The sequence below is a fragment of the Coregonus lavaretus genome (genome assembly GCF_964263955.1).
Source record: "Coregonus lavaretus genome assembly, chromosome: 33".
NCBI classification, from domain to species: Eukaryota; Metazoa; Chordata; class Actinopteri; order Salmoniformes; family Salmonidae; genus Coregonus; species Coregonus lavaretus.
The window spans coordinates 25,662,976-25,807,154 of NC_140020.1; the positions used below are offsets into that span (position 1 = coordinate 25,662,976).

Here is a 144,179-nt window from a genome sequence, read left to right on the forward strand (position 1 = left end):
GCTTTCAGACAGTTATTTTTAGCCACCTGGGGGACATCAGCATCTCGTCATTATATTAAGATCTCTGGTTGCAGTCAACTTTATTTACACGGGGGAGGGAGAGAGAGCATGATGCTTGTGAATTTGAACGTCCCATGTAATGTAAGTGGTAACAATTAGTCGAAATCCACGACTTAGCCTAATTATTGTTATCTGACACGTTCATTCATTTTCTTTGCCGTGTTTCACATAGCCAGCCACGCGGAGTCGTGGCGCATAGTAGGCTAGGCTATTTACTGTTCTTTTTTTTTTTTTTTTCATTTAGCAGACGCTCTTATCCAGAGCGATTTACAGGAGCAATTAGGGTTGATTGACAACTGAACAGCAAGTGTTGACTAGTTTATAAAAGGTGTCGAACTGACTGAATATATCATGCAACGTGGTTAAATGTCCATGGTATCGCATCGGGACAAGTAAACCTAGGATGTCAGGTCTTGCCAGACAGTGACGCTAAAGTGATGCTTGTCAGTCAGTGTAGTCTACCGAATCGCATCGGTGAGATTCGGTCATTTGGCTCCCTAATTTGCATAGGCTACTGGTAGGCCTAGGCGTTTTGGTGATTATCTGCAAATAAATTATTTAAAGAATTAGATGAAGATGGTGAATCATCACTCCAGAAACAATAGGTAGTGGAGAGCCTCATTCTGGTCCAAATATGATCATTAGGGCCCTCACGGAATCCAGGCATTAAAACGGAATTCAACAATATTCAGAAATGTATTGACCTTAGTAGGGAATCAACTAAATGTATTGAAAATTAATTAATTTGCCCAAGTTTATCATAAGACTTTAACAGAATACATCAGTGATTAGTATTTCCTGCAACTTTCTGAAGAGGCAACGTGAATGCCCCTGTGTGTGTGCAGTGCGGGCGTCTACCACTTTGTATAGCCATTAGCGATGATGCTAATAAACAGTCTTCTGGTAGATTACAAGGCTTTACTAAAAACTAAATTAAATGTTAACTAAAAAGTAGCCTATGCTTATCTGGCAGAGTGATATCATGATTATTTTCATAAATCCATTGGGTATTTGTTTTGCAAAATCTACCATCACATGTGCACTACAGAAACACAGCTAAACAACACCCTCTTGCTAAGTGAGCACTTGAATTAAAGGGTAACTACACCCACATTTCTCAGATTTTTCCCAGACCTCAAAAGTGGGCTCCTGATGTGGTTTAAGCATTGCTGTGGACTTGGAACAACCAGTTTTGTTTTTCTATTAAAAAATTAGATTTTGAGAGTGAAAACTTGAAAAAACGGGGAAATATGGAAACCTGGAAAAACTAAATCTTAAGTTTTTCTGTTTTAATCAAATACATAATTTGAAAAACAAACATTGTGGCAATTCATATCTTGCAGTAGAACTGTAAGTAAGACTTTAATCTCAAGATAAGTCCTCTGTAGGTCAATTGGTAGAGCATGGCGCTTGTAACGCCAGGGTAGTGGGGTCGATCCCCGGGACCACCCATACGTAAAAATGTATGCACACATGACTGTAAGTCACTTTGGATAAAAGCGTCTGCTAAATGTCATATTTATATTATTATAGAAGACAGGTTAAATGTTAAAGGTTTGTTCTCTTAGTTGTTATCTTAGTCCTGATCATATACAGATCATAACACTCCTTTACTTTTTCCACATTTTGTTGTGTTACAGCCTGAATTAAAAATGTATTAAATTGAGTTATACCATGGCATTGTTGAATACTCATTTCTGATTATAACGCACTGTATATCAGCACGGTAGAATTCAATGGCTATAGTTCATTGTTTGAGCTGCTTTTGAAAGCAAAAGTCGAATTGAAAACGTTGGCATTTTTGAATTCGATTTTCATAATAGCAAGCTAGGACTGATGGTTTAGTTAGCTAAACTAGCAAGTCTGTTTGGTTACCAAGGCAACTACTGTAGCAATCTAGTAAACTTGCTAGCTACTTCAGTGAATGTTGAACACATATTGGCAAATGTGTTAAATTATAGCCATGGTATAAAAAGGATAATCAACTCTGGGCTCTATGCGTTCTCTGGGAAGTAATGCTAGCGGGTTGTGGAACACACCTTCCACGGCAATATTTTTTTCTTCCATAGAACGCATAGCCCCTCATTGATTATCCCTTACATAAAGCTGAGATGTCTTGCGTCAGTAAGTATTCAACCCCTTTGTTATGGCAAGCCTAAATAAGTTCAGGAGTAAATGTGTGCTTAACAAGTCACATAATAAGTTGCATGGACTCACTCTGCGTGCAATAATCGTTTTTAAAATATTTTTTATATGACTAACTCTTCTATGTACCCCACACATACAATTATCTGTAAGGTACCTCAGTCGAGCAGTGAATTTCAAACACAGATTCAGCCACAAAGACAAGGGAGTCTTTTCAATGCCTCACAAAGAAGGGCACCAATTGGTAGATGTGTGTAAAAAAAAAAAAAAACAGACACTGAATATCCCTTTGAGCATGGTGAAGTTATTAATTAGGCTTTGGATGGTGTATCAATACACCCAGTCACTACAAAGATACAGGCGTCCTTCCTAACTCAGTTGCCGGATAGGAAGGAAACTGCTCCGGGAATTCACCATGAGGCCAATGGTGATTTAAAAAAAGTTAGTTTAATTGTTGTTATAGGAGAAAACTGAGGATGGATCAACAACATTGTAGTTACGCCGCAATACTAACTTAAATGACAGAGTGAAAAGAATGAAGCCTATAAAAAAATATTCCAAAACATGCATCCTGTTTGCAACAAGGCCCTAAAGTATTACTGCAAAAGATGTGGCAAAGAAATTATTTTTTTGTCTTGAATACAAAGCGTTATGTTTGAGGCAAATCCAACAACACATCACTGAGTACCTCTCCCTATTTTCAAGCATGGTTGTTGCTGCATCATTTAACAGATACAGTGTATTCACAGTGTATTCAGACCCCTTTTACTTTTTCCACATTTTGTTACATTACAGCCTTATTCGAAAATTGATGAAATTGTTTTTTTCCCCTCATCAATCTACACACAGTACCCCATAATGACAAAGCAAAAACAGGTTTTTAGATTTTTTTGCTCATTTATATTTGGGAAAAAAACTGAAAATATGATATTTACGTAAGTATTCAGACCCTTTACTCAGTACTTTGTTGAAGCACCTTTGGTAGCGATTACATCCTCAAGTCTTCTTGGGTATGACGCTACAAGCTTGGCACACCTGTATTTGGGGAGTTTCTTCCATTCTTCTCTGCAGATCCTCTCATGCTATGTCAGGTTGAATGGGGAGCATTGCTGCACAGCTATTTTCAGGTTTCTCCAGAGATGTTAGATCGGGTTCAAGTCCAGGCTCTGGCTGTGCCACTCAAGGACATTCAGAGACTTGTCCCGAAGCCACTCCTGTTTTGTCTTGGCTGTGTGCTTAGGGTCGTTGTCATGTTGGAAGGTAAACCTTCGCCCTAGTCTGAGGTCCTCAGCGCTCTGGAGCAGGTTTTCATCAAGGATCTCTCTGTACTTGGCTTCGTTCATCTTTCCGTTGATCCTGTCTCCCAGTCCCTACCGCTGAAAAACATCCCCACAGCATGATGCTGCCACCACCATGCTTCACCGTAGGGATGGTGCCAGGTTTACTTCAGACGTGACGCTTGGCATTCAGGCCAAAGAGTTCAATCTTGGTTTCATCAGACCAAATAATCTTGTTTCTCATGGTCTCAGAGTCCTTTAGGTGTCTTTTGGCAAATTCCAAGCAGACTGTCATGTGCCTTTTACTGAGGAGTGGCTTCCATCTGACCACTCTACCATAAAGGCCTGATTGGTGGAGTGCTGCAGAGACGGTTGTCCTTCTGGAAGGTTCTCCCATCTCCACAGAGGAACTCTGGAGCTCTGTCAGAGTGACCATCGGGTTCTTGGTCACCTCCCGGACCAAGCCCCTTCTCCCCCGACTGCTCAGTTTGGCCTGGCGGCCAGCTCTAGGAAGAGTATTGGTGGTTCCAAACTTCTTCCATTTAAGAATGATGGAGGTCACTTTCTTGGGGATCTTCAATGCTGCAGAAATGTTTTGGTACCATTCCCCAGATCTGTGCCTCGACACAATCCTATCTCGGAGCTCCATGGACAATTCCTTTGACCTCATGGCTTGGTTTTTGCTCTGACATGCACTGTCAACTGTGGGACCTTTATATAGACAGGTGTGTGCCTTTCCAAATCATGTCCAATCAATTGAATTTACCACAGGTGGACTCCAAGTTGTATAAACATCTCAAGGATGATCAATGGAAACAGAATGCACCTGAGCTCAATTTCGATTCTCATAGCAAAGGGTCTGAATGCTTATGTAAATAAGGTATTTCAGTTTTTTATTTTTTTATATATTTACATTTTTTGTTTGAGAACCGTTTTCGCTTTGTCTTTATAGGGTATTGTGTGTAGATTGATGAGGAAAAAAATGTATTTAATAATTTTTATAATAAGGCTGTAACGTAACAAAATGTGGAAAAAGTCAAGGGGTCTGAATACTTTCCGAATGCATTGTATTGTCCGTGTGAAATCTCAATCTGAACTCCATTCTGTAATGTTGGCCCTATCAGGGAACACAGTGTTTTGGGTTTAGTGTGTAGGCCTAGTTGATAAGGCTTGTTTGGCTGAAGGCCTATCTTACCAACATGTTGCAGTGAAGATACTGTACTCTCTGGCCTTCAGAAAAATAGTCTAGTTCTGTCCTGTTTGTGTTCGTTGGCTTTCCCCGAGACTGTAGAGAACCAGCATTGATTAGTTTCAGTATTCCATGCCTTTTTTTTTGTCTTTGGTCTGCCAGAGAGTAGGCTATTTTCATTCTTATCTGATGCATTAGGACTCTTGTCTGAGAACTAATGCCCAAAATGTCCTTTTTGGTCTTTCCTCCTGTCCCTGGCTGCCCTTACCATTTAATCATTATGTCTTCCCTATCAGCGCTTTGATTTATCTGCTAATGGTTTGCTGATTGCAAACCCAAAACTTTGTTGTTACTGTTTCCTCCAACACAGAGCCTAGTTGGTATTGTGATTCCGCAGTCTCTTTTTAGAAATGAGCTGTTCAAGAGGAAGACCTGTCTCCTTCATGATTTAGCCTGTGAAAGCCAGCGATGAGGAGAAATCGCTAGTTCCTAATGAGGATGTTGTCTAGAGGGATGAGATGCTGTTACTATGAACCTTACCTTGTGTCAGCAGTTTTGATGCAGTACGCACAGTGCTGCTTATCAGATAAGTTACGGATCTTTGTATCAGGCCTGTGGAGAGAAATTAAAAACTAGGCTGTGTTATCATGATGAAGAGTCATGTTTGAACCATCAAAGAAGCATTATTTGGGGACATACATTTTCACATCGGCTAGTTTGTATTCATGTAAAAATGATGCAGTGAGTAGAGATTTTTTTTTTATTAACTTAAAACAGATGTTACACACACACACACAAGCACACAATTTTATTGTTAAGAATGTTATTTATCCTAGTGATATCATCAGTATTCTGGTATGATACTTATTTGGGCTATGATGTGAAGGCTGGACTTTTCTGGACTTAAAAAAAAAAATCTGATATACCTAGAATGCCAACTATGTGACCTTACATATTCTCATTTTGACATAGTTTCTCTTTATCAGTTTCAGGTCTTGTTATTCAACGTTGGAGGAGAATTTGGAGGCCTTTCGCTATTCGACAGACCCAACCGGGCACAACCGGCCCATGATGCCCTCCTCCCCAGCATTTCCCAGAAGGGGCTCCCCTCCCCCAACACTTTGCGCACATAGGTCAGAAATAAAAATACACCATACAAGAGGAACGATGGCAAGGACTTGACTATGGCACACCAGCAAGACAAAGATGAAGTCCCCCTACATCTGATACCAAAAGGAAAACCAAGATCAAGTAGATCCACTCAGATGACATTTTCTAAGGACAAAACAAGTCGATTTAACAATTCTGTTGGTTTAGCGGCCACACTATTTCACCGTGTTGACGAGGTTGCACCATGGCTGCTGATCCCTGTGGACTACTAGAGACTCCGGCACAGCGCTGAGCTAAGCCCAGTGATAACAGTGATAGCTAACCAATGATGCAGCGTAACGGTGGCGGGGTGGGGGCCGGCGGCCAGCCGTGGCTGCTGCGGCGCGTGCGCCTCACCTGGCTCAGCTTCATGCTCTTCTTCATCCTGGTTTTCTTCCCACTCATCGCCCACTACTACCTCACCACCATCGACGAGGCGGGTGGCCCCGACAAGCGCATCTTCGGCCCGCGGCCCGGCGGCGAACTGTGCGAAGCCAAGCACGTGCAGGACCTGTGCCGCATCCGTGAGTCAGTCAGCGAGGAGCTGCTGCAGCTGGAGGCCAAGCGGCAGGAGCTGAACGGGGAGATCTCCCGGCTCAACCTGCGCATCGAGGCGTGCAAGCGGAGCATCGACAGCGCCAAGCAGGACCTGCTGCAGCTCAAGAATGTCATCAGCCAGACAGAGCACTCATACAAGGAGCTGATGGCCCAGAACCAGCCCAAGCTCTCTTTGCCCGTGAGGTTATTACCCGACAAGGACGACCCGGGCCTGCCTCCGCCGAAGTCTGCCCGTGCCTGCCGCCTGCGCTCCTGCTTTGACTACGCCCGCTGCCCGTTGACCTCTGGCTTCCCTGTGTACGTCTATGACCCGGCATCCTACCCCTGGGGTGAGTCCCTGGACCCGTTAGTCAAGCAGGCCTTCGCCGCCTCGGTAAAGAGCAGCGTCTACGTGACGGACAACCCCAGCATCGCTTGTCTGTATGTGGTGCTGGTTGGGGAGCTGCAGGAGACTCCCTCCTCCCCCCTCCCGGCTCCCTCTGAGCTGGAGAAGCAGCTGAAAGCTCTGCCCTACTGGAGGTCTGACGGACACAACCACCTCCTGGTCCATCTTTCCAGGAAATCCATGACGCAGAACTTCCTGTACAATGTGAGCACGGGCCGAGCGGCGATGGCCCAGTCCACCTTCCTGGAGCAGCAGTACCGTGAGGGCTTCGACTTGGTGGTGTCCCCGCTGGTCCATGCCCTCTCTGAGCCCAACTTCCTTGAGGTGCCACCCCAGGTGCCTGTCAAGAGGAAGTACCTGTTCACCTTTCAGGGCGAGAGGGTGGAGTCTCTGAAAAGCAGCCTGCAGGAGGGGCCGCCTCAGTCCTTTGAGGAGGAGATGGAGGGAGACGCGCCAGCCGACTACGACGACCGCATCATCGGCACGCTCAAGGCGGTGCAGGACAGCCACCTGGACAAGGTGCTGGTGGAGTTCACCTGTAAGACCCCGCGGCCTAGCCTGCCTACCGAGTGGGCTCTGTGTGGAGAGAGGGAGGAGCGGCTGGAGGTCCTCAAGGCCTCCACCTTCGCCCTGGTCATCTCCCCCGGGGACTGTCAGCTGGTGGCCTCGGCAGGCAGCAGCATGCGGCTGTTTGAGGCCCTAGAGGTGGGGGCCATCCCTGTGGTGCTTGGCGACCACGCCAGGCTGCCCTACCATGAGCTGATCCGCTGGAGCGAGGCAGCCATCATGGTGCCCAAGCCCCGCATCACCGAGCTGCACTTCCTGCTGCGCAGCCTATCGGACAACGACCTGCTGGCCATGCGACGGCAGGGCCGCTTCCTGTGGGAGACATACTTCTCCACCTCAGAGAATGTACTGGGCACCATCCTGGCCAGTGTTCGGACCAGCATCCAGGTGCCCGCCGCACCTATCCGCGAGGAGCCCGCCCTGGAGATCCCACACAAGGCAGGCAAGATGGCCGGCACAGACGCCAACCTGGCCGACAATGGCGACCTGGACCTGGGCCCTGTGGAGACGGAGCCACCGTATGCCTCGCCGCGCTTCCTCCGCAACTTTACCTACACGTCAACCAACACCTACCAGACCTGGAACCGTGCCCCGGGGCCTTTCCACCTGTTCCCCCACACGCCGCTGGACCCCGTGCTGCCCTCGGAGGCCAAGTTCCTGGGCTCGGGCACGGGCTTCCGCCCCATTGGCGGCGGTGCGGGGGGCTCGGGGAAGGAGTTTCAGGCAGCGCTGGGTGGTAACGTGCCCCGGGAGCAGTTCACGGTGGTCATGCTGACCTATGAGAGGGAGGAGGTGCTGATGAACTCCCTGGAGAGGCTCAACGGGCTGCCCTACCTCAACAAGGTGGTGGTGGTGTGGAACTCCCCTAAGCCTCCTTCAGACGACCTGCTGTGGCCAGACATCGGCCTGCCCATCGTGGTGAGTACCTTCCACCGCCGCTGAATACTCAACATGCCCCCGGTGCTTAGTGCTTGCTCACTGCTCAGACTGAACAATATGCTTGAATGGGAGAGAATGATCTGAAAGGCTTGGCTCGTCAAGCCCATTCTGAAATGCAAATAGTGTAACTTGTGATGTGGTGCAGCAGTCTTGGAGGCTGTGTGTCTGAGAGTGTGCTCAAGTACATCAGTCTAGCTGCTGAAGCTGATTTGATCTGCTCTCCCTGCTTCACTTAAAAACGTTCCTTACAACTCTGCAGGGCAGCCAGCCAAATTACACCAGCTGATATAAAGGAAATAGAAAGTGTGAAGTCCACAGAAAAGGTCTGTCTTTTAGATGGGAACTTCAACAGAATATTCAAGTATCCCAATTACAGTCTATAGGAAAGATATTCCCTCTGTGCAGGGAGATATGGGAGGATAGTTTAATGATCTTGAATGAATAGCCTAATTGGTCAACACATTTTAAAAAACCGTGTTACTATTGAATGCTAATAGATAATTCCATACTTTCATGTTTTTTGTTAGATGGGTTAGCCTAATAAAGGTGTTGAGAAAGGGGGGCGGAGTGGTTTGGACCATTACCATATATACTTTAATGAAATTCCACATTAAAAGGATAGTTCACTCAAATGATGCAAAACATACTGTTTTTGAAAACTTGACTGCTGACATGCACACATTCTTGGGATTGTATTAACAGTGAACTAATTAAGAAAATAATAAAAAAAAAATTGTGAACGATCCCTTTAACACTTCTCCTGTCCTGCAGGTGGTGCGCACGGAGAAGAACAGCCTCAACAACCGCTTCCTGCCCTGGGACGCCGTGGAGACGGAGGCCATCTTGTCCATCGATGACGACGCCCACCTCCGCCACGACGAGATTATGTTTGGGTTCAGGTCAGTTAGAGGGGAGTCTGGGGACCAGTCATTGAATCCAAAGCTCTTTGGAGAAAGAAAATGTATTTTGTTTTATACCTCATTGATTTTCAAAGAGATCCATTTTTCATTGGAACCCAGCAGACCGATGATCTGTCTACAGATATTGACAAGCATTGTGTGAATTGACACTTATTCCAAAAGTAAAACAATGTAAATAACATTCAACGCACACTGACATTAAAAAGCATTTTTAGCACAGTAGCACAGCGTAGACCAAAACATACACTAATGTAACTGACCCTGACAGATTAACAAGAGAGAAATGGACCATGTTGACTTTTCAAGCGCCACATGAGCATACAGTACTAGACTTGCCTCATCTTGAATATCATATCAGGGCCATGTGTAAAGCTAAATTCTGGGATTCAAAATACAAGAGAAAAGAAACAGCTGAGCTAGGGAAATGTAACGCCTCTCAAATCCATAGACAGCGCTCTATTGTTCATATTTTAACCATATTTTGAAGCTATATGTACTTTGTTTACATTCTTTGATGTTTGTAAACAATGGAGAAATTAAACCTTAGCCTATATTTTGGGTTATGATAAAGACCGATCGTTGCCTATAAGGCATTTATTTATAAATTACATTCATCAAGAATCAATGGGTAAATATCAAGAATTGATGACCATTGAACAGCTTCCCAAATCCCCGACTGCAGCATTGTCAAATGGTTTTGCCACTGTTGCAGCATGCCCAGGCAGGCAGAATGCTTCACTGTAGGAATGGAGTCATTTGTCATCAATTATCCTGGAATATTTTTTCCTCACCTAGAACAACTGCTAAATTCCTACTGGGAGTTTATATAGCGTGAATGTGCTAGATCTCCAAGGAATAGGACTGATGTTTGATAAGAGTTTAAACTTCATGTGCAAGCGTTTATGGACATTTCCAGAAGTAGGAATTTGGAACATATCGTCTGATAGCTGCACATAGGAGCTGATACTCCTCACTCCTTGTAGTCTCTTGTGTGTGTGTCTGTGTGCACGTCAGAGGTGAGGAGGGCCAATGGAGTGGGTGGGAGAGAAAATAATGCACAACACATACCTCTTTACGTCTCTTCTCCTTGTAGATTGCCGTCCTTGCTGACAAGCTGTAGAGACTGTGTTGTCAGCTACATGATTTTCATTATAGGCCTGCATGTACAATACAATATGTACATATAAACTCAGGAAAAAAAGAAACGTCCTTTCACTGTCAACTGAGTTTATTTTCAGCAAACTTAACATGTGTAAATATTTGTATGAACATAACAAGATTCAACAACTGAGACATAAACTGAACAAGTTCCACAGACATGTGACTAACAGAAATGGAATAATGTGTCCCTGAACAAAGGAGAGGTCAAAATCAAAAGTAACAGTCAGTATCTGGTGTGGCCACCAGCTGCATTTAAGTACTGCAGTGCTTCTTCGCCGGCCATGGCAGGACACTGACATTCCTGTCTTGCAGGAAATCACGCACAGAATGAGCAGTATGGCTGGTGGCATTGTCATGCTGGAGGGTCATGTCAGGATGAGCCTGCGGGAAGGGTACCACATGAGGGAGGAGGATGTCTTCCCTGTAACGCACAGCGTTGAGATTGCCTGCAATGACAACAAGCTCAGTCCGATGATGCTGTGACACACCGCCCCAGACCATGACGGACCCTCCACCTCCAAATTGATCCCGCTCCAGAGTACAGGCCTCGGTGTAACGCTCATTCCTTCGACGATAAACGCGAATCTGACCATCACCCCTGGTGAGACAAAACCGCGACTCGTCAGTGAAGAGCACTTTTTGCCAGTCCTGTCTGGTCCAGCGATGGTGGGTTTGTGCCCATAGGCGAGGTTGTTGCCGGTGATGTCTGGTGAGGACCTGCCTTACAACAGGCCTACAAGCCCTCAGTCCAGCCTCTCTCAGCCTATTGCGGAAAGTCTGAGCACTGATGGAGGGATTGTGCGTTCCTGGTGTAACTCGGGCAGTTGTTGTTGCCATCCTGTACCTGTCCCACAGGTGTGATGTTCGGATGTACCGATCCTGTGCAGGTGTTGTTACACGTGGTCTGCCACTGCGAGGACGATCAGCTGTCCGTCCTGTCTCCCTGTAACGCTGTCTTAGGTGTCTCACAGTACGGACATTGCAATTTATTGCCCTGGCCACATCTGCAGTCCTCATGCCACTTTGCAGCATGCCTAAGGCACGTTCACGGAGATGAGCAGGGACCCTGGGCATCTTTCTTTTGGTGTTTTTCAGAGTCAGTAGAAAGGCCTCTTTAGTGTCCTAACCTTTCATAACTGTGACCTTAATTGCCTACTGTCTGTAAGCTGTTGGTGTCTTAATGACCGTTTCACAGGTGCATGTTCATTAATTGTTTATGGTTCATTGAACAAGCATGGGAAACAGTGTTTAAACCCTTTACAATGAAGATCTGCAAAGTTATTTGGATTTGTACAAATTATCTTTGAAAGACAGGGTCCTGAAAAGGGACGTTTCTTTTTTTGCTGAGTTGATATTGTGCTCACATTTTGATGCAATTCTCCTCAGCGCATTCTCCCCAGTATAATGCTGACTTTTCCTCTCCGTCATTGAATCTAACTGTATAACTGTCTTTATCAGGGCGTGATAAGTAATTATTGTTTCTCTTGGTCCGGTTGTGTGTATCAGGGTGTGGCGGGAAGCCAGGGACCGCATCGTGGGCTTCCCCGGGAGATTCCATGCCTGGGATGTCAACCACCAATCATGGCTCTACAACTCCAACTACTCCTGTGAACTCTCCATGGTGCTGACGGGCGCCGCCTTCTTTCACAAGGTACAGCCCCTTCTCCATCCCCGTCATGACACCTTTCAACCCTGTGAGCCCTGACCTGTATGCTACGCACAGCTCTGTTTGGTGGTCCTCTGTTACTCAGTTGGTAGAGCATGGCGCTTGCAACAACAGGATAGTGGGTTTGATTCCAGGACCACCCGTACGTAAAATGTATGCATGACTGCAAGTCGCTTTGAATAAAACCGTCTGCTAAATGGAAGATATTATTATATTATACAGTGCATTCGGAAAGTATTCAGACCTCTTGACTTTTTCCAAATTTTGTTGTTACAGCCTTATTCTAAAATGGGTTAAATTGTTTTTATCCCTTCATAAAAAGTTTTACATTTTACATTTTTAGTCATTTAGCAGACGCTCTTACCCAGAGCGACTTACAGTTAGTGAGTGCATACATTTCTTTTTTCATACTGGCCCCCCGTGGGAATCGAACTCACAACCCTGGCGTTGCAAGCGCAATGCTCTACCAACTGAGCTACATAAATCTACACACAATACCCCATAATGACAAAGCAAAAACAGGTTAAAAAAAATACATCATCTGTAATATCACATTTACATAAGTATTCAGACGTTTTACTCAGTACTTTGTTGAAGTACCTTTGGCAGCAATTACAGCCTTGAGTCTTATTGCGTATGACGCTACAAGCTTGGCACACCTGTATTTGGGGAGTTTCTCCCGTTCTTCTCTGCGGATCCTGTCAAGATCTGTTAGGTTGGATGGGGAGCGTCGCTGCACAGCTATTTTCAGGTCTCTCCAGAGATGTTCGATCGGGTTCAAGTCCAGGCTCTGGCTGGGCCACTCAAGGACATTCAGAGACTTGTCCCGAAGGCATTCCTGCGTTGTCTTGGCTGTGTGCTTACAGTCGTTGTCCTGTTGGAAGTTGAACCTTCGCCCCAGTCTGAGGTCCTGAGCGCTCTGGAGCAGGTTTTCATCAAGGATCTCTCTGTACTTTGCTCTGTTAATCTTTCCCTCGATCCTGAGTAGTCTCCCAGTCCCTGCCACTGAAAAACATCCCCACAGCATGATGCTGCCACCACCATGCTTCACCGTAGGGATGGTGCCAGGTTTCCTCCAGACGTGACACTTGGAATTCAGGCCAAAGAGTTCAATCTTTGTTTCATCAGACCAGAAAACCTTGTTTCTCATGGTCTGAGAGCTTTCGGTGCCTTTTGGTAAACTCCAAGCGGGCTGTCATGTGCCTTTTACTAATGAGTGGCTTCCATCTGGCCACTCTACCATAAAGGCCTGTTTGGTGGAGTGCTGCAGAGATGGTTGTCCTTCTGGAAGGTTCTCCCATCCCTCCAGAGTTCCTCTGTGGATCTGTCAGGGTGACCATCGGGTTCTTGGTCACCTTCCTGACCAAGGCCCTTCTCCCCCGATTGCTAAGTCTGGCCGAGCGGCCAGCTTTAGGAAGAGTCTTGGTGGTTCCAAACTTCTTCCATTTAAGAATGATGGAGGCCACTGTTTTCTTGGGAACCTTCAATGCTGCAGAAATATTTTTGTTCCCTTCCACAGATCTGTGGCTCGACACAATCCTGTCTCGGAGCTCTACGGACAATTCCTTCGACCTCATGGCTTGGTTTTTGCTCTGACATGCACTGTCATCTGCGGAACCTTATATAGACAGGTGTGCCTTTCCAAATCATGTCCAATCAATTGAATTTACCACAGGTGCACTCCAATCAAGTTGTAGAAACATCTCAAGGACGATCAATGGAAACAAGATGCACCTGAGCTCAATTTTCGAGTCTATAGTAAAGGGTCTGAATACTTATGTAAATAATGTATTTCTGTTTTTTAGGTTTAATACATTTGCAAAAACTTGTTTTCGCTTTGTTATTATGGGGTATTGTGTGTAGAATGATGAGGAGTTTTATTTATTTAATACATTTTAGAGTAAGGCTGTAACGTAACAAAATGTGGAAAAGGGGAAGGGGTCTTTTCGAATGCACTGTATATTAACTTACCTGTCTTGTATAAGATACATCACCCTCATCCCTCCTCTCCACAAGTTCCTTGTACTTATTTTGGTCTGACCTGTCTCACCCTTTCCTCATTGTACCTGGGCCATATTCATTAGGCACCAAACGGAAGAAAAGATTGCTTGTCCAATGCTTGACTCCCTCATTTTCATTTTCTGTTGCAAAATGTTTTATAACGTTGTGTGTTCTAATGAACAGGACGCCGGTTGATTCCCTTATATGTTTTGTCTCTGCTGCAGTACTATGCGTACCTGTACTCGTATGTGATGCCCCAGGCCATCCGCGACATGGTGGATGAGTACATCAACTGCGAGGATATCGCCATGAACTTCCTGGTGTCGCACATCACACGAAAGCCCCCTATCAAGGTCAGTGGGGCGCACACACAGACACACATATACTCAAAAAGACACACACACCCCGGGCACTGTTTATTTATATTTCTGCTCCCTTAGCCGACCATTCCTCAACCTGACATGCTCAATATTCTGTTGCAAATTATAAATCAGAACACAAGAAGATTGGATTGTTGCCATACGCTTTCGTTTCCCTCGACATCTGTTTGCGAGACATTTATGACTAGCGGACTAATTATGCCAATCAAGCCAGGGGACATTGTGAGACCTGGAATCTTGTAATATTCCCAGGTGTTTTGTTCAGGAAAATCGGACAGGCTTCGATGGCGTGTGTGAGTTGACGGCAAGTTGGCCCTGGTAGGAATAAGGCTCGTGAATAATGCCTGCAGTGGAAGTAAACTCCTGTAACTAATGAACGACTTTCCTTTTCCTGAAGAATCAACCCTAAGAGTCAACCTAATTTTATGCCCTGTAATATGTGTCGTGGTATACAATTATGTGCAAGTATTCTGTCCCAGTGTTTATTGGCACACACTACCATATTTTACGACCACATGTTCATGGTATCGACAAAGCAATCAAAATGGTTGTAGCATTTTAATTAGATACACACAGATACACCCTCTCCATTTCCTCCCTCTTAGGTGACGTCTCGTTGGACCTTCCGCTGCCCCGGCTGCCCGCAGGCCCTGTCGCACGACGACTCTCACTTCCACGAGCGCCACAAGTGCATCAACTTCTTTGTCAAGGTGTACGGCTACATGCCCTTACTCTACACACAGTTCCGCGTGGACTCTGTGCTCTTCAAGACACGTCTGCCCCACGACAAGACTAAGTGCTTCAAGTTCATCTAGCCCAGGGCTAGGCCCAGCTAAGAACGTTGGGCAGAACGGAGCGAGAGTGAGGAACTCAGGCAGGACGGAAGAAAGGAGGGAGAAGAGAGGGCTGGTTCTGAGATGGATGGAGGTTTGGGGGTGAGGGCCTACACCCAAGAATTTGATCTAGAATGTACAATAAGAACCCTCTCCAGTTAATTGGCTGAACCCTCTCAGACCCGCCCCTCACACCTTTACTGGAACCACTGATAGGCTGGAAGCAGAGAAGGACCGCTGCCAATCAAGAAGCCTTTTCATATTTTTTTTTTCTTTCCTCATGTTGTCCATGTGTGTTTTATCAGCAACCACTACAGAGAAAACATTTGCCCCACCTTTTATGGGCCTACAAAGGAGAGAAAGAGGATAGAGATGTGGTAACACTGCCTACCCAAGGACTTAACTTGACTCTCAGAGCCAAACTCAAACTGACAATGTAAACGGACTGGTTTTAAACTGACACAGGGAGAGAGAGACAGTGGACTGTTGTAGTGGGCCCTGAGCTCCTGAATCGCTAGCTAAACATTTCACCTTTTGGGAGAGAAACAAAGGGGCAGAGGTATATACGGTTTGTCCATTGCACTCATTTCTTGTTTTGTTGTTTTTTTATTCATTTTACATTTATATACTCTACTCTTGTATATGAAACCGCGAGAGAAGCACTGATGGTCGCAGAAGTATTTTATTCGCTGATCTTGTTTTTTTTAAACGTGGTGTTTTAATTTTGTAAATCTCAATCTCGACGTGGGATGATCTTGGCGTTGGCAGACCCATAGAAATAGAATTACTAGAATGGGCAAAGCCCCTCAGAACATGGCATTCTCACAGTAGATTATATTTCTATGGGCAGACCTAAGCTAACCCCAGACAGTGTCCTGTTTGTCACTCTGCCTCTCAATGACTACAGATGGAGACTAAAGAACAGGACCATTAGGCCACAAGTTCTATATGTTTACCAGATAAATCTAGCAAATATTCATAGGAAAATTAATTTATGGGAAAGGAATTATCTAACAGGTTTGTTAAGCCTACAGCAGACTACAAAGGCTTTACATTGGACCTAAACACCTAGTAGGCCTACTTGTTTTCATAATAGTTGTCACCAGCTGTCATTGAGCATTTACATGGCTTTTTGTGACTTTTTGGATGTTGGTGGTATTAGGCTACCTATCAATGGTTGATGTTAAATGACTGAGTAGTCTTTCCTATGTAGTCCTAATGATGTGTTCAGTAATGGAGTAGGGTGAATTTGCCCCTAGATTCTGATCTAGGTTCAGTTTTGCATTTCCCCCGCTAATAGTTAAAGGCCCAGTGCAGTCCAAAATGTGCATTTTCTGTGTTTTATATATATATTTCCACACTGTGAGGTTGGAATAATACTGTGAAAATGATAATGCCCTTTTAGTGTAAGAGCTGTTGGAAAATACTGAAATTTTTGCCTGTTTTGGTGGGAGGGAGTTTTGGCCTGCCTGGTTACATTACCAGGCGGTAAATAAGACCGTTCCAAACCTCTGTGCCAATAACAGTTAATTTTCAGTTTTCCCATCCCTACTCAGACCACTGCTCTTTGCTAAGAAGCTATTTTTGTTTATTTTTGACAATTTTAATTAAAGACAATCACAGTAAGGTACATAATTGTTACCCAGAAATGATTTGATAGTGAGATAAAAAATGGCTGCATTGGACCTTTTTACGGTTAGGATTGGGGGAGGGGAAGCTGATCCCAGATCTGTACCTAGGGGAAAACTTCACCCCGGAGCATTCGATAATGGTTTCAATTGGGCACTTGTGGGAAACACAAGTCTAAAAATATCAATATATCAGACCTTAGTGCAAGGAAGTGAAAAACAAGCTTATTTCGACACTGAAGATATTTAGGTGTTTCTGTCCCTCGTCGTCATGGTCCAATACTCATGCCAATCATGTCATAGATCACACTTCCATTCAGTATTAACCTCCAAAATGAGCTGCTTCTCTGTACAGCGTCTACACGTCAGGTCCCTCAAGTTTCATTTTGTAACGATTGATGCTCAGTGAATGTTTTCTTTGCCAAATAGGTACGATTTTTATCTGCTGATAAACGGCACAATATTTTGCAAAGTGCACAATGTGAACGCTTGTTAATGGGATGCAGTCTGGTACACCCCTGCCCCCCACCCCTTTTAGACTGTCTTCCCCCTCCTAAAAATAAGTTGACCACCCCCCCTCGCCTATTGAAATGGCAGTGCCTGTACAGACCTTATTAATTAACGTACGTTGGCCTTTTCTGGCATCATTCCATTGATTTTACTTAAGGATCTAAACTGTAACACTAGATCCTTTATTTGAGATGATTCAGGAGATATGATGACACTGTTGATCAGCAATAGTAATCTATTTGATTCTGGGAGGTTAAAACTATGGCACTCCGCATTATCGTCCCCATAGTTTCTGTATATTTATTGAATTGAATATATTAAATGGATATACTAAGGCTTGCTTCTGAAGGGGTTAACTTTGTGAATAGAAATGATGACTGCAATAAAATGAAATGTGATCTTGGTCAACGGAACCTCCTCGCCTGACTGACCTTGCATCACTGGCCCACTGTGCACAGATGTCAATTCAACATCTATTCCACATTGGTTCAACGTAATTTCATTGAAATTACGTGGAAACAACGTTGATTCAACCAGTGTATGTCCAGTGGGGGGCCTCATTAGAACACTAACGAGAACCAATATGTGGCATTGACCGCTCGACTTAGAACTCGCCCTAAAACACAAATTTAGGATCAGCTCTAACCTGTGCCAATCCTAACCTGAACCTTTAATAGGTGAAAAGCAAAACTGATCTTAGATCAGGTCTTGGAGACAACTACAGTCTGGGTGTGTGCTCAAACCTGGTTTTGACTGACCCATTTGCAATAATGTGCACTCACACATACCAGTGGCTTGAGTTTGAGCTCCAGATGCTGCCTGCATAATTACCTGGTTAACAGACACACTCCTAACATTTCCTGGGGCAGGGAGGGGTCGGCTCGGGTTACGTCTCATGCAGTGCTTTGGAAGTCCCACCTCCCCTCCCCGTTTTCCCCCTCGGGACAATGGCACAGCTGGTTTTCTAGTGTCAACAGATGAAGAAAGAGGGCCATGAAACAGCCGCCAATCATTCCTCTAGCTAGGTGTTTAAGTGTTCTGAAACTAGGCACTCCTGGGACTATTTCCCCACACACGCCCAGCCCTGGGTCTTGTTCATTAGGCACCCAACAGACAAACAGGAAGTCCCTACCTGGTGTTGGTCCAATACGTTTAGTTTTTTTGGGGAGAAGAAAAAATAATGCTTTAAAGCTGTTTGCTAGTGTGCCCTAATGAATATGACCCTGGGCTAGGCTCCCAGCCACCTGCAACTACTGCTGCCTGCCCTGTTCTGTACCAGACGGACCACTGATGACAGGGTAAAACAAACCGTTGAAGGCCGGACATGGAATTAAAATCTCTCGACGTTAGTTTAAAACGTGTCTATGACTCGTGTTGTTCTTTTGTCTCCTCCTTTACCGCAGAAATTAAACAGTAGGCATACATTTCCTGACGTTCTCTAACCTCACACGTTATTAGCCAATATGAGTATGTTCAGCTTAGACTATGGGATTTAATTCAGTCAGCATACTGTGGATCTCACGGCAATATGTCACCAATCTCTGACTCCATGCTGCGAGCTGTGGCTGCACTCTGCAGAAGCCCTGACCCAATGGGGTGTGGGGCGTCGGGCAACAAGCCTGAACTAAACACTGAACCACTAACATCACAGGGAGATGAGAGAATAGCCACCTCATCTCCAGCCGGGAGAGAGAGAGGGAGGAGGGGGTTCTTGTTACAGTAAAGCGGGTGTGGTGCTAGTACTAGAGTAGCCATCAAACGTGTTTCACAGTGAAATGTGAAATAGACCCAGTGTCCAGGCCTGCTTCAGAGTCAGCATGACACACATGATACTGCTGCGTGGAATCCTGCTTGTCATACTGTACTCCTTGTAGCATAACTACAGTACCCATAATGCTCTGTTTCACCAGTGATTCTCTACATAGAAATATAATGACTAGATTCTATTTCTATGGAAGAGCATACTGTAGTGTTGATGGATTAAATATATATTTTCTCACCCACCTACACACAATACCCCATAATGACAAAGTGAAAACATGTATTTAGAAATTTTTGTACATTTTATTAAATTCAATACAGAAATATCTAATTTACATAAGTATTCACACCCCTGAGTCTATACTTTGAAGAATAACCTTTGGCAGCGATTACAGCTGTGGGTCTTTTTGGGTAAGTCTAAGAGCTTTCCACACCTGGATTGTGCAACATTTACACATTATTATTTTCAAAATTCTTCAAGCTCTGTCAAATTGGTTGTTGATCATTGCTAGACAACCATTTTCAGGTCTTGCCATAGATTTTCAAGTAGATTTAAATAAAAACTTGGCCACTCAGGAACATACACTGTCTTCTTGGTAAGCAACTCCAGTATAGATTTGGCCTTGTGTGTTAGGTTATTGTCCTGCTGAAAGGTGAAGCAGACTGAACCAGGTTTTTCTCTAAGATTTTGCCTGCGCTTAGCTCCATTCCGTTTAGTTTTTATCCTGAACAAACTTCCCAGTCCTTATTGATTACAAGCATACTCATAACATGATGCAGCCACCACTGTGCTTGAAAATATGGAGACTTGTACTCAGTAATGTATTGAATTTGCCCCAAACAACGCTTTGTAGTCCCCTGTAGCTCAGTTGGTAGAGCATGGCGCTTGCAACGCCAGGGTTGTGGGTTCGTTTCCCACGGGGGGCCAGTATGAAAATGTATGCACTCACTAACTGTAAGTCGCTCTGGATAAGAGCGTCTGCTAAATGACTAAAATGTAAAAATGTATTCAGGACAAAAAAGTTAATTGCTTTGCCACATGTTTTGCAGTATTACTTTAGTGCCTTGTTGCAAACAGGATGCATGTTTTGGAATATTTCTGTACAGGCTTCCTTCTTTTCACTCTGTCAATTAGGTTAGTATTGTGGAGTAGCTACAATGTTGTTGATCCATCCTAAGTTTTCTCCTATCACAGCCATTGAACTCTATAACTGTTTTAAAGTCCACCATTGGCCTCATGGTGAAATCCCTGATCTGTTTCCTTCCTCTACGGCAACTGAGTTAGGAAGGACGCCTGTATCTTTGTAGTGACTAGGTGTATTAATACACCATCCAAAGTGTAATTAATAACTTCACCATGCTCAAAGGGATATTCAGTGTTTTTCTTTTTTTTTCATCTACCAAAAGGTGCCCTTTTTTGCAAGGCGTTGGAAAACCTCCCTGGTCTTTCTGGTTGAATCTGTTTGAAATTCACAGCTCGACTGGGGGACCTTACAGATAATTGTATGTGTGGGGTACAGAGATGAGATGGTCATTTAAAAATCATGTTAAACATTATTATTGCACACAGAGTGAGTCCATGCAACTTATTATGTGACTTGTTAAGCACATTTTTGCTCGCCATAACAAAGGGGTTGAATACTTATTGACTCAAGATATTTCAGTTTTATTTTTATTTTATTTTTTAAAACAATTTCCACTTTGACATTATGGGGTAGTGTGTGTAGGCCAGTGACAAAAAATGTCAATTTAATTCATTTGAAATTCAGGCTGTAACACAAATTGTGGAAAAAGTGTGAATGTGTGAATACTTTCTTAAGGCACTGTAGCGCTAATATGTAATACATGAAAGGTGCTGGGTCTTTTATAAGGATGATATAGGCTACAGAGTTGTTTGATTCAGTGTGCCACAACAAAACAAATATAGTTTTTCTATTCTCAAATTATGCTAAATGTGACTCACATTATGTAAGACCACTCTGAAAATGTAGTTTGTATTTGTGTTCTTGAACACATGCACACAAAGACATGGTATTATAACGGGAGATGAAACAGCTGTAAAAAGAAACCCCTAAAATAGGACGAAAAATAACAAATCAGTAAAATTGATATTGCATAATGTCACGCAACTGTAACAAAGTGTATAAATCAGCATAGCTCGTTAGCATAGTTGTTGCAGCACGTTACAGGCCCAGCTGGCTTTAAGTCATGGTAACAGTCTTCCATTGCATCATCCCCGTTACCGATGGCTGCGAGCGTCAGTTGAGAAATGACTAATATGCTGGTGTCATTTGAAGTCAGTACCATAGATATAGAATTACCATGTCGGCCATATTGAGTGAATCCATGAGTGTATCATTTAATTTGCAGTGGTCTGAGGGGCTTTGTCCCTTCTTGTAATTCTATTTCTATGGTCAGTACAACCCCGGAAGAATGTGAGGGGGCTGGCTTGTTTTGGTCGTTGTTCTTCCACACACTCTTTGGTCCTCCGTTCAGGATGAAAATGGTCCATTGTACGAGATATGTATGGTCATATTTTCATAATCTTCTGTAAACAATTACATGCAAATATACTATTATGGACCAGAATATGGGAAATGAATTACACAAAATTGTTCTCAATCTGAGACTGAATGGTCCATTTCAGGACCAGTTGTGTTCATTTCAGTAGCAGTTGCATCCATTTCAGGATCGGTTGTATCCATTTCAGGACCAGTTCATAATTGAGGTCTATCAGCTATTGTATTAAAAAGATCAGTCTGACAGTCACCATTGACAATGACAGGAGCAGGAAGTCATTGCTAAGAACCAGTGGAGTGTAGAACCATTCAGTCTTTCTCAGGTTAAGTGGGTGTTTTACGGATTAAATGGTATTAAAGCAGCACTTAATGAACGGAGACTCCATGTGGAATCCACGTGCCTCTCAAAGCACTGCACCCTCACACACATCCCATGACAGGTTCATATGCATAGCATGGACGGATTGTTCCTCAGCTCCTCGTCTGCATCTCTGAAGGAAGCTCAAGGAACCAATTCCCCTCTCAACACCGAGGTCAAGATCCTCCATCATATTCCTCCTCCTATTTAAACATTTAATTTCACCATTATTTATACAGGTTATTCTATGTCATCGAGATCAAATCTTGTGATTCTCATTAAGACCTGTTCAAGATTCCAAGAGTGTGTGCCAGTGGCACACCTGCTGTCCCTCTGCCTCCTTCATCTGGCTCCAGTGGGCCTGCTGCTCCTCTCCGGTGCTGTTGAACCCCAGGGACACCCAGCCCACCCTCTCTCTGGCCTTCATGCTGCTCCTCCGGCTGTACACCGACACCACCAGGGAGACCTCGGACAGCTGGAAGAGGGCCACCTGGAAGAAAACAGAGATGGGGTGGGTTGTTTGTCAGGGTTCATGTATGTAAAATGTATTCATTCTCTCTCTCTCTCTCTCTCTCTCTCTCTCTCTCTCTCTCTCTCTCTCTCTCTCTCTCTCTCTCTCTCTCTCTCTCTCTCTCTCTCACTCACTCACTCACTCACTCACTCACTCACTCACTCACTCACTCACTCACTCACTCACTCACTCACTCACTCACTCACTCACTCACACACACCTGGAAGACAAAGGTCTCCTTGTAAGTAGGGTTGGGCTGGCCGCGGCACACCGACGTCTTGCACTTGGACATCTCCTTGCCCTTGGAGTCGAGCATGGTCAGCTTCACATAGGTGTCTGTGGAAGGAGGGACAAAAAGAGAAGGGGGGAGGATGTTGAGGGGCTGCCATCTAGTGGAGACGAATGGCGAATTGCTGTAGATAGATCTTCAATAGAAGATCTTCAAGTCATCTATATTCTATTGTAATTCTATTATTTTGTGCCTGTAGTTGATTATGGTGATATCTTGTATATGTATGCCCCTGTGGCATCATTACATATGCTGGACACTGTGTACCATGGGGCGCTGAAGTTTGTTACTAACTCCAAAGCCCTCACTCATCACTGTACCCTCTATATGAAAGTGGGCTGGCCTTCCTTAGCTCTTCAGAGATCAAATCATTAGTACGTTTTTATATTAAAGGCCATATTGAGACAGCTATCATTTTACTTGCGTAATTACATTGTCCAGCAGACAAATTAAAACTACCGCCTGCGCTCACCTGACTGTGTTTTGTTGATTGTGCCTAAGACCCGTACAGAGCTAGGTGAAAAAGCTTTCCCGTTCTCTGCCCCTTCGGCCTGGAATGAGCTTCAAAAGGTCCTGAAATTGCAGGAGCTCATCCCTATAAATTAGTTTAAAGCTAGCTTAAACACTATTATGGAAAATAAAGGGTTGGGGGGAACTGTCAATGTTTTCAATGTGTAAAATAATTTTTTTGTGTTTTATGTGGTAAATGTGTCTGCAACTTTGTGTGCTGCTATTCTAGCCAGGTCTCTCGTAAAAGTGATTATTAAACGAGACTAACCTGGTAAAATAAAAAAAGATACAAAAATGGTGTTGAACCACAATAGAATACGAATTGCTTTTTGATACCAGTCACTTTTTGGTTCTTTTTCACGATACGATGTTTTGTTCTCTTTCCCAATATGCCAAAATTATCAGTAGACACAGAGAGGAACAGACAGTGAGTCACTATTGTGACGACGACTGAAAGAGGTGTATGGATTGATAAGAGGACTCACCTCTCATGATGTAAAGTTGTCCCCCTATTAACTGTTTTATACAACAAAACAGACCACCTGGGACACACCACACAGAGGGCCACAAAGGAAGGAGGAAAGAGAGTTTGAGTATAAAGACTGCTGAAGTAAATAGCTGATAGACCCACAACAATAGGAATAAGAGCATGCATTCAGTTCTATGGATTTGAATGCTAAGCTACCCAACTACTCCATAACATTATCAAAGACAACAGAAAATAGACACAACGTCCTAATGTTCATTGTCCACTCACTGGGAGGTTTGTCTGAGGCTGTGTTCTTGAAGTGGCTGCCCTGGATGACCTCTGCAGAGAGCCTACCAGTGGTGGAGTTGTAGATGAGGCCCAGTAGGATCTCTGGTGTGGAGTCCCCGGTGGAACGGTAGGACAGAGCCCCTGCACTACGAGACACACTCACCAACGACCCACAGCCCTGTAGGGAGAAAGGAGAGGACAGACAACACCACATGCAGAGTTAGAGGCAGGTAGGAATCAGTACAATGCAACTGAATGGCTTGGATTGGGTGAGACTATGCCTTGTCTAAAGGCTCTCTGTCGAGCCGTCTGGTTTTTGACCGCCACAGGAGCGGACAAAACAACCGCTTTTTTAAATTGGCTGATCTATCACTCCATCACTATCTAGCATGGATGGGCAACTTCGATGTGTGGGGGCGACAAAACATCTGAACTCATCATGAGGGGCCTTGGTGGCTCGCGGGTCTGCGGACCCACATCCATACCCACACATGCAGCCAGAGCCGGCCCTAGCCTTGCGAGCGAAACATTTTAGAGTTAATTTCCTTCAATTCCACACATCTTGCCATGGGGCATAGAGAACATGTTGAAGTTTTAAAGCAAGTTTGCTGCAATTCTACACATTTTGCCATGGAGTGAAGAGAAGAGTTAGTAATTTTATAACTCATTTCATGTAATTCTATTAACTTTGCCATGGGGCAGAGACTAAAATGTGCAGTTTTACAACAAATTTCCTGCAATTCTACGCATTTTGCCATTGGGTGGAGAGAAATGTTTGCAGTTTTAATATGATATCTGAGTGAGTGTAATTCGACCATGATTACTAAAAGTTTAGATAGCTGGCTAGACGAACCTACCATTTAAAAGATGTTGTGTTATGTGTTCCTACTACGATGTGTTCCTACTACCTTGGGTTCCAGGGAATTATTTCCGTTGTGCACCATAACAAACACTTTGCCGCCTCGATTTGGAGCCACGCCTCATAGTCGTGTGAGTTGCTCAGAATTTGAATTGATTATCATGTCACTCAGTAAATCCACACCATTACCAGGCTCTATGTGCCAGCAATTCGAGCCTGTGGACGAGGTTAGTCTACGAGTTACTGTACCATTATAGTGCATGCATTGTAAATGATAGCCTATACTGATCATTTATCTAAGTGGACATCATACAAATCAGGCTACTTCTTACTGGCACGAAATTGCACAAACAGACCCCTACCAGACACACAGTTGTGTATTACTATACTTGTGAGGACTTTTTGGGGACCAACAATAGATTCCCATTCAAAATCCTATTTTCCCTAAACCCAACCTTAACCCAAAACCTAACCCTAACTCCTAAACCTTAATCCTTTTCCTTTTTAGGACTGGCCAAATGTCACTTGTCCGAATTCTATTTTCTAGTCCTCACAAGTATAGTAAAACAAAAAAAGCACACGCACACACACACACCCCTTTCTACCCCTATCTCCCCAGCCACTCACCATTAGTGCTGTGCCAGGCTCCAGTGTAACGGGCAGTGTCATCTTTCCCTGCAGGTTGAGTTTAGTCAAATAGAAAACCTTCTCGCCCAACACCTAACATAAATAATAATATATTAATATATTTAGCAGATGCTTTTATCCAAACTGACTTACAAAAATGATTGCATACATGTTTGTTTTTTCCCCAAACCTTCTCCTTCTTCATCCTCCTGATGCTGTAGAGGCGGAACCGGACTGCGTGGTCCGCCAGTGCCTCCTGCTCCACCCGGGAGAAGCGGAAGGTCTCTGTGAACACTGGGCACGGCCCCCTCTGCACCCCCGTCTTGGCCCGCTGCTTCTTAGTGGGCAGTAGTACCAGGTGTACCTACATAGGTAACACTTTACTTAAAGCAGCGCTGCCCAACCATCTTCCTGGAGATCTATCGTCCTGCAGGTTTTCAGTCCAAACCTAACCTAACATACCTGATAAGGTGTGCTAAATTAAGGTGGCAGATTTCCAGGAGGAGAGTTTGGTATAATGCTTTATAGCTTGTTATAGGCATGTATGAGCCTTTATAATGCCTTATCATAAGGTTTATAATATGTTTTGTCTAATTTTGTAAACTCAGCAAAAAAAGAAACGTCCCTTTTTCAGGACCCTGTCTTTCAAAGATAATTCGTAAACATCCAAATTACTTCACAGATCTTCATTGTAAAGGGTTTAAACACTGTTTCCCATGCTTGTTCAATAAACCATAAACAATTAATGAACATGCACCTGTGGAACGGTCGTTAAGACACTAACAGCTTACAGACGGTAGGCAATTAAGGTCACAGTTATGAAAACTTAGGACACTAAAGAGGCCTTTCTACTGACTCTGAAAAACACCAAAAGAAAGATGCTCAGGGTCTGCGTGAACGTGCCTTAGGCATGCTGCAAGGAGGCATGAGGACTGCAGATGTGGCCAGGGCAATAAATTGCAATGTCCGTACTGTGAGACGCCTAAGACAGCGCTACAGGGAGACAGGACGGACAGCTGATCGTCCTCGCAGTGGCAGACCACGTGTAACAACACCTGCACAGGATCGGTACATCCGAACATCACACCTGTGGGACAGGTACAGGATGGCAACAACAACTGCCCGAGTTACACCAGGAACGCACAATCCCTCCATCAGTGCTCAGACTTTCCGCAATAGGCTGAGAGAGGCTGGACTGAGGGCTTGTAGGCCTGTTGTAAGGCAGATCCTCACCAGACATCACCGGCAACAACCTCGCCTATGGGCACAAACCCACCGTCGCTGGACCAGACAGGACTGGCAAAAAGTGCTCTTCACTGACGAGTCGCGGTTTTGTCTCACCAGGGGTGATGGTCGGATTTGCGTTTATCGTCGAAGGAATGAGCGTTACACCGAGGCCTGTACTCTGGAGCGGGATCAATTTGGAGGTGGAGGGTCCGTCATGGTCTCGGGCGGTGTGTCACAGCATCATCGGACTGAGCTTGTTGTCATTGCAGGCAATCTCAACGCTGTGCTTTACTGGGAAGACATCCTCCTCCCTCATGTGGTACCCTTCCTGCAGGCTCATCCTGACATGACCCTCCAGCATGACAATGCCACCAGCCATACTGCTCATGCTGTGCGTGATTTCCTGCAAGACAGGAATGTCTTCCATGGCCAGTGTTCTTCCATTGCCAGCGAAGAACCCGGATCTCATTCCCATTGAGCACGTCTGGGACCTGTTGGATCGGAGGGTGAGGGCGAGGTGGAAGAGTGGGGTAACATCTCACAGCAAGAACTGGCAAATTTGGTGCAGTCCATGAGGAGGAGATGCACTGCAGTACTTAATGTAGCTGGTGGCCACACCAGATACTGACTGTTACTTTTGATTTTGACCCCCCCACCCCCCCCCCTTGGTTCAGGGACACATAATTCAATTTCTGTTAGTCACATGTCTGTGGAACTTGTTCAGTTTATGTCTCAGTTGTTGAATCTTGTTATGTTCATACACATGTTAAGTTTGCTGAAAATAAACGCAGTTGACAGTGAGAGGACGTTTCTTTTTTTGCTGAGTTTATAATTTCCATATAACTTCAACTGAAGCAGATGCTCTTATCCAGAGCAACTTGCAGTCAGTGCTGGCAACTAAGGAAGGTACGATCACATATCACAATCATTGCAAGTAAAACTTTCTTCAAAATAGCCGCTATCAGCAAAATCAGTGCTAGTAAGAAAATATGTTTAAGTGTGAGAGCAAGAAAGACAAGTACAACAGTAAAGTTCACCTGCCACGCGATGTTGCCTGTCTGTTTGAGCGCAGGGATGTCGGTTGCCGCGGTGACAGTGACGGCGAGGTGTTGCTCGCCCGAGTCATACTCGAAGGCCACGTCCAGCGTGCCGTACTTGGCCAGTGGCTCGGGCTCATAGCCCACGGGGAGCTGGGAGGGTGAACCATCCTGTGAGGGGAGGGGGGGAGAGAGAGAGAGAGAAAGAGAGAGAGAGAGAGAGAGAAAGAGAGAGAGAGAGAGAGAGAGAGAGAGAGAGAGAGAGAATGAAAATATGCATTTTAATGCATGAATCTGTTAGTCAGTCCTCATCTGCGACATCACAGAGTGAGGGTTGATATAGGCCCTTAGAGCAGGACACAGCACTGGGTGAAGGGGAGATGGGATGGTGAACCATCCTGTGGGAGGGGGGTGTTAGAGAGACAGAGAGTGAAAGAGAGAAAGAGGAGAGAGGGAGGATGATAAGATTCATTTTAATGCATGAAACCACAAGGTTCGAGCAAGCCCCCCTCCCCCCCTCCCATACACACACACACACACACACACATTTTGAGGCTGAGAGAAAATGTTGCTGTTTTAGAGCTCAGGGATTCTGGAAAGACGGGACAATCTTTTCCCACAAATATTTGTCTTAATATTAACAAAATGTGAAATACAGTATATATTTTGATAGATCAAAGTATCAGCTATCACACCATGTTTAGTTTTTTAATCATAAAATACAACTCCGTCACACACCATGAAAGGCATTTCACCAAAAAGTGTTTAAAGGCATTGATTGTTTAATTCTAACATTAGATTATTCAAATATGTCATACAAATCTTTTATAGCACTATTAAATGCTCCAGGGCAAAAATATTTAGCATTTTGGCATCATTTTCTAGATTTAGAACATAAAAAAACATTTATAAAGCAAACATTATCCCTTAGGTCTAGCACAGCAAACACTTCCATTGTTTAAGCAATTGTTATAGAACAGTGATTAAATAATCTTTTCAGGATATTGACCCCAAAAAATATTTTAAGGGGGTTAGCCATCAGTGACGGAGTTGACAACAGATACTCAAAACAGACATATTTTTGCCTCTACACATAAAAGTTCAATACAAACATTTGTAAAATATGGAATCCCAATAACTTTACAGACCATGAGTGGTCTTGTTGCACTACATGTAATGAGGACATGAATAAGGGGTCCTTATGGTATAGCTGACCCTGCTCATTCCTGATTCATTTAGGATTTTTTACAAATCTGACGGAGTTGACCAAATCTCCGGACACATCTTTTATGAATCATTGTTTTGAGAAACAATATTCTTTAAAGTCACAGAAGGCTATTGCAAGAAACTACATAATATAATTTCTCAGTTAATATCCATTATTAAACACTTTTTAGAGTTTGAAATTGGGATTGTTTTCTCCGGACAAGTACATTTCCAGGCATAGAGCCAACATGGAAATGAATAATATTGTATTTTGAAAATTCCCAAAACAAATATTTTCCTTATAAAATTCCCCTAAATGTACATTTTGAATTCAAATAATCCAACAAAATAAAAATGTAAACTATAGAAATATAGTTTCCCTGCCGGACAAGGATTATCCCGACTTTCAAGAATCCCTAAGCTATTTTCCTGCTATTCTACACATTTTGCCATGAGGCTGAGAGACATTTGTGTTTGGGCCCCCCCACCTTGCGGGGTTTGTGTTACACCAGTGAGCATGCCCAGGTAGTGTTGGCATGCCTGGCTAGCGTGACACAGTTTCCTATAGGAAATGCTAACAGTCCACCATCTGGTGTATGAGTGTCTTTGTCCTAGCTCACCTCTGGTCCCAGGACGGCAGTGCTGTCACTAGGTACATCCTCATCATAGCCCTTGTTGAGGTAACTCGTAGTGTCCTGGTCAACGCTGGCCTCGCTGGAGCACCTTGTACCATTGCCGTCTGGGTACGAATCCTCAAGGCCCCCTGCTTCCGACCGCGAGCGAGACACCCGGACCGGTCTATCCACGTCCTGATACGGGGGAGGCTGGAGCTCGTTGAGTGGAGAGCCCCGTCTCATCCGCTGGATATTGTCGGCTGTGGAACAGAGTGATGGATACGATTAATCTGTGACTTAGTAAACATCTTGGATGTGTGTGTGTGCATGCGTTTCTATGTCTGTTGTCACATCAATGATTTTCTCACTTTGTCCAATGGAGGCCTCACTGCTGTGATCACTGGTGGGTTTATGTCTGTTGTCCCAGACTGAGGCTCTGTGCTGGGCTGAGGGTTCAGAGTGTCTCCCTGATCTGTCCTCCTCACTGTCCTCCTCAGAGCCACGCTCTGGGCAGCTCTGGTCTGGACAAACAGATACACACACAAGATCATAGTACATCATGACAATCAGCCAACATAAGACACAACTTATGTCCCCCAAAAATGTAAGGAGCATTTTTTTTACCCATATTCCATCTCCCTGTTTCAAAAATCTATTTCATGTTCTCCAGATAGGAGAAGTAGTAGATATCAGACTGATAAGAATGGATACTACACTTGATCTTAGCTGAACGTCAGAGAAGAAAATTATCATATTTCTAACTGGTAAGCTATTCCGCTATCACATCTATAACAATCATTTGAGAGAAATAGGTAAAGCCGTGAGGAGAAAGAACTGAAAGTGTAAACATGACAGCCACAGACAGCATTAGAACTTTTGACTTCAGTTCATTAACATGTCACAGAAGAGGTGGTAGAAGAGTGTAGGAGGAGAGATCCAGAGAGACATTTGGAGGGAAGCAGCATACCCTCTCACCTTTATCCCCTGTCTTCTTCTTCTTGTCACTCTCTTTCTTCTCTTTCCCCTTCTCTTTCTTCTCTTTCCCCTTCTCTTTCTTCTCTTTCCCCTTCTCTTTCTTCTCTTTCCCCTTCTCTTTCTTCTCTTTCCCCTTCTCTTTCTTCTCTTTCCCCTTCTCTTTCTTCTTGTCACTCTCTTTCTTCTCTTTCTCAGAAGCAGGAGATATAGCGGCTTCAGTCTCGTTCCGCTCTCCATCTCCCTCAGGGCTCACCTCATTCTCCTCCTCTTCAGCTTCCCCCTTCTTTTTCTTTTTGGATGCTCTCCACTCTTCCTCATGGCAAGGAGATTGTGGTGGATCGCTATGGTCGTCACTCTGGTGGACCCCATTGGATTTGTCCTCTTTCTGGCCCTTTTTGTCCTGACAAGTAGCGTGGTTCTCTTTAGGGGACAAGCTGGTTTCTATATCTTCGGGCTCTTCCTCTATGGTCTCCTGATGGCTATTTTTCTTCTCCTCCACCTGTTTCAGCCTCTCCTCCTCCTTCTTCTTCTCTTCTTCCTTCCTTTTCTCCTCCTCCTTCTTCTTCTCTTCCTCCTTCCTTTTCTCTTCTTGTTCCTTGTCCTCCGCAGAACTCTCCCCTGGTTTTACGGCTCGCCAGCCTCCGTCTTTCCACACCCATTCCAATTGGGCTGGAACATAGTCCTCTGCGGTCACGTCACTCGATTGGTTGTTCTTCAAACCGAAGTCACTGGATTGGTTAAGCTTGGAGCTGTAGTCTGTCAAGCTTGAGCAGGCCTCAGAAGCCTGCCGCTTGATTTTGCTCCTCACTGACTCGGCCATCCCTTCCTGGGCCTTCCCTTCCTTGCTGTCCTGGCCCCCCTTTGCCGTTTCCGCAGCCTCCTCCTCCTCTGTCTGCACCTTCTTGATAACCTGGTCGCTGAGCTCGGTCAGCTGGTCACTGACGCTGTAGGTGGCATCAGTGACAGCGCTGGCTAGGTTGTCCACTCTGCTGCTGACTGAATCCAAGATGGAGGAGATGTTGACAGATGGTAGGTTTTGACCGAAGCTCTTGAAGAATGCCATGTTTGGTGGATTCGCTGATGACTGGGGCTTCTGTCCTTCTCCACACTGTCTGGTGGGTTCTAGATTATCTCATCATCTCAGCTCTGGCAGGGACATTTGGTTCATGAGAGTGTGTGGTCCAGGTATTACTGTCTGACATCCATGACTTAAACTTTATACAAGTATGAGGAGGAGAATCTGTGGTAGGGAATAAGGATAATGTCTATTCACAACATTCTCACCCACAAGCATGTATCTCACCAGCTCTGATTCGCCGGTCTACTGAGCCACCGGACTGAGCTCACCACCTCGGCAACACCGGAATGGAAACCCAACGCACCCTAATCACCTCCAGCGCACCTGCACCTCATCATCTCATCACCACCACTATATAGCCCTGGACTGTTCAGTGATGTGTTGTGTGTGATTGTTAGTGTCTTGTCGTGTACTCACTCTTTGTTGTTCTCTTGCTCAGTGTTAAGTAAACCTTTAAAACTGTTGATGTCTGCGTCCTGCCTCTTCGTATCCTCAGTACTCATCACATAGTCAGACAATCATACTGTATATATGGATTTATTTGTATCATTTTGGGACAATTTCCTAGACCCAGATTAAGCCTAAACCTGGACAAGAAAAATATTATTTTCAGTCCAGAACTAGGCTTAATTTTAGTCAGAGAAACTAGCACAGGCCCATAGAACAATAAACAAACTGTTTACAGACTTTGAGTGTTATACACCTTGACGGGTTTACCTTGCTGGTCGGGCCTATAGTCGTCTAGACATGACAGGTCACTTGTGCTCTCCACTGACAGCTTGTTGCTGAGGTAAAGAAAAAAGACAGCCATCAGGGCCATGAAGGCCGCAATGGAAGACAGGACCCCTAGCAGCTCAGGAGACACTGAGGAGGGAGAGAGAGAGAGGTAGGGAGAGAGAGAGAGAGAGAGAGAGAGAGAGAGAGAGAGAGAGAGAGAGAGAGAGAGAGAGAGAGAGAGAGAGAGAGAGAGAGAGAGAGAGAGAGAGAGAGAGAGAGAGAGAGAGAGAGAGAGAGAGAGAGAGAGAGAGAGAGAGAGAGAGAGAGAGAGAGAGAGAGAGAGAGAGAGAGAGAGAGAGAGAGAGAGAGAGAGAGAGAGAGAGAGAGAGAGAGAGAGAGAGAGAGAGAGAGAGAGGAGAACAGACAGACAGACATATATAGACATAAAAGAAGAGGGGGAGAAGACAACAGAGACAAATGAAGGAGACAGTGTGAGTATGCTCCCTAGTGAATGACCCGATAGTGTCACCATCACAGTACAGTTCAGTTTGTGATTCATTTTTCACTTGAAAGGCTCAGCAGACACTTTTATGCAGGCCAACAACACTTCATGTTACTAAGCAGCATCCCACTGTTCTTGCTGATGTGCTATTTTTACTGGAGGCCTCTGAGGTACTGAGTTTCACTGATAAGCAGATACATTTACATTTAAGTCATTTAGCAGATGCTCTTATCCAGAGCGACTTACAGTTAGTGAGTGCATACATTTTCAAACTGGCCCCCCCCGTGGGAAACGAACCCACAACCCTGGCGTTGCAAGCGCCATGCTCTACCAACTGAGCTACAGGGGACCAGAGATACAGGGACAAACAGGGACAAACCAACTCTTGGGCACAAATAGCTTTAAAGGGATATTACAGTCAAAAATGTAAGTTTGTCAGATGTCAAGATGAATCCATGTCTCACGCCATCAATTCTGTCGATCCATCTATATGCCTCAACCCCAAATGAATGGAAAGAGTAAGCACCAAATAAGATCTGGAAATGATATGGTGCTTATCTTTCCCATTCATTTGGGGTTGTAGTTGGAATTGTAGTTATGGAAACAGGGTAGTTAATGGACAATATACAGGCCATTGAATAGCCACAGGTGTATGAGTGGGCGTTAAGTTACAAAAATTACACAGAGCTGCCAGAAAGGTTCCGAACATACATCAAAGGTCCACATGAGAGCCTCCATTTAGATCTGACATGCACATGCACTGCCACAGAACAATTCAGAAACAATGAGAATCATTCAGAAACTATGAAGGGTCGTTGGCAGAGTATCGTGGGCGGAAGATCATCAATATGAAAACTTCTATTGCCTGAGGAGTGAAGGCATTACAGCTCTCGTTCACACTACATCTCCAGAGGAAAAGGTCCACCATTCATCCAACCCTGACTGAGTTCAGAAGGAACTACTTCTCGTGGACTATCTCTTCTTCTCACCATGGCAACAGGCAGAGACCACTAAAGCCTGAGAACTGACAAGAAGTAGTGGCTTCTCCTGTCTCCTTCTCTCCCAAAAGGATAGACTGATAGTCAAAGCTCAGCGAAAATAGGGAAAGAGAGGGAGAGATATGAGAACAATAACCCATGTGCACAGCTCACCTTCTCCATTCTAGCAGCCTTCAATTCAGTATGTGTCTCAAATGCCTCACGTCTAGCCTACGGTGAATTCTTCCATTCTGTCAAAACAGCAGTGTTGTGTGTTGTTCCTCTTAGTGGTAATCCGGTTATCCAAGGTAATTATTGAGTCTAACACAAAGAAAATGACTTTCTAATAAGTCCAAAACCACAAAAATTGGTTATGATCCTAATATTGAGTCCAACATAACCAAAAGCTGTAACAACGCTTCGAGACCATGTGGTGATCTTTCGCATTTGGTAAAACAATTCCTTGATTCTCAACACCCAACACCTGACACAGTTACAGTACCCATCCTCTCTCACTGGTGACAATTCTGGTAATTGAGTCAAATTCGGTCCTGAAGTGACCCTGAAGTCCAAAAGCCAGGCTTAACTGTACTGTGCTGTATGTCCCTGTCCCTGACCTGAGTGTGGTGGTGACACTTCCTAAGCTACTGCTGTGAGCATGTCAACTGCTCCTAAATAATTCAAACACCTGCAGTAACCGGATGCCTCTCTCATTGACAGACGCTGGTGGAGCGTTAGCCATTAGCTAGCCCCATGCTAACCTGACCTGAACCTGTATTCACAAAGTCTCAGAGTATAAGTGCTGATTTAAGATCAGTTTTGCCTTTTAGATCTTAATGAAGATGATTATATGGACAGGGAGAGCTGATCCTAGATCAGCACTCGTAGTGAGATGCTGTTGTCCCGCTCTGCACTCACTAAGGATTACTGTTATAAGGCAATGGAGGCTGGTGGTGAGTGAAGTCATGGATACTGTGGACTTATTCATCTCATACTGACAGATGGGATGGGTTCGTATGATGAGTTTCCATAGCAGAAGAGTGGATTTGGTGTGTGTGTGTGTGTGTGTGTGTGTGTGTGTGTGTGTGTGTGTGTGTGTGTGTGTGTGTGTGTGTGTGTGTGTGTGTGTGTGTGTGTGTGTGTGTGTGTAAGAGCAGGGGTGGAGGTGAATGGGTAGTGGTGTGTGTGTGTGTGTTTGTGTGTATGTACAGTATGTATGTGTGTGTGTGTGTGTGTGTGTGTGTGTGTGTGTGTGTGTGTGTGTGTGTGTGTGTGTGTGTGTGTGTGTGTGTGTGTGTGTGTGTGTGTGTGTGTGTGTAAGAGCAGGGGTGGAGGTGAATGGGTAGTGGTGTGTGTGTGTGTGTGTGTTTGTGTGTATGTACAGTATGTATGTGTGTGTGTGTGTGTGTGTGTGTGTGTGTGTGTGTGTGTGTGTGTGTGTGTGTGTGTGTGTGTGTGCGTGCGTGCGTGCGTGCGTGCGTGCGTGCGTGCGTGCGTGCGTGCGTGCGTGCGTGTGTGTGTGTGTGTGCGTGTGCGTGTGCATGTGCGTGTGCATGTGCATGTGTTTGTGTGTGTGTTGTGTTTTCCCAAGGGCAATCTATGAACCGAGCATCAGAGAAAGAAAACAACAACCACGTTCTGCTGTACAGTATGTGAACTGAACTTGAACTCCCAAGCCGCAGGGCTACATTTGTTTTCCAGGTAACAGAAACAAAATTCTGTAAAATGCAGTTCACAAAAAAAAAACGAATTTAAAGTAAAAGAACATGAAAATATGACATCCAACTAATGGAGTATATGTTAACAGCTGAGTTCCTCTGACAAATGTGTACCATGTTTGTAATGAAAAAATAGTCTATGATATGACAATTAAATATTGCTAAGAAGAAAAGAAAAAAAGGCCATATTTATTCTAGTATTTCCTCTTTGCATAATTCGCTGTTTACATTCAGACAAAAAAATAAATGCTTTATTGTCACATACACCAGATAGGTGCAGTGACATGTGTTGTTTTACAGGGTCAGCCAATAGGAGTACAGCACCCCTGGAGCAAATTATGGTTAAGTGCCTTGCTCAAGGGCACATTGACAGATTTTTCACATTATCGGCTCTGGTATTAGAACCAGCTACCTTTCGGTTACTGGCCCACAGCTCTAACCGCTAGACTACCTGCCGCCTGACTAGCTGAGCATGGTAGCAATGGCAATATTTGTTGAACTCTTTTTCAGGACCCAGTATCAGAGTGCCATTGTATGCGTGTTTGAGGTTACTAAGGAAATGTAGGGCACATTTATTTAAACGAAAGTGGTTAATCTGCAAACGTTGCTTACATATGCCCCCCCCCATATATGAAACAAAACCTATGTGGTAAATAAATCATGAATACTGTTGCCTTCTCTGGAGAAGAGGTCTAAAACTTGACATGCCACACATTCATAATTCACACACCAGTGGAGGCTGGTGGGATGAGCTATAGGAGGAGGGATCATTGTAATGGCTGGAATGGAATTTTTTGGAACGGTATCAAACATATGGAAACCACATGTTTGACTCCGTTCCATTAATTTAATTTCAGCCATTACAATGAGCCCGTCCCCCTATAGCTCCTCCCACCAGCCTCCACTGTCACACACAGATATAGAATCTTCTAGAAGTGTGTAACTATAGAGTAGCCCTCTATACTCAAAAGTTCCAAACAAGCAAAACAGATAGCTAAGTGCTTTGATGGAGCCATCTCTCTACTTTTAGGGGGATACAAGTACAGTCAAGCAGACAGTCAAGGAAGTATAGAGTACAGTAGAGTACAGACAGAGAGACAGACAGACAAACAGGACGGCCCCCCGATCTTACCTCGTCTGGCACAGATGAGCTCATGCACGCCACAGCTCCTCCCACCACCACCTAAGGGGTAAGTACGAGCGTCAGGGGTCAGGGGTTAAGATATTGCTCTGGGTCTAAAGGACGCCATATGTTGGCTCCTATGTTGGCTCCTCCATAGGCTACTGAGGCAGATGTCACACTAATTAACTCGAGCCAACTAATCTCATGGAGTTATCAAGTGTTTAATTACATTCAATTAGATTTATCAAGGCACTGTCCCATTACATATTGAGAAGCTCTTTCACTGGAGGAATTCACTAAAGGGTTCAATTCCTTATCTGTGAGTAATCATAACTGAATAGGGGTTTAAAATGGAACAAAACGTGTCTGTCCATTAAAGCATTTAATTGAAACGTTGAGAAGTAAAATAGAACAGAGAACACAGAGTATACTTATATACAGTGCATTCAGAAAGTATTCAGACCCCTTGACTTTTTCCACATTTTGTTACGTTATTTAAAGTATATACTTATGTAAATAAGCTATTTCTGTTTTTATTTATAATATATTTGCAAAAAAATCTAAAAACCTGTTTTCACTTTGTCATTATGGGGTATTGTATGTAGATTGATGAGGATTGTTTTGTTTTTACTCCATTTTAGAATAAGGCTGTAACGCAACAAAATGTGGAAAAAGTAAAGAGGTCTGAATACTTTCCGAATGCACTGTAAATAGATCAATGTTCTTAACCCCGTATCCCAACCTTCACAAACTCATAAGACAATAAAGACAAACACACATGAATACACAAACACACACACACACACACACACACAGACAGACACATACTTGGCACTATGCCATGTAGGACTTACTGTTCTGAGTGGCTACAGAGAGAGTGCACTATAGTTCTTAGTCATACAGTAGCTCCGGCTCTTGGCTCTTCACCCTCAAACTACACTCTCACTACTGAATGTGTACTATACTCCCTATGGAGTGTGAGTTTACAGAGACAGAGCACACACAGGAAGTCAACATTGAAGAAGGAAATAGAAAGACATCACTGAGGTCAATAAGGCAGCAAGGGCAGTCAGGGCACTGAGGCAACCTCTCTCCTTTCACACAAATCAACCTCTACACTACTCTGTCTTGTGAGTCTAAGCCACTTGACTAACAGCTTGGTTAACGCTTTCCTTCCCCGTTGAGGTTGCTCAAATAGTGCAAAACAGGCTACTGCTTAGAAATGTATGATGCTTTTACTTTGACAGTAGCCCTATATGACCAGTAGAGCTTTTCTATCAGTCTCTTTTTCTATCTTTTCTATCAGCCATGTAGCAAACAAGTCAGGTAAAAACCAAAACCACTTTAAAATAGGCAAAGCATTTCTATCTTCTGCAATATCTGTAGCTTACAGAAAATGCTTCCTATTTGCTCTCAATGCCATTTTCTGTTGAGCCGAAGCCTGCCTCCTAAAGAAAATGGATATAGGTTACAGAAAAGCTAAGCCTAAGTAATTGATAAACATTTCGTGTATTTACACCAATGACTAGTAAAGTATAGATGAGTATTGGCTAAGGACCAGCACATTCACCAGCTGACAGCTGAGAGTCTCTCCTCTCTCTCTTCCCTCTCATATCACCACATTTGCCAGGTGTGACTGCAGCACTTCCAGTGCTGAGATGGGATAGCAACCAACACGTGACCACGTAGCCTATAAATGTGTATCACATACAGTATTGCCCAGAAGCAGCCATGCAGCTTTTAATCTATCCATTTTCGGAGCTTTAAAAAGACAAACTGACAGGTAGGCTACCTTTGACAGCATTTATCTGACTGCACCACTCCTCAAGTTCCCATCCTATTATCCTATAATAAACTTGAACACTTACTAGGCTATGCTACCCTGTTTCTAACGAAGCATTTGTGTAGCCTATCAAGATTTGGACACGTTCATGCATACGACTAAGCTAAGACAACGTAATGTCCGACTCACATTTATTGTATTGGTCGCTGTCCACTTCAGCACCACTTCGCGCGGTTCAGTAAAGTGTCACGCGCGCGCATCCGATAAAGGTACCGCAACATCCCTGCCTCTTGCGTCTACTCTTCAGCATTCCGTCTTGCTATGTAGGCTGCCTACAGCCCAAGCTGACCGGACACAGCAATGTGCATCTATATCATTACTAGACATCTATCTTGCTGAATAAATGGTACTGTCACAAAGCATTCTAGCTATGTCCCATGCAAGTTGGCGGTGTACTTACCATCAATCGCCATGATGTTCTGTTTCGGACTGGTCCAAGGCAAGGGGGTGAAAACTGGGAGTAAGTTATTATTCTGTTTGAAGGAGGGGGGCATTGTTTGACGCTGTTCATCGACACCGCACACTGACTGTAGAGAACTAGTAGGTTACTGTGCGATGAGAACTAGTAGGTTATTTGCAATGAATAGTTTAATAATTGTTCATTTGCATGATGGATTATGTATAAAAAAGTGTATAGGTCAACATTAATGCATTATGTGTGTATCAAATAGGCTATTTTATGTAATGCATACTGTCATTAAGTAAAAATATTTGTCATATTTATACACTGAACAAAATTATAAACGCAAAATGTAAAGTGTTGGTCCCATGTTTCCTGAGCTGAAATAACCGATCCCAGAAATGTTCCATACACACTAAAAGCTCATTTCTCTCAAATTTTGGGAGATGTTTACATCCCTGTTAGTGAGCATTTCTCCTTTGCCAAGATAATCCATCCACCTGACAGGTGTGGCATATCAAGAAGCTGATTAAACAGCATGATCACTGCACAGGTGCACTTTAAAATGTGCAGTTTTGTCACACAACACAATGCCACAGATGTCTCAAGTTTTGAGGGAGCGTGCAATAGGCATGCTGACTGCAGGAATGTCCACCAGAGCTGTTGCCAGAGAATTGAATGTTAATTTCTCTACCATAAACTGCCTCCAACGTCGTTTTCGAGAATTTGGCAATACCTCCAACCGGCCTCACAACTGCAGACCACGTTTAACCACGCCAGCCCAGGACCTCCACATCTGGCTTCTTCACCTGTGGGATCGTCTGAAGGGGGATGGGGGGGTATTTCTGTCTGTAATAAAGCCCTTTTGTGGGGAAAAACTCATTCTGATTGGCTGGGCCTGGCACCCCAGTGGGTAGGCCTGGCTGCCAAGTAGATGGGCCTATGCCCTCCCAGGCCCACCCGTGGCTGACCCCTGCCCAGTCATGCTCAATCCACAGATTAGGGCCTCATTTATTTATTTCAATTGACTGATTTCCTTATATGAACTGTAACTCAGTAAAATCTTTGATATTGTTGCATGTTGCGTTTATATTTTTGTTCAGTATAGTTTCATAAATCTAATGGAAATTGTGTAGTTATCAATATTAATCCGTTTTTCCATTATTGCATGTTCTGTGTTTTTGTGCTGGTATCAACTTGATTACAATTAATTGGTAATAACGCCCAGATAAACAGTAACTATATGGCGGGCTTTGACTTTATGGAAAAAGTATCCAGATAATGTGCTTAAAATGAAAGTGTACCATTTTCCTTTTTTTTTTTCAGAATGACACAGAGCGAGCATGAGATGCATCCAGCTGCAGCCCCACAGCAGCCTGTAACTAAAAATAGCCTGTCACTAAAACCAATACTATAGCCATCTACTGGCTGCCATTAATCCCTACCACAATTATGTGAACTCCTTTTCTTTCCTAGATTCCTTTCCTCACTCCCTTTCCTCCTTTGCTAGCTTCATTTTTTTCCCTCTCTACTGGCAGTGGTTAACCCCTACGAACTCTTCCTTTTATTTTCTAGATTCCTTTCCACCTTTCCTCGCTCCCTTTCCTTTCCTTCTTTCCTAGCTTCCTTTCCTCCTTTCCTAATTTCCTTTCCTCTCTACTGGCCGTGGTTAAAGGGATCCCGAATATTTATCCCTTTAATCCCTACCACATAAATGTGAACTCCTCCTTTTCTTTACTAGGTTCCTTTCCTACTTTCCTAGCTCCCTTTCTTTTCCTCCTTTCCTAGCTTCCTTTGCTCCTTTCTTAACTTCCATATCTCCCTTTCCTTGTCTCCTTTCATAGCGCCTTTCTTCCTTTCCTAGCTCCCTTTTCTAGCTTCCTTTCCTTTACTCCTTTTCTTTCCTAGATTCCTTTCCTTCTTTCCACGCTCATTTTCCTTTCCTAACTCCATTTATTTTTCTCCTTTCCTAGCTTCCTTCCCTACCTCCCTTTCCTCTCCTCCTTCCATATCTCTCTTTCCTTATCTCATTTCCTTTCCTAGCTCCTTTCCTCCTTTACTAGCTCCCTTTCCTAGATTCCTGCCTTTCCTTCTTCCTTTCATTTCCTCTCTACTGGCCATGGTTAATCCTAGGAAAGGAGGAAAGGAAAGGAAGCTAGGAAAGGAGGAAAATAAAGGAGTTAGGAAAGGAGGAGGGGAAAGGGAGCAAGGAAAGGAAGAAAGGAATCTATGAAAGAAAATGAGGAAATTTTATAAATAAGGAAAGGGAGCTAGGAAAGGAGATAAAGAAAGGGAGATAGGGAAGGAGGCGAGGAAAGGGAGGTAAGGAAGGTAAGGAAGCTAGGAAAGGAGGAAAGGAAGCTATGAAAGGAAAGGATAAGGAAAGGGAGATAGGGAAGGAGGAGAGGAAAGCTAGGGAAGAAAAGGAAGCTAAGAAAGGAGAAAAAGAAACGGAGCTAGGAAAGGAGGAAAGGAAAGGGAGCGAGGAAAGGAATCTAGAAAAAAAAGGAGGAAAGAAAAGGAAGAAGGAAAGGAAGCAAGGAAAGGGATATAGGAAAGGTAAGGAGATAAGGAAAGGGAGCTAGGAAAGGAGGAAATTAAAGGGATCGAGGAAAGGGGGAAAGGAATCTAGGAAAGAAAAGGAGGAAAGGAAAAAAAGTTAGGAAAAGGGAGCTAAGAAAGGAGAAAAGTAACTAGGAAAGGTAAGGATATAAGGAAAATGAGATAAGGAAGGAGGAGAGAAAATGGAGGGAGGGAAGGAAAGGAAGCTAGGAAAGGAGGAAAGGAAGCTAGGAAAGGATGAAAAGAAAGGGGAGAGAGGGAAGGATGAAAGGAATCTAGGAAAGAAAAGGAGGAGTCCACATTTATGTGGTAGTGATTAACCACGGCCAGTAGAGAGGAAAGGAAAGGAAGAAGGACAGGAAGTTAGGAAAGGAGGAAAGGAAACTAGGAAAGAAGGAAAGGAAGCTAGGAAAGAAGGAAAGGAAAGGGAGCATGGAAAGAAGGAAAATAATCTAGGAAAGAAAAGGAAGAGTTCACATGAATGTGGTAGGGATTAACTAGGGCCAGTAGAGAGGTAAGGAAATGAAGTTAGAAAGGAGGGAAGGAAAGGAAGCTAGGAAAGGAGGAAAGGAGGAAAGGGAGTGAGGAAAGGAGGAAAGGAATCTAGGAAACAAAAGGAGGAGTTCACATGTATGTGGTAGGGATTAACCACGGCCAGTAGGTGGCGATAGTATTGGTTTTAGTGACAGGCTAGTTTTAGTAACAGGCTAGTTTTAGTCACACTTGAACAGAGTAAATAGAATGGCATCAAATGCATGGAAACCATGTGTTTTATGCAGGGACAGTTCCAGGCAAAAGCCACATGAGCAGTCACTTTGGACCCCCGGCCCTAAAAAAAACCCATACTATTAAGAGTAAGAATGTTAGAATACACAAGGTGCAATTTCGAAATTTGTAGTAATCTTGGCTGAATACCGACCAGGCAAGCAGGGCACGTGCCCATTGGCCCTGACCTCCAGGGGGCCCCCATTGGTTTTGTTAGTCATTCTCACTCAGAAATCATATTAACATGTCATAGGTCATTACAAAATGTGTAGAATTGCAGAAAACTTGCTTTAAAACTTAAATATGCACTATGCATAAATCGGTCCACCATTTCCTGGTTGCTAAAATTCTAATAGTTCGCTTAATTTCAGTTTATGAGACAAAACAAGCAAGTATAGTGTAGATAATCATTGTACCATCTAAACCGCTCTGAAATATATTTTCCATAACCAAAAATATTGTATTTTCAGGTGTTTGAAGCTGGTGTACAAAACTGAAAGTAAAAGATGCAACAACTAAACTTAAGAACGGGAAGCATAGAAATAGAACATAGAACAGATCTACCGCTTCTTAGACTTGCTTTCAATGAGAATGACAGATCTATAACACACATTTCAATGTGAATTTGGTAAGATTGCCCAAAAAGTTACATATTGCAGCTTTAACATTTTCTCTCCACCATCAAGAGGAGGGCCACTAAAATGTTTTGCCACGAGATGGGCTAAAAGGCTATAGCCGGCCCTGGTTTTATGTATTCGATACCATTCCACCGACTCTGCTCCAGCTATTACCATGAGCCCGTCCTCCCCAATTAAGATGCCACCGACCTCCTGTGATTGAGCATCATGGGTAAAAAGACACACACATTGTCACCATCTCGCAAACATTTCCGCAAACTTTCCTGTAGTCGCTTGGTCTGCTCATCTACATCGGGGATCACTGTTACGGAACTATCAGGCTTAAAACGTTTCCATTCCTGGCCAAATATGAGTGAAATCAAAACTACCGATCCAACAGCCACGGAGGCTGGCGAGGAAAAGGACTGGGCAGCAGCAAAAGCCTTTTTTGACAGTTTAAAAACAAAGAAACCTAGACCCGTAAGTGATACATTCGCATTTCTTGTTTGTCTTTTGCAGATAAAATAAGTGGCAATACGGGTATATTAGCCTATTGTTGCTAATCTTGTATCGTCATTTTTTTTTACTATTCTTGTTTTCCAAATAGCCCAAACCCCAGTATGCCGTTACTATCGCCGTCTCCTCTCGCACCCTGTTCAACATGGTTGCAGAGAGTAAGATCTACAAAGAAGACGGGGTCGAGACGTATGTGGCCTATCAACAGGAGCACGACAATGAGCCGCTCATGCCAGGGGTGGCGTTTCCTCTAGTGAAGGTAGGTTAATTCAGAGAGGGATTGAAGGATATGGCCTACCTGCATGTCTGTGCGTGGAAGAGGCAGAGGGTGCCTTTACAAAAGAAAGATTGCAGTAAAAGTGCAGTAACTGCAGTCGACTGTGGTGTTTTGGACGCAGTGATTGCAGAACTGCAGTTACACTGCAAAATGACTGCAGTAAAAAAAGTTATTTTGGACGCAGTATTTGCAGCATCCTGCAGTTATACTGCATTCTAAGTACAGTGTACTGCAGCTATACTGCACTCTAACTGCAATATTTTCTGTAAAGGTGGGGTAGCCCAATAATGGACTAAAGGAGCCTAACATTACTCGTTATAGTCCAAGGACCTTACATTTTTCTATTTATAGGCAAATTGGCTCTGGCAGCAAAAACAGCCAAATACTTAATTTAAACGCAAATCGATTCTCAATTGCAGTGAGGTTCTAGAAACAAAGTCCTCTACTTTCATATCACATCAAAATAATTTCACAAATGCAAAATATACACTTACTGTACACCAGTGGCGGTTAGTGCCTTTCAAGATTAGGAAGGACGACTGTTTTATTTTTTATGAGCATGGCCTTATTTATATTCCATTCACCCAGCTCAATGTAACATCGATAGGTTTAGGCTACTACATGATACTCGAATTTGGTGCACAACAGTTGTCTGTGACCAGGTGCAAAAACCTCCAAGTCAAACCTTCATATCCGCTACACAGCCTACATCGTTACCATATTAACGTTATAGTCAACAAACTAAAACTAACGCATTAGTAAACCCACAATACAATCCATGTGTACAATCACGCAGTACAGCAAGCAGTTTAGCAGTTACAACGGCGGCCCCGGTGACAATAAATGAATACAACTGAAAGCTTACCTTGACTTGGAAGTTTTGCAGTGTTGGATAGGCTTAGCCAGCTAGCTAGCATAAATAGCATTCCTCTCTGAGGCAGGTTGTTGAGTAGGTTGAATTAGCTGCATTAGCTAACTAAGTGAAGGGTAAACTCGGAAGGAAAAAAATACAATGAAATATAGCTAGCTCTCTGTTGCGTTTCCTTAATTTTTGAAGAAATTAATTTGTTAAACTGTTCAACTATTGAGTCAACTACACACCACACTTTATGCACTGCAGTAATAGCTAGCTGTAGCTTATGCTTTCAGTACTAGATTAATTATCTGATTCTTTGATTGGATGGACAAGATGTTAGTTCATACTGCAAGAGCTCTGATAGGTTGGAGGACGTCCTCCGAAAGTCGTCATAATTACTGTATAAGTCTATGAGAGGGGGTGGGAACTAGGGGTGTGAACGTTAAAATGTTTAAACCAAAAAAATAGGATCCTTTAACATTAAGAAAAATCATTTTTTAAAATCACATTGCAGCTGGCTGGCCTGCTCTTTCTCTTTGCTAATGATTTGTGTGTCTTCAGTCTTTTACGTGTAGAATATCCTAGTCTATTGATTGATGATATGCCCTTCTTTACTGAAGTTGCCAGATACAACTTGATTGCCGATAGATAGGCCTAGTGCATGGTTCTGACTCCGTCTACCTGGTGGCCGACCTACCTATACTGTGCCCCTCCCCTCTCTCTCCAACCCTTGGTAGCTCGCTATGAAAGATGCAAGTGTTTGTTTTCGGAAGTATGGCAACTAATCAGTCTCCTCGTTCCAAAATTACTGAATTTTAGGAGTTCATTCCTAGTGGAAGATGTTTTCTTTCTACTAAAATGTCACGGTATTTAGATTTTTTTTGTTGGGAGAGTGGTCTGCGCGCAGGCAGCTCAAGTTTATTTGATTGACAATTCTGGTCGCCTAGTGATGGATGTTAAGCGGCATTCCTTTACAGACATGTAAAATGCCTGTTCAGTAGCAATTCGGTTTTTAAAAAGTACCCTTACAGACAAACAAACATGCTGTAGCCAAGGTGCATTCAAGGGTATATGACTGCGGTAGATATACAATGCATTCGGAAAGTATTCAGACCCCTTCACTTTTTCCAAATTTTTTTATGTTACAGCCTTATTCTAAAATAGATTACATTTGTTTTTGTTCCTCATCAATTTACACACTATACTATAATGACAAAGAAAAAAACAGGTTTTTAGAAATGTTTGCTAAAAAAAGAAAACTAACATTTACATAAGTATTCAGACCCTTTACTCAGTACTTTGTTGAAGCGCCTTTGGCAGCGATTACATCCTCAAGTCTTCTTGGGTGTGACACTACAAGCTTGGCACACCTGTATTTGGGTAGTTTCTCCCGTCCTTCTCTGCAGATCCTCTCAAGCTCTGTCAGGTTGGATGGGGAGCGACGCTCCACAGCTACTTTCAAGTCTTTCCAGAGATGTTCGATCGGGTTCAAGTCCGTGCTCTGGCTGGGCCACTCTAGGACACTCAGAGACTTGTCCCGAAGCAATTCCTGCGTTGTCTTGGCTGTGTGCTTAGGGTCGTTGTCCTGTTGGAAGGTGAACCTTTGCCCCAGTCTGAGGTCCTGAGCGTTCTGGAGCAGGTTTTCATCAAGGATCTCTCTGTACTTTTCTCAGTTCATCTTTCCCTCAATCCTGAGTAGTCTCCCTGCCGCTGAAAAACATCCCCACAGCATGATGCTGCCACACCATGCTTCACCATAGGGATGGTGCCAGGTTTCCTCCAGACATGATGCTTGGCATTCAGGCCAAAGAGTTTAATCTTGTTTTCATCAGACCAGAGAATCGTGCTTCTGATGGTCTGAGAGTCCATTAGGTGCCTTTTGGCAAACTCCAAGCGGGCTGTCGTGCTTTTTACTAAGTAGTGACTTCCGTCTGGCCGCTCTACCATAAAGGCCTGATTGGTGGAGTGCTGCAGAGATGGTTGTCCTTCTGGAAGGTTCTCCCATTTCCACAGAGGAACTCTGGAGCTCTGTCAGAACCATTGGGTTCTTGGTCACCTACCTGACCAAGGCCGTTCTCCCCCGATTGCTCAGTTTGGCCGGGCGGCCAGCTCTAGGAAGTGTCTTGGGGGTTCCAAACTTCTTCCATTTTTAAGAATGATGGAGGCCACTGTTCTTGGGGACCTTCAATGCTTCAGAAATATTTTGGTACCCTTCCCCAGATCTGTACCTTGACACAATCTTGTCTCTGAGCTCTACGGACAATTCCTTCGACCTCATGGCTTGGTTTTTACTCTGACATGCACTGTCAACTGTGGGACCTTATATAGACAGGTGTGTGTGCCTTTCCAAATAATGTCCAAGCAATTGAATTTACCACAGGTGGACTCCAATCAAGTTGTAGAAACATGATCAATGGAAACAGGGTGCACCTGAGCTCAATTTTGAGTCTCATAGTAAAGGATCTGAATACTTATGTAAATAAGGTATTTCTGTTTTATTTGTAAGAAAAATAAAAAATCTAAACATCTGTTTTTGCTCCTTCATGTTTAAAATTGGTCATTTGTCACATCCTTAGTGAGAACCATGAGCCCCCCAAGGTTTTGTATTGAAGTCAATGTACCCAGAGGAGGACGGAAAATGGCTGTCCTCCGGCTACTCCATGGTGCTGTTGAGGCTACTGTAGTCCTTCAATGCAAAACAGTATTTTAATCAGTTATTTGGTGACGTGAATATATTTACTGTATCTAAAATTGATAACTTAAAAAAAATACACACTATTGAAACATTTCTGAAATTCACTGAGTAGGATGGTATTTCCTGTCCTCCTCTGCTGTACAATGTTTTAAAACAGTTGCAGCCAACAGTATTTTTCAGTGACAACACGTTTGTGGCGTCCTTGGAGACGCAGATAGCTAATTAGCACGGGTAGTCGACTCTGTCTTCCGTCTGTTGTCTGTAAACAAGCTCTGTAAAATGGAAATATGTCCATGTGGGGGAGTCTTAACCCTATAAAGGTGTTTTAGGAATTTAACCTTAACATTTTTATAATAATGATAATTCTTGCTGATATGAAATATACGTTCTTTGTTTCCAAAGCCATACCGCAAGCGATCCGTGCTAACGTTTAGAGCTAGCATCAGGGCTGTTAACAACTCCCCCAGCCAGAAGATACTATTGTCAATAGGCACTAAAGGTTATTAGTGTCTATGAATGGGCTGGGATTGCCTTACAACTATATATAAATTCCTTATTGTAGGTGAAGGAGAAACCTCACTCAATATTGCCATTGTCTTGAGGCCTAGCTGAAATGTGTGTAATGCATCCAGAATAGGTTTTTGCTCAGAATTACAATAGCCAATGTTGTTTACCACTGTTACATTTTTACATTTACATTTTAGTCATTTAGCAGACGCTCTTATCCAGAGCGACTTACAGGAGCAATTAGGGTTAAGTGCCTTGCTCAAGGGCACATTTACGTCATTTAGCAGACGCTCTTATCCAGAGCGACTTACAAATTGGTGCATTCACCCTATAGCCAGTTGGAAAACCACTTTACACTTTTTTTTTCTATGCATGGATGCCATTGTGGCAGGTTAATCTGGTTCTTCTACTATAATGGTAGCAGCCACAGGAGTCAAAATTATATGACCATTAGACCATGTTTGAATCAATAGCTGAATGACAAATGTTTAACTCGAGGGAAGACCTCTTGTAATAACATTTATAGTTGGGTGGATTTCTGTTGGGTGGATTGTTGCACAATTGCTGTTATACTAATCTATAATGAGCCTTTTAGCTAATCAGTGGGCAAGGCCAGCCCCCCTGCCAAGATGGGCCAGCCTGTTTTTCTCAGGCTGAGGTCACGCAAACTCATATTCAAAGTGAAACAGGGCTTCAGCAAAGATACTTGTTCTGACACTGTCATCAGTTAGACAACATCATGGATTGTAAAAAACTGAAAGGATGGGTGTCACTGCTTATAAACTTGGAGCACATTCCACATTGTCATCTCACTCAAAACATCCTATTTTTTTGGGCAGCTAAAACCATGATTTGGACAAACAGTAAAGTGCATTTGCCTCACGATTCCTGTAATGAAACTGAGCACCCTGGCCCTGTGCCTGTTTCACAGGGACCTGCTGCTGTAATGAGCAAGCCACTCTCCTCTTCCCCCATGCGCTTGAGAGAGAAATGTGGTCTAATCGTTTAACATTTCAAAATGCAATTGCGGGAAATCACCGCTTTGGAAGTTTAGTCTCTTTGTCCCGTTTGAAGAGTGGAGGGCCTCAGCTTTCTCAATAGTCAGCTCAATAGTTTTACAACCAAGATATTTGATATTGCTTTGAGATATGGAGCGGCGTGCGCCGAAATGCACACCGGCCTTTGCGAGGGTATAGGCCGATAGGTCTCATGGGTAGTAGCCTACAACTGCAACATGTTTTTAGGACATAAAATGTACTGTTGGTTGAATACATGGCTACTAGCAGTGGGTATTATATTTAGAGTTATCGATCTAGTTAATGTGTTTTGAGTTTCCACTTCCTCGTGTTGTATCCCAAATTTAATTAGCCTAATGATATTCAAGGTGCACATAAAGATGTATCTCTATTGAACAAAAAAATTCTGGAGTCCTATTTTGACAGTAAAATATAGCAAATATAGTCTTAATTGTCATCCCATAATTCATGACAATCACTGGGTTAGGTTGCACAAAATGTATTGAGTCATGCATTCCTGCTTGTACGTGTTAGATGAAACAACTTAGTCTGTCTATTTATTACACTTCTTAATAAAGCACTATGAATGACTTCATAAAATGATTACTCGTAATTTGGGGGGCTGGTGCCAACAACTGTAAAAGTTAGTAGCACCAGTGACACCAGGGGAAAATGTTAGCCTGGAGCCCTGTAATAGTAATTGACCTAGAGACTGCTGCCCTATGTACATAGTCATTGAACACTGGTCACTTTAATAATATTTACATACTGTTTTACCTACTTTGTGTGTATACTGTATTCTAGTCAAGGCTCATCCTATATAACTACTGCTGTACACACCTTTTCTATTCATACATTTTCCATTATGTCTATACACACCATCATATAAACTCAGCAAAACAAGAAATGTCCCTTTTTCAGGACCCTGTCTTTCAAAGATAATTTGTAAAAATCCAAATAACTTCACAGATCTCAATTGTAAAGGGTTTAAACACTGTTTCGCATGCTTGTTCAATGAACCATAAACAATTAATGAACATGCACGTGTGGAACGGTCGTTAAGACACTAACAGCTTACAGACGGTAGGCAATTAAGGTCACAGTTATGAAAACTTAGGACACTAAAGAGGCCTTTCTACTGACCTGCTCATCTGCGTGAACGTGCCTTAGGCATGCTGCAAGGAGGCATGAGGACTGCAGATGTGGCCAGGGCAATAAATTGCAATGTCCGTACTGTGAGACGCCTAAGACAGCGCTACAGGGAGACAGGACAGACCGCTGATCGTCCTCGCAGTGGCAGACCACATGTAACAACACCTGCACAGGATTGGTACATCCGAACATCACACCTGTGGGACAGGTACAGGATGGCAACAACAACTGCCCGAGTTACACCAGGAACGCACAATCCCTCCATCAGTGCTCAGACTGTCCGCTATAGGCTGAGAGAGGCTGGACTGAGGGCTTGTAGGCCTGTTGTAAGGCAGGTCCTCACCAGACATCACCGGCAACAACGTCGCCTATGGGCACAAACCCACCGTCGGGACTGGCAAAAAGTGCTCTTCACTGACGAGTCGCGGTTTTGTCTCACCAGGGGTGATGGTCGGATTCGCGTTTATCGTCGAAGAAATGAGCGTTACACCGAGGCCTGTACTCTGGAGCGGGATCAATTTGGAGGTGGAGGGTCCGTCATGGTCTGGGGCGGTGTGTCACAGCATCATCGGACTGAGCTTGTTGTCATTGCAGGCAATCTCAACGCTGTGCGTTACAGGGAAGACATCCTCCTCCCTCATGTGGTACCCTTTCTGCAGGCTCATCCTGACATGACCCTCCAGCATGACAATGCCACCAGCCATACTGCTCGTTCTGTGCGTGATTTCCTGCAAGACAGGAATGTCAGTGTTCTTCCATTGCCAGCGAAGAGCCCAGATCTCAATCCCATTGGGCACGTCTGGGACCTGTTGGATCGGTGTTATGTGAATTATTTAACAAACTATTTTAGTGTCTCTGTGCGTCTCCCAAAAGGTTGTAAGTCTTTTGGGATTTAAGTAACGGCCAGAGTCCCGGTCTGCATTGTCAGAGATATTTATTCATTGAGAATTCTGCCATCACAATTTCAGAGTCCATCTTTTATACTCATACAAAAAGAAATCCCTTCCATCTGTAGGCGGGCTGTAGTTTTCCACTCTAAAACTGCTCTACTGACCTTCAGTTCACACACATGCATACACACATGCATACACACACACACACACACACACACACACACATATCCTACTCCCTGCTTTACTCAGTTATTGCCGTTCTCACAATATTCTGCACCATGTTTTCATAACAGTTTCTCCCCTCCCTAAATTGGGAGGCCTCTTTATCTTAGTTTCTCAGTTGTCTTTGTTGTCTGGCCTAACTCTTACTCACATTGCTAAATAGTGGCTCAATGCCATAGCCTTTACTGGTCCTACACTCACACATTTCTAACACATTATACACCGTTTCAGGGTGTAATAATTAGTCATTAATAATTAATCTATCAATCGGAGGGTGAGGGCTAGGGCCATCCCCCCTCAGAAATGTCCGGGAACTTGCAAGTGCCTTGTGGAAGAGTGGGGTAACATCTCACAGCAAGAACTGGCAAATCTGGTGCAGTCCATGAGGAGGAGATGAACCGCAGTACTTAATGTAGCTGGTGGCCACACCAGATACTGACTGTTACTTTTGATTTTGACCCCCCTTTTTTTCAGGGACACATTCCATTTCTGCTAGTCACATGTCTGTGGAACTTGTTCAGTTTATGTCTCAGTTGTTGACTCTTGTTATGTTCATGCAAATATTTACACATGTTAAGTTTGCTGAAAATAAACGCAGTTGACAGTGAGAGGACGTTTTCTTTATATGTATATTCCGTCTATCTAATAACTCTATATTAAATTCCTTTATTTTTATTTAGGGGATTTGTGTGTTTTTTTTGTATTGTTCGCTATTATTAATATCACTACTGCACTGTTGGCGCTAGAAACATCATTTCGCTACACCCACGATAACATCTGCAAAATGTCTATGCGGCCAATAACATTTGAAGGTATGTGTTGATTCAGGAGAACATATATGACGGGCACTAATTAGCAATATAGGCTAAGTTGCTAGCTTGGCTTTTATAACGTGGAATGTTTAAGCAGACAGAACAGAACAAAAGCAGCACAGAGTGACACCAGCGAAGATGCTGAGACAAACAAAATGGTTAGAGAAGAGGCACAGTTATAGTGGTGAGTTGTCTCCAGTGGTGTTTTTACATATTTGTTTTAAACATGAGCTGGTTAAAAAAGAGGACCATGTCTCGCCAATCACTGGTACAGAAAATGGTTGAGAAATGCTGTACTTTACTGCCAATGTTATGTCAGCACTACTGCCTGTGTGTAGGGTCAGGGTGAAGGGTGCATCTATGGTTGGTGGTATCATGATGGTGGGAGGGATGGTGGTGTGAGTTGGTGGTGTACGCAGCGATGTGGATAAAATGCCAGGACTGAATTCTTGTCCCAGTCCGCCCCTGTGCATTTATCAGTGCATTTGTGCACACCCTGCAGGCTCTGATGTCTGTGAACGCACGGCTGAGGCACCTCTACCCCGACAGCGAAGAGCTGTTTGACATCGTCCTGATGACTAATAACCACGCCCAGGTCGGAGTGCGCCTCATCAACAGCATCAACCACTACGGTTCGTGGTCGACACGCTCAGCCATGCCTACTACAGTGCTATAAGCAGAGAAATACAATGACCAGTAATTGGAGTACCGGTAATTATATTTCTATGGTTATAAGACGCGCTTATTGTGAGCTGCATTTCATTGAATGATGGGTATTTTTGACCAAATATGTTTTTAGTGGTTGTATGCATGTTTTGCATGGATGTTAGTGGCAATCTTTGGCTACCAGCCTGATGATACCATCACATTTGTATGGGGTTCTGATACGTTTTTGTTTTTCACTCTACCTGACAGATTTAACCATTGAGAGGTTCTGTATGACGGGAGGGCAAAGCCCCATTGGCTATCTGAAGGCCTATCTGACCAACCTGTACCTCTCCAAGGATGGAGAGAAAGTCATGGAGGCCATTGAGGAGGGTAGTTGAAAATGCTGCTTTCCTTTGTCCTCTAGGGATTAAACTGGTTTAGGTTAGCATGGATGCTAAATTGGTAACAGAGTAAAAAACTGTAGATGTACATTGTGGTAACACTTTTTATAGGTATGATATAGCCTACATATATGATACCGTTGTAATGCATTTTTAAGACTTATGAGCATGTATAAGCCCCTTTTTTATAATGTCTTTATAAATAGGCATTGCAGCAGCGACCATGTTTGCATCTGGAGATGTGGAGAACAAGCTTTCCGACACACAGCTGAAAGTTGCCTTTGACGGGGACGCTGTCCTCTTCTCTGACGAGTCGGAGATCATCGTGAAACAACACGGCCTGGACACGTTCTTTGAGCATGAGAAGGAGTTTGAGAACAAACCTCTTGCACAGGTGTTCATGAGAGTATATGCCTCCTATTTTATGTTAGCTTTTGACATGATTCCAAATGTTCTTTCTTTGGGTAACACTTTATTTGGAGTCTCCCTATAGAGGGTTATAGATGTTCAACTTACTATCAACAAACTTTTTAACTAACACACCCACTTACCCTAATCCTAGACCTTAACAAGTTGTTGCATATCATCCGTGGCTGTTGATAGTTTGAGCATTTAAATACCATCTATAATAGGGGACTATCCAAATAAAGTGGAACCCAATGATGTATTTGCTTTAATAAAAAATTTAATAATACTATGCTAACCCTATGTCTCATTCACTCAGGGTCCCTTAAAGTGTTTCCTGGAGGTGCTGGGGAAGCTCCAGAGGAAGTTCTATGCCAAGAACGAGCGTATGACCTGCCCCATTCGTACCTACCTAGTAACATCCCGCAGCGCAGCCAGCTCAGGGGCCCGCGTCCTCAAGACCCTCAGGAGCTGGGGCCTGGAGATCGACGAGGCCCTGTTCCTAGCCGGGGCCCCTAAAGGGCCCCTCCTGCAGAAGATCCGTCCCCACATCTTCTTTGATGACCAGATGTTCCACATCGAGGGGGCCAAGGAGCTGGGTACTATCGCGGCACACGTGCCTTATGGGATTGGACAGAAGTACCACAAGGAGAAACTTAGTGAGCAGCCTGCCAAAGACACAAAGTAGTGAGCCTCCTAGGGGTGGGAAGGTATCATACATTATGCAAATAGTTAGTTGCGCACAACCCTGTCATCAGCGGTAGGTTTTGTTTTGTGCTGGATTTTGTATTAAAAGTGCCTTTATCAGAATATACTGTAGTAAAAATGTAGTAGTACTCACTTCAGGGATTTTTGCTAGAATAAAACAAGTTTTACAATGTCACCTGATGTTCTCGTTCATAAGGAGAATACTTTAATGCAATATTCATCATATTCCAGTTGTTAATTACAGAATTATCTATCTAGTTTTTGTAAGAATGTATGTGTTCACATTTCACACACACAAGTGTTTTTTATATCTTTAGAGAAGAACATTTGGTCTCATTTGCTGCAGAGACCAACATGTACACTACCTGTGAAAAGTTTTAGAGCACCTACTCATTCAAGGGTTTTTCTTAATTTTTACTATTTTCTACATTGTAGAATAATAGTGAAGACATCAAAATTATGAAATAACACGTATGGAATCATGTAGTAACCAAAAAAGTGTTAAACAAATCAAAATATATTTGAGATTCTTCAAATAGCCACCCTTTGCCTTGATGACTGCTTTGCCCACTCTTGGCATTCTCTCAACCAGCTTCACCTGGAATGCTTTTCCAACAGTCTTGAAGGAGTTCCCACATGCTGAGCACTTGTTGGCTGCTTTTCCTTCACTCTGCCGTCCGACTCATCCCAAACCAGCTCAATTGGGTTGAGGTCGGGGGTTTGTGGAGGCCAGGTAATCTGATGCAGCACTCATCACTCTCCTTCTTGGTAAAAATATCCCTTACACAGCCTGGAGGTGTGTTGGGTCATTGTCCTGTTGAAAAACAAATGATAGTCCCACTAAGCCCAAACCAGATGGGCCATGAAGGCCTGATTCACACAGTCTCCTCTGAACAGTTGATGTTGATGTGTCTGTTACTTGAACTCTGTGAAGCATTTATTTGGGCTGCAATTTCTGAGGCTGGCAACTCTAATGAACTTATCCTCTACAGCAGAGGTAACTCTGGGTCTTCCATTCCTGTGGCAGTCCTCATGAGAGCCAGTTGCATCATAGCACTTGATGGTTTTTGCGACTGCACTTGAAGAAACTTCAAAAGTTCTTGAAATGTTCCATATTGACTGACCTTCATGTCTTAAAGTAATGATGGACTGTCGTTTCTCTTTGCTTATTTGAGCTGTTCTTGCCATAATATGGACTTGGTCTTTTACCAAATAGGGCTATCTTCTGTATAGATACCTTGTCACAACACAACTGATTGGCTCAAACGCATTAAGAAGGAAAGAAATTCCACTAATTAACTTTTAAGAAAGCACACCTGTTAATTAAAATGCTTTCCAGGTGACTACCTCATGAAGCTGGTTGAGAGAATGCCAAGAGTGGAAAGCTGTCATCAAGGCAAAGGGTGGCTATTTGAAGAATCTCAAATATAAAATATATTTTGATTTGTTTAACACTTTTTTGGTTACTACATGATTCCATATGTGTTATTTCATAGTTTTGATGTCTTCACCATTATTCTACAATGTAGAAAATAGTAAATCCCTTGAATTAGGTGTTCTAAAACTTTTGACCAGTAGTGTATTTTACAGTTAACTGCCAAAATAATGGAAGCAGTTGAGTAAATGAGGGATACAACGTATATTGAAATCAGGCACTGAATGGTTTGATAAGCATGACAACTATGTAAACCATTTGCGATGGCCGTCTCAGTCACCAGATTTCCACCCAATTGGACACTTATGGGAGATTCTGGAGCGGCGCCTGAGACGAGTTTTCCACCACCATCAACAAAACACCAAACGATGGAATTTCTCGTGGAAGAAGGGTGTCGCGTCCCTCCAATAGAGTTCCAGACACGTGTAGAGTCTATGCCAAGGTGCATTGAAGCTGTTCTGGCTCGTGGTGGCCCAACGCGCTATTAAGACATTTTATTTAGGTGTTTCCATTATTTTGACCTGTATATTCTCAACACTCCTGCATCTAGACTTGCGGTTTATCATAGCTTTGAAATCCTTTGCATAGAGGAACGGCAAGGATATGTGCATAGTGAATGTATGAAAGGGAGCATTTACAAGGTAGAATGCTAATTGATATGAAAGTGATGCGTTTTGGTTTTCATGCTTAGGCTACCATATAAAATAGGCTTTATTACATTTATTTACACTTAATATCTATTCCACTTTTTACTATCCATTCATTGTTCTAATAAAGGGTTCTTCAATTCCGGTCCTGGAGGGCCGAAACACTTCTGTTTTTTTATTTCTACCTGGTAGTTAATTGCACTCACCTGGTGTCCCAGGTCTGAATTAGCCCCTGATTAGAAGGAGAGGATGAAAAACAGACCGGAATTGAAGAACCCTGTTCTAATATATTCGGTTTTCCTATTCCATAAAAAAATTACTTTTTAAACGCAATAAACCTCACCTTGCTCTTAAAGCTATATCAAAATATCAAGCAAGCTAGTTGACCATATCTGCTGTTCCACTTGTAAAATGTTACACGTCCGGCGTTACGCTTACAGTTTAAAGTTGAATATACATAATGCGAAAGGACAGTCTCATGTTGCACATGTAGTGTTTTTCTTTTTAAACTCTAATTTCTATATTTAAGAAGATCAAGTCTGTCTTTTTGTAAACGTTTAACTGAGAATAAAGGGTTTATCGTGTGCATATAGCAGTACGGTTGCAGGGAGGTTGAAAAAGGTTCGAAACAGAATTGAACGGTTGATTTTGTTTTTATGTATTATCAAATCTCACCAATAGATGGGGCTGCTGGCTACAAAATGGCTGAATTGTTTTGTTCACTGTTTTGTGATGTCTACATTGGCCTTTGCGTTAGCATTTTATGCTCTCAAGTGAACTATAACAATCAAATGTAGAAAACTCATTCAGATCCTGGAGTAAAATCTTCCATAAATCAGCCTTGCTCTTCTGAACCAGAGTTGATCAAAAGCCTCTCTTCCATGCACTTGCAGGTACGCCCCACAGGAGAGCACTGTCATTCACACTATTTAGTGTACATGAGGTATCTTTCTGCCTGTTGGGCAACGGACTGCATCTCCATGAGCTGGGCCCAGTCTGCAGTTGCCATGGATACTCTGGGTGCTGACACTAGGAGGACTGAGTAGCCACTGCTTGTTTAAGACACTATTCATAACAAAGGATTAGAGGCACAAAGTACCCCCACTGCGTTATATGAGATACACCTCATCCTCATCACACAGGCACTATAATTAGCTGTACATGGGTGTTTGCTTGTGTGAAGGTGGGGATCATGGTGTTAATTCTGTAAATTCTCAAACCATTTTACTTTGTAAAATAGGTAATTCACCTCATCCACTACCAATATGTACTTACCTATGCAACAGATGGTTGATTGTGGTTGTTGCTCTACTACTGTAGATGTCTGGGATTGACCTGTATGTGTTTGTGTTTTCCAGAATGAGTTCAAGGCCAAGAACATCAAGAAGAAGCAGAAGGTGAGCATTATAATGTCTGTGGATGAAAACAGAAGGTAAGGGGGGGTCTCAATGATAGGAGACGGATTGGAGCGTGTGGCTATGTGGGGTTTATTTAGGATAATCTTTGAAGAGGTAGGGTTTGCATGAACATTATCTGTTGGTGATAAGTGTGTGTCAGGATGGGATGGGGATGTTTTGGTGTCTACAGGGATGTCAACAGCAGCAGCAGCACTTGACTGTATCGTGCTTCCAGGGGGCTAGCATGTGGCACATCTTTAGGCTGTGTTACATAGGACTGACACACACACAGTGATACGGCTGCTTCTTGCCAACAGGAAACTGTGATATGATAATGACATGTATTGAGGTCAGCTGGCCCCGTTCCTTACGAGAAGGAGCAGGATGAATCCCACAGCAGCAACATTATCCAGGTCACCAACCGAAATCTGGGAGGGGCCTAAAATACTGTAATTCAACCAAATGACTATCAACTCACTGTAACTTATTGTAGGTCTATTTATAGAGGAACTTATTTAGTTGTTTAGTGATAACGTTTTTATAAGACATTGGCCTATAACACAGAGTTGTAAGCAGACTATTTTCCTTACAAAATAGTGTAACAAATATGGTTCTGTGCATATATAAAAGCTATATGTATTGAGTTTCAGTGGATTTTAGAATGGCTTTACTTTTCAGCAGTGCAAATGTTAGTGTTACATTAGGCCCTGTGGTTTCTTGTATCATGATTCTATCATTGGACATAATAATCCTCATAGGATTGTAGCCTACATATTACTTATTCAATCTCAATTCAACATGATATGGAATTATATGGAACTATGTATTGATTATGTCACAATCAATAGAAGTCTCTGGTTGCTATGACGTTGTTAACCTAGATTAACTATTAGTTATGTAGTCATGATTATGACTCAATAATATGTCATAACACTGAGCAATACCGCTGCTTTTCCATCCATAGAAATTGAATCTCATTCTAGTTCTGTGGATCCATCATTCAGTCACAAGACAAAAAGTTGCCTGAAGGCTGTGTATCATTGTATTGTTGACCCAGACGGAGTGCACTTCACAAGGATTGTCTTTATCTGAGAAAGCTAACCATGGATAACTCTCCTGGAGGTAAGCACTGATTGGGCTGATGTAAGGTTGCATAATTCTGGTAACTTTCCCAAAAGTCCCCTATGAACGACTACCAATGGAGCAAGGATTGACTTCATTTGTACAGTCCAATAGTCATGGTGTGCAGAATGTGTCATTGCTGAACCAAGGCTTTGTCCTCTAATCTTCCTTGCATTCTTTCTTTAGTGAACCAGGAGCAGGGAGACATACCAATGATCCCATTGGTCCATGAGCCCATGTCAGGGTAAGGGTTTTCTATGTAACACAATGTAACATCTGCACAGAGGTGCATTCTTAAAGAAATGGGAATTGGGGGACAAAGAATCCTAAAGATGGTCCAATGGGCATGGTGTGAAATCTCTTTATCTCAGTCTGATAAACGTCCTGATGACTGCTAAGGATGAGATGCAGTGGGCCCAGAACCAGGTGAACAACTTGCAGCAGTCAATGGACCACATGCAGGGGCAGCTGAATTCCATGCAGGGGAAGTTTATTGAGTTGCAGAGTGCCCTCTCTCAGGTAGTAGATTAGTCTCAGCAAGAGTAGGATGAGTCATGTGTAATCATGATGATTAATGATGATGGCTGGAATGATAATGGTAATTCTAATGTCTTTGTAACTCCTATACTCCACCTGCACTGGATAGCTCCTTGATGACATGCCTGTGGTACCTGAAAGGGAGGGGATCCAACCGACAAACATCATCCCTGTGCAGAGGGAGGGGATCCTCCCGACAGGCATCATCCAGAGGGAGGATCCCAACGAGAACCAATCATTCCAACAAGGCATCATCCCAACACAAACCAATGGAATGGAACAGATGGAATGGCATGGACCACCTTCACCTCCCATCATCCCCATAGTGGGATCCTGGGATGCTGGAGTGAATGCTCCACGTTGTGGACATTTCTATGCCAGGAGAAAAGGTAATAAGAAAAGCCTTATCTTATGAGTGTGTTGTCTAAATGTCTACGTGAAACAGATTTAACTCTAGGAATCCATGTGCCTGTAGTCTGGTTGTGTTTGGGTTGTAACAAAGTATCATTTCAAGACACACTGTCAGCTAGTGATTGTTCTGTACTGTGATGAGCAGAGTGGCTTGACTTCTCCCACTTGTCACAGATATCCGGAGTAGATATGTGGCGGATCCTGCTTTAATGACCATCACCAAGCCGGAACACTCCGAGGCCAACCCTCAGAGCCAGACTGGCAGCTGGCTGGCGGCTGAACCTCAGCCCCCAGCACCCCCAGTACAGAAAACACCAAACAGTGGAGGCTGGCTCAGCTGGTTCTTCTGTGAAAAGAAAGAGGTTCCTCAGATGACAACGATACCAGATGACAAGCCTAGTTCTGTAAGTAACCTGTTATGTATATTCTATATAGAGACACTCTAGTGGATTCATCTATTTCTCAGTGGCTTGATTCACATTGATGGGTTGACACAAGTCCCATGCCCAAGGCTGAGGTATTCACTTTAATTCACGTCAGTAAAGCAGTGGATGACCATTGTATTTCAACTGTAAGAATGTTACTAATACATTTGCAAATTTGTTGATATGTTTTCCAGAATAAGCCTGTTCCACCTCCTCCCCCGATGGGGATGTATCTAGGGAACTCTAGTCTCCCCAAAGGAGTGAATCCTTACTCCATGAAAGCAGGTGAATAGTGCTTTAGACTACATGAGGTTTAACTCCAAGACTATACCAGCCAATGATAGCCCTCTCTGATGATCTCCTGCTAACACCTTTCCTTCTAACAGCAGGTCTAGGGGGCAGGTATCCCAAGCTATTGAACCCTGGTGGGATCACCACAACGCCTCCATACCAGGGACCTGGATCGCTCCCTGCCCAGCACACAACACTCATGGCACCAATGGCTGTGCCATTCGATGTTTAAAGGCAGAAACTTGCCCAAGGCACTTGACCCTATTGAGGTTTGACACTGAACAATCCTTCCGCAATGTATTAATTGAATTAGCTTTACTTTACAGCAACACCTGGGTGAAGTAGCAGTGATGTTTAAGCTATTTATTTTTGTCTCACAGGTCATTTTCCAGGAGGGATCATTTGATATTTCAGCATTTTTAAAAGACAAAAAAAAGCATAAAAAAGTTATTAAAAGACTCTGTATGTTCACATAGCTTTGATATGTTTTCTGGCATCCTTTACAAGTCCATCGCTTGTGCATTTCTCTATGTTACATACTATACAGATGGCTGTATTATTTATACATATATTTCCCAAATATATAAAAAAATATATTTCATTTATCTATTTCATAAACATAATATCAAATGCAATTATAGTGCATATATTTAAATATATTACTTTACTGCAGGCCTGGCGTTGTGGGCGGGCCTTAGGGAGCCATGCTCGCCCTACCATACATTTACATTTACATTTTAGTCATTTAGCAGACGCTCTTATCCAGAGCGACTTACAGTTAGCGCATACATTATTTTATCGAACACACAACCCTGGCGTTGCAAACGCCATGCTCTACCAACTGAGCTACATCCCCTGCCGGCTCCACCTCCTTGCCTGTGTAAATAAAATACATGGTTGAATGAAATTTTGCATGACTAATGTTTTTGTTGTTGTTGCTATAACATGCTATGATATGATATGATATTTGGCCCATTTAAAGTTTCAATTACCTCTATTTTTTATTGTTAAATTAAATATGGCTCAAGTAATTAAGACTGACAGGGTTTTAGACCTATCATAAATGCATCATGAAGCGCATGTCTCTTTTTGCTGATTCAAATGAATAGTGGGTGGAGCGTTACGTAAACAGCCTCGTGATCGTTCGGAATGTCATGTTCAAGAGTAGGCTACCTTAACTTGTTTGTTCATCGTGGTCAAAATGGATATTAGAAATTGGTTTGCTAAAAAGAATGCCTCATCTGCTGCAACAAGTAGTCTTAAAACAGCCGGCCACAACACAGCAATGATATGGAATAATTTACTCTTTATTGTATTGATATGACATAGACATTGTCAACGGATTCCTTTGTATATGTTGAAATAAGCTGATCTTTGTATTTAAAGCAGTAGCTTTTTATGTTATTTTTATTGTAGTATGGAAGCAATGAATTTCATCATATAGGCTAATTTGAGAAGAATTTGTAAAACTATTATTTGACACAAGCGGCGGTGATCTGTTCAAAATGACCATAATGTGACTATTTCACGAATGGCCATGAGCGCACAAGTTGGTTAAAAAGGTAGGCTACAGTAGGCCAATTTTACAGAAAAATCAGAGTGATTATTGTTATATAGAGGCAATTCTGTTTTGAATGCTTCCCAATCTACTTAATTACTGTCATGAATTCATCTTGCCTTGGTCTGCAAATGCGATCAAAGAGTTGCATTAGCCTATTATAAAGGCGATTTAAGCAGCTGTGGTGAGTGTTAGTAAAAGCATTCTAATTTAATTTACATTTCAGTGTATTTCCTATGTCATGTAGGTAGTAGGCCATGCATAATACAAATATACGGAGCTGTCCATGGTGCTGAAGTTAGAGATCAATGTACCGGTAATGCCGAAGCCAGTAGGCAGCAAGCCACGTCAACAGGTGGAACGTGGACATGGGTAGGCTTATGCATGTTGTGCATAAGCCTACCCAGTTTTACATCTCAATAAAGTAAGCGGTTGGCACTTGGCACATACCTGAAAAAAATAATGACTTAGCCCTAGAGATGAGAGGGAAAGTGTCCTAGTAGTGTTCCCATATCTCCTATTAATTCGCTGACAAAATATTATCATTAACTGCTCTTGAGTGTGAGGATACAGTGGTGAGGATGATTGCTTTTGTGTCTCAGGGTTGGAGATTTATCTTATCTATCACACAATATTTGTTGCTCAAAATGTTTGGCTCCCAAATAACACCAGCCTGTGGTGGAGTGGTCATTAGGACAGACAGAGAGAGAGAGAGACCTTAGACCTTCTGTCTGAGGACCAACTAGGGTCACCCAGCCACAGACCTGCGGGATCCCCCCCCCCCCCCCCCCCCCCACATCCACACCCCCACCCCAACCAATCAATACCCCCCCAAACCAACCATGCCCACATCCCATATAGGCCCCCTCAGATCAGACCTATGCCCCTCCTGCCCACCCCACGCCCCCCACTCCCGCAAAGAGGGCCTCAACATAAAAGTCACACATACGCCCAGGCCGTGAGCAGGCAAACAGGCCCAACCCCCACGCTTACACTAGCCCAAGATAATGGAATGTATCAGATGCTCAGCAGGCTCTGCTCACACTTACTGGTCTGAGGCCAAAACACACGACTAACAACATTGGACACTTTATGGAACACAAATCCTTCACTATCTCGTCCTGGAGTATCCAAGGCCTGAGGTCATCTGCCTTTGGCCTAAAGATCAGGAACCTGGACTTTACCAAATAAATCAGAAATACAGACATTGTCATCCTACAAGAAACATGGTATAGAGGTGATGGACCCACTGGTTGCCCTCTAGGTTACAGAGAGCTGGTAGTCCCATCCACCAAACTACCAGGAGTAAAACAGGGAAGGGACTCAGGGGGTATGCTAATTTGGTATAACTCACTCTATAAAAATAAATAAAAACAGGAACATTTTACATTTGGCTAGAAATTCAAAAGGAAATGATCTCAACAGTGATAAATGTCCTCCTGTGTGGTACCTATATCCCCCCACTAGAATCCCCATACTTTAATGAAGACAGCTTCTCCATCCTAGAGGGGGAGATCAATCATTTCCAGGCCCAGGGACATGTACAGTGCCTTGCAAAAGTATTTAACCCCCTTGGCGTTTTTCCTATTTTGTTGAATTACAGCCTGTAATTTAAATGGATTTTTATTTGGATTTCATGTAATGGACATACACAAAATAGTCCAAATTGGTGAAGTGAAATGAATAAAATAACTTTGCTATGAAGCCCCTAAATAAGATCTGGTGCAACCAATTACCTTCAGAAGTCACATAATTAGTTAAATAAAGTCCACCTGTGTGCAATCTAAGTGTCACATGATCTGTCACATGATTTCAGTGTATATATACACCTGTTCTGAAAGGCCCCAGAGTCTGCAAAACCACTAAGCAAGGGGCACCACCAAGCAAGCGGCACCATGAAGACCAAGGAGCTCTCCAAACAGGTCAGGGACAAAGTTGTGGAGAAGTACAGATCAGGGTTGGGTTATAAAAAAATATCAGAAACTTTGAACATCCCACGGAGCACCATTAAATCCATTATTAAAAAATGGAAAGGATATGGCACCACAACAAACCTGCCAAGAGAGGGCCGCCCACCAAAACTCATGGACCAGGCAAGGATGGCATTAATCAGAGAGGCAACAAAGAGACCAAAGATAACCCTGGAGGAGCTGCAAAGCTCCACAGTGGAGATTGGGGTATCTGTCCATAGGACCACTTTAAGCCGTACACTCCACAGAGCTGGGCTTTATGGAAGAGTGGCCAGAAAAAAGCCATTGCTTAAAGAAAAAAATAAGCAAACACGTTTGGTGTTCGCCAAAAGGCATGTGGGAGACTCCCCAAACATATGGAAGAAGGTACTCTGGTCAGATGAGACTAAAATTGAGCTTTTTGGCCATCAAGGAAAACGCTATGTATGGTGCAAACCCAACACCTCTCATCACCCCGAGAACACCATCCCCACAGTGAAGCATGGTGGTGGCAGCATCATGCTGTGGGGATATTTTTCATCGGCAGGGACTGGGAAACTGGTCAGAATTGAAGGAATGATGGATGGCGCTAAATACAGGGAAATTCTTGAGGGAAACCTGTTTCAGTCTTCCAGAGATTTGAGACTGGGACGGAGGTTCACCTTCCAGCAGGACAATGACCCTAAGCATACTGCTAAAGCAACACTTGAGTGGTTTAAGGGGGAAACATTTAAATGTCTTAGAATGGCCTAGTCAAAGCCCAGACCTCAATCCAATTGAGAATCTGTGGTATAAAGATTGCTGTACACCAGCGGAACCCATCCAACTTGAAGGAGCTGGAGCAGTTTTGCCTAGAAGAATGGGCAAAAATCCCAGTGGCTAGATGTGCCAAGCTTATAGAGACATACCCCAAGAGACTTGCAGCTGTAATTGCTGCAAAAGGTGGCTCTACAAAGTATTGACTTTGGGGGGGGGTGAATAGTTATGCACACTCAAGTTTTGTGTTTTTTTGTCTTATTTCTTGTTTGTTTCACCCCCAAAAAATATTTTGCATCTTCAAAGTGGTAGACATATTATGTAAATCAAATTATACAAACCCCCCAAAAATCCATTTTAATTCCAGGTTGTAAGGCAACAAAATAGGAAAAATGCCAAGGGGGGTGAATACTTTCGCAAGCCACTGTTCTAGTCTGTGGTGACCTAAATGCTAGAACTGGACAAGAACCTGACACCCTCAGCACACAGGGGGACAAAGACCTACCTGGAGGTGACAGCACCCCTCCCCATATGTCCCCCTAGACACAACTACGTCAACATAACCAACAAAAACGGGTCACAACTCCTGCAGCTCTGTCTCACACTGGGTATGTACATAGTCAATGGTAGGCTTCGAGGGGACTCCTACGGTAGGTATACCTATAACCCATCTCTTGGCAGTAGTACTGTAGACTACTTTATCACCAACCTCAACCCAGAGTCTCTCGGAGCATTCACAGTCAGCCCACCGACACCCCTATCAGATCACAGCAAAATCATAATCTACTTGAATGGAGCAATAATCAACCATGAGGCATCGAAGCTGAACGAACTGCATACTATTAAGAAATGCTATAGATGGAAGGAGGGTAGTGTAGAAACCTACCAAAAAACTATTGGCCAACAACACATCCAATCCCTCCTAGACAAAATGTTTTCCTTCAATAGTGAAGGTGTAAACTTAGGAACAGTAGGAAGCCTGAACAATATATTGGTGACATATTAAATTAAAATTCCGGCAGAAAACCTAAGACAACTAACAACAATGAGAAATGGTTTGATGAAGAATGTAAAAACCTAATAAAGAAATTGAGAAACCTATCCAACCAAAAACACAGAGAACCAGAAAACTTTAGCTTACGCCTTCACTATGGTGAAACACTAAAACAATACAGAAATACACTAAGAAAAAAGAAGGACCAGCATGACAGAAAACAGCTCATTGTGATTGAAGAATCCATAGAATCAAATCACTTCTGGGAAAATTGGAACACACTAAACAAACAACAACATGAAGAGCTATCTATCCAATATGAAGATGTATTGATAAACCACTTCTCCAACCTTTTTGGCCATATAACAAAGAACCAAGTGTAAAAACATATACATGATCATTTACTAAACTTAGAATAAGTTATTAAAGACTACCAGAACCCACTGGATTCTCCAATTACATTGGATGAGCTACAGGACAAAATACAACCCCCCCCCCCCCCCCCCCCCCCCCCCAACCCAAAAAGGGCTGTGGTGTTGATGGTGTCCTAAACAAAATGATAAAATATATGGACCACAAATTCAAGTTGGCTATTCTTAAACTCTTCAATATTACCCTCAGCTCTGGCATCTTCCCTAATATTTGGAACCAAGGCTTGATCACTCCAACCCATAAAATTTGACCCCAATAATTTCTGTAGAATATGCGTTAGCAGCAATCTCTGAAGAATCCTCTGCAGTATCATCAACAGCAGACTCTAACATTTCCTCAGTGGAATCAATGTCCTGAGAAAATGTAAAATTGTCTTCTTACCAAAATACTGTACGACAAACCACGTATACACCATTATTGACAAACTGGACTCAGAAATCAAATGTCTACTGTTTGCAGATGATCTGGTACTTCTGTCCCCAACCAAAGAGGGCCTAAAGCAGCAGTGAATCTCAGTAAGACAAAAATAATGGTGTTCCAAAAAAGGTCCAGTAGCCAAGACAACAAATACAAATTCTATCTAGACACTGTTGCCCTAGAGCACACAAAGAATTACACCCACCTCATCCTAAACATCAACACAACAGGTACAGTTGAAGTCGGAAGTTTTACATACACCTTAGCCAAATATATTTAAACTCTGTTTTTCACAATTCCTGACATTTAATCCTAGTAAAAATTCCCTGTTTTAGGTCAGTTAGGATCAGCACTTTATTTTAAAAATGTGAAATGACAGAATAATAGTAGAGAAGTTTACATACACTCAATTAGTATTTGGTAGCATTGCCTTTAAATAGTTTAACTTGGGTCAAACGTTTCGGGTAGCCTTCCACAAGCTTCCCACAATAAATTGGGTGAATTTTGGCCCATTCCTCCTGACAGAACTGGTGTAACTGAGTCAGGTTTGTAGGCATCCTTGCTCGCACAGGCTTTTTCAGATCTGCCCACAAAAGTCCTTCAATGCAAAACAGTATTTTAATCAGTTATTTGGTGATGTGAATATATTTACTGTATCTAAAATTGATAACTTTAAAAAAAAACACACTATTGAAACATTTCTGAAATTCACTGAGTAGGATGGTATTTCCTGTCCTCCTCTGCTGTACAATGTTTTAAAACAGTTGCAGCCAACAGTATTTTTCAGTGACAACACGTTTGTGGCGTCCTCGGAGACGCAGATAGCTAATTAGCACGGGTAGTCGACTCTGTCTTCCGTCTGTTGTCTGTAAACAAGCTCTGTAAAATGGAAATATGTCCATGTGGGGGAGTCTTAACCCTATAAAGGTGTTTTAGGAATTTAACCTTAACATTTTTATAATAATAATAATTCTTGCTGATATGAAATATACGTTCTTTGTTTCCAAAGCCGTACCGCAAGCGATCCGTGCTAACGTTTAGAGCTAGCATCAGGGCTGTTAACAACTCCCCCAGCCAGAAGATACTATTGTCAATAGGCACTAAAGGTTATTAGTGTCTATGAATGGGCTGGGATTGCCTTACAACTATATATACATTCCTTATTGTAGGTGAAGGAGAAACCTCAGTCAATATTGCCATTGTCTTTAGGCCTAGCTGAAATGTGTGTAATGCATCCAGAATAGGTTTTTGCTCAGAATTACAATAGCCAATGTTGTTTACCACTGTTACCATCTACGCATGGATGCCATTGTGGCAGGTTAATCTGGTTCTTTTACTATAATGGTATGCAGCCACAGGAGTCAAAATTATATGACCATTAGACCATGTTTGAATCAATAGCTGAATGACAAATGTTTAACTCGAGGGAAGACCTCTTGTAATAACATTTATAGTTGGGTGGATTTCTGTTGGGTGGATTGTTGCACAATTGCTGTTATACTAATCTATAATGAGCCTTTTAGCTAATCAGTGGGCAAGGCCAGCCCCCCTGCCAAGATGGGCCAGCCTGTTTTTCTGGTAGGCTGAGGTCACGCAAACTCATATTCAAAGTGAAACAGGGCTTCAGCAAAGATACTTGTTCTGACACTGTCATCAGTTAGACAACATCATGGATTGTAAAAAACTGAAAGGATGGGTGTCACTGCTTATAAACTTGGAGCACATTCCACATTGTCATATTTTTTTGGGCAGCTAAAACCATGATTTGGACAAACAGTAAAGTGCATTAGCCTCACGATTCCTGTAATGAAACTGAGCACCCTGACCCTGTGCCTGTTTCACAGGGACCTGCTGCTGTAATGAGCAAGCCACTCTCCTCTTCCCCCATGCGCTTGAGAGAGAAATGTGGTCTAATCGTTTAACATTTCAAAATGCAATTGCGGGAAATCACCGCTTTGGAAGTTTAGTCTCTTTGTCCCGTTTGAAGAGTGGAGGGCCTCAGCTTTCTCAATAGTCAGCTCAATAGTTTTACAACCAAGATATTTGATATGGCTTTGAGATATGGAGCGGCGCGCGGCGAAATGCACACCGGCCATTGCGAGGGTATAGGCCGATAGGTCTCATGGGTAGTAGCCTACAACTGCAACATGTTTTTAGGACATAAAATGTACTGTTGGTTGAATACATGGCTACTAGCAGTGGGTATTATATTTAGAGTTATCGATCTAGTTAATGTGTTTTGAGTTTCCACTTCCTCGTGTTGTACCCCAAATTAATTAGCCTAATGATATTCGAGGTGCACATAAAGATTTATCTCTATTGAACAAAAAAATTCTGGACATTCTGGAGTCCTATTTTGACAGTAAAATATAGCAACTATAGTCTTAATTGTCATCCCATAATTCATGACAATCACTGGGTTAGGTTGCACAAAATGTATTGAGTCATGCATTCCTGCTTGTACGTGTTAGATGAAACAACTTAGTCTATCTATTTATTACACTTCTTAATAAAGCACTATGAATGACTTCATAAAATGATTATTCGTAATTTGGGGGGCTGGTGCCAACAACTGTAAAAGTTAGTAGCACCAGTGACACCAGGGGAAAATGTTAGCCTGGAGCCCTGTAATAGTAACTGACCTAGAGACTGCTGCCCTATGTACATAGTCATTGAACACTGGTCACTTTAATAATATTTACATACTGTTTTACCTACTTTGTGTGTATACTGTATTCTAGTCAAGGCTCATCCTATATAACTACTGCTGTACACACCTTTTCTATTCATACATTTTCCATTATGTCTATACACACCATCATATAAACTCAGCAAAAAAAGAAATGTCCCTTTTTCAGGACCCTGTCTTTCAAAGATAATTTGTAAAAATCCAAATAACTTCACAGATCTCAATTGTAAAGGGTTTAAACACTGTTTCCCATGCTTGTTCAATGAACCATAAACAATTAATGAACATGCACCTGTGGAACGGTCGTTAAGACACTAACAGCTTACAGACGGTAGGCAATTAAGGTCACAGTTATGAAAACTTAGGACACTAAAGAGGCCTTTCTACTGACCTGCTCATCTGCGTGAACGTGCCTTAGGCATGCTGCAAGGAGGCATGAGGACTGCAGATGTGGCCAGGGCAATAAATTGCAATGTCCGTACTGTGAGACGCCTAAGACAGCGCTACAGGGAGACAGGACAGACAGCTGATCGTCCTCGCAGTGGCAGACCACATGTAACAACACCTGCACAGGATTGGTACATCCGAACATCACACCTGCGGGACAGGTACAGGATGGCAACAACAACTGCCCGAGTTACACCAGGAACGCACAATCCCTCCATCAGTGCTCAGACTTTCCGCAATAGGCTGAGAGAGGCTGGACTGAGGGCTTGTAGGCCTGTTGTAAGGCAGGTCCTCACCAGACATCACCGGCAACAACGTCGCCTATGGGCACAAACCCACCGTCGGGACTGGCAAAAAGTGCTCTTCACTGACGAGTCGCGGTTTTGTCTCACCAAGGGTGATGGTCGGATTCGCGTTTATCGTCGAAGGAATGAGCGTTACACCGAGGCCTGTACTCTGGAGCGGGATCAATTTGGAGGTGGAGGGTCCGTCATGGTCTGGGGCGGTGTGTCACAGCATCGTCGGAATGAGCTTGTTGTCATTGCAGGCAATCTCAACGCTGTGCGTTACAGGGAAGACATCCTCCTCCCTCATGTGGTACCCTTTCTGCAGGCTCATCCTGATATGACCCTCCAGCATGACAATGCCACCAGCCATACTGCTCGTTCTGTGCGTGATTTCCTGCAAGACAGGAATGTCAGTGTTCTTCCATTGCCAACGAAGAGCCCAGATCTCAAACCCATTGAGCACGTCTGGGACCTGTTGGATCGGAGGGTGAGTGCTAGGGCCATCCCCCCTCAGAAATGTCCGCGAACTTGCAGGTGCCTTGTGGAAGAGTGGGGTAACATCTCACAGCAAGAACTGGCAAATCTGGTGCAGTCCATGAGGAGGAGATGCACCGCAGTACTTAATGTAGCTGGTGGCCACACCAGATACTGACTGTATACTTTTGATTTTGACCCCCCTTTTGTTCAGGGACACATTCAATTTCTGCTAGTCACATGTCTGTGGAACTTGTTCAGTTTATGTCTCAGTTGTTGACTCTTGTTATGTTCATGCACATATTTACACATGTTATGTTTGCTGAAAATAAACGCAGTTGACAGTGAGAGGACGTTTTCTTTATATGTATATTCCGTCTATCTAATAACTCTATATTAAATTCCTTTATTTTTATTTAGGGGATTTGTGTGGTTTTTTGTATTGTTCGCTATTATTAATATCACTACTGCACTGTTGGCGCTAGAAACATTATTTCGCTACACCCACGATAACATCTGCAAAATGTCTATGCGGCCAATAACATTTGAAGGTATGTGTTGATTCAGGAGAACATGACGGGCACTAATTAGCAATATAGGCTAAGTTGCTAGCTTGGCTTTTATAACGTGTAATGTTTAAGCAGACAGAACAGAACAAAAGCAGCACAGAGTGACACCAGCGAAGATGCTGAGACAAACAAAATGGTTAGAGAAGAGGCACAGTTATAGTGGTGAGTTGTCTCCAGTGGTGTTTTTACGTATTTGTTTTAAACATGAGCTGGTTAAAAAAAGAGGACCATGTCTCGCCAATCACTGGTACAGAAAATGGTTGAGAAATGCTGTACTTTACTGCCAATGTTATGTCAGCACTACTGCCTGTGTGTAGGGTCAGGGTGAAGGGTGCATCTATGGTTGGTGGTATCATGATGGTGGGAGGGATGGTGGTGTGAGTTGGTGGTGTACGCAGCGATGTGGATAAAATGCCAGGACTGAATTCTTGTCCCAGTCCGCCCCTGTGCATTTATCAGTGCATTTGTGCACACCCTGCAGGCTCTGATGTCTGTGAACGCACGGCTGAGGCACCTCTACCCCGACAGCGAAGAGCTGTTTGACATCGTCCTGATGACTAATAACCACGCCCAGGTCGGAGTGCGCCTCATCAACAGCATCAACCACTACGGTTCGTGGTCGACACGCTCAGCCATGCCTACTACAGTGCTATAAGCAGAGAAATACAATGACCAGTAATTGGAGTAATTATATTTCTATGGTTATAAGACGCGCTTATTGTGAGCTGCATTTCATTGAATGATGGGTAATTTTGACCAAATATGTTTTTAGTGGTTGTATGCATGTTTTGCATGGATGTTAGTGGCAATCTTTGGCTACCAGCCTGATGATACCATCACATTTGTATGGGGTTCTGATACGTTTTTGTTTTTCACTCTACCTGACAGATTTAACCATTGAGAGGTTCTGTATGACGGGAGGGCAAAGCCCCATTGGCTATCTGAAGGCCTATCTGACCAACCTGTACCTCTCCAAGGATGGAGAGAAAGTCATGGAGGCCATTGAGGAGGGTAGTTGAAAATGCTGCTTTCCTTTGTCCTCTAGGGATTAAACTGGTTTAGGTTAGCATGGATGCTAAATTGGTAACAGAGTAAAAAACTGTAGATGTACATTGTGGTAACACTTTTTATAGGTATGATATAGCCTACATATATGATACCGTTGTAATGCATTTTTAAGACTTATGAGCATGTATAAGCCCCTTTTTTATAATGTCTTTATAAATAGGCATTGCAGCAGCGACCATGTTTGCATCTGGAGATGTGGAGAACAAGCTTTCCGACACACAGCTGAAAGTTGCCTTTGACGGGGACGCTGTCCTCTTCTCTGACGAGTCGGAGATCATCGTGAAACAACACGGCCTGGACACGTTCTTTGAGCATGAGAAGGAGTTTGAGAACAAACCTCTTGCACAGGTGTTCATGAGAGTATATGCCTCCTATTTTATGTTAGCTTTTGACATGATTCCAAATGTTCTTTCTTTGGGTAACACTTTATTTGGAGTCTCCCTATAGAGGGTTATAGATGTTCAACTTACTATCAACAAACTTTTTAACTAACACACCCACTTACCCTAATCCTAGACCTTAACAAGTTGTTGCATATCAACCGTGGCTGTTGATAGTTTGAGCATTTAAAGACCATCTATAATAGGGGACTATCCAAATAAACTGGAACCCATTGATGTATTTGCTTTAATAAAAAATGTAATAATACTATGCTAACCCTATGTCTCATTCACTCAGGGTCCCTTAAAGTGTTTCCTGGAGGCGCTGGGGAAGCTCCAGAGGAAGTTCTACGCCAAGAACGAGCGTATGACCTGCCCCATTTGTACCTACCTAGTAACATCCCGCAGCGCAGCCAGCTCAGGGGCCCGCGTCCTCAAGACCCTCAGGAGCTGGGGCCTGGAGATCGACGAGGCCCTGTTCCTAGCCGGGGCCCCTAAAGGGCCCCTCCTGCAGAAGATCCGTCCCCACATCTTCTTTGACGACCAGATGTTCCACATCGAGGGGGCCAAGGAGCTGGGTACTATCGCGGCACACGTGCCTTATGGGATTGGACAGAAGTACCACAAGGAGAAACTTAGTGAGCAGCCTGCCAAAGACACAAAGTAGTGAGCCTCCTAGGGGTGGGAAGGTATCATACATTATGCAAATAGTTAGTTGCGCACAACCCTGTCATCAGCGGTAGGTTTTGTTTTGTGCTGGATTTTGTATTAAAAGTGCCTTTATCAGAATATACTATAGTAAAAATGTAGTAGTACTCACTTCAGGGATTTTTGCTAGAATAAAACAAGTTTTACAATGTCACCTGATGTTCTCGTTCATAAGGAGAATACTTTAATGCAATATTCATCATATTCCAGTTGTTAATTACAGAATAATCTATCTAGTTTTTGTAAGAATGTATGTGTTCACATTTCACACACACAAGTGTTTTTTATATCTTTAGAGAAGAACATTTGGTCTCATTTGCTGCAGAGACCAACATGTACACTACCTGTGAAAAGTTTTAGAGCACCTACTCATTCAAGGGTTTTTCTTAATTTTTACTATTTTCTACATTGTAGAATAATAGTGAAGACATCAAAATTATGAAATAACACGTATGGAATCATGTAGTAACCAAAAAAGTGTTAAACAAATCAAAATATATTTGAGATTCTTCAAATAGCCACCCTTTGCCTTGATGACTGCTTTGCCCACTCTTGGCATTCTCTCAACCAGCTTCACCTGGAATGCTTTTCCAACAGTCTTGAAGGAGTTCCCACATGCTGAGCACTTGTTGGCTGCTTTTCCTTCACTCTGCCGTCCGACTCATCCCAAACCAGCTCAATTGGGTTGAGGTCGGGGGTTTGTGGAGGCCAGGTAATCTGATGCAGCACTCATCACTCTCCTTCTTGGTAAAAATATCCCTTACACAGCCTGGAGGTGTGTTGGGTCATTGTCCTGTTGAAAAACAAATGATAGTCCCACTAAGCCCAAACCAGATGGGCCATGAAGGCCTGATTCACACAGTCTCCTCTGAACAGTTGATGTTGATGTGTCTGTTACTTGAACTCTGTGAAGCATTTATTTGGGCTGCAATTTCTGAGGCTGGCAACTCTAATGAACTTATCCTCTACAGCAGAGGTAACTCTGGGTCTTCCATTCCTGTGGCAGTCCTCATGAGAGCCAGTTGCATCATAGCACTTGATGGTTTTTGCGACTGCACTTGAAGAAACTTCAAAAGTTCTTGAAATGTTCCATATTGACTGACCTTCATGTCTTAAAGTAATGATGGACTGTCGTTTCTCTTTGCTTATTTGAGCTGTTCTTGCCATAATATGGACTTGGTCTTTTACCAAATAGGGCTATCTTCTGTATAGATACCTTGTCACAACACAACTGATTGGCTCAAACGCATTAAGAAGGAAAGAAATTCCACTAATTAACTTTTAAGAAAGCACACCTGTTAATTAAAATGCTTTCCAGGTGACTACCTCATGAAGCTGGTTGAGAGAATGCCAAGAGTGGAAAGCTGTCATCAAGGCAAAGGGTGGCTATTTGAAGAATCTCAAATATAAAATATATTTTGATTTGTTTAACACTTTTTTGGTTACTACATGATTCCATATGTGTTATTTCATAGTTTTGATGTCTTCACCATTATTCTACAATGTAGAAAATAGTAAATCCCTTGAATTAGGTGTTCTAAAACTTTTGACCAGTAGTGTATTTTACAGTTAACTGCCAAAATAATGGAAGCAGTTGAGTAAATGAGGGATACAACGTATATTGAAATCAGGCACTGAATGGTTTGATAAGCATGACAACTATGTAAACCATTTGCGATGGCCGTCTCAGTCACCAGATTTCCACCCAATTGGACACTTATGGGAGATTCTGGAGCGGCGCCTGAGACGAGTTTTCCACCACCATCAACAAAACACCAAACGATGGAATTTCTCGTGGAAGAAGGGTGTCGCGTCCCTCCAATAGAGTTCCAGACACGTGTAGAGTCTATGCCAAGGTGCATTGAAGCTGTTCTGGCTCGTGGTGGCCCAACGCGCTATTAAGACATTTTATTTTGGTGTTTCCATTATTTTGACCTGTATATTCTCAACACTCCTGCATCTAGACTTCGGCCAATGCATGCCATGGAATTGCGGTTTATCATAGCTTTGAAATCCTTTGCATAGAGGAACGGCAAGGATATGTGCATAGTGAATGTATGAAAGGGAGCATTTACAAGGTAGAATGCTAATTGATATGAAAGTGATGCGTTTTGGTTTTCATGCTTAGGCTACCATATAAAATAGGCTTTATTACATTTATTTACACTTAATATCTATTCCACTTTTTACTATCCATTCATTCTTCTAATAAAGGGTTCTTCAATTCCGGTCCTGGAGGGCCGAAACACTTCTGTTTTTTTATTTCTACCTGTTAGTTAATTGCACTCACCTGGTGTCCCAGGTCTGAATTAGCCCCTGATTAGAAGGAGAGGATGAAAAACAGACCGGAATTGAAGAACCCTGTTCTAATATATTCGGTTTTCCTATTCCATAAAAAAATTACTTTTTAAACGCAATAAACCTCACCTTGCTCTTAAAGCTATATCAAAATATCAAGCAAGCTAGTTGACCATATCTGCTGTTCCACTTGTAAAATGTTACACGTCCGGCGTTACGCTTACAGTTTAAAGTTGAATATACATAATGCGAAAGGACAGTCTCATGTTGCACATGTAGTGTTTTTCTTTTTAAACTCTAATTTCTATATTTAAAAAGATCAAGTCTGTCTTTTTGTAAACGTTTAACTGAGAATAAAGGGTTTATCGTGTGCATATAGCAGTACGGTTGCAGGGAGGTTGAAAAAGGTTCGAAACAGAATTGAACGGTTGATTTTGTTTTTATGTATTATCAGATCTCACCAATAGATGGGGCTGCTGGCTACAAAATGGCTGAATTGTTTTGTTCACTGTTTTGTGATGTCTACATTGGCCTTTGCGTTAGCATTTTATGCTCTCAAGTGAACTATAACAATCAAATGTAGAAAACTCATTCAGATCCTGGAGTAAAATCTTCCATAAATCAGCCTTGCTCTTCTGAACCAGAGTTGATCAAAAGCCTCTCTTCCATGCACTTGCAGGTACGCCCCACAGGAGAGCACTGTCATTCACACTATTTAGTGTACATGAGGTATCTTTCTGCCTGTTGGGCAACGGACTGCATCTCCATGAGCTGGGCCCAGTCTGCAGTTGCCATGGATACTCTGGGTGCTGACACTAGGAGGACTGAGTAGCCACTGCTTGTTTAAGACACTATTCATAACAAAGGATTAGAGGCACAAAGTACCCCCACTGCGTTATATGAGATACACCTCATCCTCATCACACAGGCACTATAATTAGCTGTACGTGGGTGTTTGCTTGTGTGAAGGTGGGGATCATGGTGTTAATTCTGTAAATTCTCAAACCATTTTACTTTGTAAAATAGGTAATTCACCTCATCCACTACCAATATGTACTTACCTATGCAACAGATGGTTGATTGTGGTTGTTGCTCTACTACTGTAGATGTCTGGGATTGACCTGTATGTGTTTGTGTTTTCCAGAATGAGTTCAAGGCCAAGAACATCAAGAAGAAGCAGAAGGTGAGCATTATAATGTCTGTGGATGAAAACAGAAGGTAAGGGGGGGGTCTCAATGATAGGAGACGGATTGGAGCGTGTGGCTATGTGGGGTTTATTTAGGATAATCTTTGAAGAGGTAGGGTTTGCATGAACATTATCTGTTGGTGATAAGTGTGTGTCAGGATGGGATGGGGATGTTTTGGTGTCTACAGGGATGTCAACAGCAGCAGCAGCACTTGACTGTATCGTGCTTCCAGGGGGCTAGCATGTGGCACATCTTTAGGCTGTGTTACATAGGACTGACACACACACAGTGATACGGCTGCTTCTTGCCAACAGGAAACTGTGATATGATAATGACATGTATTGAGGTCAGCTGGCCCCGTTCCTTACGAGAAGGAGCAGGATGAATCCCACAGCAGCAACATTATCCAGGTCACCAACCGAAATCTGGGAGGGGCCTAAAATACTGTAATTCAACCAAATGACTATCAACTCACTGTAACTTATTGTAGGTCTATTTATAGAGGAACTTATTTAGTTGTTTAGTGATAACGTTTTTATAAGACATTGGCCTATAACACAGAGTTGTAAGCAGACTATTTTCCTTACAAAATAGTGTAACAAATATGGTTCTGTGCATATATAAAAGCTATATGTATTGAGTTTCAGTGGATTTTAGAATGGCTTTACTTTTCAGCAGTGCAAATGTTAGTGTTACATTAGGCCCTGTGGTTTCTTGTGTCATGATTCTATCATTGGACATAATAATCCTCATAGGATTGTAGCCTACATATTACTTATTCAATCTCAATTCAACATGATATGGAATTATATGGAACTATGAATGATTATGTCACAATCAATAGAAGTCTCTGGTTGCTATGACGTTGTTAACCTAGATTAACTATTAGTTATGTAGTCATGATTATGACTCAATAATATGTCATAACACTGAGCAATACCGCTGCTTTTCCATCCATAGAAATTGAATCTCATTCTAGTTCTGTGGATCCATCATTCAGGCACAAGACAAAAAGTTGTCTGAAGGCTGTGTATCATTGTATTGTTGACCCAGACGGAGTGCACTTCACAAGGATTGTCTTTATCTGAGAAAGCTAACCATGGATAACTCTCCTGGAGGTAAGCACTGATTGGGCTGATGTAAGGTTGCATAATTCTGGTAACTTTCCCAAAAGTCCCCTATGAACGACTACCAATGGAGCAAGGATTGACTTCATTTGTACAGTCCAATAGTCATGGTGTGCAGAATGTGTCATTGCTGAACCAAGGCTTTGTCCTCTAATCTTCCTTGCATTCTTTCTTTAGTGAACCAGGAGCAGGGAGACATACCAATGATCCCATTGGTCCATGAGCCCATGTCAGGGTAAGGGTTTTCTATGTAACACAATGTAACATCTGCACAGAGGTGCATTCTTAAAGAAATGGGAATTGGGGGACAAAGAATCCTAAAGATGGGCATGGTGTGAAATCTCTTTATCTCAGTCTGATAAACGTCCTGATGACTGCTAAGGATGAGATGCAGTGGGCCCAGAACCAGGTGAACAACTTGCAGCAGTCAATGGACCACATGCAGGGGCAGCTGAATTCCATGCAGGGGAAGTTTATTGAGTTGCAGAGTGCCCTCTCTCAGGTAGTAGATTAGTCTCAGCAAGAGTAGGATGAGTCATGTGTAATCATGATGATTAATGATGATGGCTGGAATGATAATGGCAATTCTAATGTCTTTGTAACTCCTATACTCCACCTGCACTGGATAGCTCCTTGATGACATGCCTGTGGTACCTGAAAGGGAGGGGATCCAACCGACAAACATCATCCCTGTGCAGAGGGAGGGGATCCTCCCGACAGGCATCATCCAGAGGGAGGATCCCAACGAGAACCAATCATTCCAACAAGGCATCATCCCAACACAAACCAATGGAATGGAACAGATGGAATGGCATGGACCACCTTCACCTCCCATCATCCCCATAGTGGGATCCTGGGATGCTGGAGTGAATGCTCCATGTTGTGGACATTTCTATGCCAGGAGAAAAGGTAATAAGAAAAGCCTTATCTTATGAGTGTGTTGTCTAAATGTCTACGTGAAACAGATTTAACTCTAGGAATCCATGTGCCTGTAGTCTGGTTGTGTTTGGGTTGTAACAAAGTATCATTTCAAGACACACTGTCAGCTAGTGATTGTTCTGTACTGTGATGAGCAGAGTGGCTTGACTTCTCCCACTTGTCACAGATATCCGGAGTAGATATGTGGCGGATCCTGCTTTAATGACCATCACCAAGCCGGAACACTCCGAGGCCAACCCTCAGAGCCAGACTGGCAGCTGGCTGGCGGCTGAACCTCAGCCCCCAGCACCCCCAGTACAGAAAACACCAAACAGTGGAGGCTGGCTCAGCTGGTTCTTCTGTGAAAAGAAAGAGGTTCCTCAGATGACAACGATACCAGATGACAAGCCTAGTTCTGTAAGTAACCTGTTATGTATATTCTATATAGAGACACTCTAGTGGATTCATCTATTTCTCAGTGGCTTGATTCACATTGATGGGTTGACACAAGTCCCATGCCCAAGGCTGAGGTATTCACTTTAATTCACGTCAGTAAAGCAGTGGATGACCATTGTATTTCAACTGTAAGAATGTTACTAATACATTTGCAAATTTGTTGATATGTTTTCCAGAATAAGCCTGTTCCACCTCCTCCCCCGATGGGGATGTATCTAGGGAACTCTAGTCTCCCCAAAGGAGTGAATCCTTACTCCATGAAAGCAGGTGAATAGTGCTTTAGACTACATGAGGTTTAACTCCAAGACTATACCAGCCAATGATAGCCCTCTCTGATGATCTCCTGCTAACACCTTTCCTTCTAACAGCAGGTCTAGGGGGCAGGTATCCCAAGCTATTGAACCCTGGTGGGATCACCACAACGCCTCCATACCAGGGACCTGGATCGCTCCCTGCCCAGCACACAACACTCATGGCACCAATGGCTGTGCCATTCGATGTTTAAAGGCAGAAACTTGCCCAAGGCACTCTACCCTATTGAGGTTTGACACTGAACAATCCTTCCGCAATGTATTAATTGAATTAGCTTTACTTTACAGCAACACCTGGCTGAAGTAGCAGTGATGTTTAAGCTATTCATTTTCCAGGAGGGATCATTTGATATTTCAGCATTTTTAAAAGACAAAAAAAAGCATAAAAAAGTTATTAAAAGACTGTATGTTCACATAGCTTTGATATGTTTTCTGGCATCCTTTACAAGTCCATCGCTTGTGCATTTCTCTATGTTACATACTATACAGATGGCTGTATTATTTATACATATATTTCCCAAATATATAAATTTTTTTATTTCATTTATCTATTTCATAAACATAATATCAAATGCAATTATAGTGCATATATTTAAATATATTACTTTACTGCAGGCCTGGCGTTGTGGGCGGGCCATAGGGAGCCATGCTCGCCCTACCATACATTTACATTTACATTTTAGTCATTTAGCAGACGCTCTTATCCAGAGCAACTTACAGTTAGCGCATACATTATTTTATCGAACACACAACCCTGGCGTTGCAAACGCCATGCTCTACCAACTGAGCTACATCCCCTGCCGGCTCCACCTCCTTGCCTGTGTAAATAAAATACATGGTTGAATGAAATTTTGCATGACTAATGTTTTTGTTGTTGTTGCTATAACATGCTATGATATGATATGATATTTGGCCCATTTAAAGTTTCAATTACCTCTATTTTTTATTGTTAAATTAAATATGGCTCAAGTAATTAAGACTGACAGGGTTTTAGACCTATCATAAATGCATCATGAAGCGCATGTCTCTTTTTGCTGATTCAAATGAATAGTGGGTGGAGCGTTACGTAAACAGCCTCGTGATCGTTCGGAATGTCATGTTCAAGAGTAGGCTACCTTAACTTGTTTGTTCATCGTGGTCAAAATGGATATTAGAAATTGGTTTGCTAAAAAGAATGCCTCATCTGCTGCAACAAGTAGTCTTAAAACAGCCGGCCACAACACAGCAATGATATGGAATAATTTACTCTTTATTGTATTGATATGACATAGACATTGTCAACGGATTCCTTTGTATATGTTGAAATAAGCTGATCTTTGTATTTAAAGCAGTAGCTTTTTATGTTATTTTTATTGTAGTATGGAAGCAATGAATTTCATCATATAGGCTAATTTGAGAAGAATTTGTAAAACTATTATTTGACACAAGCGGCGGTGATCTGTTCAAAATGACCATAATGTGACTATTTCACGAATGGCCATGAGCGCACAAGTTGGTTAAAAAGGTAGGCTACAGTAGGCCAATTTTACAGAAAAATCAGAGTGATTATTGTTATATAGAGGCAATTCTGTTTTGAATGCTTCCCAATCTACTTAATTACTGTCATGAATTCATCTTGCCTTGGTCTGCAAATGCGATCAAAGAGTTGCATTAGCCTATTATAAAGGCGATTTAAGCAGCTGTGGTGAGTGTTAGTAAAAGCATTCTAATTTAATTTACATTTCAGTGTATTTCCTATGTCATGTAGGTAGTAGGCCATGCATAATACAAATATACGGAGCTGTCCATGGTGCTGAAGTTAGAGATCAATGTACCGGTAATGCCGAAGCCAGTAGGCAGCAAGCCACGTCAACAGGTGGAACGTGGACATGGGTAGGCTTATGCATGTTGTGCATAAGCCTACCCAGTTTTACATCTCAATAAAGTAAGCGGTTGGCACTTGGCACATACCTGAAAAAAAGAATGACTTAGCCCTAGAGATGAGAGGGAAAGTGTCCTAGTAGTGTTCCCATATCTCCTATTAATTCGCTGACAAAATATTATCATTAACTGCTCTTGAGTGTGAGGATACAGTGGTGAGGATGATTGCTTTTGTGTCTCAGGGTTGGAGATTTATCTTATCTATCACACAATAGTTGTTGCTCAGAATGTTTGGCTCCCAAATAACACCAGCCTGTGGTGGAGTGGTCATTAGGACAGACAGAGAGAGAGAGAGACCTTAGACCTTCTGTCTGAGGACCAACTAGGGTCACCCAGCCACAGACCTGCGGGATCCCCCCCCCCCCCCCCCCCCACATCCACACCCCCACCCCAACCAATCAATACCCCCCCAAACCAACCATGCCCACATCCCATATAGGCCCCCTCAGATCAGACCTATGCCCCTCCTGCCCACCCCACGCCCCCCACTCCCGCAAAGAGGGCCTCAACATAAAAGTCACACATACGCCCAGGACGTGAGCAGGCAAACAGGCCCAACCCCCACGCTTACACTAGCCCAAGATAATGGAATGTATCAGATGCTCAGCAGGCTCTGCTCACACTTACTGGTCTGAGGCCAAAACACACGACTAACAACATTGGACACTTTATGGAACACAAATCCTTCACTATCTCGTCCTGGAGTATCCAAGGCCTGAGGTCATCTGCCTTTGGCCTAAAGATCAGGAACCTGGACTTTACCAAATAAATCAGAAATACAGACATTGTCATCCTACAAGAAACATGGTATAGAGGTGATGGACCCACTGGTTGCCCTCTAGGTTACAGAGAGCTGGTAGTCCCATCCACCAAACTACCAGGAGTAAAACAGGGAAGGGACTCAGGGGGTATGCTAATTTGGTATAACTCACTCTATAAAAATAAATAAAAACAGGAACATTTTACATTTGGCTAGAAATTCAAAAGGAAATGATCTCAACAGAGATAAATGTCCTCCTGTGTGGTACCTATATCCCCCCACTAGAATCCCCATACTTTAATGAAGACAGCTTCTCCATCCTAGAGGGGGAGATCAATCATTTCCAGGCCCAGGGACATGTACAGTGCCTTGCAAAAGTATTTAACCCCCTTGGCGTTTTTCCTATTTTGTTGAATTACAGCCTGTAATTTAAATGGATTTTTATTTGGATTTCATGTAATGGACATACACAAAATAGTCCAAATTGGTGAAGTGAAATGAATAAAATAACTTTGCTATGAAGCCCCTAAATAAGATCTGGTGCAACCAATTACCTTCTGAAGTCACATAATTAGTTAAATAAAGTCCACCTGTGTGCAATCTAAGTGTCACATGATCTGTCACATGATTTCAGTGTATATATACACCTGTTCTGAAAGGCCCCAGAGTCTGCAAAACCACTAAGCAAGGGGCACCACCAAGCAAGCGGCACCATGAAGACCAAGGAGCTCTCCAAACAGGTCAGGGACAAAGTTGTGGAGAAGTACAGATCAGGGTTGGGTTATAAAAAAATATCAGAAACTTTGAACATCCCACGGAGCACCATTAAATCCATTATTAAAAAATGGAAAGGATATGGCACCACAACAAACCTGCCAAGAGAGGGCCGCCCACCAAAACTCATGGACCAGGCAAGGATGGCATTAATCAGAGAGGCAACAAAGAGACCAAAGATAACCCTGGAGGAGCTGCAAAGCTCCACAGTGGAGATTGGGGTATCTGTCCATAGGACCACTTTAAGCCGTACACTCCACAGAGCTGGGCTTTATGGAAGAGTGGCCAGAAAAAAGCCATTGCTTAAAGAAAAAAATAAGCAAACACATTTGGTGTTCGCCAAAAGGCATGTGGGAGACTCCCCAAACATATGGAAGAAGGTACTCTGGTCAGATGAGACTAAAATTGAGCTTTTTGGCCATCAAGGAAAACGCTATGTATGGTGCAAACCCAACACCTCTCATCACCCCGAGAACACCATCCCCACAGTGAAGCATGGTGGTGGCAGCATCATGCTGTGGGGATATTTTTCATCGGCAGGGACTGGGAAACTGGTCAGAATTGAAGGAATGATGGATGGCGCTAAATACAGGGAAATTCTTGAGGGAAACCTGTTTCAGTCTTCCAGAGATTTGAGACTGGGACGGAGGTTCACCTTCCAGCAGGACAATGACCCTAAGCATACTGCTAAAGCAACACTTGAGTGGTTTAAGGGGGAAACATTTAAATGTCTTAGAATGGCCTAGTCAAAGCCCAGACCTCAATCCAATTGAGAATCTGTGGTATAAAGATTGCTGTACACCAGCGGAATCCATCCAACTTGAAGGAGCTGGAGCAGTTTTGCCTAGAAGAATGGGCAAAAATCCCAGTGGCTAGATGTGCCAAGCTTATAGAGACATACCCCAAGAGACTTGCAGCTGTAATTGCTGCAAAAGGTGGCTCTACAAAGTATTGACTTTGGGGGGGGTGAATAGTTATGCACACTCAAGTTTTGTGTTTTTTTGTCTTATTTCTTGTTTGTTTCACCCCAAAAAAATATTTTGCATCTTCAAAGTGGTAGACATATTATGTAAATCAAATTATACAAACCCCCCAAAAATCCATTTTAATTCCAGGTTGTAAGGCAACAAAATAGGAAAAATGCCAAGGGGGGTGAATACTTTCGCAAGCCACTGTTCTAGTCTGTGGTGACCTAAATGCTAGAACTGGACAAGAACCTGACACCCTCAGCACACAGGGGGACAAAGACCTACCTGGAGGTGACAGCACCCCTCCCCATATGTCCCCCTAGACACAACTACGTCAACATAACCAACAAAAACGGGTCACAACTCCTGCAGCTCTGTCTCACACTGGGTATGTACATAGTCAATGGTAGGCTTCGAGGGGACTCCTACGGTAGGTATACCTATAACCCATCTCTTGGCAGTAGTACTGTAGACTACTTTATCACCAACCTCAACCCAGAGTCTCTCGGAGCATTCACAGTCAGCCCACCGACACCCCTATCAGATCACAGCAAAATCATAATCTACTTGAATGGAGCAATAATCAACCATGAGGCATCGAAGCTGAACGAACTGCATACTATTAAGAAATGCTATAGATGGAAGGAGGGTAGTGTAGAAACCTACCAAAAAACTATTGGCCAACAACACATCCAATCCCTCCTAGACAAAATGTTTTCCTTCAATAGTGAAGGTGTAAACTTAGGAACAGTAGGAAGCCTGAACAATATATTGGTGACATATTAAATTAAAATTCCGGCAGAAAACCTAAGACAACTAACAACAATGAGAAATGGTTTGATGAAGAATGTAAAAACCTAATAAAGAAATTGAGAAACCTATCCAACCAAAAACACAGAGAACCAGAAAACTTTAGCTTACGCCTTCACTATGGTGAAACACTAAAACAATACAGAAATACACTAAGAAAAAAGAAGGACCAGCATGACAGAAAACAGCTCATTGTGATTGAAGAATCCATAGAATCAAATCACTTCTGGGAAAATTGGAACACACTAAACAAACAACAACATGAAGAGCTATCTATCCAATATGAAGATGTATTGATAAACCACTTCTCCAACCTTTTTGGCCATATAACAAAGAACCAAGTGCAAAAACATATACATGATCATTTACTAAACTTAGAATAAGTTATTAAAGACTACCAGAACCCACTGGATTCTCCAATTACATTGGATGAGCTACAGGACAAAATACAACCCCCCCCCCCCCCCCAACCCAAAAAGGGCTGTGGTGTTGATGGTGTCCTAAACAAAATGATAAAATATATGGATCACAAATTCAAGTTGGCTATTCTTAAACTCTTCAATATTACCCTCAGCTCTGGCATCTTCCCTAATATTTGGAACCAAGGCTTGTTCACTCCAACCCATAAAATTTGACCCCAATAATTTCTGTAGAATATGCGTTAGCAGCAATCTCTGAAGAATCCTCTGCAGTATCATCAACAGCAGACTCTAACATTTCCTCAGTGGAATCAATGTCCTGAGAAAATGTAAAATTGTCTTCTTACCAAAATACTGTACGACAAACCACGTATACACCATTATTGACAAACTGGACTCAGAAATCAAATGTCTACTGTTTGCAGATGATCTGGTACTTCTGTCCCCAACCAAAGAGGGCCTAAAGCAGCAGTGAATCTCAGTAAGACAAAAATAATGGTGTTCCAAAAAAGGTCCAGTAGCCAAGACAACAAATACAAATTCTATCTAGACACTGTTGCCCTAGAGCACACAAAGAATTACACCCACCTCATCCTAAACATCAACACAACAGGTACAGTTGAAGTCGGAAGTTTTACATACACCTTAGCCAAATATATTTAAACTCCGTTTTTCACAATTCCTGACATTTAATCCTAGTAAAAATTCCCTGTTTTAGGTCAGTTAGGATCAGCACTTTATTTTAAAAATGTGAAATGACAGAATAATAGTAGAGAAGTTTACATACACTCAATTAGTATTTGGTAGCATTGCCTTTAAATAGTTTAACTTGGGTCAAACGTTTCGGGTAGCCTTCCACAAGCTTCCCACAATAAATTGGGTGAATTTTGGCCCATTCCTCCTGACAGAACTGGTGTAACTGAGTCAGGTTTGTAGGCATCCTTGCTCGCACAGGCTTTTTCAGATCTGCCCACAAAAGTCCTTCAATGCAAAACAGTATTTTAATCAGTTATTTGGTGATGTGAATATATTTACTGTATCTAAAATTGATAACTTAAAAAAAAAACACACTATTGAAACATTTCTGAAATTCACTGAGTAGGATGGTATTTCCTGTCCTCCTCTGCTGTACAATGTTTTAAAACAGTTGCAGCCAACAGTATTTTTCAGTGACAACACGTTTGTGGCGTCCTCGGAGACGCAGATAGCTAATTAGCACGGGTAGTCGACTCTGTCTTCCGTCTGTTGTCTGTAAACAAGCTCTGTAAAATGGAAATATGTCCATGTGGGGGAGTCTTAACCCTATAAAGGTGTTTTAGGAATTTAACCTTAACATTTTTATAATAATAATAATTCTTGCTGATATGAAATATACGTTCTTTGTTTCCAAAGCCGTACCGCAAGCGATCCGTGCTAACGTTTAGAGCTAGCATCAGGGCTGTTAACAACTCCCCCAGCCAGAAGATACTATTGTCAATAGGCACTAAAGGTTATTAGTGTCTATGAATGGGCTGAGATTGCCTTACAACTATATATACATTCCTTATTGTAGGTGAAGGAGAAACCTCACTCAATATTGCCATTGTCTTTAGGCCTAGCTGAAATGTGTGTAATGCATCCAGAATAGGTTTTTGCTCAGAATTACAATAGCCAATGTTGTTTACCACTGTTACCATCTACGCATGGATGCCATTGTGGCAGGTTAATCTGGTTCTTCTACAATAATGGTATGCAGCCACAGGAGTCAAAATTCTATGACCATTAGACCATGTTTGAATCAATAGCTGAATGACAAATGTTTAACTCGAGGGAAGACCTCTTGTAATAACATTTATAGTTGGGTGGATTTCTGTTGGGTGGATTGTTGCACAATTGCTGTTATACTAATCTATAATGAGCCTTTTAGCTAATCAGTGGGCAAGGCCAGCCCCCCTGCCAAGATGGGCCAGCCTGTTTTTCTCAGGCTGAGGTCACGCAAACTCATATTCAAAGTGAAACAGGGCTTCAGCAAAGATACTTGTTCTGACACTGTCATCAGTTAGACAACATCATGGATTGTAAAAAACTGAAAGGATGGGTGTCACTGCTTATAAACTTGGAGCACATTCCACATTGTCATCTCACTCAAAACATCCTATTTTTTTGGGCAGCTAAAACCATGATTTGGACAAACAGTAAAGTGCATTTGCCTCACGATTCCTGTAATGAAACTGAGCACCCTGGCCCTGTGCCTGTTTCACAGGGACCTGCTGCTGTAATGAGCAAGCCACTCTCCTCTTCCCCCATGCGCTTGAGAGAGAAATGTGGTCTAATCGTTTAACATTTCAAAATGCAATTGCGGGAAATCACCGCTTTGGAAGTTTAGTCTCTTTGTCCCGTTTGAAGAGTGGAGGGCCTCAGCTTTCTCAATAGTCAGCTCAATAGTTTTACAACCAAGATATTTGATATGGCTTTGAGATATGGAGCGGCGCGCGGCGAAATGCACACCGGCCATTGCGAGGGTATAGGCCGATAGGTCTCATGGGTAGTAGCCTACAACTGCAACATGTTTTTAGGACATAAAATGTACTGTTGGTTGAATACATGGCTACTAGCAGTGGGTATTATATTTAGAGTTATCGATCTAGTTAATGTGTTTTGAGTTTCCACTTCCTCGTGTTGTACCCCAAATTAATTAGACTAATGATATTCGAGGTGCACATAAAGATTTATCTCTATTGAACAAAAAAATTCTGGACATTCTGGAGTCCTATTTTGACAGTAAAATATAGCAACTATAGTCTTAATTGTCATCCCATAATTCATGACAATCACTGGGTTAGGTTAAATGTATTGAGTCATGCATTCCTGCTTGTACGTGTTAGATGAAACAACTTAGTCTGTCTATTTATTACACTTCTTAATAAAGCACTATGAATGACTTCATAAAATGATTATTCGTAATTTGGGGGGCTGGTGCCAACAACTGTAAAAGTTAGTAGCACCAGTGACACCAGGGGAAAATGTTAGCCTGGAGCCCTGTAATAGTAACTGACCTAGAGACTGCTGCCCTATGTACATAGTCATTGAACACTGGTCACTTTAATAATATTTACATACTGTTTTACCTACTTTGTGTGTATACTGTATTCTAGTCAAGGCTCATCCTATATAACTACTGCTGTACACACCTTTTCTATTCATACATTTTCCATTATGTCTATACACACCATCATATAAACTCAGCAAAAAAATAAATGTCCCTTTTTCAGGACCCTGTCTTTCAAAGATAATTTGTAAAAATCCAAATAACTTCACAGATCTCAATTGTAAAGGGTTTAAACACTGTTTCCCATGCTTGTTCAATGAACCATAAACAATTAATGAACATGCACCTGTGGAACGGTCGTTAAGACACTAACAGCTTACAGACGGTAGGCAATTAAGGTCACAGTTATGAAAACTTAGGACACTAAAGAGGCCTTTCTACTGACCTGCTCATCTGCGTGAACGTGCCTTAGGCATGCTGCAAGGAGGCATGAGGACTGCAGATGTGGCCAGGGCAATAAATTGCAATGTCCGTACTGTGAGACGCCTAAGACAGCGCTACAGGGAGACAGGACAGACAGCTGATCGTCCTCGCAGTGGCAGACCACATGTAACAACACCTGCACAGGATTGGTACATCCGAACATCACACCTGTGGGACAGGTACAGGATGGCAACAACAACTGCCCGAGTTACACCAGGAACGCACAATCCCTCCATCAGTGCTCAGACTTTCCGCAATAGGCTCAGAGAGGCTGGACTGAGGGCTTGTAGGCCTGTTGTAAGGCAGGTCCTCACCAGACATCACCGGCAACAACGTCGCCTATGGGCACAAACCCACCGTCGGGACTGGCAAAAAGTGCTCTTCACTGACGAGTCGCGGTTTTGTCTCACCAGGGGTGATGGTCGGATTCGCGTTTATCGTCGAAGAAATGAGCGTTACACCGAGGCCTGTACTCTGGAGCGGGATCAATTTGGAGGTGGAGGGTCCGTCATGGTCTGGGGCGGTGTGTCACAGCATCATCGGACTGAGCTTGTTGTCATTGCAGGCAATCTCAACGCTGTGCGTTACAGGGAAGACATCCTCCTCCCTCATTTGGTACCCTTTCTGCAGGCTCATCCTGACATGACCCTCCAGCATGACAATGCCACCAGCCATACTGCTCGTTCTGTGCGTGATTTCCTGCAAGACAGGAATGTCAGTGTTCTTCCATTGCCAGCGAAGAGCCCAGATCTCAATCCCATTGGGCACGTCTGGGACCTGTTGGATCGGTGTTATGTGAATTATTTAACAAACTATTTTAGTGTCTCTGTGCGTCTCCCAAAAGGTTGTAAGTCTTTTGGGATTTAAGTAACGGCCAGAGTCCCGGTCTGCATTGTCAGAGATATTTATTCATTGAGAATTCTGCAATCACAATTTCAGAGTCCATCTTTTATACTCATACAAAAAGAAATCCCTTCCCTCTGTAGGCGGGCTGTAGTTTTCCACTCTAAAACTGCTCTACTGACCTTCAGTTCACACACACACACACATGCATACACACATGCATACACACACACACACACACACACACACACACACATATCCTACTCCCTGCTTTACTCAGTTATTGCCGTTCTCACAATATTCTGCACCATGTTTTCATAAAAGTTTCTCCCCTCCCTAAATTGGGAGGCCTCTTTATCTTAGTTTCTCAGTTGTCTTTGTTGTCTGGCCTAACTCTTACTCACATTGCTAAATAGTGGCTCAATGCCATAGCCTTTACTGGTCCTACACTCACACATTTCTAACACATTATACACAGTTTCAGGGTGTAATAATTAGTCATTAATAATTAATCTATCAATCGGAGGGTGAGGGCTAGGGCCATCCCCCCTCAGAAATGTCCGGGAACTTGCAAGTGCCTTGTGGAAGAGTGGGGTAACATCTCACAGCAAGAACTGGCAAATCTGGTGCAGTCCATGAGGAGGAGATGCACCGCAGTACTTAATGCAGCTGGTGGCCACACCAGATACTGACTGTTACTTTTGATTTTGACCCCCCTTTTTTTCAGGGACACATTCCATATCTGCTAGTCACATGTCTGTGGAACTTGTTCAGTTTGTCTCAGTTGTTGACTCTTGTTATGTTCATGCAAATATTTACACATGTTAAGTTTGCTGAAAATAAACGCAGTTGACAGTGAGAGGACGTTTTCTTTATATGTATATTCCGTCTATCTAATAACTCTATATTAAATTCCTTTATTTTTATTTAGGGGATTTGTGTGTTTTTTTTGTATTGTTCGCTATTATTAATATCACTACTGCACTGTTGGCGCTAGAAACATCATTTCGCTACACCCACGATAACATCTGCAAAATGTCTATGCGGCCAATAACATTTGAAGGTATGTGTTGATTCAGGAGAACATATATATGACGGGCACTAATTAGCAATATAGGCTAAGTTGCTAGCTTGGCTTTTATAACGTGGAATGTTTAAGCAGACAGAACAGAACAAAAGCAGCACAGAGTGACACCAGCGAAGATGCTGAGACAAACAAAATGGTTAGAGAAGAGGCACAGTTATAGTGGTGAGTTGTCTCCAGTGGTGTTTTTACATATTTGTTTTAAACATGAGCTGGTTAAAAAAGAGGACCATGTCTCGCCAATCACTGGTACAGAAAATGGTTGAGAAATGCTGTACTTTACTGCCAATGTTATGTCAGCACTACTGCCTGTGTGTAGGGTCAGGGTGAAGGGTGCATCAATGGTTGGTGGTATCATGATGGTGGGAGGGATGGTGGTGTACGCAGCGATGTGGATAATGCCAGGGCTGAATTCTTGTCCCAGTCCGCCCCTGTGCATTTATCAGTGCATTTGTGCACACCCTGCAGGCTCTGATGTCTGTGAACGCACGGCTGAGGCAGCTCTACCCCGACAGCGAAGAGCTGTTTGACATCGTCCTGATGACTAATAACCACGCCCAGGTCGGAGTGCGCCTCATCAACAGCATCAACCACTACGGTTCGTGGTCGACACGCTCAGCCATGCCTACTACAGTGCTATAAGCAGAGAAATACAATGACCAGTAATTGGAGTAATTATATTTCTATGGTTATAAGACGCGCTTATTGTGAGCTGCATTTCATTGAATGATGGGTATTTTTGACCAAATATGTTTTTAGTGGTTGTATGCATGTTTTGCATGGATGTTAGTGGCAATCTTTGGCTACCAGCCTGATGATACCATCACATTTGTATGGGGTTCTGATACGTTTTTGTTTTTCACTCTACCTGACAGATTTAACCATTGAGAGGTTCTGTATGACGGGAGGGCAAAGCCCCATTGGCTATCTGAAGGCCTATCTGACCAACCTGTACCTCTCCAAGGATGGAGAGAAAGTCATGGAGGCCATTGAGGAGGGTAGTTGAAAATGCTGCTTTCCTTTGTCCTCTAGGGATTAAACTGGTTTAGGTTAGCATGGATGCTAAATTGGTAACAGAGTAAAAAACTGTAGATGTACATTGTGGTAACACTTTTTATAGGTATGATATAGCCTACATATATGATACCGTTGTAATGCATTTTTAAGACTTATGAGCATGTATAAGCCCCTTTTTTATAATGTCTTTATAAATAGGCATTGCAGCAGCGACCATGTTTGCATCTGGAGATGTGGAGAACAAGCTTTCCGACACACAGCTGAAAGTTGCCTTTGACGGGGATGCTGTCCTCTTCTCTGATGAGTCGGAGATCATCGTGAAACAACACGGCCTGGACACGTTCTTTGAGCATGAGAAGGAGTTTGAGAACAAACCTCTTGCACAGGTGTTCATGAGAGTATATGCCTCCTATTTTATGTTAGCTTTTGACATGATTCCAAATGTTCTTTCTTTGGGTAATACTTTATTTGGAGTCTCCCTATAGAGGGTTATAGATGTTCAACTTACTATCAACAAACTTTTTAACTAACACACCCACTTACCCTAATCCTAGACCTTAACAAGTTGTTGCATATCATCCGTGGCTGTTGATAGTTTGAGCATTTAAAGACCATCTATAATAGGGGACTATCCAAATAAAGTGGAACCCATTGATGTATTTGCTTTAATAAAAAATGTAATAATACTATGCTAACCCTATGTCTCATTCACTCAGGGTCCCTTAAAGTGTTTCCTGGAGGCGCTGGGGAAGCTCCAGAGGAAGTTCTACGCCAAGAACGAGCGTATGACCTGCCCCATTCGTACCTACCTAGTAACATCCCGCAGCGCAGCCAGCTCAGGGGCCCGCGTCCTCAAGACCCTCAGGAGCTGGGGCCTGGAGATCGACGAGGCCCTGTTCCTAGCCGGGGCCCCTAAAGGGCCCCTCCTGCAGAAGATCCGTCCCCACATCTTCTTTGATGACCAGATGTTCCACATCGAGGGGGCCAAGGAGCTGGGTACTATCGCGGCACACGTGCCTTATGGGATTGGACAGAAGTACCACAAGGAGAAACTTAGTGAGCAGCCTGCCAAAGACACAAAGTAGTGAGCCTCCTAGGGGTGGGAAGGTATCATACATTATGCAAATAGTTAGTTGCGCACAACCCTGTCATCAGCGGTAGGTTTTGTTTTGTGCTGGATTTTGTATTAAAAGTGCCTTTATCAGAATATACTGTAATAAAAATGTAGTAGTACTCACTTCAGGGATTTTTGCTAGAATAAAACAAGTTTTACAATGTCACCTGATGTTCTCGTTCATAAGGAGAATACTTTAATGCAATATTCATAATATTCCAGTTGTTAATTACAGAATTAAGTATCTAGTTTTTGTAAGAATGTATGTCATAAAATGTGTTCACATTTCACACACACAAGTGTTTTTTATATCTTTAGAGAAGAACATTTGGTCTCATTTGCTGCAGAGACCAACATGTACACTACCGGTGAAAAGTTTTAGAGCACCTACTCATTCAAGGGTTTTTCTTAATTTTTACTATTTTCTACATTGTAGAATAATAGTGAAGACATCAAAATTATGAAATGACACGTATGGAATCATGTAGTAACCAAATAAGTGTTAAACAAATCAAAATATATTTGAGATTCTTCAAATAGCCACCCTTTGCCTTGATGACTGCTTTGCCCACTCTTGGCATTCTCTCAACCAGCTTCACCTGGAATGCTTTTCCAACAGTCTTGAAGGAGTTCACACATGCTGAGCACTTGTTGGCTGCTTTTCCTTCACTCTGCCGTCCGACTCATCCCAAACCAGCTCAATTGGGTTGAGGTCGGGGGTTTGTGGAGGCCAGGTCATCTGATGCAGCACTCATCACTCTCCTTCTTGGTAAAAATATCCCTTACACAGCCTGGAGGTGTGTTGGGTCATTGTCCTGTTGAAAAACAAATGATAGTCCCACTAAGCCCAAACCAGATGGGCCATGAAGGCCTGATTCACACAGTCTCCTCTGAACAGTTGATGTTGAGATGTGTCTGTTACTTGAACTCTGAAGCATTTATTTGGGCTGCAATTTCTGAGGCTGGTAACTCTAATGAACTTATCCTCTGCAGCAGAGGTAATGCTGGGTCTTCCATTCCTGTGGCAGTCCTCATGAGAGCCAGTTGCATCATAGCATTTGATGGTTTTTGCAACTGCACTTGAAGAAACTTTAAAAGTTCTTGAAATGTTCCATATTGACTGACCTTCATGTCTTAAAGTAATGATGGACTGTCGTTTCGCTTTGCTTATTTGAGCTGTTCTTGCCATAATATGGACTTGGTCTTTTACCAAATAGGGCTATCTTCTGTATAGATACCTTGTCACAACACAACTGATTGGCTCAAACGCATTAAGAAGGAAAGAAATTCCACTAATTAACTTTTAAGAAAGCACACCTGTTAATTGAAATGCTTTCCAGGTGACTACCTCATGAAGCTGGTTGAGAGAATGCCAAGAGTGTGCAAAGCTGTCATCAAGGCAAAGGGTGGCTATTTGAAGAATCTCAAATATAAAATATATTTAGATTTGTTTAACACTTTTTTGGTAACTACATGATGCCATGTGTTATTTCATAGTTTTGATGTCTTCACCATTATTCTACAATGTAGAAAATAGTAAATCCCTTGAATTAGTAGGTGTTCTTAAACTTTTGACCAGTAGTGTATTTTACAGTTATAATAATAATATAATATGCCATTTAGCAGACGCTTTTATCCAAAGCGACTTACAGTCATGCGTGCATACATTTTTTTGTGTATGGGTGGTCCCGGGGATCGAACCCACTACCTTGGCGTTACAAGCGCCGTGCTCTACCAGCTGAGCTACAGTTAACTGCCAAAATAATGGAAGCAGTTGAGTAAATGAGGGATACAACGTATTTGAAATCAGGCACTGAATGGTTTGATAAGCATGACAACTATGTAAACCATTTGCGATGGCTGTTATGGGTGGAAGATGGCACATTGATGCCATCTGTTGGTAAATGTTCATTACTGCAACTCCAGTGTTTTACCGGTGTACTTGAGATACCCGGATGGATTGCAATATACTGAACAAGACTGGTTACTCGCATCAATGCCTCTGCCTCGTTATTTGACATGCAAACATGGTGTCAGAGTCGGATAACTAACCATGCTTTCCGCAAATTAGAGTCACCTGTTCTGGTTTTAAAAAGCTTAGTTGAGTAAAACTTCTCCGGAATTGTCCTTAGCTAGATTGAGTTTGCTAGTTAGATTCAGTGTTGTTAGCACCGTTTAGACATGGCAGCGAACATTTCCCCTCCCGCCGTTATGAAGCTCAGCGGAGATTGGAGCACAAACTGGGATACGTTTAGAGGTGAATGGGAGGACTATGCACTAGCAACGGGACTTCGGGAAAAGGACGATGAGGTAGTGGCTGCCACTTTGAGGACTATAATAGGAGCAGAATGCCGACACGTATACAAACACAACCTGAACCTAACAGCAGCTCAGCAAGGTAACGCTACAGCTATTCTTGATGCTCTCGAACTTTACTTTAAGCCAGCAAAGAACGTTATCTACGAGCGTTATGTTTTCGGTTGTTGCAAACAGGAGGACGGGGAGTCCATTGACAGCTTTGTCACTAAGCTAAGGAAAAAGGCAGCTACATGTGACTATGGTGCTTTAAGAGATGAACTGATCAGAGACAAGATAGTGCTTGGCATAACTGATGAGGGCACCCGCAGACGTTTGCTGAGAGAACGTGACCTGACACCAGTGGCGGCTCCTGAAAAAATTCTCAGGGGGGGCAATTTTTCTGATGATTTAGGTGACCTACACACATTTTAAAAAAGATATGTCCAGCAACAACATGAAGACAGGGGCAGCATATAAGTCAATACCAGAAGCATTTATTGACTGATCTCAAAAGTGTTGGCTTACCAGGGTTGGTGGAGCCCTCAGTTTCATCTTTGCCTCGCAAAGCTAACTCAAACACTCCGCAAAACTTCACACACTCGATTAGCCGGCTGAGGATGTGGCGGTTCTTGCTAATGTCGTAGTAAATATATTTGTTATAGTGAATATGGAATATGATATGTTGAGTAAAATGTTGTGCTAAGATCTATTTAGGTCAGGAGCTGGTTATAAGTTCTGTTCCTATCCAATAACAATGGACAAAAGGGTCCTATCTTGTCAGCCTTGTCAGTTTCAGTTCTCCAGTAAACTTGTGATTATCAACACTAACCTCATCGTTGTGGCGGCGGACAGCTAGCCTGTATCCCTCATCCAGTTGAGTGGGAATGTTCACTCTCCCCAAAGCAGACAATCTCAAACAGCTATCCATGTGGGTCTTTGACAGCTCATGTTTCTTAATCTTTCCTGAAAGATGGTGCATGTCCGTTACACACCAGTCGCTGTCCAAGCGGTGCTGTCTGCCGTGCCGCCTTCAGGGTGAAAGAGTAAGCAGGGGGTAGCAGAAGACTGCATTAGCTACATCGCAGCCTGCTAGCCAGGTTTTTCGTTCGTACCAATTTTTGGAAAATCCTCGGGTGTAGGACTTCCCCCCTTTAGTAGAAACCTGTTGAATTATTAAATTTGGTCTGGGAGGTCCTAATTGTTTCGTTGCCAATTTATCTTCATTTGTTCGCCGACAAAAAGGAACTTCTTTCAAAGACACAATCGAGTTGCACTGAAGCCTAGCCATTTTGATAGTAGTAGTGAATTGATTGACGCTGCTACCCGCTCTTTTCTTAGTTACGTTCATGGTTATGTTACGTATGACGAAAGCGCGTAAGTGCAAGCCCTCAGAAACCCATAGAGATTGTATTGAAAGCTCTGATATTTGAAAAAAATAGATTTTACATGGGAGTCTATGACAGACTTCTGGGCGATTTTCAACCTGACTGAAATCGCCCCAAAAGGGGGGGGGGCCATTTGAAGCACGACTTTAGCCTGATTGGACATTTAGTGGCACTGTGGCAGATCAGACGTCTAGATTACAACACTGATAACTACTGTTGCCGTGATATAATTGATTAGAAAAAAAATCCCTTCCTTTTCCCGTTTGGCAGTGCGTCGCCCATATCGCCCTATTGAACACACCGCCCCTGCCTGACACTAGTCTTGGCAGTGGAGACATGCCGTGCAGCAGAGCTTACGGATATACAGATAAGGTCCATGGAGCTAGAAAGGCAACATATGGACAATGTCAATGCTACATTCAGGCAGCCAATAAAGAAATTCCCTTTTGCCACAGCTAATGCTAATACTACAGCCAACTCTGCAGTAGACAACCCCAATGCATGCCGATATTGTGGCATTTCTCATGGACGAGGAAAAGAACACTGCCCAGCCTATGGAAAAATATGCAAATCCTGTGGTACAGCTAATCACTTCGCAAGGGCCTGCATGAAAAGCAAGAGAAAGGAGGGTAAAGTGCACTCCATTGAAATAAACACAGATGAAGGGAACAACAGCACAGAGGATGTATATGCTAGCGAGTGCATAGGGGCAGTAAGGGCAAAAGGAAAAAAATGGTTTGTCACTCTGCTACTTAATAATAAACCACAGCAATGCCAGCTAGATTCAGGGGCCACATGTAACGTTATGAGCCTTAAAGATAAAAGGAGGCTCGCGCCCAGAGACAAACTCACACAGAGTAGCACCAAGCTGAAACTGTATTCAGGCCAGTTCATGACCTCTTTAGGCCTGTTTGTGACAGAGTGTGTTTTACGTGGCCAGAAACACACTCTTGAGTTTGAAATAGTTGAGGCTAGTCAACAGCCATTACTGTCAGGTTCTACATGCGAGCGCCTTGGGCTTATTAACTTCACCATCCCAGCTGATCTTAACATTATAGACAAAGTCCAGGCTGGGCCCCTGAGCAAGGAGACTCTCCTAAGCAAGTACCATGATGTCTTCAACGCACCGGTCGAGTCAGTTCCCGGCGAAGTCCACTTTGAGTTGGATGCAGCAATCCAGCCTGTCCAGTGTGCACCTCGCAATGTACCAGTGGCCATGAAAGCAGCTACAAAGGCTCAGCTTGACAAATACGAAGCAGATGGCCACATCATATCCGTCACCGAGCCTACAGACTGGATAAGTAATATGGTTATCGTCAAGAAACCAGACAAGCTACGGATATGCATAGATCCTAAACACCTCAACCGGGCTCTGAGACGTTCACATTACATTATGCCCACGTTGGAGGATGTTCTTTACAAGCTCCCAAAGGCCAGAGTCTTCACGCTCGTGGACGCCAGAGATGCCTTCCTGCAGTGCAAGCTTGGGGCAGGAAGAGGTGGTTGAAGCTCCCGTTTGGTGTCTCCGTGGCTCCAGAGGTGTATCAGCGGAAACAGCACGAGCTGTTGATGGGACTCAGCGGCGTGGAACCCATAGCAGATGACATCCTCGTAGTGGGCTGTGGGGACAGTGATGAGGAGGCAGAATGTGACCATGACGCCAAGCTGCTGGCCCTGATGGTCAGATGCAGACAGGTCAAGCTAAGGCTAAGCATAAAAAAGCTTCAGTTTAAAGTGCCAGAGGTTCGCTTTCATGGGCACATCTTGTCCTCCACCGGATTGAAGGCAGATCCAGAAAAAGTGAAGGCTGTCTTGGATATGCCCCACCCATCTGACGTGAAGGCAGTGCAGCGCTTCGTCGGATTCGTCACCTACCTGGCCAAGTTCCTACCGCGGCTCTCTGAAGTGTGTGAACCACTAAGGAGGCTCATGGACAAGGACACCATCTGGCATTGGCTCCCAAAACATGACACAGCGGTGAGGGAAATAAAACAACTGGTCACCCAGACACCTGTACTGCGATACTACGATGTGTCAAAACCTGTCACGATTCAGAGTGACTCAAGCCAGTATGGACTGGGCTGTTGCCTCATGCAAGAGGGCCAGCCTGTGGCATTCGCCTCTAGGGCACTCACTCCAACAGAGCAGAACTATGCCCAGATAGAGAAGGAGTGCCTCAGCATTGTATTTGCATGCCAACGCTTCCACCACTACCTGTACGGGCGTGACAATATTACCGCAGAGACAGATCACAAGCCCCTTATTGCTATATTCAGCAAGCCTCTCCTGAATGCCCCGAAACGACTGCAGAGCATGCTACTGGCCCTACAAAACTACAACCTCAAGGTGGTGTATAAGCCAGGGCCAGAGATGTATGTGAGTGACACGCTCAGCAGGGCTACTGCATCAGGCACTCACACACACTCCATGCATGAACAACACGCAGTGTGCAGCTTACAAACAGAGCAAGTGGATGTTGAACACATCAACCAGGCTGACTACCTCAATGTTACGGACCAGCGCCTTATACAAATCAGACAGCACACAGACAGGGACGAGCAACTCCAGGCATTGAGGTCTGTGATTCTGATGGGCTGGCCCGACTGCAAGGAAGAAACTGCTTTAGCCACCAGAGAATATTGGCCAGTCAAAGAAGAGCTCAGTGTTCAAAACGGAGTAATATTCAAGGGTCAGAGAGTCGTTATTCCCCGGTCTCTGCGCCCTGAGATGTTGGCGCGCGTGCACTCAAGTCACATAGGAGGTGAGGCCTGTTACAGACAAGCACGTGACACACTGTATTGGCCAGGAATGCAGAGTGAAATCAAAGACTATGTCAGTAAATGCACAATCTGCAATGAATATGCCATTGAGCAACAGAGCGAGACGATGATGTCCCACGAGCTACCAATGCGCCCCTGGCAGATAGTAAGTCTAGATCTCTTCCAGCACAGTGGCAAAGACTTTCTGCTGGTAGTTGATCATTACTCAGACTTCTGGGAGATTGACCTCCTCCCCGACCTCTCAGCAGAGACAACGATCAAACGCTGCAAGGCTCAGTTTGCCCGCTATGGCCAGCCAGATAGGGTAATTTCAGATAATGGACCCCAATTCTCCGGATGTGAGTTCCGAAAATTTGCTGCAGAATGGGAATTCGAGCACGTCACTTCATCACCACGACACCCAAAAGCTAATGGGAAGGCTGAGTCGGCAGTCAAAATTGCAAAGAACCTCTGCAAAAAATCTCTGCGAGAGGGCAAAGATGCCTGGAAAGCAATCCTGCAATGGCGCAATACCCCGACAGAAGGCATGGATAGCAGCCCGGCCCAGCGCCTCATGGCACGGCGTTTAAAAGCAGCTCTGCCAGTAGCAGGCACTCTCCTGGAGCCATGTGTGGTGACAGACGTGCTGGTGAAGCTACGTCACAGAAGACAGGTCTCCAAGTTCATCTACGACAAATCAGCAAAAGACTTACCTGAGCTCAGGGTGGGTGAAACGGTGCGAATGAAGCCACTACCAGGGGACCGGACGGGCCTCTGGAGACTCGGATCCTGTGTACAGAAAGTGGCACCACGCTCCTACTTGGTCGAAGTGAATGACAGGGTTGACCTTTGGATTGCTGAGCCAGCATCTACTCAGAACTCGGATGGTCATAGGGGTCGCATGACAAAAGACGGAACCCCAGCAAGTCACATGGGGCCTGAGGCACTGGGCGAAGAGCCAGGGGATCACAGGTCGGCCACTCCCTCGCCCATCAATACTCCCCTTAGACAGTCAGGTGACACGCCTGTGCGGGAGCCCGCAGTCCACGCAGACAAGCCCCCTGTCTTTTCACGCTGCGGGCGTCTGTCCCAGCCACCAAAAAGACTCAATCTGTAGGTTTCCCATTAGGGATTGTTGACAGACAGAGATAAAAGTGAAGAGAGTATCAAAATGTGTTAAGTGGTTAATAAAAAATAAATAAAATAAAAAATAAAAATAAATAATACTTAACTGTTCATGTTGGAAATTACTACTAGGTTTGTTTTGTTAGTGAATTGACAGCTCCTGTCCTATTTTATAAAAGGGAAGATGTTATGGGTGGAAGATGGCACATTGATGCCATCTGTTGGTAAATGTTCATTACTGCAACTCCAGTGTTTTACCGGTGTACTTGAGATACCCGGATGTATTGCAATATACTGAACAAGACTGGTTACTCGCATCAATGCCTCTGCCTCGTTATTTAACATTCAAACAATGGCCGTCTCAGTCACCAGATTTCCACCCAATTGGACACTTATGGGAGATTCTGGAGAGGCGCCTGAGACGAGTTTTCCACCACCATCAACAAAACACCAAACGATGGAATTTCTCGTGGAAGAAGGGTGTCGCGTCCCTCCAATAGAGTTCCAGACACGTGTAGAATCTATGCCAAGGTGCATTGAAGCTGTTCTGGCTCGTGGTGGCCCAACGCGCTATTAAGACATTTTATTTAGGTGTTTCCATTATTTTTACCTGTATATTCTCAACACTCCTGCATCTAGACTTCGGCCAATGCATGTCATGGAATTGCGGTTTATCATAGCTTTGAAATCCTTTGCATAGAGGAACGGCAAGGATATGTGCATAGTGAAGGTATGAAAGAGAGAATTTACAAGGTAGAATGCTAATTGATATGAAAGTGATGCGTTTTGGTTTTCATGCTTAGGCTACCATATAAAATAGGCTTTATTACATTTATTTACACTTAATATCTATTCCACTTTTTACTATCCATTCATTGTTCTAATAAAGGGTTCTTCAATTCCGGTCCTGGAGGGCCGAAACACTTCTGTTTTCTATTTCTACCTGGTAGTTAATTGCACTCACCTTGTGTCCCAGGTCTGAATTAGCCCCTGATTAGAAGGAGAGGATGAAAAACAGAGGTGTTTCGGCCCTCCAGGACCGGAATTGAAGAACCCTGTTCTAATATATTCGGTTTTCCTATTCCATAAAACAATTACTTTTTAAACGCAATAAACCTCACCTTGCTCTTAAAGCTATATCAAAATATCAAGCAAGCTAGTTGACCATATCTGCTGTTCCACTTGTAAAATGTTACACGTCAGGCGTTACGCTTACAGTTTAAAGTTGAATATACATAATGCGAAAGGACAGTCTCATGTTGCACATGTAGTGTTTTTCTTTTTAAACTCTAATTTCTATATTTAAGAAGATCAAGAAGATCTGAATATTCAAGAAGTAAAGAATATTCAAGAAGATCTGTCTTTTTGTAAACGTTTAACTGAGAATAAAGGGTTTATCGTGTGCATATAGCAGTACGGTTGCAGGGAGGTTGAAAAAGGTTCGAAACAGAATTGAACGGTTGATTTTGTTTTTATGTATTATCAGATCTCACCAATAGATGGGGCTGCTGGCTACAAAATGGCTGAATTGTTTTGTTCACTGTTTTGTGATGTCTACATTGGCCTTTGCGTTAGCATTTTATGCTCTCAAGTGAACTATAACAATCAAATGTAGAAAACTCATTCAGATCCTGGAGTAAAATCTTCCATAAATCAGCCTTGCTCTTCTGAACCAGAGTTGATCAAAAGCCTCTCTTCCATGCACTTGCAGGTACGCCCCACAGGAGAGCACTGTCATTCACACTATTTAGTGTACATGAGGTATCTTTCTGCCTGTTGGGCAACGGACTGCATCTCCATGAGCTGGGCCCAGTCTGCAGTTGCCATGGATACTCTGGGTGCTGACACTAGGAGGACTGAGTAGCCACTGCTTGTTTAAGACACTATTCATAACAAAGGATTAGAGGCACAAAGTACCCCCACTGCGTTATATGAGATACACCTCATCCTCATCACACAGGCACTATAATTAGCTGTACGTGGGTGTTTGCTTGTGTGAAGGTGGGGATCATGGTGTTAATTCTGTAAATTCTCAAACCATTTTACTTTGTAAAATAGGTAATTCACCTCATCCACTACCAATATGTACTTACCTATGCAACAGATGGTTGATTGTGGTTGTTGCTCTACTACTGTAGATGTCTGGGATTGACCTGTATGTGTTTGTGTTTTCCAGAATGAGTTCAAGGCCAAGAACATCAAGAAGAAGCAGAAGGTGAGCATTATAATGTCTGTGGATGAAAACAGAAGGTAAGGGGCGGTCTCAATGATAGGAGATGGATTGGAGCGTGTGGCTATGTGGGGTTTATTTAGGATCATCTTTGAAGAGGTAGGGTTTGCATGAACATTATCTGTTGGTGATAAGTGTGTGTCAGGATGGGATGGGGTTGTTTTGGTGTCTACAGGGATGTCAACAGCAGCAGCAGCACTTGACTGTATCGTGCTTCCAGGGGGCTAGCATGTGGCACATCTTTAGGCTGTGTTACATAGGACTGACACACACAGTGATATGGCTGCTTCTTGCCAACAGGAAACTGTGATATGATAATGACATGTATTGAGGTCAGCTGGCCCCGTTCCTTACGAGAAGGAGCAGGATGAATCCCACAGCAGCAACATTATCCAGGTCACCAACCGAAATCTGGGAGGGGCCTAAAATACTGTAATTCAACCAAATGACTATCAACTCACTGTAACTTATTGTAGGTCTATTTATAGAGGAACTTATTTAGTTGTTTAGTGATAACGTTTTTATAAGACATTGGCCTATAAGACAGAGTTGAAAGCAGATGTTCATCAATGACTCTACTATAGACTTCTATTTCCTTACAAAATAGTGTAACAAATATGGTTCTGTGCATATATAAAAGCTATATGTATTGAGTTTCAGTGGATTTTAGAATGGCTTTACTTTTCAGCAGTGCAAATGTTAGTGTTACATTAGGCCCTGTGGTTTCTTGTGTCATGATTCTATCATTGGACATAATAATCCTCATAGGATTGTAGCCTACATATTACTTAATTCAATCTCAATTCAACATGATATGGAATTATATGGAACTATGTATTGATTATGTCACAATCAATAGAAGTCTCTGGTTGCTATGACGTTGTTAACCTAGATTAACTATTAGTTATGTAGTCATGATTATGACTCAATAATATGTCATAACACTGAGCAATACCGCTGCTTTTCCATCCATAGAAATTGAATCTCATTCTAGTTCTGTGGATCCATCATTCAGTCACAAGACAAAAAGTTGCCTGAAGGCTGTGTATCATTGTATTGTTGACCCAGACGGAGTGCACTTCACAAGGATTGTCTGTATCTGAGAAAGCTAACCATGGATAACTCTCCTGGAGGTAAGCACTGATTGGGCTGATGTAAGGTTGCATAATTCTGGTAACTTTCCCAAAAGTCCCCTATGAACGACTACCAATGGAGCAAGGATTGACTTCATTTGTACAGTCCAATAGTCATGGTGTGCAGAATGTGTCATTGCTGAACCTAGGCTTTGTCCTCTAATCTTCCTTGCGTTCTTTCTTTAGTGAACCAGGAGCAGGGAGACATACCAATGATCCCATTGGTCCATGAGCCCATGTCAGGGTAAGGGTTTTCTATGTAACACAATGTAACATCTGCACAGAGGTGCATTCTTAAAGAAATGGGAATTGGGGGACAAAGAATCCTAAAGATGGTCCAATGGGCATGGTGTGAAATCTCTTTATCTCAGTCTGATAAACTTCCTGATGACTGCTATGAATGAGATGCAGTGGGCCCAGAACCAGGTGAACAACTTGCAGCAGTCAATGAACCACATGCAGGGGCAGCTGAATTCCATGCAGGGGAAGTTTATTGAGTTGCAGAGTGCCCTCTCTCAGGTAGTAGATTAGTCTCAGCAAGAGTAGGATGAGTCATGTGTAATCATGATGATTAATGATGATGGCTGGAATGATAATGGTAATTCTAATGTCTTTGTAACTCCTATACTCCACCTGCACTGGATAGCTCCTTGATGACATGCCTGTGGTACCTGAAAGGGAGGGGATCCAACCGACAAACATCATCCCTGTGCAGAGGGAGGGGATCCTCCCGACAGGCATCATCCAGAGGGAGGATCCCAACGAGAACCAATCATTCCAACAAGGCATCATCCCAACACAAACCAATGGAATGGAACAGATGGAATGGCATGGACCACCTTCACCTCCCATCATCCCCATAGTGGGATCCTGGGATGCTGGAGTGAATGCTCCACGTTGTGGACATTTCTATGCCAGGAGAAAAGGTAATAAGAAAAGCCTTATCTTATGAGTGTGTTGTCTAAATGTCTACGTGAAACAGATTTAACTCTAGGAATCCATGTGCCTGTAGTCTGGTTGTGTTTGGGTTGTAACAAAGTATCATTTCAAGACACACTGTCAGCTAGTGATTGTTCTGTACTGTGATGAGCAGAGTGGCTTGACTTCTCCCACTTGTCACAGATATCCGGAGTAGATATGTGGCGGATCCTGCTTTAATGACCATCACCAAGCCGGAACACTCCGAGGCCAACCCTCAGAGCCAGACTGGCAGCTGGCTGGCGGCTGAACCTCAGCCCCCAGCACCCCCAGTACAGAAAACACCAAACAGTGGAGGCTGGCTCAGCTGGTTCTTCTGTGAAAAGAAAGAGGTTCCTCAGATGACAACGATACCAGATGACAAGCCTAGTTCTGTAAGTAACCTGTTATGTGTATTCTATATAGAGACACTCTAGTGGATTCATCTATTTCTCAGTGGCTTGATTCACATTGATGGGTTGACACAAGTCCCATGCCCAAGGCTGAGGTATTCACTTTAATTCACGTCAGTAAAGCAGTGGATGACCATTGTATTTCAACTGTAAGAATGTTACTAATACATTTGCAAATTTGTTGATATGTTTTCCAGAATAAGCCTGTTCCACCTCCTCCCCCGATGGGGATGTATCTAGGGAACTCTAGTCTCCCCAAAGGAGTGAATCCTTACTCCATGAAAGCAGGTGAATAGTGCTTTAGACTACATGAGGTTTAACTCCAAGACTATACCAGCCAATGATAGCCCTCTCTGATGATCTCCTGCTAACACCTTTCCTTCTAACAGCAGGTCTAGGGGGCAGGTATCCCAAGCTATTGAACCCTGGTGGGATCACCACAACGCCTCCATACCAGGGACCTGGATCGCTCCCTGCCCAGCACACAACACTCATGGCACCAATGGCTGTGCCATTCGATGTTTAAAGGCAGAAACTTGCCCAAGGCACTTGACCCTATTGAGGTTTGACACTGAACAATCCTTCCGCAATGTATTAATTGAATTAGCTTTACTTTACAGCAACACCTGGCTGAAGTAGCAGTGATGTTTAAGCTATTTATTTTTGTCTCACAGGTCATTTTCCAGGAGGGATCATTTGATATTTCAGCATTTTTAAAAGACAAAAAAAAGCATAAAAAAGTTATTAAAAGACTCTGTATGTTCACATAGCTTTGATATGTTTTCTGGCATCCTTTACAAGTCCATCGCTTGTGCATTTCTCTATGTTACATACTATACAGATGGCTGTATTATTTATACATATATTTCCCAAATATATAAAAAAATATATTTCATTTATCTATTTCATAAACATAATATCAAATGCAATTATAGTGCATATATTTAAATATATTACTTTACTGCAGGCCTGGCGTTGTGGGCGGGCCTTAGGGAGCCATGCTCGCCCTACCATACATTTACATTTACATTTTAGTCATTTAGCAGACGCTCTTATCCAGAGCGACTTACAGTTAGCGCATACATTATTTTATCGAACACACAACCCTGGCGTTGCAAACGCCATGCTCTACCAACTGAGCTACATCCCCTGCCGGCTCCACCTCCTTGCCTGTGTAAATAAAATACATGGTTGAATGAAATTTTGCATGACTAATGTTTTTGTTGTTGTTGCTATAACATGCTATGATATGATATGATATTTGGCCCATTTAAAGTTTCAATTACCTCTATTTTTTATTGTTAAATTAAATATGGCTCAAGTAATTAAGACTGACAGGGTTTTAGACCTATCATAAATGCATCATGAAGCGCATGTCTCTTTTTGCTGATTCAAATGAATAGTGGGTGGAGCGTTACGTAAACAGCCTCGTGATCGTTCGGAATGTCATGTTCAAGAGTAGGCTACCTTAACTTGTTTGTTCATCGTGGTCAAAATGGATATTAGAAATTGGTTTGCTAAAAAGAATGCCTCATCTGCTGCAACAAGTAGTCTTAAAACAGCCGGCCACAACACAGCAATGATATGGAATAATTTACTCTTTATTGTATTGATATGACATAGACATTGTCAACGGATTCCTTTGTATATGTTGAAATAAGCTGATCTTTGTATTTAAAGCAGTAGCTTTTTATGTTATTTTTATTGTAGTATGGAAGCAATGAATTTCATCATATAGGCTAATTTGAGAAGAATTTGTAAAACTATTATTTGACACAAGCGGCGGTGATCTGTTCAAAATGACCATAATGTGACTATTTCACGAATGGCCATGAGCGCACAAGTTGGTTAAAAAGGTAGGCTACAGTAGGCCAATTTTACAGAAAAATCAGAGTGATTATTGTTATATAGAGGCAATTCTGTTTTGAATGCTTCCCAATCTACTTAATTACTGTCATGAATTCATCTTGCCTTGGTCTGCAAATGCGATCAAAGAGTTGCATTAGCCTATTATAAAGGCGATTTAAGCAGCTGTGGTGAGTGTTAGTAAAAGCATTCTAATTTAATTTACATTTCAGTGTATTTCCTATGTCATGTAGGTAGTAGGCCATGCATAATACAAATATACGGAGCTGTCCATGGTGCTGAAGTTAGAGCTCAATGTACCGGTAATGCCGAAGCCAGTAGGCAGCAAGCCACGTCAACAGGTGGAACGTGGACATGGGTAGGCTTATGCATGTTGTGCATAAGCCTACCCAGTTTTACATCTCAATAAAGTAAGCGGTTGGCACTTGGCACATACCTGAAAAAAAGAATGACTTAGCCCTAGAGATGAGAGGGAAAGTGTCCTAGTAGTGTTCCCATATCTCCTATTAATTAGCTGACAAAATATTATCATTAACTGCTCTTGAGTGTGAGGATACAGTGGTGAGGATGATTGCTTTTGTGTCTCAGGGTTGGAGATTTATCTTATCTATCACACAATATTTGTTGCTCAGAATGTTTGGCTCCCAAATAACACCAGCCTGTGGTGGAGTGGTCATTAGGACAGACAGAGAGAGAGAGAGACCTTAGACCTTCTGTCTGAGGACCAACTAGGGTCACCCAGCCACAGACCTGCGGGATCCCCCCCCCCCCCCCCCACATCCACACCCCCACCCCAACCAATCAATACCCCCCCAAACCAACCATGCCCACATCCCATATAGGCCCCCTCAGATCAGACCTATGCCCCTCCTGCCCACCCCACGCCCCCCACTCCCGCAAAGAGGGCCTCAACATAAAAGTCACACATACGCCCAGGCCGTGAGCAGGCAAACAGGCCCAACCCCCACGCTTACACTAGCCCAAGATAATGGAATGTATCAGATGCTCAGCAGGCTCTGCTCACACTTACTGGTCTGAGGCCAAAACACACGACTAACAACATTGGACACTTTATGGAACACAAATCCTTCACTATCTCGTCCTGGAGTATCCAAGGCCTGAGGTCATCTGCCTTTGGCCTAAAGATCAGGAACCTGGACTTTACCAAATAAATCAGAAATACAGACATTGTCATCCTACAAGAAACATGGTATAGAGGTGATGGACCCACTGGTTGCCCTCTAGGTTACAGAGAGCTGGTAGTCCCATCCACCAAACTACCAGGAGTAAAACAGGGAAGGGACTCAGGGGGTATGCTAATTTGGTATAACTCACTCTATAAAAATAAATAAAAACAGGAACATTTTACATTTGGCTAGAAATTCAAAAGGAAATGATCTCAACAGAGATAAATGTCCTCCTGTGTGGTACCTATATCCCCCCACTAGAATCCCCATACTTTAATGAAGACAGCTTCTCCATCCTAGAGGGGGAGATCAATCATTTCCAGGCCCAGGGACATGTACAGTGCCTTGCAAAAGTATTTATCCCCCTTGGCGTTTTTCCTATTTTGTTGAATTACAGCCTGTAATTTAAATGGATTTTTATTTGGATTTCATGTAATGGACATACACAAAATAGTCCAAATTGGTGAAGTGAAATGAATAAAATAACTTTGCTATGAAGCCCCTAAATAAGATCTGGTGCAACCAATTACCTTCAGAAGTCACATAATTAGTTAAATAAAGTCCACCTGTGTGCAATCTAAGTGTCACATGATCTGTCACATGATTTCAGTGTATATATACACCTGTTCTGAAAGGCCCCAGAGTCTGCAAAACCACTAAGCAAGGGGCACCACCAAGCAAGCGGCACCATGAAGACCAAGGAGCTCTCCAAACAGGTCAGGGACAAAGTTGTGGAGAAGTACAGATCAGGGTTGGGTTATAAAAAAATATCAGAAACTTTGAACATCCCACGGAGCACCATTAAATCCATTATTAAAAAATGGAAAGGATATGGCACCACAACAAACCTGCCAAGAGAGGGCCACCCACCAAAACTCATGGACCAGGCAAGGATGGCATTAATCAGAGAGGCAACAAAGAGACCAAAGATAACCCTGGAGGAGCTGCAAAGCTCCACAGTGGAGATTGGGGTATCTGTCCATAGGACCACTTTAAGCCGTACACTCCACAGAGCTGGGCTTTATGGAAGAGTGGCCAGAAAAAAGCCATTGCTTAAAGAAAAAAATAAGCAAACACGTTTGGTGTTCGCCAAAAGGCATGTGGGAGACTCCCCAAACATATGGAAGAAGGTACTCTGGTCAGATGAGACTAAAATTTAGCTTTTTGGCCATCAAGGAAAACGCTATGTATGGTGCAAACCCAACACCTCTCATCACCCCGAGAACACCATCCCCACAGTGAAGCATGGTGGTGGCAGCATCATGCTGTGGGGATATTTTTCATCGGCAGGGACTGGGAAACTGGTCAGAATTGAAGGAATGATGGATGGCGCTAAATACAGGGAAATTCTTGAGGGAAACCTGTTTCAGTCTTCCAGAGATTTGAGACTGGGACGGAGGTTCACCTTCCAGCAGGACAATGACCCTAAGCATACTGCTAAAGCAACACTTGAGTGGTTTAAGGGGGAAACATTTAAATGTCTTAGAATGGCCTAGTCAAAGCCCAGACCTCAATCCAATTGAGAATCTGTGGTATAAAGATTGCTGTACACCAGCGGAACCCATCCAACTTGAAGGAGCTGGAGCAGTTTTGCCTAGAAGAATGGGCAAAAATCCCAGTGGCTAGATGTGCCAAGCTTATAGAGACATACCCCAAGAGACTTGCAGCTGTAATTGCTGCAAAAGGTGGCTCTACAAAGTATTGACTTTGGGGGGGGGGTGAATAGTTATGCACACTCAAGTTTTGTGTTTTTTTGTCTTATTTCTTGTTTGTTTCACCCCAAAAAAATATTTTGCATCTTCAAAGTGGTAGACATATTATGTAAATCAAATTATACAAACCCCCCAAAAATCCATTTTAATTCCAGGTTGTAAGGCAACAAAATAGGAAAAATGCCAAGGGGGGTGAATACTTTCGCAAGCCACTGTTCTAGTCTGTGGTGACCTAAATGCTAGAACTGGACAAGAACCTGACACCCTCAGCACACAGGGGGACAAAGACCTACCTGGAGGTGACAGCACCCCTCCCCATATGTCCCCCTAGACACAACTACGTCAACATAACCAACAAAAACGGGTCACAACTCCTGCAGCTCTGTCTCACACTGGGTATGTACATAGTCAATGGTAGGCTTCGAGGGGACTCCTACGGTAGGTATACCTATAACCCATCTCTTGGCAGTAGTACTGTAGACTACTTTATCACCAACCTCAACCCAGAGTCTCTCGGAGCATTCACAGTCAGCCCACCGACACCCCTATCAGATCACAGCAAAATCATAATCTACTTGAATGGAGCAATAATCAACCATGAGGCATCGAAGCTGAACGAACTGCATACTATTAAGAAATGCTATAGATGGAAGGAGGGTAGTGTAGAAACCTACCAAAAAACTATTGGCCAACAACACATCCAATCCCTCCTAGACAAAATGTTTTCCTTCAATAGTGAAGGTGTAAACTTAGGAACAGTAGGAAGCCTGAACAATATATTTGACCTATCAGCTGACATATTAAATTAAAATTCCGGCAGAAAACCTAAGACAACTAACAACAATGAGAAATGGTTTGATGAAGAATGTAAAAACCTAATAAAGAAATTGAGAAACCTATCCAACCAAAAACACAGAGAACCAGAAAACTTTAGCTTACGCCTTCACTATGGTGAAACACTAAAACAATACAGAAATACACTAAGAAAAAAGAAGGACCAGCATGACAGAAAACAGCTCATTGTGATTGAAGAATCCATAGAATCAAATCACTTCTGGGAAAATTGGAACACACTAAACAAACAACAACATGAAGAGCTATCTATCCAATATGAAGATGTATTGATAAACCACTTCTCCAACCTTTTTGGCCATATAACAAAGAACCAAGTGCAAAAACATATACATGATCATTTACTAAACTTAGAATAAGTTATTAAAGACTACCAGAACCCACTGGATTCTCCAATTACATTGGATGAGCTACAGGACAAAATAGAACCCCCCCCCCCCCCCACCCAACCCAAAAAGGGCTGTGGTGTTGATGGTGTCCTAAACAAAATGATAAAATATATGGACCACAAATTCAAGTTGGCTATTCTTAAACTCTTCAATATTACCCTCAGCTCTGGCATCTTCCCTAATATTTGGAACCAAGGCTTGATCACTCCAACCCATAAAATTTGACCCCAATAATTTCTGTAGAATATGCGTTAGCAGCAATCTCTGAAGAATCCTCTGCAGTATCATCAACAGCAGACTCTAACATTTCCTCAGTGGAATCAATGTCCTGAGAAAATGTAAAATTGTCTTCTTACCAAAATACTGTACGACAAACCACGTATACACCATTATTGACAAACTGGACTCAGAAATCAAATGTCTACTGTTTGCAGATGATCTGGTACTTCTGTCCCCAACCAAAGAGGGCCTAAAGCAGCAGTGAATCTCAGTAAGACAAAAATAATGGTGTTCCAAAAAAGGTCCAGTAGCCAAGACAACAAATACAAATTCTATCTAGACACTGTTGCCCTAGAGCACACAAAGAATTACACCCACCTCATCCTAAACATCAACACAACAGGTACAGTTGAAGTCGGAAGTTTTACATACACCTTAGCCAAATATATTTAAACTCAGTTTTTCACAATTCCTGACATTTAATCCTAGTAAAAATTCCCTGTTTTAGGTCAGTTAGGATCAGCACTTTATTTTAAAAATGTGAAATGACAGAATAATTACATTTACATTTACATTTTAGTCATTTAGCAGACGCTCTTATCCAGAGCGACTTACAGGAGCAATTAGGGTTAAGTGCCTTGCTCAAGGGCACATTAACGTCATTTAGCAGACGCTCTTAGCCAGAGGGGGGGGGGGGGGGGGGGGGAATAGTAGAGAAGTTTACATACACTCAATTAGTATTTGGTAGCATTGCCTTTAAATAGTTTAACTTGGGTCAAACGTTTCGGGTAGCCTTCCACAAGCTTCCCACAATAAATTGGGTGAATTTTGGCCCATTCCTCCTGACAGAACTGGTGTAACTGAGTCAGGTTTGTAGGCATCCTTGCTCGCACAGGCTTTTTCAGATCTGCCCACAAAAGTCCTTCAATGCAAAACAGTATTTTAATCAGTTATTTGGTGATGTGAATATATTTACTGTATCTAAAATTGATAACTTAAAAAAAAAACACACTATTGAAACATTTCTGAAATTCACTGAGTAGGATGGTATTTCCTGTCCTCCTCTGCTGTACAATGTTTTAAAACAGTTGCAGCCAACAGTATTTTTCAGTGACAACACGTTTGTGGCGTCCTCGGAGACGCAGATAGCTAATTATCACGGGTAGTCGACTCTGTCTTCCGTCTGTTGTCTGTAAACAAGCTCTGTAAAATGGAAATATGTCCATGTGGGGGAGTCTTAACCCTATAAAGGTGTTTTAGGAATTTAACCTTAACATTTTTATAATAATAATAATTCTTGCTGATATGAAATATACGTTCTTTGTTTCCAAAGCCGTACCGCAAGCGATCCGTGCTAACGTTTAGAGCTAGCATCAGGGCTGTTAACAACTCCCCCAGCCAGAAGATACTATTGTCAATAGGCACTAAAGGTTATTAGTGTCTATGAATGGGCTGGGATTGCCTTACAACTATATATACATTCCTTATTGTAGGTGAAGGAGAAACCTCACTCAATATTGCCATTGTCTTTAGGCCTAGCTGAAATGTGTGTAATGCATCCAGAATAGGTTTTTGCTCAGAATTACAATAGCCAATGTTGTTTACCACTGTTACCATCTACGCATGGATGCCATTGTGGCAGGTTAATCTGGTTCTTCTACTATAATGGTATGCAGCCACAGGAGTCAAAATTATATGACCATTAGACCATGTTTGAATCAATAGCTGAATGACAAATGTTTAACTTGAGGGAAGACCTCTTGTAATAACATTTATAGTTGGGTGGATTTCTGTTGGGTGGATTGTTGCACAATTGCTGTTATACGAATCTATAATGAGCCTTTTAGCTAATCAGTGGGCAAGGCCAGCCCCCCTGCCAAGATGGGCCAGCCTGTTTTTCTCAGGCTGAGGTCACGCAAACTCATATTCAAAGTGAAACAGGGCTTCAGCAAAGATACTTGTTCTGACACTGTCATCAGTTAGACAACATCATGGATTGTAAAAAACTGAAAGGATGGGTGTCACTGCTTATAAACTTGGAGCACATTCCACATTGTCATATTTTTTTGGGCAGCTAAAACCATGATTTGGACAAACAGTAAAGTGCATTAGCCTCACGATTCCTGTAATGAAACTGACCACCCTGACCCTGTGCCTGTTTCACAGGGACCTGCTGCTGTAATGAGCAAGCCACTCTCCTCTTCCCCCATGCGCTTGAGAGAGAAGTGTGGTCTAATCGTTTAACATTTCAAAATGCAATTGCGGGAAATCACCGCTTTGGAAGTTTAGTCTCTTTGTCCCGTTTGAAGAGTGGAGGGCCTCAGCTTTCTCAATAGTCAGCTCAATAGTTTTACAACCAAGATATTTGATATTGCTTTGAGATATGGAGCGGCGCGCGGCGAAATGCACACCGGCCTTTGCGAGGGTATAGGCCGATAGGTCTCATGGGTAGTAGCCTACAACTGCAACATGTTTTTAGGACATAAAATGTACTGTTGGTTGAATACATGGCTACTAGCAGTGGGTATTATATTTAGAGTTATCGATCTAGTTAATGTGTTTTGAGTTTCCACTTCCTCGTGTTGTACCCCAAATTAATTAGACTAATGATATTCGAGGTGCACATAAAGATGTATCTCTATTGAACAAAAAAATTCTGGAGTCCTATTTTGACAGTAAAATATAGCAAATATAGTCTTAATTGTCATCCCATAATTCATGACAATCACTGGGTTAGGTTAAATGTATTGAGTCATGCATTCCTGCTTGTACGTGTTAGATGAAACAACTTAGTCTGTCTATTTATTACACTTCTTAATAAAGCACTATGAATGACTTCATAAAATGATTACTCGTAATTTGGGGGGCTGGTGCCAACAACTGTAAAAGTTAGTAGCACCAGTGACACCAGGGGAAAATGTTAGCCTGGAGCCCTGTAATAGTAATTGACCTAGAGACTGCTGCCCTATGTACATAGTCATTGAACACTGGTCACTTTAATAATATTTACATACTGTTTTACCTACTTTGTGTGTATACTGTATTCTAGTCAAGGCTCATCCTATATAACTACTGCTGTACTCACCTTTTCTATTCATACATTTTCCATTATGTCTATACACACCATCATATAAACTCAGCAAAACAAGAAATGTCCCTTTTTCAGGACCCTGTCTTTCAAAGATAATTTGTAAAAATCCAAATAACTTCACAGATCTCAATTGTAAAGGGTTTAAACACTGTTTCGCATGCTTGTTCAATGAACCATAAACAATTAATGAACATGCACGTGTGGAACGGTCGTTAAGACACTAACAGCTTACAGACGGTAGGCAATTAAGGTCACAGTTATGAAAACTTAGGACACTAAAGAGGCCTTTCTACTGACCTGCTCATCTGCGTGAACGTGCCTTAGGCATGCTGCAAGGAGGCATGAGGACTGCAGATGTGGCCAGGGCAATAAATTGCAATGTCCGTACTGTGAGATGCCTAAGACGGCGCTACAGGGAGACAGGACAGACAGCTGATCGTCCTCGCAGTGGCAGACCACGTGTAACAACACCTGCACAGGATCGGTACATCCGAACATCACACCTGCGGGACAGGTACAGGATGGCAACAACAACTGCCCGAGTTACACCAGGAACGCACAATCCCTCCATCAGTGCTCAGACTTTCCGCAATAGGCTGAGAGAGGCTGGACTGAGGGCTTGTAGGCCTGTTGTAAGGCAGGTCCTCACCAGACATCACCGGCAACAACGTCGCCTATGGGCACAAACCCACCGTCGGGACTGGCAAAAAGTGCTCTTCACTGACGAGTCGCGGTTTTGTCTCACCAAGGGTGATGGTCGGATTCGCGTTTATCGTCGAAGGAATGAGCGTTACACCGAGGCCTGTACTCTGGAGCGGGATCAATTTGGAGGTGGAGGGTCCGTCATGGTCTGGGGCGGTGTGTCACAGCATCGTCGGAATGAGCTTGTTGTCATTGCAGGCAATCTCAACGCTGTGCGTTACAGGGAAGACATCCTCCTCCCTCATGTGGTACCCTTTCTGCAGGCTCATCCTGACATGACCCTCCAGCATGACAATGCCACCAGCCATACTGCTCGTTCTGTGCGTGATTTCCTGCAAGACAGGAATGTCAGTGTTCTTCCATTGCCAACGAAGAGCCCAGATCTCAAACCCATTGAGCACGTCTGGGACCTGTTGGATCGGAGGGTGAGTGCTAGGGCCATCCCCCCTCAGAAATGTCCGCGAACTTGCAGGTGCCTTGTGGAAGAGTGGGGTAACATCTCACAGCAAGAACTGGCAAATCTGGTGCAGTCCATGAGGAGGAGATGCACCGCAGTACTTAATGTAGCTGGTGGCCACACCAGATTCTGACTGTATACTTTTGATTTTGACCCCCCTTTTGTTCAGGGACACATTCAATTTCTGCTAGTCACATGTCTGTGGAACTTGTTCAGTTTATGTCTCAGTTGTTGACTCTTGTTATGTTCATGCAAATATTTACACATGTTATGTTTGCTGAAAATAAACGCAGTTGACAGTGAGAGGACGTTTTCTTTATATGTATATTCCGTCTATCTAATAACTCTATATTAAATTCCTTTATTTTTATTTAGGGGATTTGTGTGGTTTTTTGTATTGTTCGCTATTATTAATATCACTACTGCACTGTTGGCGCTAGAAACATTATTTCGCTACACCCACGATAACATCTGCAAAATGTCTATGCGGCCAATAACATTTGAAGGTATGTGTTGATTCAGGAGAACATGACGGGCACTAATTAGCAATATAGGCTAAGTTGCTAGCTTGGCTTTTATAACGTGTAATGTTTAAGCAGACAGAACAGAACAAAAGCAGCACAGAGTGACACCAGCGAAGATGCTGAGACAAACAAAATGGTTAGAGAAGAGGCACAGTTATAGTGGTGAGTTGTCTCCAGTGGTGTTTTTACGTATTTGTTTTAAACATGAGCTGGTTAAAAAAAGAGGACCATGTCTCGCCAATCACTGGTACAGAAAATGGTTGAGAAATGCTGTACTTTACTGCCAATGTTATGTCAGCACTACTGCCTGTGTGTAGGGTCAGGGTGAAGGGTGCATCTATGGTTGGTGGTATCATGATGGTGGGAGGGATGGTGGTGTGAGTTGGTGGTGTACGCAGCGATGTGGATAAAATGCCAGGACTGAATTCTTGTCCCAGTCCGCCCCTGTGCATTTATCAGTGCATTTGTGCACACCCTGCAGGCTCTGATGTCTGTGAACGCACGGCTGAGGCACCTCTACCCCGACAGCGAAGAGCTGTTTGACATCGTCCTGATGACTAATAACCACGCCCAGGTCGGAGTGCGCCTCATCAACAGCATCAACAACTACGGTTCGTGGTCGACACGCTCAGCCATGCCTACTACAGTGCTATAAGCAGAGAAATACAATGACCAGTAATTGGAGTACCGGTAATTATATTTCTATGGTTATAAGACGCGCTTATTGTGAGCTGCATTTCATTGAATGATGGGTAATTTTGACCAAATATGTTTTTAGTGGTTGTATGCATGTTTTGCATGGATGTTAGTGGCAATCTTTGGCTACCAGCCTGATGATACCATCACATTTGTATGGGGTTCTGATACGTTTTTGTTTTTCACTCTACCTGACAGATTTAACCATTGAGAGGTTCTGTATGACGGGAGGGCAAAGCCCCATTGGCTATCTGAAGGCCTATCTGACCAACCTGTACCTCTCCAAGGATGGAGAGAAAGTCATGGAGGCCATTGAGGAGGGTAGTTGAAAATGCTGCTTTCCTTTGTCCTCTAGGGATTAAACTGGTTTAGGTTAGCATGGATGCTAAATTGGTAACAGAGTAAAAAACTGTAGATGTACATTGTGGTAACACTTTTTATAGGTATGATATAGCCTACATATATGATACCGTTGTAATGCATTTTTAAGACTTATGAGCATGTATAAGCCCCTTTTTTATAATGTCTTTATAAATAGGCATTGCAGCAGCGACCATGTTTGCATCTGGAGATGTGGAGAACAAGCTTTCCGACACACAGCTGAAAGTTGCCTTTGACGGGGACGCTGTCCTCTTCTCTGACGAGTCGGAGATCATCGTGAAACAACACGGCCTGGACACGTTCTTTGAGCATGAGAAGGAGTTTGAGAACAAACCTCTTGCACAGGTGTTCATGAGAGTATATGCCTCCTATTTTATGTTAGCTTTTGACATGATTCCAAATGTTCTTTCTTTGGGTAACACTTTATTTGGAGTCTCCCTATAGAGGGTTATAGATGTTCAACTTACTATCAACAAACTTTTTAACTAACACACCCACTTACCCTAATCCTAGACCTTAACAAGTTGTTGCATATCAACCGTGGCTGTTGATAGTTTGAGCATTTAAAGACCATCTATAATAGGGGACTATCCAAATAAACTGGAACCCATTGATGTATTTGCTTTAATAAAAAATGTAATAATACTATGCTAACCCTATGTCTCATTCACTCAGGGTCCCTTAAAGTGTTTCCTGGAGGCGCTGGGGAAGCTCCAGAGGAAGTTCTACGCCAAGAACGAGCGTATGACCTGCCCCATTCGTACCTACCTAGTAACATCCCGCAGCGCAGCCAGCTCAGGGGCCCGCGTCCTCAAGACCCTCAGGAGCTGGGGCCTGGAGATCGACGAGGCCCTGTTCCTAGCCGGGGCCCCTAAAGGGCCCCTCCTGCAGAAGATCCGTCCCCACATCTTCTTTGACGACCAGATGTTCCACATCGAGGGGGCCAAGGAGCTGGGTACTATCGCGGCACACGTGCCTTATGGGATTGGACAGAAGTACCACAAGGAGAAACTTAGTGAGCAGCCTGCCAAAGACACAAAGTAGTGAGCCTCCTAGGGGTGGGAAGGTATCATACATTATGCAAATAGTTAGTTGCGCACAACCCTGTCATCAGCGGTAGGTTTTGTTTTGTGCTGGATTTTGTATTAAAAGTGCCTTTATCAGAATATACTGTAGTAAAAATGTAGTAGTACTCACTTCAGGGATTTTTGCTAGAATAAAACAAGTTTTACAATGTCACCTGATGTTCTCGTTCATAAGGAGAATACTTTAATGCAATATTCATCATATTCCAGTTGTTAATTACAGAATTATCTATCTAGTTTTTGTAAGAATGTATGTGTTCACATTTCACACACACAAGTGTTTTTTATATCTTTAGAGAAGAACATTTGGTCTCATTTGCTGCAGAGACCAACATGTACACTACCTGTGAAAAGTTTTAGAGCACCTACTCATTCAAGGGTTTTTCTTAATTTTTACTATTTTCTACATTGTAGAATAATAGTGAAGACATCAAAATTATGAAATAACACGTATGGAATCATGTAGTAACCAAAAAAGTGTTAAACAAATCAAAATATATTTGAGATTCTTCAAATAGCCACCCTTTGCCTTGATGACTGCTTTGCCCACTCTTGGCATTCTCTCAACCAGCTTCACCTGGAATGCTTTTCCAACAGTCTTGAAGGAGTTCCCACATGCTGAGCACTTGTTGGCTGCTTTTCCTTCACTCTGCCGTCCGACTCATCCCAAACCAGCTCAATTGGGTTGAGGTCGGGGGTTTGTGGAGGCCAGGTAATCTGATGCAGCACTCATCACTCTCCTTCTTGGTAAAAATATCCCTTACACAGCCTGGAGGTGTGTTGGGTCATTGTCCTGTTGAAAAACAAATGATAGTCCCACTAAGCCCAAACCAGATGGGCCATGAAGGCCTGATTCACACAGTCTCCTCTGAACAGTTGATGTTGATGTGTCTGTTACTTGAACTCTGTGAAGCATTTATTTGGGCTGCAATTTCTGAGGCTGGCAACTCTAATGAACTTATCCTCTACAGCAGAGGTAACTCTGGGTCTTCCATTCCTGTGGCAGTCCTCATGAGAGCCAGTTGCATCATAGCACTTGATGGTTTTTGCGACTGCACTTGAAGAAACTTTAAAAGTTCTTGAAATGTTCCATATTGACTGACCTTCATGTCTTAAAGTAATGATGGACTGTCGTTTCTCTTTGCTTATTTGAGCTGTTCTTGCCATAATATGGACTTGGTCTTTTACCAAATAGGGCTATCTTCTGTATAGATACCTTGTCACAACACAACTGATTGGCTCAAACGCATTAAGAAGGAAAGAAATTCCACTAATTAACTTTTAAGAAAGCACACCTGTTAATTAAAATGCTTTCCAGGTGACTACCTCATGAAGCTGGTTGAGAGAATGCCAAGAGTGGAAAGCTGTCATCAAGGCAAAGGGTGGCTATTTGAAGAATCTCAAATATAAAATATATTTTGATTTGTTTAACACTTTTTTGGTTACTACATGATTCCATATGTGTTATTTCATAGTTTTGATGTCTTCACCATTATTCTACAATGTAGAAAATAGTAAATCCCTTGAATTAGGTGTTCTAAAACTTTTGACCAGTAGTGTATTTTACAGTTAACTGCCAAAATAATGGAAGCAGTTGAGTAAATGAGGGATACAACGTATATTGAAATCAGGCACTGAATGGTTTGATAAGCATGACAACTATGTAAACCATTTGCGATGGCCGTCTCAGTCACCAGATTTCCACCCAATTGGACACTTATGGGAGATTCTGGAGCGGCGCCTGAGACGAGTTTTCCACCACCATCAACAAAACACCAAACGATGGAATTTCTCGTGGAAGAAGGGTGTCGCGTCCCTCCAATAGAGTTCCAGACACGTGTAGAGTCTATGCCAAGGTGCATTGAAGCTGTTCTGGCTCGTGGTGGCCCAACGCGCTATTAAGACATTTTATTTTGGTGTTTCCATTATTTTGACCTGTATATTCTCAACACTCCTGCATCTAGACTTCGGCCAATGCATGCCATGGAATTGCGGTTTATCATAGCTTTGAAATCCTTTGCATAGAGGAACGGCAAGGATATGTGCATAGTGAAGGTATGAAAGGGAGCATTTACAAGGTAGAATGCTAATTGATATGAAAGTGATGCGTTTTGGTTTTCATGCTTAGGCTACCATATAAAATAGGCTTTATTACATTTATTTACACTTAATATCTATTCCACTTTTTACTATCCATTCATTGTTCTAATAAAGGGTTCTTCAATTCCGGTCCTGGAGGGCCGAAACACTTCTGTTTTTTTATTTCTACCTGGTAGTTAATTGCACTCACCTGGTGTCCCAGGTCTGAATTAGCCCCTGATTAGAAGGAGAGGATGAAAAACAGACCGGAATTGAAGAACCCTGTTCTAATATATTCGGTTTTCCTATTCCATAAAAAAATTACTTTTTAAACGCAATAAACCTCACCTTGCTCTTAAAGCTATATCAAAATATCAAGCAAGCTAGTTGACCATATCTGCTGTTCCACTTGTAAAATGTTACACGTCCGGCGTTACGCTTACAGTTTAAAGTTGAATATACATAATGCGAAAGGACAGTCTCATGTTGCACATGTAGTGTTTTTCTTTTTAAACTCTAATTTCTATATTTAAAAAGATCAAGTCTGTCTTTTTGTAAACGTTTAACTGAGAATAAAGGGTTTATCGTGTGCATATAGCAGTACGGTTGCAGGGAGGTTGAAAAAGGTTCGAAACAGAATTGAACGGTTGATTTTGTTTTTATGTATTATCAAATCTCACCAATAGATGGGGCTGCTGGCTACAAAATGGCTGAATTGTTTTGTTCACTGTTTTGTGATGTCTACATTGGCCTTTGCGTTAGCATTTTATGCTCTCAAGTGAACTATAACAATCAAATGTAGAAAACTCATTCAGATCCTGGAGTAAAATCTTCCATAAATCAGCCTTGCTCTTCTGAACCAGAGTTGATCAAAAGCCTCTCTTCCATGCACTTGCAGGTACGCCCCACAGGAGAGCACTGTCATTCACACTATTTAGTGTACATGAGGTATCTTTCTGCCTGTTGGGCAACGGACTGCATCTCCATGAGCTGGGCCCAGTCTGCAGTTGCCATGGATACTCTGGGTGCTGACACTAGGAGGACTGAGTAGCCACTGCTTGTTTAAGACACTATTCATAACAAAGGATTAGAGGCACAAAGTACCCCCACTGCGTTATATGAGATACACCTCATCCTCATCACACAGGCACTATAATTAGCTGTACGTGGGTGTTTGCTTGTGTGAAGGTGGGGATCATGGTGTTAATTCTGTAAATTCTCAAACCATTTTACTTTGTAAAATAGGTAATTCACCTCATCCACTACCAATATGTACTTACCTATGCAACAGATGGTTGATTGTGGTTGTTGCTCTACTACTGTAGATGTCTGGGATTGACCTGTATGTGTTTGTGTTTTCCAGAATGAGTTCAAGGCCAAGAACATCAAGAAGAAGCAGAAGGTGAGCATTATAATGTCTGTGGATGAAAACAGAAGGTAAGGGGGGGTCTCAATGATAGGAGATGGATTGGAGCGTGTGGCTATGTGGGGTTTATTTAGGATAATCTTTGAAGAGGTAGGGTTTGCATGAACATTATCTGTTGGTGATAAGTGTGTGTCAGGATGGGATGGGGTTGTTTTGGTGTCTACAGGGATGTCAACAGCAGCAGCAGCACTTGACTGTATCGTGCTTCCAGGGGGCTAGCATGTGGCACATCTTTAGGCTGTGTTACATAGGACTGACACACACACAGTGATATGGCTGCTTCTTGCCAACAGGAAACTGTGATATGATAATGACATGTATTGAGGTCAGCTGGCCCCGTTCCTTACGAGAAGGAGCAGGATGAATCCCACAGCAGCAACATTATCCAGGTCACCAACCGAAATCTGGGAGGGGCCTAAAATACTGTAATTCAACCAAATGACTATCAACTCACTGTAACTTATTGTAGGTCTATTTATAGAGGAACTTATTTAGTTGTTTAGTGATAACGTTTTTATAAGACATTGGCCTATAAGACAGAGTTGAAAGCAGATGTTCATCAATGACTCTACTATAGACTTCTATTTCCTTACAAAATAGTGTAACAAATATGGTTCTGTGCATATATAAAAGCTATATGTATTGAGTTTCAGTGGATTTTAGAATGGCTTTACTTTTCAGCAGTGCAAATGTTAGTGTTACATTAGGCCCTGTGGTTTCTTGTGTCATGATTCTATCATTGGACATAATAATCCTCATAGGATTGTAGCCTACATATTACTTAATTCAATCTCAATTCAACATGATATGGAATTATATGGAACTATGTATTGATTATGTCACAATCAATAGAAGTCTCTGGTTGCTATGACGTTGTTAACCTAGATTAACTATTAGTTATGTAGTCATGATAATGACTCAATAATATGTCATAACACTGAGCAATACCGCTGCTTTTCCATCCATAGAAATTGAATCTCATTCTAGTTCTGTGGATCCATCATTCAGTCACAAGACAAAAAGTTGCCTGAAGGCTGTGTATCATTGTATTGTTGACCCAGACGGAGTGCACTTCACAAGGATTGTCTGTATCTGAGAAAGCTAACCATGGATAACTCTCCTGGAGGTAAGCACTGATTGGGCTGATGTAAGGTTGCATAATTCTGGTAACTTTCCCAAAAGTCCCCTATGGATGACTACCAATGGAGCAAGGATTGACTTCATTTGTACAGTCCAATAGTCATGGTGTGCAGAATGTGTCATTGCTGAACCTAGGCTTTGTCCTCTAATCTTCCTTGCGTTCTTTCTTTAGTGAACCAGGAGCAGGGAGACATACCAATGATCCCATTGGTCCATGAGCCCATGTCAGGGTAAGGGTTTTCTATGTAACACAATGTAACATCTGCACAGAGGTGCATTCTTAAAGAAATGGGAATTGGGGGACAAAGAATCCTAAAGATGGTCCAATGGGCATGGTGTGAAATCTCTTTATCTCAGTCTGATAAACTTCCTGATGACTGCTATGAATGAGATGCAGTGGGCCCAGAACCAGGTGAACAACTTGCAGCAGTCAATGAACCACATGCAGGGGCAGCTGAATTCCATGCAGGGGAAGTTTATTGAGTTGCAGAGTGCCCTCTCTCAGGTAGTAGATTAGTCTCAGCAAGAGTAGGATGAGTCATGTGTAATCATGATGATTAATGATGATGGCTGGAATGATAATGGTAATTCTAATGTCTTTGTAACTCCTATACTCCACCTGCACTGGATAGCTCCTTGATGACATGCCTGTGGTACCTGAAAGGGAGGGGATCCAACCGACAAACATCATCCCTGTGCAGAGGGAGGGGATCCTCCCGACAGGCATCATCCAGAGGGAGGATCCCAACAAGAACCAATCATTCCAACAAGGCATCATCCCAACACAAACCAATGGAATGGAACAGATGGAATGGCATGGACCACCTTCACCTCCCATCATCCCCATAGTGGGATCCTGGGATGCTGGAGTGAATGCTCCACGTTGTGGACATTTCTATGCCAGGAGAAAAGGTAATAAGAAAAGCCTTATCTTATGAGTGTGTTGTCTAAATGTCTACGTGAAACAGATTTAACTCTAGGAATCCATGTGCCTGTAGTCTGGTTGTGTTTGGGTTGTAACAAAATATCATTTCAAGACACACTGTCAGCTAGTGATTGTTATGTACTGTGATGAGCAGAGTGGCTTGACTTCTCCCACTTGTCACAGATATCCGGAGTAGATATGTGGCGGATCCTGCTTTAATGACCATCACCAAGCCGGAACACTCCGAGGCCAACCCTCAGAGCCAGACTGGCAGCTGGCTGGCGGCTGAACCTCAGCCCCCAGCACCCCCAGTACAGAAAACACCAAACAGTGGAGGCTGGCTCAGCTGGTTCTTCAGTGAAAAGAAAGAGGTTCCTCAGATGACAAGGATACCAGATGACAAGCCTAGTTCTGTAAGTAACCTGTTATGTATATTCTATATAGAGACACTCTAGTGGATTCATCTATTTCTCAGTGGCTTGATTCACATTGATGGGTTGACACAAGTCCCATGCCCAAGGCTGAGGTATTCACTTTAATTCACGTCAGTAAAGCAGTGGATGACCATTGTATTTCAACTGTAAGAATGTTACTAATACATTTGCAAATTTGTTGATATGTTTTCCAGAATAAGCCTGTTCCACCTCCTCCCCCGATGGGGATGTATCTAGGGAACTCTAGTCTCCCCAAAGGAGTGAATCCTTACTCCATGAAAGCAGGTGAATAGTGCTTTAGACTACATGAGGTTTAACTCCAAGACTATACCAGTCAATGATAGCCCTCTCTGATGATCTCCTGCTAACACCTTTCCTTCTAACAACAGGTCTAGGGGGCAGGTATCCCAAGCTATTGAACCCTGGTGGGATCACCACAACGCCTCCATACCAGGGACCTGGATCGCTCCCTGCCCAGCACACAACACTCATGGCACCAATGGCCGTGCCATTCGATGTTTAAAGGCAGAAACTTGCCCAAGGCACTCTACCCTATTGAGGTTTGACACTGAACAATCCTTCCGCAATGTATTAATTGAGTTAGCTTTACTTTACAGCAACACCTGGCTGAAGTAGCAGTGATGTTTAAGCTATTTATTTTTGTCTCACAGGTCATTTTCCAGGAGGGATCATTTGATATTTCAGCATTTTTAAAAGACAAAAAAAAGCATAAAAAAGTTATTAAAAGACTCTGTATGTTCACATAGCTTTGATATGTTTTCTGGCATCCTTTACAAGTCCATCGCTTGTGCATTTCTCTATGTTACATACTATACAGATGGGTGTATTATTTATGCATATATTTCCCAAATATATAAAAAAATATATTTCATTTATCTATTTCATAAACATAATATCAAATGCAATTATAGTGCATATATTTAAATATATTACTTTACTGCAGGCCTGGCGTTGTGGGCGGGCCTTAGGGTGCCATGCTCGCCCTACCATACCTCCTTGCCTGTGTAAATAAAATACATGGTTGAATGAAATTTTGCATGACTAATGTTTTTGTTGTTGTTGCTATAACATGCTATGATATGATATGATATTTGGCCCATTTAAAGTTTCAATTACCTCTATTTTTTATTGTTAAATTAAATATGGCTCAAGGAATTAAGACTGACAGGGTTTTAGACCTATCATAAATGCATCATGAAGCGCATGTCTCTTTTTGCTGATTCAAATGAATAGTGGGTGGAGCGTTATGTAAACAGCCTCGTGATCGTTCGGAATGTCATGTTCAAGAGTAGGCTACCTTAACTTGTTTGTTCATCGTGGTCAAAATGGATATTAGAAATTGGTTCGCTAAAAAGAATGCCTCATCTGATGCAACAAGTAGTCTTAAAACAGCCGGCCACAACACAGCAATGATATGGAATAATTTACTCTTTATTGTATTGATATGACATAGACATTGTCAACGGATTCCTTTGTATATGTTGAAATAAGCTGATCTTTGTATTTAAAGCAGTATCTTTTTATGTTATTTTTATTGTAGTATGGAAGCAATGAATTTCATCATATAGGCTAATTTGAGAAGAATTTGTAAAACTATTATTTGACACAAGCGGTGGTGATCTGTTCAAAATGACCATAATGTGACTATTTCACGAATGGCCATGAGCGCACAAGTTGGTTAAAAAAGGTAGGCTACAGTAGGCCAATTTTACCGAAAAATCAGAGTGATTATTGTTATATAGAGGCAATTCTGTTTTGGATGCTTCCCAATCTACTTAATTACTGTCATGAATTCATCTTGCCTTGGTCTGCAAATGCGATCAAAGAGTTGCATTAGCCTATTATAAAGGCGATTTAAGCAGCTGTGGTGAGTGTTAGTAAAAGCATTCTAATTTAATTTACATTTCAGTGTATTTCCTATGTCATGTAGGTAGTAGGCCATGCATAATACAAATATACGGAGCTGTCCATGGCGCTGAAGTTAGAGATCAATGTACCGGTAATGCCGAAGCCAGTAGGGAGCAAGCCACGTCAACAGGTGGAACATGGACATGGGTAGGCTTATGCATGTTGTGCATAAGCCTACCCAGTTTTACATCTCAATAAAGTAAGCGGTTGGCACTTGGCACATACCTGAAAAAAATAATGACTTAGCCCTAGAGATGAGAGGGAAAGTGTCCTAGTAGTGTTCCCATATCTCCTATTAATTCGCTGACAAAATATTATCATTAACTGCTCTTGAGTGTGAGGATACAGTGGTGAGGATGATTGCTTTTGTGTCTCAGGGTTGGAGATTTATCTTATCTATCACACACTATTTGTTGCTCAGAATGTTTGGCTCCCAAATAACACCAGCCTGTGGTGGAGTGGTCATTAGGACAGACAGAGAGAGAGAGAGACCTTAGACCTTCTGTCTGAGGACCAACTAGGGTCACCCAGCCACAGACCTGCGGGATCCCCGCCCCCACATCCACACCCCCACCCCAACCAATCAATACCCCACCAAACCAACCATGCCCACATCCCATATAGGCCCCCTCAGATCAGACCTATGCCCCTCCTGCCCACCCCACGCCCCCCACTCCCGCAAAGAGGGCCTCAACATAAAAGTCACACATACGCCCAGGCCGTGAGCAGGCAAACAGGCCCAACCCCCACGCTTACACTAGCCCAAGATAATGGAATGTATCAGATGCTCAGCAGGCTCTGCTCACACTTACTGGTCTGAGGCCAAAACACACGACTAACAACATTGGACACTTTATGGAACACAAATCCTTCACTATCTCGTCCTGGAGTATCCAAGGCCTGAGGTCATCTGCCTTTGGCCTAAAGATCAGGAACCTGGACTTCACCAAATGAATCAGAAATACAGACATTGTCATCCTACAAGAAACATGGTATAGAGGTGATGGACCCACTGGTTGCCCTCTAGGTTACAGAGAGCTGGTAGTCCCATCCACCAAACTACCAGGAGTAAAACAGGGAAGGGACTCAGGGGGTATGCTAATTTGGTATAACTCACTCTATAAAAATAAATAAAAACAGGAACATTTTACATTTAGGAACATTTTACATTTGGCTAGAAATTCAAAAGGAAATGATCTCAACAGAGATACATGTCCTCCTGTGTGGTACCTATATCCCCCCCACTAGAATCCCCATACTTTAATGAAGACAGCTTCTCCATCCTAGAGGGGGAGATCAATCATTTCCAGGCCCAGGGACATGTACAGTGCCTTGCAAAAGTATTTATCCCCCTTGGCATTTTTCCTATTTTGTTGAATTACAGCCTGTAATTTAAATTGATTTTTATTTGGATTTCATGTAATGGACATACACAAAATAGTCCAAATTGGTGAAGTGAAATGAATAAAATAAATTTGCTATTAAGCCCCTAAATAAGATCTGGTGCAACCAATTACCTTCAGAAGTCACATAATTAGTTAAATAAAGTCCACCTGTGTGCAATCTAAGTGTCACATGATCTGTCACATGATTTCAGTGTATATATACACCTGTTCTGAAAGGCCCCAGAGTCTGCAAAACCACTAAGCAAGGGGCACCACCAAGCAAGCGGCACCATGAAGACCAAGGAGCTCTCCAAACAGGTCAGGGACAAAGTTGTGGAGAAGTACAGATCAGGGTTGGGTTATAAATAAATATCAGAAACTTTGAACATCCCACGGAGCACCATTTAAATCCATTATTAAAAAATTGAAAGGATATGGCACCACAACAAACCTGCCAAGAGAGGGCCGCCCACCAAAACTCATGGACCAGGCAAGGAGGGCATTAATCAGAGAGGCAACAAAGAGACCAAAGATAACCCTGAAGGAGCTGCAAAGCTCCACAGTGGAGATTGGGGTATCTGTCCATAGGACCACTTTAAGCCGTACACTCCACAGAGCTGGGCTTTATCGAAGAGTGGCCAGAAAAAAGCCATTGCTTAAAGAAAAAAATAAGCAAACACGTTTGGTGTTCGCCAAAAGGCATGTGGGAGACTCTCCAAACATATGGAAGAAGGTACTCTGGTCAGATGAGACTAAAATTGAGCTTTTTGGCCATCAAGGAAAACGCTATGTATGGTGCAAACCCAACACCTCTCATCACCCCGAGAACACCATCCCCACAGTGATGCATGGTGGTGGCAGCATCATGCTGTGGGGATATTTTTCATCGGCAGGGACTGGGAAACTCGTCAGAATTGAAGGAATGATGGATGGCGCTAAATACAGGGAAATTCTTGAGGGAAACCTGTTTCAGTCTTCCAGAGATTTGAGACTGGGACGGAGGTTCACCTTCCAGCAGGACAATGACCCTAAGCATACTGCTAAAGCAACACTTGAGTGGTTTAAGGGGGAAACATTTAAATGTCTTAGAATGGCCTAGTCAAAGCCCAGACCTCAATCCAATTGAGAATCTGTGGTATAAAGATTGCTGTACACCAGCGGAACCCATCCAACTTGAAGGAGCTGGAGCAGTTTTGCCTAGAAGAATGGGCAAAAATCCCAGTGGCTAGATGTGCCAAGCTTATAGAGACATACCCCAAGAGACTTGCAGCTGTAATTGCTGCAAAAGGTGGCTCTACAAAGTATTGACTTTGGGGCGGGGGGGGGGGGGGGGTGAATAGTTATGCACACTCAAGTTTTGTGTTTTTTTGTCTTATTTCTTGTTTGTTTCACCCCAAAAAATATTTTGCATCTTCAAAGTGGTAGACATGTTATGTAAATCAAATTATACAAACCCCCCAAAAATCCATTTTAATTCCAGGTTGTAAGGCAACAAAATAGGAAAAATGCCAAGGGGGGTGAATACTTTCGCAAGCCACTGTTCTAGTCTGTGGTGACCTAAATGCTAGAACTGAACAATAACCTGACACCCTCAGCACACAGGGGGACAAACACCTACCTGGAGGTGACAGCACCCCTCCCCATATGTCCCCCTAGACACAACTATGTCAACATAACCAACAAAAACGGGTCACAACTCCTGCAGCTCTGTCTCACACTGGGTATGTACATAGTCAATGGTAGGCTTCGAGGGGACTCCTACGGTAGGTATACCTATAACCCATCTCTTGGCAGTAGTACTGTAGACTACTTTATCACCAACCTCAACCCAGAGTCTCTCGGAGCATTCACAGTCAGCCCACCGACACCCCTATCAGATCACAGCAAAATCATAATCTACTTGAACGGAGCAATAATCAACCATGAGGCATCGAAGCTGAACAAACTGCATACTATTAAGAAATGCTATAGATGGAAGGAGGGTAGTGTATAAACCTACCAAAAAACTATTGGCCAACAACACATCCAATCCCTCCTAGACAAAATGTTTTCCTTCAATAGTGAAGGTGTAAACTTAGCAACAGTAGGAAGCCTGAACAATATATTTGACCTATCAGCTGACATATTAAATTAAAATTCCGGCAGAAAACCTAAGACAACTAACAACAATGAGAAATGGTTTGATGAAGAATGTAAAAACCTAATAAAGAAATTGAGAAACCTATCCAACCAAAAACACTAAAACAATACAGAAATACACTAAGAAAAAAGAAGGACCAGCATGACAGAAAACAGCTCATTGTGATTGAAGAATCCATAGAATCAAATCACTTCTGGGAAAATTGGAACACACTAAACAAACAACAACATGAAGAGCTATCTATCCAATATGAAGATGTATTGATAAACCACTTCTCCAACCTTTTTGGCCATATAACAAAGAACCAAGTGCAAAAACATGTACATGATAATTTACTAAATTTAAAGACTACCAGAACCCACTGGATTCTCCAATTACATTGGATGAGCTACAGGACAAAATACAACCCCCCCCACCCAAAAAGGGCTGTGATGTTGATGGTATACTAAACAAAATGATAAAATATATGGACCACAAATTCAAGTTGGCTATTCTTAAACTCTTCAATATTACCCTCAGCTCTGGCATCTTCCCTAATATTTGGAACCAAGGCTTGATCACCCCAACCCATAAAATTTGACCCCAATAATTTCTGTAGAATATGCGTTAGCAGCAATCTCTGAAGAATCCTCTGCAGTATCATCAACAGCAGACTCTAACATTTCCTCAGTGGAATCAATGTCCTGAGAAAATGTCAAATTGTCTTCTTACCAAAATACTGTACGACAAACCACGTATACACCATTATTGACAAACTGGACTCAGAAATCAAATGTCTACTGTTTGCAGATGATCTGGTACTTCTGTCCCCAACCAAAGAGGGCCTAAAGCAGCAGTGAATCTCAGTAAGACAAAAATTATGGTGTTCCAAAAAAGGTCCAGTAGCCAAGACAACAAATACAAATTCTATCTAGACACTGTTGCCCTAGAGCACACAAAGAATTACACCCACCTCATCCTAAACATCAACACAACAGGTACAGTTGAAGTCGGAAGTTTTACATACACCTTAGCCAAATATATTTAAACTCCGTTTTTCACAATTCCTGACATTTAATCCTAGTAAAAATTCCCTGTTTTAGGTCAGTTAGGATCAGCACTTTATTTAAAAAATGTGAAATGACAGAATAATAGTAGAGAAGTTTACATACACTCAATTAGTATTTGGTAGCATTGCCTTTAAATAGTTTAACTTGGGTCAAACGTTTCGGGTAGCCTTCCACAAGCTTCCCACAATAAATTGGGTGAATTTTGGCCCATTCCTCCTGACAGAACTGGTGTAACTGAGTCAGGTTTGTAGGCATCCTTGCTCGCACAGGCTTTTTCAGATCTGCCCACAAAAGTCCTTCAATGCAAAACAGTATTTTAATCAGTTATTTGGTGATGTGAATATATTTACTGTATCTAAAATTGATAACTTAAAAAAAAAACACACTATTGAAACATTTCTGAAATTCACTGAGTAGGATGGTATTTCCTGTCCTCCTCTGCTGTACAATGTTTTAAAACAGTTGCAGCCAACAGTATTTTTCAGTGACAACACGTTTGTGGCGTCCTCGGAGACGCAGATAGCTAATTATCACGGGTAGTCGACTCTGTCTTCCGTCTGTTGTCTGTAAACAAGCTCTGTAAAATGGAAATATGTCCATGTGGGGGAGTCTTAACCCTATAAAGGTGTTTTAGGAATTTAACCTTAACATTTTTATAATAATAATAATTCTTGCTGATATGAAATATACGTTCTTTGTTTCCAAAGCCGTACCGCAAGCGATCCGTGCTAACGTTTAGAGCTAGCATCAGGGCTGTTAACAACTCCCCCAGCCAGAAGATACTATTGTCAATAGGCACTAAAGGTTATTAGTGTCTATGAATGGGCTGGGATTGCCTTACAACTATATATACATTCCTTATTGTAGGTGAAGGAGAAACCTCACTCAATATTGCCATTGTCTTTAGGCCTAGCTGAAATGTGTGTAATGCATCCAGAATAGGTTTTTGCTCAGAATTACAATAGCCAATGTTGTTTACCACTGTTACCATCTACGCATGGATGCCATTGTGGCAGGTTAATCTGGTTCTTCTACTATAATGGTATGCAGCCACAGGAGTCAAAATTATATGACCATTAGACCATGTTTGAATCAATAGCTGAATGACAAATGTTTAACTTGAGGGAAGACCTCTTGTAATAACATTTATAGTTGGGTGGATTTCTGTTGGGTGGATTGTTGCACAATTGCTGTTATACGAATCTATAATGAGCCTTTTAGCTAATCAGTGGGCAAGGCCAGCCCCCCTGCCAAGATGGGCCAGCCTGTTTTTCTCAGGCTGAGGTCACGCAAACTCATATTCAAAGTGAAACAGGGCTTCAGCAAAGATACTTGTTCTGACACTGTCATCAGTTAGACAACATCATGGATTGTAAAAAACTGAAAGGATGGGTGTCACTGCTTATAAACTTGGAGCACATTCCACATTGTCATATTTTTTTGGGCAGCTAAAACCATGATTTGGACAAACAGTAAAGTGCATTAGCCTCACGATTCCTGTAATGAAACTGACCACCCTGACCCTGTGCCTGTTTCACAGGGACCTGCTGCTGTAATGAGCAAGCCACTCTCCTCTTCCCCCATGCGCTTGAGAGAGAAGTGTGGTCTAATCGTTTAACATTTCAAAATGCAATTGCGGGAAATCACCGCTTTGGAAGTTTAGTCTCTTTGTCCCGTTTGAAGAGTGGAGGGCCTCAGCTTTCTCAATAGTCAGCTCAATAGTTTTACAACCAAGATATTTGATATTGCTTTGAGATATGGAGCGGCGCGCGGCGAAATGCACACCGGCCTTTGCGAGGGTATAGGCCGATAGGTCTCATGGGTAGTAGCCTACAACTGCAACATGTTTTTAGGACATAAAATGTACTGTTGGTTGAATACATGGCTACTAGCAGTGGGTATTATATTTAGAGTTATCGATCTAGTTAATGTGTTTTGAGTTTCCACTTCCTCGTGTTGTACCCCAAATTAATTAGACTAATGATATTCGAGGTGCACATAAAGATGTATCTCTATTGAACAAAAAAATTCTGGAGTCCTATTTTGACAGTAAAATATAGCAAATATAGTCTTAATTGTCATCCCATAATTCATGACAATCACTGGGTTAGGTTAAATGTATTGAGTCATGCATTCCTGCTTGTACGTGTTAGATGAAACAACTTAGTCTGTCTATTTATTACACTTCTTAATAAAGCACTATGAATGACTTCATAAAATGATTACTCGTAATTTGGGGGGCTGGTGCCAACAACTGTAAAAGTTAGTAGCACCAGTGACACCAGGGGAAAATGTTAGCCTGGAGCCCTGTAATAGTAATTGACCTAGAGACTGCTGCCCTATGTACATAGTCATTGAACACTGGTCACTTTAATAATATTTACATACTGTTTTACCTACTTTGTGTGTATACTGTATTCTAGTCAAGGCTCATCCTATATAACTACTGCTGTACTCACCTTTTCTATTCATACATTTTCCATTATGTCTATACACACCATCATATAAACTCAGCAAAACAAGAAATGTCCCTTTTTCAGGACCCTGTCTTTCAAAGATAATTTGTAAAAATCCAAATAACTTCACAGATCTCAATTGTAAAGGGTTTAAACACTGTTTCGCATGCTTGTTCAATGAACCATAAACAATTAATGAACATGCACGTGTGGAACGGTCGTTAAGACACTAACAGCTTACAGACGGTAGGCAATTAAGGTCACAGTTATGAAAACTTAGGACACTAAAGAGGCCTTTCTACTGACCTGCTCATCTGCGTGAACGTGCCTTAGGCATGCTGCAAGGAGGCATGAGGACTGCAGATGTGGCCAGGGCAATAAATTGCAATGTCCGTACTGTGAGATGCCTAAGACGGCGCTACAGGGAGACAGGACAGACAGCTGATCGTCCTCGCAGTGGCAGACCACGTGTAACAACACCTGCACAGGATCGGTACATCCGAACATCACACCTGCGGGACAGGTACAGGATGGCAACAACAACTGCCCGAGTTACACCAGGAACGCACAATCCCTCCATCAGTGCTCAGACTTTCCGCAATAGGCTGAGAGAGGCTGGACTGAGGGCTTGTAGGCCTGTTGTAAGGCAGGTCCTCACCAGACATCACCGGCAACAACGTCGCCTATGGGCACAAACCCACCGTCGGGACTGGCAAAAAGTGCTCTTCACTGACGAGTCGCGGTTTTGTCTCACCAGGGGTGATGGTCGGATTCGCGTTTATCGTCGAAGGAATGAGCGTTACACCGAGGCCTGTACTCTGGAGCGGGATCAATTTGGAGGTGGAGGGTCCGTCATGGTCTGGGGCGGTGTGTCACAGCATCGTCGGAATGAGCTTGTTGTCATTGCAGGCAATCTCAACGCTGTGCGTTACAGGGAAGACATCCTCCTCCCTCATGTGGTACCCTTTCTGCAGGCTCATCCTGACATGACCCTCCAGCATGACAATGCCACCAGCCATACTGCTCGTTCTGTGCGTGATTTCCTGCAAGACAGGAATGTCAGTGTTCTTCCATTGCCAACGAAGAGCCCAGATCTCAAACCCATTGAGCACGTCTGGGACCTGTTGGATCGGAGGGTGAGTGCTAGGGCCATCCCCCCTCAGAAATGTCCGGGAACTTGCAGGTGCCTTGTGGAAGAGTGGGGTAACATCTCACAGCAAGAACTGGCAAATCTGGTGCAGTCCATGAGGAGGAGATGCACCGCAGTACTTAATGCAGCTGGTGGCCACACCAGATACTGACTGTTACTTTTGATTTTGACCCCCCCTTTTGTTCAGGGACACATTCCATTTCTGCTAGTCACATGTCTGTGGAACTTGTTCAGTTTGTCTGTTGTTGAATCTTGTTATGTTCATGCAAATATTTACACATGTTAAGTTTGCTGAAAATAAACGCAGTTGACAGTGAGAGGACGTTTTCTTTATATGTATATTCCGTCTATCTAATAACTCTATATTAAATTCCTTTATTTTATTTAGGGGATTTGTGTGGTTTTTTGTATTGTTCGCTATTATTAATATCACTACTGCACTGTTGGCGCTAGAAACATCATTTCGCTACACCCACGATAACATCTGCAAAATGTCTATGCGGCCAATAACATTTGAAGGTATGTGTTGATTCAGGAGAACATATATATGACGGGCACTAATTAGCAATATAGGCTAAGTTGCTAGCTTGGCTTTTATAACGTGTAATGTTTAAGCAGACAGAACAGAACAAAAGCAGCACAGAGTGACACCAGCGAAGATGCTGAGACAAACAAAATGGTTAGAGAAGAGGCACAGTTATAGTGGTGAGTTGTCTCCAGTGGTGTTTTTACATATTTGTTTTAAACATGAGCTGGTTAAAAAAAAGAGGACCATGTCTCGCCAATCACTGGTACAGAAAATGGTTGAGAAATGCTGTACTTTACTGCCAATGTTATGTCAGCACTACTGCCTGTGTGTAGGGTCAGGGTGAAGGGTGCATCTATGGTTGGTGGTATCATGATGGTGGGAGGGATGGTGGTGTGAGTTGGTGGTGTACGCAGTGATGTGGATAAAATGCCAGGACTGAATTCTTGTCCCAGTCCGCCCCTGTGCATTTATCAGTGCATTTGTGCACACCCTGCAGGCTCTGATGTCTGTGAACGCACGGCTGAGGCAGCTCTACCCCGACAGCGAAGAGTTGTTTGACATCGTCCTGATGACTAATAACCACGCCCAGGTCGGAGTGCGCCTCATCAACAGCATCAACCACTACGGTTCGTGGTCGACACGCTCAGCCATGCCTACTACAGTGCTATAAGCAGAGAAATACAATGACCAGTAATTGGAGTAATTATATTTCTATGGTTATAAGACGCGCTTATTGTGAGCTGCATTTCATTGAATGATGGGTATTTTTGACCAAATATGTTTTTAGTGGTTGTATGCATGTTTTGCATGGATGTTAGTGGCAATCTTTGGCTACCAGCCTGATGATACCATCACATTTGTATGGGGTTCTGATACGTTTTTGTTTTTCACTCTACCTGACAGATTTAACCATTGAGAGGTTCTGTATGACGGGAGGGCAAAGCCCCATTGGCTATCTGAAGGCCTACCTGACCAACCTGTACCTCTCCAAGGATGGAGAGAAAGTCATGGAGGCCATTGAGGAGGGTAGTTGAAAATGCTGCTTTCCTTTGTCCTCTAGGGATTAAACTGGTTTAGGTTAGCATGGATGCTAAATTGGTAACAGAGTAAAAAACTGTAGATGTACATTGTGGTAACACTTTTTATAGGTATGATATAGCCTACATATATGATACCGTTGTAATGCATTTTTAAGACTTATGAGCATGTATAAGCCCCTTTTTTATAATGTCTTTATAAATAGGCATTGCAGCAGCGACCATGTTTGCATCTGGAGATGTGGAGAACAAGCTTTCCGACACACAGCTGAAAGTTGCCTTTGACGGGGATGCTGTCCTCTTCTCTGATGAGTCGGAGATCATCGTGAAACAACACGGCCTGGACACGTTCTTTGAGCATGAGAAGGAGTTTGAGAACAAACCTCTTGCACAGGTGTTCATGAGAGTATATGCCTCCTATTTTATGTTAGCTTTTGACATGATTCCAAATGTTCTTTCTTTGGGTAATACTTTATTTGGAGTCTCCCTATAGAGGGTTATAGATGTTCAACTTACTATCAACAAACTTTTTAACTAACACACCCACTTACCCTAATCCTAGACCTTAACAAGTTGTTGCATATCATCCGTGGCTGTTGATAGTTTGAGCATTTAAAGACCATCTATAATAGGGGACTATCCAAATAAAGTGGAACCCATTGATGTATTTGCTTTAATAAAAAATGTAATAATACTATGCTAACCCTATGTCTCATTCACTCAGGGTCCCTTAAAGTGTTTCCTGGAGGCGCTGGGGAAGCTCCAGAGGAAGTTTTACGCCAAGAACGAGCGTATGACCTGCCCCATTCGTACCTACCTAGTAACATCCCGCAGCGCAGCCAGCTCAGGGGCCCGCGTCCTCAAGACCCTCAGGAGCTGGGGCCTGGAGATCGACGAGGCCCTGTTCCTAGCCGGGGCCCCTAAAGGGCCCCTCCTGCAGAAGATCCGTCCCCACATCTTCTTTGATGACCAGATGTTCCACATCGAGGGGGCCAAGGAGCTGGGTACTATCGCGGCACACGTGCCTTATGGGATTGGACAGAAGTACCACAAGGAGAAACTTAGTGAGCAGCCTGCCAAAGACACAAAGTAGTGAGCCTCCTAGGGGTCGGAAGGTATCATACATTATGCAAATAGTTAGTTGCGCACAACCCTGTCATCAGCGGTAGGTTTTGTTTTGTGCTGGATTTTGTATTAAAAGTGCCTTTATCAGAATATACTGTAATAAAAATGTAGTAGTACTCACTTCAGGGATTTTTGCTAGAATAAAACAAGTTTTACAATGTCACCTGATGTTCTCGTTCATAAGGAGAATACTTTAATGCAATATTCATAATATTCCAGTTGTTAATTACAGAATTAAGTATCTAGTTTTTGTAAGAATGTATGTCATAAAATGTGTTCACATTTCACACACACAAGTGTTTTTTATATCTTTAGAGAAGAACATTTGATCTCATTTGCTGCAGAGACCAACATGTACACTACCGGTGAAAAGTTTTAGAGCACCTACTCATTCAAGGGTTTTTCTTAATTTTTACTATTTTCTACATTGTAGAATAATAGTGAAGACATCAAAATTATGAAATGACACGTATGGAATCATGTAGTAACCAAATAAGTGTTAAACAAATCAAAATATATTTGAGATTCTTCAAATAGCCACCCTTTGCCTTGATGACTGCTTTGCCCACTCTTGGCATTCTCTCAACCAGCTTCACCTGGAATGCTTTTCCAACAGTCTTGAAGGAGTTCACACATGCTGAGCACTTGTTGGCTGCTTTTCCTTCACTCTGCCGTCCGACTCATCCCAAACCAGCTCAATTGGGTTGAGGTCGGGGGTTTGTGGAGGCCAGGTCATCTGATGCAGCACTCATCACTCTCCTTCTTGGTAAAAATATCCCTTACACAGCCTGGAGGTGTGTTGGGTCATTGTCCTGTTGAAAAACAAATGATAGTCCCACTAAGCCCAAACCAGATGGGCCATGAAGGCCTGATTCACACAGTCTCCTCTGAACAGTTGATGTTGAGATGTGTCTGTTACTTGAACTCTGAAGCATTTATTTGGGCTGCAATTTCTGAGGCTGGTAACTCTAATGAACTTATCCTCTGCAGCAGAGGTAATGCTGGGTCTTCCATTCCTGTGGCAGTCCTCATGAGAGCCAGTTGCATCATAGCATTTGATGGTTTTTGCAACTGCACTTGAAGAAACTTTAAAAGTTCTTGAAATGTTCCATATTGACTGACCTTCATGTCTTAAAGTAATGATGGACTGTCGTTTCGCTTTGCTTATTTGAGCTGTTCTTGCCATAATATGGACTTGGTCTTTTACCAAATAGGGCTATCTTCTGTATAGATACCTTGTCACAACACAACTGATTGGCTCAAACGCATTAAGAAGGAAAGAAATTCCACTAATTAACTTTTAAGAAAGCACACCTGTTAATTGAAATGCTTTCCAGGTGACTACCTCATGAAGCTGGTTGAGAGAATGCCAAGAGTGTGCAAAGCTGTCATCAAGGCAAAGGGTGGCTATTTGAAGAATCTCAAATATAAAATATATTTAGATTTGTTTAACACTTTTTTGGTAACTACATGATGCCATGTGTTATTTCATAGTTTTGATGTCTTCACCATTATTCTACAATGTAGAAAATAGTAAATCCCTTGAATTAGTAGGTGTTCTTAAACTTTTGACCAGTAGTGTATTTTACAGTTAACTGCCAAAATAATGGAAGCAGTTGAGTAAATGAGGGATACAACGTATTTGAAATCAGGCACTGAATGGTTTGATAAGCATGACAACTATGTAAACCATTTGCGATGGCTGTTATGGGTGGAAGATGGCACATTGATTCCATCTGTTGGTAAATGTTCATTACTGCAACTCCAGTGTTTTACCGGTGTACTTGAGATACCCGGATGTATTGCAATATACTGAACAAGACTGGTTACTCGCATCAATGCCTCTGCCTCGTTATTTAACATGCAAACATGGTGTCCGAGTCGGATAACTAACCATGCTTTCCGCAAATTAGAGTCACCTGTTCTGGTTTTAAAAAGCTTAGTTGAGTAAAACTTCTCCGAAATTGTCCTTAGCTAGATTGAGTTTGCTAGTTAGATTCAGTGTTGTTAGCACCGTTTAGACATGGCAGCGAACATTTCCCCTCCCGCCGTTATGAAGCTCAGCGGAGATTGGAGCACAAACTGGGATACGTTTAGAGGTGAATGGGAGGACTATGCACTAGCAACGGGACTTCGGGAAAAGGACGATGAGGTAGTGGCTGCCACTTTGAGGACTATAATGGGAGCAGAATGCCGACACGTATACAAACACAACCTGAACCTAACAGCAGCTCAGCAAGGTAACGCTACAGCTATTCTTGATGCTCTCGAACTTTACTTTAAGCCAGCAAAGAACGTTATCTACGAGCGTTATGTTTTCGGTTGTTGCAAACAGGAGGACGGGGAGTCCATTGACAGCTTTGTCACTAAGCTAAGGAAAAAGGCAGCTACATGTGACTATGGTGCTTTAAGAGATGAACTGATCAGAGACAAGATAGTGCTTGGCATAACTGATGAGGGCACCCGCAGACGTTTGCTGAGAGAACGTGACCTGACACCAGTGGCGGCTCCTGAAAAAATTCTCAGGGGGGGCAATTTTTCTGATGATTTAGGTGACCTACACACATTTTAAAAAAGATATGTCCAGCAACAACATGAAGACAGGGGCAGCATATAAGTCAATACCAGAAGCATTTATTGACTGATCTCAAAAGTGTTGGCTTACCAGGGTTGGTGGAGCCCTCAGTTTCATCTTTGCCTCGCAAAGCTAACTCAAACACTCCGCAAAACTTCACACACTCGATTAGCCGGCTGAGGATGTGGCGGTTCTTGCTAATGTCGTAGTAAATATATTTGTTATAGTGAATATGGAATATGATATGTTGAGTAAAATGTTGTGCTAAGATCTATTTAGGTCAGGAGCTGGTTATAAGTTCTGTTCCTATCCAATAACAATGGACAAAAGGGTCCTATCTTGTCAGCCTTGTCAGTTTCAGTTCTCCAGTAAACTTGTGATTATCAACACTAACCTCATCGTTGTGGCGGCGGACAGCTAGCCTGTATCCCTCATCCAGTTGAGTGGGAATGTTCACTCTCCCCAAAGCAGACAATCTCAAACAGCTATCCATGTGGGTCTTTGACAGCTCATGTTTCTTAATCTTTCCTGAAAGATGGTGCATGTCCGTTACACACCAGTCGCTGTCCAAGCGGTGCTGTCTGCCGTGCCGCCTTCAGGGTGAAAGAGTAAGCAGGGGGTAGCAGAAGACTGCATTAGCTACATCGCAGCCTGCTAGCCAGGTTTTTCGTTCGTACCAATTTTTGGAAAATCCTCGGGTGTAGGACTTCCCCCCTTTAGTAGAAACCTGTTGAATTATTAAATTTGGTCTGGGAGGTCCTAATTGTTTCGTTGCCAATTTATCTTCATTTGTTCGCCGACAAAAAGGAACTTCTTTCAAAGACACAATCGAGTTGCACTGAAGCCTAGCCATTTTGATAGTAGTAGTGAATTGATTGAGGCTGCTACCCGCTCTTTTCTTAGTTACGTTCATGGTTATGTTACGTATGACGAAAGCGCGTAAGTGCAAGCCCTCAGAAACCCATAGAGATTGTATTGAAAGCTCTGATATTTGAAAAAAATAGATTTTACATGGGAGTCTATGACAGACTTCTGGGCGATTTTCAACCTGACTGAAATCGCCCCAAAAGGGGGGGGGGGGGCATTTGAAGCACGACTTTAGCCTGATTGGACATTTAGTGGCACTGTGGCAGATCAGACGTCTAGATTACAACACTGATAACTACTGTTGCCGTGATATAATTGATTAGAAAAAAAATCCCTTCCTTTTCCCGTTTGGCAGTGCGTCGCCCATATCGCCCTATTGAACACACCGCCCCTGCCTGACACTAGTCTTGGCAGTGGAGACATGCCTTGCAGCAGAGCTTACGGATATACAGATAAGGTCCATGGAGCTAGAAAGGCAACATATGGACAATGTCAATGCTACATTCAGGCAGCCAATAAAGAAATTCCCTTTTGCCACAGCTAATGCTAATACTACAGCCAACTCTGCAGTAGACAACCCCAATGCATGCCGATATTGTGGCATTTCTCATGGACGAGGAAAAGAACACTGCCCAGCCTATGGAAAAATATGCAAATCCTGTGGTACAGCTAATCACTTCGCAAGGGCCTGCATGAAAAGCAAGAGAAAGGAGGGTAAAGTGCACTCCATTGAAATAAACACAGATGAAGGGAACAACAGCACAGAGGATGTATATGCTAGCGAGTGCATAGGGGCAGTAAGGGCAAAAGGAAAAAAATGGTTTGTCACTCTGCTACTTAATAATAAACCACAGCAATGCCAGCTAGATTCAGGGGCCACATGTAACGTTATGAGCCTTAAAGATAAAAGGAGGCTCGCGCCCAGAGACAAACTCACACAGAGTAGCACCAAGCTGAAACTGTATTCAGGCCAGTTCATGACCTCTTTAGGCCTGTTTGTGACAGAGTGTGTTTTACGTGGCCAGAAACACACTCTTGAGTTTGAAATAGTTGAGGCTAGTCAACAGCCATTACTGTCAGGTTCTACATGCGAGCGCCTTGGGCTTATTAACTTCACCATCCCAGCTGATCTTAACATTATAGACAAAGTCCAGGCTGGGCCCCTGAGCAAGGAGACTCTCCTAAGCAAGTACCATGATGTCTTCAACGCACCGGTCGAGTCAGTTCCCGGCGAAGTCCACTTTGAGTTGGATGCAGCAATCCAGCCTGTCCAGTGTGCACCTCGCAATGTACCAGTGGCCATGAAAGCAGCTACAAAGGCTCAGCTTGACAAATACGAAGCAGATGGCCACATCATATCCGTCACCGAGCCTACAGACTGGATAAGTAATATGGTTATCGTCAAGAAACCAGACAAGCTACGGATATGCATAGATCCTAAACACCTCAACCGGGCTCTGAGACGTTCACATTACATTATGCCCACGTTGGAGGATGTTCTTTACAAGCTCCCAAAGGCCAGAGTCTTCACGCTCGTGGACGCCAGAGATGCCTTCCTGCAGTGCAAGCTTGACGAGCCCAGCAGCTACATGACCACCTTTTGGACACCCTGGGGCAGGAAGAGGTGGTTGAAGCTCCCGTTTGGTGTCTCCGTGGCTCCAGAGGTGTATCAGCGGAAACAGCACGAGCTGTTGATGGGACTCAGCGGCGTGGAACCCATAGCAGATGACATCCTCGTAGTGGGCTGTGGGGACAGTGATGAGGAGGCAGAATGTGACCATGACGCCAAGCTGCTGGCCCTGATGGTCAGATGCAGACAGGTCAAGCTAAGGCTAAGCATAAAAAAGCTTCAGTTTAAAGTGCCAGAGGTTCGCTTTCATGGGCACATCTTGTCCTCCACCGGATTGAAGGCGGATCCAGAAAAAGTGAAGGCTGTCTTGGATATGCCCCATCCATCTGACGTGAAGGCAGTGCAGCGCTTCGTCGGATTCGTCACCTACCTGGCCAAGTTCCTACCGCGGCTCTCTGAAGTGTGTGAACCACTAAGGAGGCTCATGGACAAGGACACCATCTGGCATTGGCTCCCAAAACATGACACAGCGGTGAGGGAAATAAAACAACTGGTCACCCAGACACCTGTACTGCGATACTACGATGTGTCAAAACCTGTCACGATTCAGAGTGACTCAAGCCAGTATGGACTGGGCTGTTGCCTCATGCAAGAGGGCCAGCCTGTGGCATTCGCCTCTAGGGCACTCACTCCAACAGAGCAGAACTATGCCCAGATAGAGAAGGAGTGCCTCAGCATTGTATTTGCATGCCAACGCTTCCACCACTACCTGTACGGGCGTGACAATATTACCGCAGAGACAGATCACAAGCCCCTTATTGCTATATTCAGCAAGCCTCTCCTGAATGCCCCGAAACGACTGCAGAGCATGCTACTGGCCCTACAAAACTACAACCTCAAGGTGGTGTATAAGCCAGGGCCAGAGATGTATGTGAGTGACACGCTCAGCAGGGCTACTGCATCAGGCACTCACACACACTCCATGCATGAACAACACGCAGTGTGCAGCTTACAAACAGAGCAAGTAGATGTTGAACACATCAACCAGGCTGACTACCTCAATGTTACGGACCAGCGCCTTATACAAATCAGACAGCACACAGACAGGGACGAGCAACTCCAGGCATTGAGGTCTGTGATTCTGATGGGCTGGCCCGACTGCAAGGAAGAAACTGCTTTAGCCACCAGAGAATATTGGCCAGTCAAAGAAGAGCTCAGTGTTCAAAACGGAGTAATATTCAAGGGTCAGAGAGTCGTTATTCCCCGGTCTCTGCGCCCTGAGATGTTGGCGCGCGTGCACTCAAGTCACATAGGAGGTGAGGCCTGTTACAGACAAGCACGTGACACACTGTATTGGCCAGGAATGCAGAGTGAAATCAAAGACTATGTCAGTAAATGCACAATCTGCAATGAATATGCCATTGAGCAACAGAGAGAGACGATGATGTCCCACGAGCTACCAATGCGCCCCTGGCAGATAGTAAGTCTAGATCTCTTCCAGCACAGTGGCAAAGACTTTCTGCTGGTAGTTGATCATTACTCAGACTTCTGGGAGATTGACCTCCTCCCCGACCTCTCAGCAGAGACAACGATCAAACGCTGCAAGGCTCAGTTTGCCCGCTATGGCCAGCCAGATAGGGTAATTTCAGATAATGGACCCCAATTCTCCGGATGTGAGTTCCGAAAATTTGCTGCAGAATGGGAATTCGAGCACGTCACTTCATCACCACGACACCCAAAAGCTAATGGGAAGGCTGAGTCGGCAGTCAAAATTGCAAAGAACCTCTGCAAAAAATCTCTGCGAGAGGGCAAAGATGCCTGGAAAGCAATCCTGCAATGGCGCAATACCCCGACAGAAGGCATGGATAGCAGCCCGGCCCAGCGCCTCATGGCACGGCGTTTAAAAGCAGCTCTGCCAGTAGCAGGCACTCTCCTGGAGCCATGTGTGGTGACAGACGTGCTGGTGAAGCTACGTCACAGAAGACAGGTCTCCAAGTTCATCTACGACAAATCAGCAAAAGACTTACCTGAGCTCAGGGTGGGTGAAACGGTGCGAATGAAGCCACTACCAGGGGACCGGACGGGCCTCTGGAGACTCGGATCCTGTGTACAGAAAGTGGCACCACGCTCCTACTTGGTCGAAGTGAATGACAGGGTTGACCTTTGGATTGCTGAGCCAGCATCTACTCAGAACTCGGATGGTCATAGGGGTCGCATGACAAAAGACGGAACCCCAGCAAGTCACATGGGGCCTGAGGCACTGGGCGAAGAGCCAGGGGATCACAGGTCGGCCACTCCCTCGCCCATCAATACTCCCCTTAGACAGTCAGGTGACACGCCTGTGCGGGAGCCCGCAGTCCACGC

At 43.0% G+C, this 144,179-nt stretch overlaps 5 protein-coding genes across 5 annotated transcripts; 4 read left to right on the top strand and 1 right to left on the bottom strand.

Moving 5' to 3' along the window:
* The first annotated feature begins 6,019 nt into the window (after nucleotides 1-6,019).
* On the top strand, nucleotides 6,020-16,859 carry LOC311108040 (exostosin-like 3). Its single transcript, XM_084150684.1, has 5 exons — nucleotides 6,020-8,248; nucleotides 9,041-9,168; nucleotides 11,857-12,001; nucleotides 14,242-14,370; nucleotides 15,003-16,859. Exons 1-5 carry the CDS (start codon nucleotides 6,107-6,109, stop codon nucleotides 15,210-15,212), a joined length of 2,754 nt encoding a protein of 917 aa, XP_084006810.1. The 5' UTR covers nucleotides 6,020-6,106; the 3' UTR covers nucleotides 15,213-16,859.
* A 5,427-nt stretch (nucleotides 16,860-22,286) lies between these two features.
* Nucleotides 22,287-38,989, bottom strand: LOC311108384 (synaptotagmin-14-like; the record flags this gene model as incomplete). The annotated part of the gene is made up of 14 exons (XM_084151018.1): nucleotides 22,287-22,496; nucleotides 22,738-22,853; nucleotides 23,802-23,858; nucleotides 24,074-24,251; nucleotides 25,560-25,652; nucleotides 25,750-25,923; nucleotides 27,824-27,994; nucleotides 29,650-29,903; nucleotides 30,012-30,164; nucleotides 30,793-31,018; nucleotides 31,274-31,614; nucleotides 32,414-32,560; nucleotides 36,743-36,793; nucleotides 38,977-38,989. 14 exons carry the CDS (start codon nucleotides 38,987-38,989, stop codon nucleotides 22,296-22,298), a joined length of 2,175 nt encoding a protein of 724 aa, XP_084007144.1. The 3' UTR covers nucleotides 22,287-22,295.
* Nucleotides 38,990-43,289: 4,300 nt separating this feature from the next.
* LOC311108357 (cytosolic 5'-nucleotidase 1A-like) lies at nucleotides 43,290-92,509 on the top strand (the record flags this gene model as incomplete). The annotated part of the gene is made up of 6 exons (XM_084150991.1): nucleotides 43,290-43,400; nucleotides 43,528-43,695; nucleotides 90,876-91,005; nucleotides 91,283-91,405; nucleotides 91,623-91,810; nucleotides 92,141-92,509. The coding sequence occupies 6 exons, from the start codon at nucleotides 43,290-43,292 to the stop codon at nucleotides 92,507-92,509; spliced, it is 1,089 nt and encodes a 362-aa protein (XP_084007117.1).
* On the top strand, nucleotides 52,117-54,008 carry LOC311108064 (cytosolic 5'-nucleotidase 1A-like; the record flags this gene model as incomplete). Its single annotated transcript, XM_084150711.1, has 5 exons — nucleotides 52,117-52,134; nucleotides 52,369-52,498; nucleotides 52,782-52,904; nucleotides 53,122-53,321; nucleotides 53,640-54,008. 5 exons carry the CDS (start codon nucleotides 52,117-52,119, stop codon nucleotides 54,006-54,008), a joined length of 840 nt encoding a protein of 279 aa, XP_084006837.1.
* On the top strand, nucleotides 58,611-72,980 carry LOC311108065 (uncharacterized protein; the record flags this gene model as incomplete). The annotated part of the gene is made up of 9 exons (XM_084150712.1): nucleotides 58,611-58,629; nucleotides 58,816-58,873; nucleotides 59,001-59,148; nucleotides 59,276-59,555; nucleotides 59,752-59,981; nucleotides 71,347-71,476; nucleotides 71,754-71,876; nucleotides 72,094-72,281; nucleotides 72,612-72,980. 9 exons carry the CDS (start codon nucleotides 58,611-58,613, stop codon nucleotides 72,978-72,980), a joined length of 1,545 nt encoding a protein of 514 aa, XP_084006838.1.
* Nucleotides 92,510-144,179: the final 51,670 nt, after the last annotated feature.

Coding starts and splice junctions, on each gene's coding strand:
- LOC311108040 (XM_084150684.1), top strand. CDS start 6,107: ATGATGCAGCGTAACGGTGGCGGGGTGGGGGCCGGCGGCCAGCCGTGG. Junction 8,249..9,040: donor ACATCGGCCTGCCCATCGTG/GTGAGTACCTTC, acceptor CCTGTCCTGCAG/GTGGTGCGCACGGAGAAGAA. Junction 14,371..15,002: donor CACGAAAGCCCCCTATCAAG/GTCAGTGGGGCG, acceptor CCTCCCTCTTAG/GTGACGTCTCGTTGGACCTT.